Source organism: Centroberyx gerrardi, chromosome 5 (genome assembly GCF_048128805.1).
Source record: "Centroberyx gerrardi isolate f3 chromosome 5, fCenGer3.hap1.cur.20231027, whole genome shotgun sequence".
Classification (NCBI taxonomy): Eukaryota; Metazoa; Chordata; class Actinopteri; order Beryciformes; family Berycidae; genus Centroberyx; species Centroberyx gerrardi.
Window position 1 is genome coordinate 30,500,604 of NC_136001.1, and position 139,804 is coordinate 30,640,407.

The following is a 139,804-nucleotide window of genomic DNA, read 5'->3' on the forward strand; positions in this document are numbered from 1 at the left end:
CTTTGTCTTGGACTATATTCAAATAGTACCTCACTAAAAAGTATGCAAGTGCTCGGTTGAATGAAAATCATTGTTCCAAAATTGCCCCGCCCCAGGCCCAGCACTGATTCATCTGTTTGGCGGTGGCTCTTGAAACTAATCTCAGTCTGGCAGTCAGGTGTCAAAACTAGTTTTTGGAAAGTCTACTGTTTTCATTTCAGCAATGTCAGGAGGTTAAACCCAGAATGATTGCTTTTTTTGTTTACTGTAAATAACTGATACCAGACTCATTTTTTAAAAACTCAAAACTCCAATATTCCAAGCCTGGGATGAAATCCTACCTATATCCTGAGTGGTTGGTTGATAAATTGGGAACTGGAATTGTTCTTGCTAAGTGGACCCCTAAATATTATGAAAAACGTTCCTTCTTTTGGCATTCATATTGTGCTTTCTCACACGTAGAAAAAAAGTCGCTGGGACTTCTTTCATCGGAGGCCTCTCAGCTATATCTTCTATTGTCTCAGGGCCGACTCTGCCTACAGTCTCCTGGGGTTCAACGCCCACTTTACACTTCTAACATGTGCTTCGAATTTGTGGCTTGGAGCCTGCACTTCAACTGAAGTGTGTGGCTTGTCAGCAAGTTTCCAGTTGGCCTAACGTGAATATCACTGCTTTCGGTGCGAGAGCGGGTCAAGATAATATTAATAATCATTTGTAACTGGATACACTACTTAAACATGAAGCAAATCCCTTACCTGAGTGTCCGACAGGTTACGACTGACAACTTCAGTTTCCCAATCAGTCATTATTTCAAGACCTACATATTCGCTGATGGAAATCGCGTAGATCCTCTCATCTATTGCATTTATTTTACCAGAGTGCTGGTTGGGTGGTAGAGGAATGTCCTTCAGAAGTTACCTTGTACATCATGGGAATGTAAGGCATGGGATTACAAACCTCATTCCACATAGATCCATAGGGAAATGAATCTTAGCAAAATACTCCTTATGGGCCCCGCTAGCCCCTCCTAATGTTTGCCCGTTGCTTGACTCACGGAGGTGAGTTGTTTGAAACGTGGGGGGTCTTGCAATTGAAAAGTACTCCACATTGATCTCCTCAAACAGTTCAGAAGACAAGATCAGAGAGCAGATTTAGATTTAGAGATTTTGATTGACAATATACCATTGTGTTACTTGTGAAAACCTTTCAAATGCTCTTTGTTAGGTCAATAGGGGTCTGACAAGGGGACATGGTGTATTATAATATCATACACAGGCACACACCTGGGCACACACAGACATAGGCACAGACACACACACACACACACACACACACACACACACACACACACACACAAGCATGCATGTCTAATGGAATAGTAAACTTCAAGGTATTTATCATATGATATAGGGCATTGACCAACCTCTGACCATGAGTCATGCTGGTCTCTGAGAGAGTTAATGCTGGCATAACAATGCCAAGAAGACATTTGACAGAAAGTCGTTTTTATTTCTGCTCAATTATCTCCTGAGTTTAGAACAGTGATGGATGTATGAAACTCACTCCTGGTCTTTTGCAGAATGCAGTTGTATTTGCTCATGGGTGTCATGGTTCTCATTGTTGTCATAGTTCCCATGGTCCTCATAGTCATCATGGTTGTTTTTTGTTATATGGTTCTTATGTGTCTCATGTGTTCATGATTCTTATGTTGTCATGGTTCTCATAGCTGTCATGGTTCTCATGGTTCTCATGTTCTCAGTTGTCATGGTTGTTATGGTTGTCATGGTTGTTATGGTTCTCATGTTCTCAGTTGCCATGGTTGTCATGATTGTCATGTTCTCAGTTGCCATGGTTGTTATGGTTCTCATGTTCTCAGTTGCCATGGTTGTCATGATTGTCATGTTCTCAGTTGTCATGGTTTTTATGGTTCTCATGTTCTCAGTTGTCATGGTTGTTATGGTTCTCATGTTCTCAGTTGTCATGGTTGTTATGGTTCTCAGTTGCCGTGGTTGTCATGTTCTCAGTTGTTATGGTTCTCATGGTTCTCCTGGTTCTCATAGTTGTCGTGCTTCTCATGGTTGTCATAATTCTTATGTATCTTGTGTTTTCGTAATTCTTATGGTTGTCATGGTTGCCATGGTTCTCATAGGTCTTATAGTTGTCATGCTTCTCATAGTTATCATGGTTGTCATAGTTGTCATGGTTCACACATTCATTACTTGCTTCTCATGCTGAAAATCCATCTCTATAAAGCCATATTTATTTGCCATGTGTTGACAAAATGTAATTCAGTCAATTTGTGAATGAGAAATATATTTAATCCAATAAAATAACATTGCATAGCAAGTGAAACCCTGTGTTGTCGTGTCCCTAACAATATCGGCATGGTCAGGTCTGCCTGTAATTAATAGCAAGCTGTTGGGAACTGGTACTGTATGACACTGAAAACATGGAAAGGCCTAGTGGACATGTAGGTGAAGCCAAATATGCTAATATGGTTCTACTGGGCAGCTCCCAGGTGTGAATGTGGGCAACAGTGTGAGTGTGAAGTAGGCTGTTGCTGAAAATGAGAAGGATGCTCAGAAATTATATTGACTCGTTTGAAGAATGTTATCATAGTGCTCTCCTCTCTACAGCTTGTGCTGCTTGGCAACTTTACATCTGAGCTCAATTTTAGTCCACCCATTCCAGTGCATGGTACAGTCTTACAGTCATATCTGACACGCACCCACTTACTCACCGACTCACAGCTTGCACACCATACTTTTTTACACAATCACACATCTATTCTCAAAATGTTTTCACATCCTACTCATACTGGCCTTTTGCCCTCAGCATCTGTGAATGAAAAATGTAGGAGGCTCTAATCATGAGCCTAGATGAAGGTTTTTTTTGGATTTACCAACCAGGAAGACATTTCTCTGTCAGACCTTGACCAGATGCGGCGCAGGTAATGTGAAGGGGCTCGTCATTCACAGTGTTCTTCTCTAGCGACACGGTTATGGCAAGTGCAGAACACGTGGACCGAGCCTGAACTGATTTAACTTAATAAAGAGACAGAATCCAGCAAAAGAATTACATTACAAGCTTCGTTCTGCGAAACAAACCAAAATATCTCTTTGCCTCTGTCACACTCTTAACAACAGTGCAGAATGGGGCAAGGAAGAAGGAAGAAAAATTGAAAACCATCTTTAGGTACTGTAAGATGAGAACTGCGGTCATTTGCTACCATGTGTGACCGCTTCTACTTCTTCTGCTTTCACTCATGCCCTCGGGCCCGTCTCAAACACAATTGCGCAATCTGATGCTGAGGTAAATGTGCCAGCAGAAGCCCTTTTTCGGTATCTGTCTTGCCGCTGACTGAGACCCTGTTTAGACTTGGTTTTAAAATGCGTCTTGGGCGATCGGATCACAAGTAAACCAGCGCTAAATACAAATGTAAACGACCACCAAGACGCATTGTAATCCGATCACTCAAACCACTTGGTGGTCTGGGACGCATTTGACCACATATCTTTTGTAGTGTAAACGCTAATGTGTCCTGATGCGTCCCCGACAAGGACGTAACAGGAAAATACGTCATCAATGCAGGACGTGGTGGTTGTTTTGGTGACAGCGCGCCAACGGTCCTGTCAATCTCAACAGTTGGAATAGCCCGTACATGTATATTAGTTCTTGAAACATTGTTGTCTTCTTAGCTAGCCCTAGTGCTAAACAAATCTGGCGCTTGTCTGACGACAGACTGACGTAATAACTGTGCGCGGGGCCCTTTGACCTTCTAGTGGAAGTGACGTAGGCAGTAGCGACATCTGAACACAAGTGGTCAGCTGGACACCTTGGAGACGCATGATAAACACAGGTGTAAATGGCGATGTGTCTCGGCTGTCCACTTGTGATCCGATCGTCCAAGACGCATTTTAAAACCAAGTGTAAACAGGGAGACGCATGATAAACACAGGTGTAAACGGCGATGTGTCTCGGCTGTCCACGTGTGATCCAATCGCCCAAGACGCATTTTAAAACCAAGTGTAAACAGGGTCTGACAGCTTAGCTGCAGGAATGTTGTTCCCAGCTGCTCCACAGCTGAAGCCTCTTTGAGTCAGCCGAGACAGCCTCCATCTGTCCCCTGCTCGGCTGCGGCTCTCTGCGCTTGGTGGTGGTGGTTGTGGATGTGGACCGTGCGTGTTACATCAATAGCTTTGTAACAACCCGCTACGATAACTCACCTCTTGCAGCTTTGATGAAGTGATGTATGTGTGAGTCTTAACAGGTTGTGTGACAAAATGAATCTGTCTATTCTTTTTACAAGCCTCCATTTCACAGCATGTCCTCGTCAAGCTGTTTTTTATGTTCTGACAGTTCAAGTTCAAGTAAATAATAGTAAATAATAACAATCCAAAATAATAATACAAATAAATAATAATTAATATCAGAAATGATGACTGAGATTGGAGATAGTATATCTAGTGTTATTGATAATAGTAATTAACAAAGTAAGAAGAAAAGACAGGACAAATAATAGAAAGTAAACAAATAATTAATAATAGAGTTGCCATCACTGCAAGATCAACATCAACAACAGCACAAAAATAAACGATAATAATAAAAGCAATATTGTTCCATAATAATATTAGTATTGTTATTATTATTATCACTACCATCATCACTATTACCATCACCATCATCAATAACAATAATTATGATAATAGTAATGATGATGATGAGGAGGAAATTGTTGGTGGATATTAATGGCGCATGTGTGTGTGTGTGTGTGTGTGTGCGTGTGTGTGTGTGTGCGTGTGTGAGAAGGAGATGTTGGAATATGTCTATCTATATGTGTGTGGGAATGTGCTTTTATTGAGGTTGGTGCTCAGGAATTTATGGAATTGATGAATGGAGTCCAGATGAATTCAAATCCCATAAATTTGGATTTGAACAGAGATGGACGTTTTTTCCATTGATATGTCGTCTTAGAGGAGGCTTTTCCATTGTGTGATATTTAAGCTGTTTTGTGGTTCCCTAGTTTTCTTGGCGACAGTTAGAGCAGTGAGGAGTGTTCTAGTGGTGTAGTGGTCTCGTAGTATGAGTTGTATACGTGTTGGTCATAAAAAAGTTATTTTTACTAATTTGGGTCCAGAGGTCTACAATGGGAGAGATGGATAAATCTTGTTCCCATTTAGAGGTTGGGAGGAACATTGTTGAGTCTGCTAGATTTTTGAGAGGTCTTTTTCAGGAGAGGATATATAAAGCAAATCAACTATTAATGCATGCAATTCATGTTGAATTTGGTTTGAATGGTTGATTTTAATTGCAGGTACTCACAGAAATGCTTGTTACCAATGCTGTCCCTCTGGACCAAGTGTTGGAATAGTGTTATTATAGAAGATGTGGTCAAGATGTGGCTTTTTCTTTCCATGAGGTGAGATGTAATGGTTTCTTGTTTCTTGTTTCTTGTTCTTGTTTATTGTTCTCTAGAAGCATCTCATTGGTTGGGATTTTTCCATTTCATTATGTATTGTAGTTCCTTGGCAAGGAAATAATGATTAAAGTTTGGTGCTCCTAAACCTCCTGAGGTCTTTGGTTTTGTTTTATTTTGTTGGGTGGACAGTTGGATTCCGGGTGTTTTATTCTTCCAGTAGACTTTTGCAATGGTTGAATCAAGTGATTTGAACTTGTTAATAAAAGTAACACTCTTGCTTGCTGAGTGCAGAAGTGGGAAGTGCGGAGAAGTGCGGAAGTGGATTAGAGCCACATGAAAAATGAAAAATGTATTGAGTTCTGAGATTAACTCAAATACAATTTTGACATGTGGCTCTAATCCTCCCCTGTAAGGAAGAACAAGGGATAACAATTTGGAATTTGAATTTGCAGCTGTCCGTTTGATGTAGAGTGAACAGAGGTTTCTGGTTCGCCTAAAGGAGCAGAACAGCACCTTTGTAATACAGATGGAATGAAGGAGATGAGTAGGCGTGTGAGTCGTTCAGTCATATCTGATCCTTTAGTTAGGTGTGACAAATCCAGCAGAGGGGAGTGTCAGGGGATTCTCCCATGACTGATGCTGTAAAATGGTTAAAAATGTATTAACTCCTGGGCTGACACCATGACGACCCAAAGGCCAGCAGCATCCAGAGCATAGAAAAGGTCCAAGCTGTTGCTCAAGAAAAGATAAGCTTGACAAAATAAGGTGAGAACCTAGCTTTCTGGCTGGGCCTTGAGAGCATACCAGGTGATAAGACACATGGGAAAACCCTGATTCCAATGGAGAAAAACTGATGGATGTACTGCATCGATATGTATCAAAACACGCCAGACGTCTCTCCTGATAAAATGAAGAAAAACAGACTAAACAAACGTTATTCTTGCTGAATTAGGAGGAGACTGCAGCGCTATCGCCGCCTTTGTCCAATAGCCCATTTCAGAGAGAACATGCAGTGATTTACATTAGCTCATACAAATTATGCAGCTGTTCTGGGGTCTGCGCCAGACTCCTGAATATGTGTTGTTTCTTACCAAAGCTGTTTTCACTGATATTCAGAAAGACTGCCCAGCTGTAGGAAATTATACTCTCTGTGGTCTTCATCTGCGTACTATATAGGTTGATCTTATCCAGTTGGTAGGTGTAATCCACCGGAAAATAAGTGGAGATCTCTGGGTGTTCCTTATCAGTCCATTAATCATTAGCAGAATTATGTCAGCGAGAAGCGGTAGTCATCTATTTATAAGATCACAGTATTATTTTAGCTGCTGGACATCTCATAGATTGAGATTGTAGGAGGAAATGTTCACTTGAAACATTTTGCTGTCATTTAAAATCTTACAGTATAGGGACCAGCAGTAGACTTCCTCAAGCATTACACACGCCAACAGTCCCTGGATGCGTTTACTGCAGTGCATGGCATTTGGCAGCCATGTGATGAGTCTGCAGTGATCGCCATGACTTCTTCCCGGGGCGTGGGCTAGGCTGTCACGTGCGGTGCAGATGGCCTGGCATGAGAACAAAACACCAGCCAAAGAAGAACAAGAAGTTTGAAAAATTACCTGTGATCTGTGAAAGATGCTATAATTCCAACGGTGAGCCGCGGCCTTTGGCGTGCTCTTTGGCAGCGCCGTGATGCATAGCTCTCATTCTGAGCACCTGTCTGCTGATCTATGTTAGGTTTGGACCACTTTCTCAACTCAAAGAATTCAGCATAAGCGGTCCTGGCATGTCCAAGCTTTCGCGATGACAGTCCTTAAGGCTAGAATAGCATGCCAGCGATGTCAGCATGGCGATGTCAGGATTTGCATGTGTTCAGTGAAGCTTTCATCGCTTGTTTTTGTCAAACTAGCGACGGTAACGGGAGAGGAGATAAAGCTGGAGATATTTAATCAGACCAACACCTGATAGCCTGATGTGCTGTGTTTTATTCTGGCTTGAAAATACTCTTGTCACACTCAATTCTGCCTATAGCTGCTCCTTAGAGCCTGCTCCTCCAAACGTATCTTCTAATCACTGATCATCTCCCCTTCCCAGTCTTCTTCTCAAAGGCCTCCTAACCACTGAAATGTGATTGTGTTTACCACATGTCTTGAGTAATACAGTTTGCTTTATAATTGCCTGTCTCAAGTACGAATCTTAAAGCACTTGAGAACTGTCTAATGAAGCTCTGCAGGCCAAAGTACTATGGATTGTCTCTCACTGTGTCTCACATGTTGGTGCAACCAGCTCAATTTAAAGCCAGTGGGGTTATAAAACACAATAACCATGAACAGACCTCTTGACAACAGAGTTCATATATTTCACTCCTGTCTGAAAATGTTGAACCGCCTGCTGGCACATCTAGAGGGAGTATATAGGGATTCAAAGAAAAGTGATTCATGCATGTAGCTTGCATTTCAGTGTGTTTTATGTCTCTTTTTTTATCCCATCACACAAGTTTCAGCCAGATACATGAGTAAATAATAATAAATCATTTATATATTGTTTGCCCTACACATGTAGTTTCAGACGCCTGTATGCAGCTGGGTTCCATAAAAATATTCCCAAGAGGTCACTAAAGTGCATGTTTTTCTGAGGCGCAGCAAGTTTGCTATGTCCCCACACACACATGCACACTCACCTATACGCAGAAGCACACACACACACAGACATTTTCTTACTCGAGCTATCGTTATGACTTTGTTTGAGGGAAAATATTTAAAGCACGCTCTAAGGATGGGACAAGATGAATCGCTTTGACCTCAACTTAATCTCTGCCTTCCCTCACCTAACTAGGTTGGATTTCCCTCAGGATGCATGAAAAAAATGTTTGGTTTACACGAACAGGCGTCTAGTAGAATAGTCAAAGTCACAGAATGTGTCATTATATTGCGATCGCTGCAGAACTGCACTGGATATTGCAATGCTGTGCACGTTGGCATACATGCAGCATATGAATCTGGTTTCACAGACAGGTTTCATTAAGACAGGCTTTAATATGAAACTTTTAAACTATGAAAATTAGTTAAATTGTAGTGAAATATCAAAGCTAATCAATCAGAAACAATACGTAACAAAAATATGAATGAAAAGTCATAACATGTAAACAAATCATGATTCTATAACATTTTTTATTAACTTTTTTGTGTTATTTGTATCCTTTCTGAAGTTTGGATGACGAAATGTTGACATTAATGTAGAAGATGTATTGATATCCTTCAACAAAGGTTAAAGCTGTAGAACTTCCTCTGGCCAGCTGTATTTCCCATTTCACCTGAGCAGCTACTGTGATTGGTTAACTGTGTGCCTATGGATATATAGATGGTTCCTCCCATTCACTCCTTGATGCGTAATGAAGGTCCTTGACCAAAACGTTCTTTATTCTTTCATCAGATAAGCTGCATACACTCTTAAGTCTATTCAGTATATTGTTTTTGAATGTTGTTTTTAGTCTTGTGATCTTATTTGTTTTGTGTGATGTGTGATGTATGTTGTTCTGGCGCTGGTCGCAAAACACATTTCCATGAAAATGGGCAATAAAGTGTAATGGGCAATAAAGTGTAATCTTATCTTATCTTATCTTAAGTCTCTATTGGTTATTACTGACACAGACCATTCTCCTTCACTACCAGCAACCAACAGCATTAGCCTCTCTGGAGGTTGAATTTAAGCCCTTCATTTAGTCCTGAAGTAGTTTTCATTTTTCTGTATGAAACTTCAAAGACTGGGCTACATCTAAGACCACTACATGCCATTGCAGTTAGCCCAGCTCACAAGGTTGTTTTGTATTAGATCTAGGGTTCAATCATAGTTGAGGAACTGACCTATAAAGTTAGAAATGGTTTAGAAGAGATGCAGTATTTTATGAAAGCTCCAGGATCAGAAATTGATTTTGCCATCTGTAATTCATTCTTACAGTATTTCAGTTGATGGACAGAGATCATTGAGTGGAAAGGCTGTGGCTTTCTCTAGTATTGTTCTATGTCAATCAATCTTTAATATGAGACAGTTTGTTAAGAACAGAATACACCAAAGAACATTATTTGAGCCTGCTTTTGAATGCAGTTTAATTGAGCTTTTCCTTTGTTGAAATGTCTGAATAACAAACATGAAACGAAGTGCAATAAATTCAAGACAGACACTATTTCTCAGTTATGCCAGCTTATGCAACATGGAACTGTTTCAAGAACATAAAATAACAAGATGAAAACAAACCAAAATAAAGTGAAAGGATCAAAATATGTAATGCAATTACAAATCTGTAACCATGGAAGTGAACTGTTGCACATTTCTAAGCTATCTCCTCCTCTCCTCTCACTGTCAAACAGTACCATAATCTTATATGTCGTGTCAGTGTCAAACCAAACAGGCCCGAGGTCCAACAGATGCATCAGAGAGAAACCGCATTCAGTTTCACATTAATACACCTGTAAAGTCCAAAAGGTTTTATGAGTCCTCCTAACACTAATGGGCTGATGAATGATAGCCAAGTCAGCCTGAGTTATGGCTCTGGGTTTATGTACAGGTATGTTCAAATCCAACCCATTTCCTGTGCTGTGAGCTCCAGTGCCCAGTCACACTGACTCATTGTAAAACACAGACTGGGAAAAGGGTTACGCTCCTCCGGCTAATCCCTGCTTCACCCAGGTGACCTGATTGGCAGCAATGATTGCCTCGGAGGTGCATAATGGGCGCATGATTCATACACACAGGTGTTGTCTGGAAAGGTAGTGTGAGAGTGTTACTTATGAGAGAGAGTGAGCGTGGGACGGTAGACTAATTTTAGTGGTTTAGTTGCATGTGAGTAGGAGACAAATTATGTGTGTGTGTGTGTGTGTGTGTGTGTGTGTGTGTGTGTGTGTGTGTATCCGGGTGACAGCAGATTGGAGTTTTAGTTATACAAACATTTCCCACAGGCAGAAGTAATTTAATTGGTTGAGATAAACCTCAATGGGAGCCAGTTTTTCTGGATAAGTAACATTCGACTGAAGCTCAGTGAAAAAGGCAAGAGGTAAGAGAGGAGGAAGCTAATATTATTATGAATCCTAGCACTCTTGCTACTAACTGAAAAAAATGCAATCTAGCCATACTAAGTCAACCGGGGTCCTTGAGGGTGTCACAGGGGGGTCTGCAACCAAATGAGGATTTGTTAAATTTCACTGTTATTTCATTCACTAGTTATCACTGAGAGAATGTATAATAATGTCTATAGTGATCAGAGGTTTCACTCCTCACTCTTGTCTTCCCACCTTTGAATAGACAGACAAAAAAACTCCTCAGATAGGATATGATATCGTGGTTTGCAGCATACATATATGGGGGTCTCTGGCATGAAAAAGTATGGAAACCCCTGTGCTAAGTATCTAGGTTAGCTAGTTAGCCTAGCTAAGTTCCAACTAGCCATACTAGCATATAGCTATGTAAGTAAGCTAGTTAGCTAGCCTGCTGACCTTCCAACATCATGAATGCCACAGTCAGGAATGAATAAAAAAGTAATTGCCATTTATTTCTTATTTATATTTTGACCAGAGTTCTTTCTTTGCCATTCAAGTAGCTAACTTGTGCTCTGAAAAAACTGTGGTTCTTTGACTTCGCCCTCTAAGGTTTAACTCAACCAATGAGGTTATTTCTGCCTCCTGACCAGCTCTGCCTACGAAAAATGGTTGTAGAACTAAAACTCCAATCAACACACACGGTACCCATTCCCCTAAAGCTCGATGATCAGCTTCCCCTCATCGTCACTGCTGCTGGTGTCGTCTGGGTAATCTTGGCAGCTTTGCACAGGTCTCACTGCACCGGTCAGACACTCGGGCGGCTGGTAGCCGTGAAGCTGGCCAGCGGAAAAAAAAGACTGGTATTTGCTGGCATTACTGCTCTGTGTCCTGTGGTCATCTGCTGCCCGATCCTCGCTCTCTTGCATATAATCAGGCTCTGAATATATGAAGGTCCAAGGCTTTGATGGCCGCATAGTATCATCCAGCACCCTGTTGTTGGTTGCTTGGGTGTCCCCTGTCATTCTACTGACGTGAACAGAATGGGAAACCTGGCCGGGGTGTGTGGAGGATGAAGTTTTGGCTGCAGACGAGAGGCTTGGGGCTGCATGACTTTCAAATATTGGCTTACTGGAACAGCTTGCAAGAGTGCTGTTGTTAACTGCAGTAATAGTTTCTCGCGGAGGGAAGGCCTCAACAGGAAAAGCAACTCTGGTGTGCTCTTGGTCTTGTGTTTGGTGGTCCCGGTGTGAAAATGTCGAACCGGTTTCACTTAGGATCTGTGTTTGTGGGTTATGGGTGATGCTCATCTCCCACTGTTGTGAGAAATAAAAGTTGTTCATGTCCAGCTCGGGCTGTGGAGAAGGGAAAAGACTGGTATGGCTGCTGGCAGGTGAATTAAGGTCATTTGAAGTGCATGGCCCTTGCTGAGGGGGCTGTGGAGGGTACTCAGACATTCCAGTCTGTGTCTGGGAAAGATGCTGATGGTGCTGCTCAGATAGCCGACAGTTTTTATATGAATCCGTCTTGAGCGTTCTTTCTTCTTCCTGTTATTAAAAGAAGAATATGAGGAAGAATATTGCCATCATACCACCATAACAATAGTCATTTTATTCCCTCCACTGAGCCCTCTCATTAGCTCCCTGCAAAGTTCAAATACCACAAAGCTTACTTGTCCGGTGAGTTTAAATGATGATAAAAGCATCAAAGGGGAGCATGTCAAATTGATGCTGCATTCAGATGTTATTGGAAGGGAAATCTGCCATATCATGACCACTACCGGTGTTTAGCTGTTCATTGAGTTTTGAATCATATGGAAGAAATTCTAACATGAAAAAAGACTTCTGCCAATTTAAATATTCTTCAGTACTGTCAGCTGCATAGTTCCGGATAGAGATTGACTTATAATAGACTGCTGATGTTTTTCAACTTTGCCAAACGGCCCCTAGAGCCTCATACTTGATATTTGACTTCCTGATGCATTACAACACATACAGTATTACATACAGTATTGTAATGCATTGTAACTATGTATAAATACGTAGTTTTTGAGTGTATTTGTCATATTCTGTAAATATTTTTTTTCTTGTGTTGTATTGTATTGTATTCATGTATCTAGGGGATTTATTTCATTGCATGCAAATATTGCTTCATATTGAAGAAAAGCTGCAGAGTCTGTGGCTTGCATGTCTGTTTTCTTGATAGATAGTTCTAAAATGAAAAACAGTACTATAATATAACTAGTGGTATTTTATGATGCCAGAAACATGCTTCCACATTTAGCCAATGGATGCATTTCGTTAACTCACCTCTGGCTTTATCATATCTGGTAAATGGATGTATCTGCAATTAGACTCCGACTTCCCCCACTGTCCTAGCACCTCCTCTGTCTTGATACTTCTCATTCCTCCAGTCTCATTCTCTCCTGCCACTCCCCCGCTCTCCTGCCCCTCCATGCATTGGTGGTCTGTCTCCCCAGCCTCTTGGCTCTGCTTCGGCTCCCAGTCTGTGCTGTCTGGCTGCCCAGGGGTCCCTCCATGGCCCCGTGTCTCTGGCTCCTTCTGGGCTGCACATTCTGCCAGGGAGCCTCCCTCTATAAGCCCTTGGGGCAGAAAAACAAATGAAAAGCAGTTGTTTTCTGTAGGTTGGTTGAGTCCACAATCTTAATGCTTATCAGTCTGTTTTCACTTGTCTGAGAAGTGAGGTGATGGGGAGATTATTCTACTTGCGTAGAGCTCTGTACTGCAAAGCCCTAAGTTAAGAAAGCATGGCTTTAATGCTGGATAAGCATGACTGGTAATGTATGATAAAGGCATGTCAGGGTAATTCCATTGACTGTATGATGAAACCATACAAGGTTGAGCCCTTTGATATATTCAAGCTAGCCAGATGCACTGAAATGTGGTAATGTAAGTAGGAAGCACACATGCAATGCTTGTTTAGCATCTTCTGGTATGAGCGCTAATTAAAGGTATGAACATTTTGAATTTTACACAAAACACTGACTGCACAGTAGAGTCCTCAAATGCATGGCTCACTGCTCATCAACCAAATGAAAAGAAATACTGTGACTGTTTCCTACCATATTCATATGGTAGGAATACATATTCCTATGATATACATATGGTCCCTATAGTATGCAGTGGAGGATCTAACAGCAATTGTCTTGATGAAAAACAAATGGGCGGATAGACTCAATTTCTGTGGTTTGGCTGAACTCTTGCACGTACCGCTGTGCAGAGTTGCTTTAAGATGAGTGTGCCTCAAATCATGTGGATCCAAGCCTCGACCCCTCCACCCCCACCTCACCTGGACTCTGTTGCCTGACTTCCTCTAGCCTCCAGACTAGCCTCCCTGTCCTCTCTTCACTCCCCTGAAAGTTTTTCATCACTCACAGCACCTCAAAGAGACTAGTGGAGTGTAGCCAATGGCAAGAGAATTACAGATGTTAATCTAATCCTTTGCCTACTATGGACAATAATCCGTAGGACAATTTATGCATAGCAGATTTACTAGACAGCCAGGTCCCTAAACTCCTAAACTAAAGTGTCAGTGACATGTCTTTCCAAGACAATTAGAAACTTACTTTGTTATTTCAATTTGGCCAGGAGGCAGTTGTTGGAAGCCAGTGAGTGGCAGCTCTTTGTTTATCCTTTGCTCCCCAGCACAGCCTTTTTAACTCTCTGTTTATTATTGTCTCTAATCCTTGGGACCTTTAACTCCTCAAAAGGAGTTTCTCTGAAGGTGTCTAATGCTATGAGGGGGATCAAATGGCACACTTCACAATGCTTTCTGATACCACTAAGCCCTCACTCTAATGCTCCACAGTTCTCTGTTCCTGTGAAGGCCAAGGGGCAACTCACATATCAAGGTGATGTGGGGGAAAATGGCAAAGGTTACTGCCACTGTGGACCCCTAGATATATACTCAGTTATTTCACCGTGTAAAGATTTTTACTACCATTGATGTTTGCCTATACAGAAAATTTCTTGATAGTGTGTCTGATTTCTATACACAAGACTTGTGGGTTTTGGTTGTTCTGCAGTACTCAATGGCAATAGTGTTTAGAGGAGGCCTCCATTCTGAAAACCTGTGATCATATAGTGCCACCTTGTGGAAAACAAGGGTTTCAATCTTGGAAATAGCTCAGATTTTTTAAATTCCACTCAGTCGACTTGATTGTCTATAAAAGCAAGTATATGCTGTGTTGAGATTCTATACAATATGAATAATTAATATGATTAATAGTCACATATACCTGCAACAGGGCTTTGATTGGTTGTAAGGACAGCCATGACATCTTTGGGTCTTTCCACCTGGATACTACAAGACACTGAAGTAAACTGACCCAGAAGTGTTTCTGAGCGGGCTGAGCTGATTATGTCCTGTGATTCACTGAGAGTCATGTCCTGTGACGGAGCAGAATGATCCAGAGGTCCAACCCTGTCCCACCCCATGTTAGCATGCTTTGATGACTGCAGGATCTCTGCGTTCACTAATCTAGAATCCACAAGATCACTACTGTAAATGGCCTGTGGAATCACTTCTCTTGGAGCTTTGCAGTTATTGATGGGAAATGAAGAAACCGTCCTGGGGAGGGCGTCAACACACTCAGCACTGGAGGCCTGCGCAAGCGCAGCCTGCAGAGACGGACGGGTCTCCGAGGCTTTACACTTGGTTTTCATTGCACCTGCATTACAAGTGGCCCTTTGATTAATAAGTTTGTGTTGGCTTCCTTTGCACAGTAATCCACTTCCCGTGCTACTCTGTGCTGCTGTGCTGGGAGACAGGGAGGTCATGCCTGCCAGGCAGACCTTGTGTTGGCCAGATAGAGTTTCAGAGACCGGCCCTCCTTGGCTGACACTCCTATCTGGCAAAAGGTGCTCTTCAGCAGAGGGGCTTAGAGAGAGGACATGTTCCTCCTCCTCTGATGTTTGGCTCCTTCCTGACTTCACACCTTTCAGCAAAGCAACAGCTGATGTAGCATGGCTTGTTGTCCTCATACTCTCTGTGACCATGTTTACATGACCATATTTATGTGGGTGTAATGGCAAGCTTGAAGATTCCACTGATATTGTAGCCTGACTGACATCACCATGTTCAGTAACGAGTGTGTTTGGTTGTGTCTTCTGAGCACGCACCGACAATGAGGGTTTTATGCTTTCCGTGTTAAGTGAGGGTGAGGGCTCCCTTTGGTCCATCTCCTTTTGATGTCCAGGCTTTTCATGGTCCCTGCCCTCATTAGTATTTTCCATCATGACAGAGCTTTGTACTTTATTTTGAGTGACTTCTGGGTCCATTGCTGCCAGGTCATTTCTCTGTGAGATGCCGGTCCCTACTGTGTTAACTTGCCTCTCAATCTGGGGTTCGATGAGAGCCAGCTGCTCATCAGATATGATCTGCAGGCAGATCTGCAGGTCTGCTGTTTGCACATGAAACACATTCTGAGCAGCCGGTTGCACTGAGTCAAACGGTACAATGTGACATGGCACGGCAGGGGCGTTCAGGCCAGCAGTCACTCTGTTTGCAGGCTTTAACTGGTCTCGTGTTGGTGAGGGATGGCTGTGTGACAGAGGAGGATGTTGACTTTGTGAGAAAGCTGTGAAGCCAACAGCAGGCGGCTGATTCTTTTCTGTGGTTATGATAGGTGTAGCAGGTATGTTCTGCATCACAGGCGCGATAGCTCTGGGTAGTTGCGTAGGTGCTGAGCCCACAACAGGTTTCGAAGGTGAGCTTTGCATTAAAGTGGTGCATAATCGTGTATGATGATCATGCACGGAGGTTGTGGCTGTGGTGATTGTTGTAAATTGTCTGTGCACTACATTAGGCGTCACATTTTGATTGAGTCTTGCCACAGATGTTTCAGACTGACAAAGGGTTGTAGCCGTAAGAGGGAAGACAAGCTGACCCTGTCCAGAGCTGAAACTGTTTGCCTTTCTAATGTTGTGAGTGTGCACAAAACGTGGGACGGAGGGATCCGTACATTTCTTTCCAGATGCTGCTGAAGTTGTTATGGAGGATGCGGTTTGATCAGTGTGAAGGGATGGCAGATCGGAGGTGAAGTTGGGGTCATCAGTTCCTGTCGGTTGATTCAGAGTGTGTGGTGAAGGATTTGAGTCTGGTTCAGCAGCATTAGGTAACTTGAGCTGGTACTTCGGCAGGAAGCTGGTCTTAGCAGTGGAGAGGATAGAAATGGTTGGTGAGGTGCTAACAGACGTTTCATTTGCATTGATTATGCATGGAGGAAAGAGAGTTCCCTTGAGCTGAATACGTTTCTGATTTGTTTGAAGGTTGATATAACCAAGATTTGTATCCTGTTTGGACACACTGCACGTGACCGAGGTAGACAGCTGAGTCAATGGGTTTGGGTCAGTCTCCATCCCCACAGGACATATTATTTTGTCATCAGTTCTCTGTTTCTTTCTGTCTGAGGGAATATGGGCTCCACAGAGGTGTGAGATGGAGTCAGTTTGTTTTTCCTTGTTAATCAATCTCTCTGCCTCTGCTCTGCTGATGCTGTCTGTGTTGTGGGTAATCGATGATCCAGTAGAGGATAATTGCAGTGTTGACAAAGATAGATTTCTCAGGAGTGGAGTCTTGAGAGGCGCACATGATGAATGAAGCTGGCTGGCTTTTTGATTAAAATCCACACCAGAGACAGGGGGTAGGTTGGCAGGAAGGCAACATGGATGGCACACAGTTGCACTGCTGCTTGTGGAGTTGGTTGTTGAGCCTGTTGTTGTTGCTATATCTTTATGAACTGCTGAAGTTTTCTGCATACCCTGAACAACTTCATGCTCTGGGTTAGTCAAAGATTTTCTGGCTTTGAAATTACTATTATCACAACCCTTTTCTGCATTGTAGAGCTTCTTAAATGTCCCACCCCCATACATGTACCACTTGTTGTAGGCAAACTTCTGTGCTTTCTTCCTGCGAAACTTTCTGTTGCTTGGCTCTCCACAAATGTCACTGCCATCCCCATCACAGCTAAGACTGCTGGTGCAGGCCTCCTCCACAGATGAATTCATGAAGAGGCCGTCTGTTGCATGGTTACAGTCTACGGCTGTCTGGCGGACCAGTGGGCGGTGGGTGGACGCCTGCTGGTCCACAGACTTGATGGCTAAACCTGTTGGGTGGATCTGGCCAGAGCTTCCCCTCCGGACTACTGTTACATAATCTCTCTGATAGGAGGAGGTTGGGTTGCTCCTCTCAGGTTGCAGGAGGGTAACGCTGAAGGGCAGGGAGCTGCTCCGGGTTAAGGGGGCGTGTTCCATGGTGGTGGAGCGCTGGGTGGGCACAGAACTGTACAAACTGGGCTTCATGTTCCTGTGTAACCCAACGTTAGGAGCTTTGCTGAGCCTCATGTCAAAGTGAAAGGAGTCTTTGTAAGTGTATGGCATGGGGAGGTCAATGCTGCCCTGCTTTGACAGCACTGTCTTCCGCGGCCTCACATTCTCGAGGTGTTTGTCCTCCACAACAGCGGAGTTCTCCGAAATAAGTTTGGATATGCGCTCCTCCAGTGTCTTCTGCTCCTGCTTGGATACACCGTCTTTAGGCTCCTGCCCGCTTTGGCCTGGCTCCGAAGGTGTGTGTGAGCTGCCGGGCTGTTCGAGATGCTCCACGGTGGACTCCGTGAGGGAATCCATGCTGTGGTCGGGTAAAACGCTGCCGGGGCTCGGGTACTGCTCACTGCTCTCACTGAAGCCTGAGTCGGTGCTCTCGTGGCTCTGTGATTTCCCTCTTGACACGGAGCTCTCCCACTGCTTGGAGAACAGAGTGGCCTCTTGTCTCTGTAGGGGAAGATGTCGATTTGCAGTCAGAGGAGGCTTTTCGTTTTCCATACTCTTCTGCTTTTCCTCCTCTCCCGTTTTCTCCAGACTTTCATTTGGCTTTGTCTTATGAGCTACAGAGGTCACCTCATTCGGCTCATTGACTGGGTCTCTTATGGCGGTCCAGCCTGTGTCTGGACCCTGCTTCTTTACAGAGTGGACCTTTGCAGTGCTTGCTGGGCAGGTGATCTCAGCGGAGGGTACTGTGACATCCTTCTCCAGGCTGCCCGACTCCTCACTGCGGCCATCTAGAGACGAACTGGAGGTACAAGTCTCCCTGGAGCTGTACAGGCTGTCTTGGCTGCCCAGGCTGCTCTGCTCTGACTCGGACGAGAGACGGGCATGGGCCTGGGTGCGCTTATGCTTGTAGAGGTTGCTCTGAGTCTTGAAAGAGACTCCACAGGTGGTACAGGGGTAGGGCCGCTCCCCGGTGTGGCAGCGGAGGTGCTTCTCCAGGACGCTGGGCTTCATGCAGTCCCGTCCGCAGTGAGGACACACATGCTTCCCCGCCGACTTGGGTCTGACTACAGGAGCAGCAGCAGCTGCCAGACTCAATCCCTGCTGCTGGGACTGCAGCCCACCAGCAATGTGGAATGTCAGAAAGGGAAGCGTCTCTTTGGAGTAGAGTGGAGGCATGGCCAGATGGAGTGTGGCTGGTTCCTGGTGGGCTGCTAGAGGCTGAGCCTGCGGGTAAGGCTGTGGCTGCAGAGCAGGCACTGTCTGGATGTAAACAGCCGTCAGTGGGGCCTGGATGTCCATCTTTTTCTCTGTCGGCGCTGCGACGGAGCTGCTTTGCGCTGGAGCACTCACCAATCCTGGCTTGCCAGTCTCCATGGTAACACTGCTGCTGTCGTGATGTACCAGTGCCAAGTCTCTAATTACCTGTAAGATAAGCACAGTTTACATTAGACCTCTGCTTTGCCTGGATCAAAGGGGCAAATCTGCCAAGAATGTTTCTGTAGTCTAGGTCTGGCTCTTATCAAAGAGAAAATGAGACTTCAGTGGCTGAGACTGTTATTACATATGTCTGGACTGGAGAAGAGGAGTATAGGAATGAAGCAATGTAGCCTACTGTAGCAATCAATGATGATAAGCATACAGTAGCGTATAAGATAAAGGGTTAATAAAGCACTTAATCCAATATGGATTTTACATGTTGATGAAATCCAGGGAGTTATGTTCAGCAAAGATGTCAACAATACTGTAGCGATAAAACAAAGACATATCTCTATCTGAATGATGTCATTGTTGTGCTGAGAAATAATGCCAGTGGTTGCACAGAGGAGACCAAGAAGAAGAGATGTATGAATTTCTCTTGTTTTATTTCACCACAGGTTGCAGGTGGTGCGAGAGAACAATGCTTAACTTCTGAACATTTGTATGCAGACAATGGAGATAGAGAGGGAGAGAGAGGGAGAGAGGGGGAGGGAGAGAGAGAGAGAGAAGCAGGGAATGATGTAGGAGAGTGACTCACTCTGAAGAGAGAGAGACATTGGAAGAGGGAAGAGGGAGGAAGATATCAGATGCTCCTAGATCAGAGGCTTTTATCTCTTCCAATGAAATGTGTCTGCAGACATCAGCGGCCGCCCCTGTTACCAGTCAGCACCAATTAAATGACGTGTCCCTGATGTTAACATTAGCATGTGGTGGGTTTGTTTCTCCTCAGACCGTGATATCTGTGCAGTAATCTAATGAAAAGACAAGTAGCTCTTTATTTTAGGGCATGCAAATTTAAATTCCTGTTGCTGTGACTGTATGATGTTGCTCTGTGTGTATAATGATTTTGCATAATGGTCATTTCACCCACAGAGTTGCTGTTGGCACGGGTCTTGCTGTTTGATAGTTGTACAGCATGAGCACACCTACGCATGATACTTTTTGCGGCGCTGTTGACTGAGGAAAGTTGCTTTCTGCTCATATTCAACAGACTGTGGGCTCTTTGAAGCGAGCCCTCCGTGAAAATGAGAAACATTGTGTGACTTTGAATTTTAATTTTCAAAATGATTAACTTGGAATAATAAAGTTGTACCCGCTGAGCTCTCATTTGCATTCAGAACAGCCCTGGGCTGTGTTAGAGCTTCCCTCTCACTCTAACCTGCTCTCATTTCCTTTCAGCAATGTAAATATGTGGCATTTTTATACATGGTGTACAACTCGATACAAAAATATCGCTGCTCTCTTGGTGGACCTTTGAATTATTTACAATTGTTTTATCAAATGACCACTTACAAGTATGGCTACCGTGTAAAATCAGTGTAATAGTTACAAGTAAGTGCCAAGTTTCAAAAAGAGGTGAAACTGTACTGAAAAATAAACTACTGCTAGTTGTAAGTAATGGCAAACATCAGGAAAAGTACGTACCATCAAAATGTAAACAAAAGGGAAGACTTTTTAGAAACAAGATGCTCAATCTATAATTTCCTGTTTCCTGTTCAGAAATCAGGATTTCTCATTTTATCTAAATTTCTCATCTCATTTTCAACCTGTATATATATAAAGCAAAATTCACTGCCAGTGCTGCCATCACACAATGTAAGCGATAATGCTAGAAGAGAAGTAGAAGATAACTAGGCCTGAACTCTTGCGTACCAGTTAATCATCGAGAAAATCAGAAACTAACCCCCATGACATGTAGGTGAAATCAATCAAGGAGGAGTCACTTACCTCTCTACCAAGTTGTCCTTGGTTTACGGTGCATTCAGTAACAATTTGCCAGCCTAGAAAATCTTCTAAGCTGGACAGCCCCATGTGAGTCCACAGTGTACCAGCACATTTCAGTCTGCTCTCTCATCCAGGCCCTTTGTTCTTCTCCTATCTGATTTTCTCTCACAGGTCTTTGACAAGAACTGTTTCTTGTCACGAGGAAGCGGAACAAATGCAAATGAGAGAGAAGATGCACTATGAGAGTGGTGAGACAGAGAGGAGGAGAGTGAGGCAAGGAGAAGGGCTGGGTGGGTGGCTGGGTGGGGGCGGGTGGGGGAGTTGTCAAACAAAGACTTCCGGAAGACAAGTTGAAAAACGCAGATTAGAGAGGGGTGATCAACACAAGTGAAACAGAAGAGGAGCATTAAACACCGGAGAGATATGATCTGCGAAGGCACATGCGTGAAGTGCAGAAGTGAAAGTGCAAACAACATCCTTGATAGAGGAAGTGCAGTGACAAAAGCGAGCTTACCTTCAACGGCAAATCGCTGGTTGACTGACTTCACCATCAACAGTTTGAGTCGGTACCTGACTTCTGCCTCAGATATATACTCTCTCCCCCACCCACCTGCTTCCTCCCACCCATTGTATTTCATACACCCACTCACACAAGGGTGCAGCAAGGCTAATGTTGATGTGGCCGTTTGGCTGCGCGTGTTCTGCACTGACTCTTTTAGGCAGGGAACACATGGATGATTTGCGAGTGATTGGACTGAATTTCCCACCTACAGCCACTGCCACCATTACAGTGTTAAACCAGTTTTGCAATGGTGAACCAGTCCAGACCGAACATGCGATGGAGCAGGCAGCACACTGTTTGATGCCTCTTTGAAATCATAAACTCCAGATTTTCAGTGCATTTAGTGTAAATGAAAGGATTTAAGATGATGCATTCAGAATCGAAGAATATATTCTGTATTGATGTGATTTTCTGTATTTTTCAGACACAGGAGTCTGAAAATACTGCAATTCCTAACCATTGCCTCCTTTCTTATGTTATTTTTGGCAGCAGTTTCCCCCAGCTTGTCCAAGTGTAAAAAAAAAAAAAAATGTGTATTGATCAGTTTCCTTCAGTTTATCCTGCACAGTTGGTCTCAGACAAAAAAAGCCAAATTTCCTTCCATTGTGCGGTGCCCTTAAAGAGATTACTAACGTTTAAAGGTGATATTTGGCATCACGGTCGTAGAGAAGCAGCTTGTGTCTTTGGCCCTATTGTCGGTGACATAATACGCATAAAAAGGCAAATGTAGCACTCTCCCACACATGCACACACACACTTTCTGTCGACTCAGCCAGGTTGGTACACAAGGCCGTGCCACCAAATGACTGAGTGGTGCGATGTGTAACGGTGCAGAGTGTGTTTTGCTGCCTCTTTGCCCCATGTGGTCTCATCAGTGAGAACGTTCGATGATGTGGATATCAGTATACACCTCTGCAGGCTTTAAAGTCCAGAGATATTCAAAGTGCTGCTGTGTATGGCCTGTCAAAAGATAATTCTCTACACTTGCTGCCTCAATAAGTCTTTTCAATATAATGTGTTTGTAGGTAAATTTATGTTGCAGGGAATGCCCATATCACGACTGCACTGGATTGCATTTGATCAGATTTATTTTCCTTTTAGAGAATGGATATATGAGGAAAAATGTTTTGGTTTTTTTTATTTTCCACTTTGAAAACCTCTGATGCGAGCGGCGTCTTCAAAAGCTCATATTTCCTTAACTGCATGAGATCGCGTGGAATCCACTGCGCAATTAACCGATGACATTTGCTGACAGAAAACAAATAATTTTTATATCGTTTCACTGGTACAGATAGACTCTCGCTGGTCGCCTAGGCAACTGCCGGCTGGTCCACTGAGAGCATGCTTTGTGTTGACATGGTAACAAGACACCTCCTACCATGCATGTTTTCTAGCTCCTTTTACACAGCTCACACAGAAGAGTCATGAAGGGTGGAAGGATAGTTCATCGGCATGTTCGCGTGTTTTTCCACTGCATATTGTCAGGATGGAGATGGAATCGTTTAAAATGATCTAATTCCTGATGAAATTCAGTGGATAATCAAGACCATTGTTCAGATGTCTTCTCCAAAGCAGTCGGCAGCAGTTAAATGCCATTGACAGATAATAGTTTCAACTCCTGCCAGTAAGCAGAGTTTTGTTTATGTTGCTTGGCAACATCCTTTAGATCTAGGAAGTAAAACCTTAATCACTGGAGGCATAAAATAGTTCCTGACCCCTGACTGTCACAGCTTTTATGCCATTCTACGAGGATAGTGAACACGCCTGCCACTGAACACTGCAATAGACAACCTCTTTCATATTATGGCTCTGGATAGAAGATACACAAGGGAAATATCCAGCTTGCTTCATTAGTAGATAAATGGGCCTCTTGCTGCAGTTTTGCACATGAAATTATAGATGGATTGATATCCAGTAAACCACATGGCCAATATACCATCGTCCATCTGCACATATTACACTATTTTGTGATTTCTGTCTTTTTTGGCTGGCATTTGAACTGAGAAGCCACATGCAGGAAGTGGCAGCTGAGAGACTGTGTGTGGGTGGGTGCTGATTCGCTGTAGGCCTATGCACTCAAATGTTCACTTATATCTGTTCAATAGCAAAAGAGCAGCAGTCTTGTGTCCCGTTTTATCATCATCATCACCACCACCACATCGACTACTAGCTGTCCAACACACAATCTGTGTTTATCAGTTATAAACTGTAAACCATCATTGCTTTCGCTATTTTCCTCTTCAAAACACTCACTGCATGTAGTTGTATTTAAAGGCATTATTAAGCCTACTTCTGCAAAGCTAAGTGGACCATTACAGCTGGGATCATAACCTGAGCATGTGCTGAGAGCTTCAATTTCTGTTTATGTGAGAGATTGTGCGTGTGCGCCCTCTGCTGGGTCATCGGTGTACATATCTGAGGTAAAAAGGTATTGGCAAAAAAGTAAAGTATTGTGTAGTGTAAAACATGTAATTCAACAAGGCATTATGGGTTGTTTGTGGTCATTAATGTTGGGCAAAACAGTAAAAAACAAACAAACATACAAACCAAAAAATATGCTAAATATGCTGAGGTCACTGCTCCAGGCCCAGTATGTGAATGTAACCTGAATGTAACGGGTACTTGGCCTGCACCAGAGCCATTGATACAATGAGATACAACTTTCTAACTCAATGCTATGGCCAGCACTAAAGATACGCTGCCTTCAAGTGCTACTCGTAAAATTAGATTAGATTAGATTAGATTCAACTTTATTGTTATTGCACAGAGTACAAGTACTAATACAACGAAATGCAGTTTAGCATCTAACGAGAAGTGCAAAAGAAGCAGTAAAAGTGCAGTGCAATGTAATGTACATATATATATATTTATACAAATAAAATAAGCTATAAGGGTAATATGAATGTGTTAAGATATATACAGTATGAACAGTATTAACATTATCAACAGTATGAACAGTGGATATGAGTATGCAAGATATATGAATATGCAAGATGTATATAATAATATATATAGTATATTCAGTATGGTGTATATACAGTATGAACAGTATTAACAGAATGAACAGTATGAACAGAGTGGTATGAATACTAAGTATATAAATAGAATAAATTGTAAGGGGTAGTATGAGTGTGCTAAGATAAATAACAGTATAAATAACAGATAAATAACAGTATGAACAGTATAGTATGAGTGTGCTAAGATAAATAACTGTATAAATAACAGATAAATAACAGTATGAACAGTATAGTATGAGTGTGCTAAGATAAATAACAGTATGAACAGTATAGTATGAGTGTGCTAAGATAAATAACAGTATGAACAGTATAAACAGTATGAACAGTGGATTTGAAATGCAAGATATATACAGTATATATATAGTATATACAGTATGGTGTATAGTATATACAGAATGAACATGTGTATAGTAAGTAGTAAGTAGTAAGTAAGCTCTTACTTCCGAGTTTAGAGATGGAAGTACGACTTGTAGTGCTTGAGTTTGGACATAATAACCAAGCGGACGCATGTAATTGTTGTTGTTTTTTAACTTCTTTTTTCTTAATATACTACACGGCCTCCATGTTTGCCGCCCCCAAACGTCACATATCGACAGTTCGGGGTATCATAGAAAATGCTCACTTGCCCAGGCGTATTTGAGTTGAGTTGAGTTGAGTTGAATCGAGGCAACTCCAAATTTCAATATTTCCGACAGCATTTGAAGGCATCGTTACTCTGTACTCGTAGTTACTGATGTGACGTAGGACGTCAAATACGTACAACGTAACACACGTTTGGGACCAAGCGGCACTGGAAGCTTGGAGAGGGTTTGACATTTTTAAGTTTTAAAATAAAGCGAGCAGGAGTGTTTATACTCCTGTCGATAAACAGCAAATGTCCCTTTGGTTGTGTCGTACACACGCATAGTCAGGACACGAATGTGTCCATCCTTGCAGTTGTTTTTACACCATCTTGACTGTAGCAAGAAGCTAACGTTAGCAGGATTGCTAAGCACTAGCTAGTTGCAAACAAGTTCCATTCATTCGTTATATGATGGTATTCAAAAATAACAGTGTGTGTTTGCAACTAGGTTAGCGAACTAGCTTAAGCTAGCAAGATTAAGTTTGCTCTCAAATTAACATTAATATCTACTCATTAAACGTAACTAACAATAGCCAGTAAAAAGGTCACTGCATTAATTGTTGACATGTGTCTTTTGTTATAGCGAAGTTGTTACCAACGTCCCGGTACTGGTCACACACGGTACTGACTGCACATCCACCATGTATCGTCCCAAGCCAACTCTGAAGGACCGACAGCACCTGTACAAGCTCATCATAAGCCAGTTGCTTTATGATGGATACACCAACATTGCCAACAGTCTCATCAATGAAGTGAAACCACAGACCGTCGTGTCGCCCTCAGAGCAGCTAATGCAGCTTGCTAAGATTGGTACGGGACTCACGAGGTTGCTTACTGTATGTGTGCATGGTCATTTTGTTTGGATGTCTTGAAGTGTCTCTGACTGTACGGTTGACCACCTCTTGCAGGAATGGAGAATGACGACAGTGCAGTTCAGTATGCTATCGGTCGGTCAGATACAGTGGCGCCCGGGGTGGGTATTGACCTGGAGTTTGATGCTGACGTCCAGACCATGTCTCCAGAGGCGTCCGAGTACGAGACCTGCTATGTGACGTCCCATAAGGGTCCGTGTCGTGTTGCCACCTACAGCCGTGATGGCCAGCTCATTGCCACTGGCTCTGCTGATGCCTCCATCAAGATCCTGGACACAGAGCGGATGCTAGCCAAGAGTGCCATGCCCATAGAGGTAAGGCAGGTTTGAGAAGTACAATCATCAGCCTTTACTTGTGCCAGATCAGCAGGCTCATATTTATTTTTACTGTTTTTTATCTGTTAGGTAATGATGAATGAGACAGCCCAGCAGAACATGGAGAACCACCCGGTGATTCGGACTCTGTATGACCACGTCGATGAAGTCACCTGCCTCGCCTTCCACCCGACCGAACAGATCCTAGCCTCTGGCTCACGAGACTACACGCTCAAACTGTTTGACTACTCTAAGCCCTCTGCAAAAAGAGCATTTAAACACATACAGGTCAGTATTTGCACATAGAATTGCCCAAATTTCACAGGAGAAGTTTCATCCCATCTCTTCATTTGTCTTAGAAGGTTTAGCCAAATAAGAATTTGTCTGTTGACAGTGGAGATGCCCAATTATGCAAAAAAATTGACATGGCTAACATAAAGCAGGCTGGAAAAAAAATGAAAACAAAATTTTAATTCAGTTCACTGCCCAAAAAAAAGCAGGATTAGAGACATTTCTTTGCTTTTACAAAGTAGCATTGATATTTCTATTCTAATCAAATCCTATCTATACCCGTTCCACAGGAAGCTGAGATGCTGCGTTCGATCTCCTTCCACCCATCAGGTGACTTCCTGCTGGTGGGAACGCAGCACCCCACGCTGCGCCTCTACGACGTCAACACCTTCCAGTGCTTCGTGTCCTGCAACCCGCTGGACCAGCACACGGACACCATCAGCGGCGTCGGCTACAACCCCACCGCCAACAGCTACGTCACGTGCAGCAAGGACGGCAGCATCAAGCTGTGGGACGGCGTGTCCAACCGCTGCGTGACCACCTTCGACAAGGCCCACGACGGCGCCGAGGTCTGCTCCGCCATCTTCTCCAAGAACTCCAAGTACATCCTGTCCAGCGGCAAAGACTCCGTGGTCAAGCTGTGGGAGATCTCCACGGGACGGACGCTGGTGAAGTACACAGGTGAGTGGGACACCTTAACTGATCATGCTTTATATTTGTCAGCAGCCCCATTGCCCTCATGTTTTTTTTGGGGTGCACAAGCACTCTCAAAGTGTCAGACCTCATCTAATCATATCTTCATGACTAATATCTTTTTTTTTTTGTCTTGGCTATTCTTAAAAAATAAATATCCACATTATCAGGGCACACACATTTAAGCGTATGGTTAACAGATTTGTGAAGTGAGTAAAGTGGAAATAAAACGAATAAAAATGAAATGCTTTGGGTGCGTTTGGGGTTGATTTTTGGAGAGTCCGCTGTCCCTATAGGACTGTATTGGAAAGCTGCGCACCCTGGCAAGAATAGAATAGAATAGAAAGATGCAAGTAGCTCTATAGTGAAGCAGTTGACGCGAATTTGGTCAGAATCGATATCGGGCTTATTGATATGATGGGAACTGATGGAGAAAATAGGGTTCCGGTTGAAAATGGCAGGAGTTAGGCCCCGTTCACATGAGCATTTGTGATGCATCAAAAAACTGATAATAACTCATATATTTCATTGAGATCTATGCATTGAGGGATGACATGGAATGACAGAGCGCAGTGCGTGAAAGGATCGCCTATGAGGCCTATATTATTAAGCCTATATTAGTAAGCCTATATTCCTCCATATGTATTATTAGGTCTATATCTCGCACTGCCTGTGATTGCCGTATGTCCAAATTGCACCAAATCCGACACTGCACGTCCTTGGGTCCCCAGCAATACGCCCGCCAAGTGTGAAGTCGATGGGACGAATGGTTCTCGAGATATGCGACGGACACACTCACTCACTCACTCACAGACAGAGATTCCTTGCTTTATAGTTAGATGGTTCCCTAGAGGCTTGAAAGTACATGCACTTCACTCCTCCTAATTGTTGACAATGATAAGAGATTGATTATAGCAGGGTTCCTAATATATGCAGTTCTGGAATTTCTGGGCGATGAAAAGTTAAGGAATTGCACTGAAACTCCGGCAAATATTGTTCAGTCCTGACTCCATATGATCACGCATTTAAGGAGCTGTAAGTTCACTGTCCTTTCACACGTCTTTGTTTTCAGTAGTAGCATCAGCTATTAGAGTTATATGACCGGGTCAAAAGTTATGTTGCCCAGCCACTATCAGCACACATCATATTGAACACCCACCAAACCTTCAAATCCAGTCATGAAATTAAGGCACAGGAAGAAGTGTGGAATTTTGAAATGGAAAATGTGTTGCAACCCTGATAGATCTTGGATACTGCAAACATACACTGACTGTACAAAATCTTAGGGACACTTCCTGCAGGGAAACGTTTAGGATCACCGCTATCCCTTATTGATTTCTCTTATTAATAGACCAATCACAAAGGAGGACATGTAGATAAAAAGATACCGACAAATTAGTAGAGCTGAACAAGTAATCGGGGGAAAAAAACAAAATCACAATATGAACCTCTGCAATTTCCAAATCGCAGCGGGCGCAATTAATTGCCTAAGGGAGAGGAGCGTCCAAACTGAATTTCTGAACAAGGTGTTTTAGAGCTCCAAGTAATTTTTGGTCCATGAATCAAAACCTTTCATCAAACTCCGTAAATCCTGCACACTGACATCTATTTTCTATCTATTTTTAACAAAATCACTTTTCTTTAAACAAATCAATCACAGTTTAAATCGCAATTGCAATATTCTGTCAAATAATTGCAATTAGATTTTATGTCCATATCTTTCAGCCCTACAAATTAGAGAAGAAGATTTTTTATGCTTTGAGACAATTGAGATGTGGCTTGTGCAAAAGAGGCTGCAGCTGAACATCAGGAAGACATCCCTAATATTTTGTACATTCAGTATGTGTGTGAGTGACAGGTGGCATCCATTCAACAACTAATTTGTATGATTAAAGCAGTTAAACACATCCCAGCGACTGTGTCCCCCCCCCCTCTGCCTGCTCTTGTAGGTGCGGGGCTGAGCGGCCGCCAGATGCACCGCACACAGGGGGTGTTCAACCACACGGAGGACTACGTGCTGCTGCCCGACGAGCGCACCATCAGCCTGTGCTGCTGGGACTCGCGCTCGGCCGAGAGGAAGAACCTGCTGTCCCTGGGCCACAACAACATCGTCCGCTGCATCGTGCACTCGCCCACCAACCCCGGCTTCATGACCTGCAGCGACGACTTCAGGGCCCGCTTCTGGTACCGCCGCACCACCACGGACTGAGGCGGGTCCAGCCTCCAGGTTCTGACTCTATTGAAACCCCCCCCCCCCCCCTCCCCCAAACAGGTCGCCGGACAGTGCAGCCTCTGTCCTCCACTGTTCCCAGGGTCTTCCAGACTCGTTTTGCAGCCTGCCATACTGTCACACAACGCGTCACTCACTGGTCTCTGGCATGTGGCAGTTTGTTCTGTTTAGTTTTGTTTAGGGGAGTACTTTAGAAAGGAAGAGTGAGCGCTGCACCGCCATAACATCAAAGGTCGAGGGCGCTGTTTGCCCAGATGTCTTTTTCTTTTTGATAACACTTGTCTGATTGAAGTAAGAGCCGCCTCGAAGTCTGTAAAATCTTTGTTACTGTTGGAAACATCAGTTGCAACACTCATACCGTATTTTCCTCCGATTTTTGTCACAAGTGACCACAGCGTTTGTGTGGTTGTCTTTTCCACTTTTATATTTTGTCTATCTACTGTCTTATGTTGTAATTCAGATTTTTATTAAACAAAAAAAAACAGATGAGCTGCTATTATTTATCATTGTACATGCTCATTTCTTACTCTCTGAGCTCATAACCACAAACACATTTTTCAGCCGAGGCGATATCCTGTCGATATTTGAAGACCACAGTTGCTGCTGCAAAGGGGGGAAACCTGCATGCTGTGATCAGACCACATATGCAGAGATACACCAACACACTCCCACTGTCAAGACTAATGACCACATTTTCATATCCGTCCATAAACAAATTCGGCTATATAGAAAAAAGTTTCCCACTAGGAAGCCAAAATATGAGACTGTCGACATGAGTTTTAAATGTAGTTGAAGCTGTATGAATTACTGTTTGTTTTGAGATGTGGGATAAATTTTCCATGTTCCATCCTCAAGTCCCTTAAAGAGTTTGTTGTATTAAGTGAAAATGCAGGATTGAGGCTTTGGTATCATCGTTAAATTCAAGTTCATTTCATGTATTTATTTCTATAGCCCTTCATCACAGGTGCATCTCAAAGGGCCGAGAATGAGCCTACCTAGATCTGACTAATCAACAATCAATCGCAGAACAAAATGATGGAATACAGTATTCAACACAATACAACACAAGGAAGCAAAACAAGCCATAAAATAGCGTGTCGGAGACGCATAACACAGAAATACCATCGCACAAAGAAAGTGTAACTGAAACCCGCTGAAATGCTCCTGCTATTATTTTCATTCCCTTTAAACTGAAGAAAACAAAAAGCTCAGCCCTAGATATCTCTCGTGTTTTTCATTTGCTCTATTTTGAGGTGACGCAACTCAACACAATGTGATTAGTTTCCTCATCTCTGGCCAGTGGCCCCCAGACTGGAAGGTCACCCCTCCGCCCCATCGCCCCGTCTCCGTTCCCCCGACCCCCCCAACCCAACTCTCCCAGACGCCGCTGCCCGCGTCGTCCGGACAACAACGGCCACAGCCACAAGAATCTTTACTTCAAATACAATACCCCCACCCCCCGACCTGCTTTATAAATCTGTCTAAAAGCCTTTTGGAGGAATGTATCAAAAGCATAGGAAAGGGGAAGTGATAAGAGAGACAGAAAATAAAATGAGAAGACTTATACGAAGAAGAAAAAAACCCCTTCGTTCGCTGGAAAGTTGGAAAAGTCAAGCGGTGACGTAGAAGTGATGTACTTCTGCTTTATCAAAAGGCAAAGACGAGGGGGGAAGAGAGAGAGAGAGTGAGAGCAAAGAGTGACATGAAGCTGAAGAAAGAAAGAAAGATCTACAGAGTGGTGGGGTGGGGCAGCTGCAGGGAGAGAGAGAGAGGGGGGGGGGGAGGGGGGGGTTCTCAGGCCAATGGGGCTGCAGGAAAGCAGACTAGGAGCTTGATCTCCCCGCCCAGCGTGTAAAAGAGTCTGGCTCTCAGTGACAGCTCAGACAATATGTGTGTGAGAGAGAGGAGGAGGACTAAAACCCCCGAGCGCCGGATCCACAGAGTTTTCACATAGACTCCCCCGGTCATGGTGGACAAGGATCACTGAGAGTCGACCCCGTGGACGGACTTATTTCTCTCTGGGCGGACGCTGAAGACCTGTTGATTTAAAAAAAAAAAGAAAAGAAAAAAAAAAAGAATGGAGGTGAGCGCTGCACCTGCTGTATTATGTAGCACTTGTGTGAATTGTTTTAGAATATTACTTTAAAAATCAGTTGACTTTTATGCTTGAAATGTCAAATTGTCAAATAATGTGATTTTTTTTTTTTTTTTTTTACTGGACCGGGGTCTAATGTTGCTCATCCGAAGGAATTTCCCCGTAGACCACCTGCTTGGATTTCACTTTTAACTTGCGGTGTCAGCTACCAACTATTTCTATACACAGCCCCCACCCACCCACCCACCCACCCACCCTGACCTGCACCCGTCTTCAGCTCCACTGTGGGGTGTAACCTGATAGGGCTGCTCCTGAGAGAGAGCTGAGCTGAGAATGGGGCTTTATGAGCCTCATTAACACACAAATCCTTAGAAGTTAGATTATCAAGGCAAGCTGCTCAGCAAACAGATAATTGGGGCTTAAAGGCGTAAAGTTTAATTTCTAAAATGTTGCACTTTGCACGTGTGAGGCTGTGCGGCTGCGCTGTGCTTGGCTTCACTTAAACATTCATCAGAATCTGATCTGGCCCTGGCTCTTAAACGCCACCAACATGTTTGTCTCCTTTCATTCTCTAGCCGTTCCATCTTACTTTGATTTGAGGTGTACTCAATTATAAAACCACAGAATGGCTCGTACTCCTGTGTGCCTCCCACTTCTTAACCACCTCCGAACGTTTAAACACAGTTGTCCCTGGCTTGATCGCAAACACATGCACGTTTGTCTCTGATGTCTTGTGCACATTTGTTGGTATGCTGTGTCTTTCTATTTTTTTGCCCGAGAGTGTGGGATCTGCTGAGTGAGCCTTTTGTGTCTGGAATCGTTCCCGTTCCCGTCTGTGGAAAGCTGAAACGCTCTGTCCAGCCTGATGCCTCAGTATGTAACCTCAGCCTTCTGTCTCCTGCTGACCTGATTGGCAAGAATTTGCGTGGAATTTTAAGTTTCACCACTCAAAGCGGGTGCACTTGTTTCCTCATTCAGATATCAGATCTCCTATCATTTCATTTACCTGAAATGAGCACAGTGAGAGGATGCATATCTGTTTTACTTTTTACTACCTCCACTGCTATCTCCACACCTATATTAGGCCTATGTAGTTACACCAGTATGTACTGCAAACACCTCAGATTGGGGCCCTTCAGGCAGAATGTGTGAGTATTTGGTTGGGAGTCACTGGGTTGAAATTGTTTGAAAAACCCTGACATGATGAATGTAACTACAAGCAAAGCTTCATCTTGCAGTAAACTGTTCCCAGGTCCTATCAGTAGTGCACAGTGCATCATCCTGACATTTTCCCATACCAAGCCACTATGGGAGTGAGCTCATCCTTTTCACCCCGTCTTCAGACGACTCAGCAGTGACCAGTTTGGTCGATGACTACAATGCCACTGTGAGCAATCTCACTTCCGTTCCATAAGGTGATTTTGCGCTGGAAAGTTTTTTTTTAGTTTGTCAAGCACTATTTTAGGATTTCTTGAATGCTGTCACTGTTGTGGCTGTTTTTATCATCTGAGAGCAGGAGCCGTCAGACAGTCATGAGTGCTCACACGACATGAGGTTTGCATGGAGAAGTGGAAGCATCCTCTACGCATCCCACTCAAGGAAGTTGAAATAATCATGTTTTTTTGGGGTTTTTTTGGTCCATTTTGGCCCAAACTGCCATCTGTCTTTTTATTGATCTGTTCTCCTGTCACTGTCCATGTGCAGGACGGCTGTGGATTATGAATCTACCGCAAAAGTAAGAGGCCTCATCTCTCCTCCTGTGACCCAGAAGTTTCGAGGATATATTCCAATTGGGCAATAGGCTCCTGCACAAACCCCTTTGCAGTCTGTGAAAAAATAACCAAATTCATTAATCAGTGAGGCTCTGATCTACAGGGGTTGACTTAGATTCCTGGTACCCATAAACTGGGCGTTCCTGAAGTGACAAGGCATGCAAAGTTTTCTGCAACCATTACTCTGAATGTCTTGAAAAAAAAAAAAAAAACGAGTGGGAGATAGTGTGGAAAACATGGTTTAAATTGCTGTTATAAATATTAGCTTTTTAAATTGATTCATTTAAATTTGTGATTTAGGCTACACTAAAAGTACAACCTTTAAACATCAATATATCATTGGCAAATTTAAATGTGATATTGGTATAATTACTGTGAAAAATGAGACAGGTGGTAGCCTCTGTCTCACAACAGAGATACTGTTAGTGTTAGTGTTTCTCAAAATCAAGACCGCATTCCCCATAAACCCCATTGCTTCTTCTTGCAAAGAGGATGTTGCTTCTTGCTCCATTTGTGCTTGAAAAACAGCTCCTTCTGCCTGTTTTGTGCCATAAAGCAGTCTCCCTTTATGCCGTAAAGCAATCCAGCAGATTTCCCACCAAATCTGACCCGGTGGCTCACAGTGTAAAATGCAGTGTAGAGGATGACGGGCTTCTCAGTGATCTCTGTGCTCAACACGTTTTGTTTGACACCATTACTATAGTGGCTAGGAGGACTAAGCAGGAAGATGACCACATAACATGATCACTGTGACAAAAAGCAGAAGATGAGGCTCAGGAAGTGTGTGTATAAATAAAACCAGAGGGTGAGCAGAAGATAAGTTCCTGCAACGGAGCGTAAAGCCTGCAAACCAGCCTGCCTGCTGTTATCTGCTGCTGCTCAGCCTCTGTATTTTGTGAGCTACTTACGCCTCCAAGCAACAGCAACTGTACTGTAGGTGTTTGAAACAATTCAATATGCAATGCATCTTGCAGTGTGTCACTTCTGGTCATTTTAGTTGTCGAATTGGTGAATAACATGGAAGTTTAAAGTTGCACTTAAATGAAAAATGACTTTTTTACCTTTTTAGTTCATTCTATTATACACCTATACACCAATTTATGCCCCAAAAAATGACAAAAAATGATGTCTGTATTGTTATATTAAAATCTCATTACCTTTATTTCCTAGAAAATGGAAAATCTTTAGCGGTGACGTCATCGTGTACCAGGAAGTGACATAAAATTCCAACCAATCACAGATTTTTGAACAATCCCGCTCCTCTGCCCCTCCCATCAAATAAAACTGCCGTTCTCTTCCCAACTCATCTCCTATTGGTTTACACTTTTGAATGGTCCCTCTCCACGTTATGTCCCGCCCCAGCATCCTATTCTTGCAGGAAATACATGATATTAAGGAAGCAAGATGCCCTCAAAATGCAGTTTCATTGTGATGTGATTGTGGGGTGATTTTCCGTTTTGTTGTTCTCATGACAAGCACCTTTTCATTAGAAAAAGTCCTCCAGCTCATTCCATGAACTGTCCCATTTTATTCAGTCTCACGTCAATTATCATGTATTGAGTCATCAGAATTGGGATTTCAGTTATTGCAACATGAACAGTAATAGTATAAGTGACATGCAAAGTAAATCGTGAGATTTTACAGACTTGATTGACAATGTCACCCGAGGCACCGAACAGCACAAAAAGAATCTATTGGAAATGAGATCAGTTTACGCATCTTTAATCGGCTTTCTGCCAAACACATTCAATCTTGGAACATATGAAGTCTATTTACTATCTACTATTTTCTTTTAAATCTCATGTTATTGTAACAAGCTTAGTTGTCAAGGGGGGAATGTTGGTTGTCCACGAAGGGTCCTTGAAAGTTTTGTCAGTTGTCTGTGTTTGTGTATGAAATTTGACATAGTTCTCACTAGTTCCCATACAGGAAATACCAGGGCAGCTGCAGTGAGTCAGTGTCACTGCCACGGAGCCTGAGTTCGTCTCCACAGCCTCCTCTTGTATTTGTTTTGGTTGGAGAGAGGGTTGACAAATGTGAATTTCCATGGAAAACGTCGATCGATAATCTCATCTCTGTACCGGTCCAGATACTGGGAAAACAAATCTTTCTCGATCTCTCTCCTTCTGTCTGTCCGTCTCTGTCTCTTTTCCTCTACCCCCCCATGTTGTATCTAAGTTACTGTGGGAAAGTCTGATATGTCGTATTTACAGGCTAACATCCTGTCCAAATTCAAGGAGAGAGATCAGCTCAGCTATGTGCTTTGACTCATCTTGAACACCCTCCTCCCTCCGCTGTGTCTGGGAAAATTGGGATTTTCGACGTCAGTGGATTTTTAGTTGAGTCTGACAGATTTGTGTACCACCATGGGTGTTGTGCCGCTCCTGGCATGTGTCTGAATGCATAATGGATGAGGTGCTGACCTGACCCGGGGGTCGTGCCCAGGCTGTCAAGGGAGTGAAAGGTCAAAGTGAACCGAGAGGGAAGAGTTCCCACACTGGTTCCCACTTCCTGGAGCGGTTCCTGTTCCAGTGGCACTTTGGAGTTGGGCATACTTAGTATAGTGAATCAGGAGTGTGACTATTCAGGCAAAAAACAAAAAAAATCACCATTCATACCTCTAGTAATGTGTCACAATAGCTACTGTTCAAGAACTGGATTTGTTGGCAGAAGAATAACAATTACCACCGCTTTATGAAAGCAATAAGCCACTCAAAGTGTTATTTTGCATTGATTTTTAGAACATCCAAGAAGCGATGTTAGGCCTGATACAGCTTATCGCTCCAACAGAAGATCAATACATGGAGTTTTAAAGACATTTTTTCAGTGCTGTGTTTGATCAGACCATGTTAATTTGTGAACAGGATGGAGGCGAGAGACGGGGAGGGAGAGAGCGAAAGGGAGAGACAGCTGTGCAGTTAAAGTGCTGAAGCCAGCTGTCAGAGTGGCTGATCTGCACAAGCAGGCGTGTGCAGGAATCCAAAAGACCCACAGCTGAATCTGACTTTGTTACTGTACTCGGTGATATACACAGAGACAGAGCCACCGACACGAGTAAACACAGCGCCGGGCCCCCGCTGCGGCATGGGCTTCCGCTCCTCAAAAGTGACCTAAATTCTGGAAACTCGGCACATTATTTGCAGTTTCACATGTCGAATTGTGGTTAGAAAACGCTACACACAAAGTTAACTGCCATTCATAATCGGGTCACAGGATAGGCTGGGCATTAAGTGGCATTTGTGACCGCGATAACATTTGGATACTGAACCTCAACACCGCAGTACAATCTCGTAACCCAAATTTATGGAGCAATGCTGAAATGTGGCTATGATCATACTCTTATCAGGACCTGAATGGACCAATGCAGTATGAATGCAATACAAGTACGGTGGTTTGAATAGTGTTTACAGTGATCATTAAACCAAACATTTAGTAACCAAACATTTGGTAATCTCATCTCAGGATAGTCTGCAGATGATGTTACAGGGAGAAAGTAGAACAGCGTAAATCTTGACGGACGGTAAGGTTGCCGGCTGTCATCCGACCCTACGTATTGCGCTTGCATGTCTGCAGCATGACCCAGAGGATTATAAAGGGAGTTTGCTGAGGCTTGGTGTGTGTGTGTTGGGTGGGTGGGGGGGGGGATACGCTATGGTCTGCTGTGGTCAGTGTGCATGGCCTGTGCTCCAGAGGGCTGGCAGGCCCGCACCCCCAACAGGTGCCGAGCGTGTTGGGCTCTGATGGTGAATGGGCTCTTTGTTATGGAGGATTCACCCGCAGAAAGTGGGCAGCTCCATGTACGGCGGTGCCAGCACCCCCACCCCCCCCACGCACTTATCAGCTGAGGGTGGGTGTGTGAGAGGGTGTGATGGTGTGTATGTTTTGTCGAGGGTGCTGACTGTCTGTACCGTCTCTGCTAGTTTCTGGCCTTCAGCTCAATGCATAACAAGCAGCCTTGTTTTTTTTACTGACACTTTATCAGAACGGACAGAAACAAAATGACTAATGTACATCAACAGGATGCACACAGGCCATCAGGATCCCAACTGGACTGCAGTTAAACATGCTATTCGAAAAATCTCTCCCCATAACGTGTTAGATAGTTCATTCTTCACCATTTTGCAGTCTGAATGGTAGACAGCAGAGAGTGTCAAACATGTAAAAGTCAACAAAAGTAACAACAAAATAGATTTTTTCTAAACATACATGGTTTGGATGGGCATTTATGGGCCAACTTGACAAGATGAGTGTTTAGCGCGATTTTTTTTTTTGTCAGCTTAACCCCATTTCTCTGTGCATCTACACAGCAAGTCAAAACCACATACCAAGCCTGTAAGGCTTTAAATTCAGTTCTGGCCAATGGTTGTGGGTTGTCGGCAGGTTTCATTATTCACAGCTTGTTTCTCATAATGACAGCCTATATCACAGGAGCCACCACACCAAAGAGTTTCTCATTAGGCCTACAGTGAGGTTTAGGTCTTGTTTGAAATGATGATAAAGTTCACACATCACTGTTTGTGGTCACATAGTCTGGTATGTTCATATGCACGAAGTCTTATGGCTGAAAGATTTCTCAAACCTAGAGGAGAGTGCAACAGTGTGTGGGCAGGCATAACTGGTGACAGTGAAGAATGTCCCAACACATGGCAAAGGCTTTACAGAGATGCATGCAATGGGTACACACTCACAGTCTAACATATGCATGTGTAATAGGAAGACATGAGTGTTCTTGAATTCCAGTACTCCATTTGTCATGACCACAGATTTGATTCAGTTTGATCTGTTTGAAAAACCTTTGCGTTTTTCTATAAATGTGACTGAAAATATGTTGAGTGAAACAAGGTTTTATTTGCACAATACAACATATTTTTGGAACAGTGAGAAAGGATGCTCACTAGTCTGCAAGAGGAAGCTTTTAAGAAGCTGGTTTCCATTTATTCCTCTGTAGGAAGCACCAACAGGAAGTGAAAATACAGGACTTAGAAAGCAACCATTCTAACAAAACACCTGTACTTAGTTTTTGTATTCACTATTGATCTAAAGATGAGACTAAGAATGACTTGGCACACCTGTGCACATTACCATTCTTTGCGTGACTATTTTTTCATTGTGAAACTGACGTCAACACGATTGTGAAACCTGTTGTGGCAATGCTTCGCAAGAGGAAATGTCAAAGGACTACAGCTGCACAGTGACGCATTGCCATATTCAGAAATGTAGAAACTGAACAGATAATCAATACCTGTGAAAATTCTTGGAGGTTGTCTGGGTGTCGGGTATTGTCCTTTTGTCATGTAAAATGTGTTGCATAGTACCTGTCTATGTTTTAATCTCCTGATCTTTTCTTCCATCTACTCTGTTCTTTATTTTAGAACAAACTTGCCAAAGCTCTGTACGACAACACTGCAGAGTGTCCAGATGAGTTGGCCTTCAGAAAAGGGGACATCGTCACGGTGATGGATCAAAATGTGGCCGGCACCAGTGGATGGTGGATGTGCTCTCTGTACGGACGGCAAGGATTGGCCCCTGCAAATCGACTGCAGCTCTTACCCCAGTCTGGAACGACCGCAGGTTCCCTGAGTCATGGCGCTGAAAAGTCCAAATTAGTTGACGGTCAAAGTGATGACAGTCCTCAAAATATCTACCAGATCCCCAGTGTACCCAGACCCTCCACCAGCCCTGCTTATGAACGCATGGACATGATCTATAAGGTCCCATCCACTCCTTTGTCAGCTTCCAAAAGTCCCATCCCGTCAGCACTTAAGCACAGCACAGAAGGACCAGAGGGAAACAAGGTACAATTTGTTTTGTCTACATTCAGAATTAGGCAGCAGGTAGCAGGGTTGCAACAAGTATGATTCTGTGTTTATTGCAGAAATGAACAAAAACACATGGCTAAATGCAGATGTTAGCCTGTCTGTTGCTCCCGGGTCAAAGTTGGTCCTCTTCCTTGGGAAGTGTTAACTCTTATGATTAGAGAGGTAGACTGTCGCTGAAATGCAACGTTCTGAAACCCCTGCTGGCAAAAGCGCTTACAGATGGGGACCAGGGGCCTCTCCATGGGGACAGGCATGCAGCACTGGGTCTTTATGGGCCTGTAAAAGACAAGCAGAGACAGACTTCAGACACTTTTAACTGCAAACAGCAGCTCATGCCGCCAGGGACCCCAGAAAGATAGAGGTGTCTGTACGGGTGCCTGTGCGGCAGAGGGCGGGGACAAGTCTACCCACATGTTCACCATTTCCTCTCCTGCTCCAGGGGAGTCCTGTTCCCCTCTGCAGTAGCCATCTAATATTCAATGAGCAGCATGGTTTCCATTATAGAGCTGGGTTAATTGGCAAAATGCATGCATAATGGGGTTCTCTGGCACTCTCAAGGGGCTTCAGAGAAAATACTATCCCCATAAAGGCCTTGATACATAAGGTCAGTGAGGTAGATACATCTATGATCAAAGCAGTGCAAGTGTTACCAATCAACCCCTATATTACTGCCTGTCTGTTGTTTGCAGCCTTCAGTCTTCAATGTGCTATCCAGTCCAAATGGGGAGGTTTACGATGTCCCGAACCGAGCAAGGCGATCCTCCCTTTTCACTGTGAGTCTTTGCAAATATACACTGTAACCTGTGCATCAATAGAAGCAATTATTTGGTGGGTATTGGTGATCAATGTCCAAGATGTCTTTATCTATCCTGATCTCTTTATTGTTTTTTTTAATCTTCTGATGACAGCCATCAACAACTCCAAGAAAGCTGAGCCGAAAAGTCTCACTGATCCCTATTTCTGAGCTGGAGAGGAGATTTGACCCTCAGGACAGCTTGGGGTGTAGCAGTCCAGGTCACTCTTATGTAAGTTTCAGACATTTGGCCAGTCAGTGGATTAGTGAACCAAGGCACTTACCATGTACTCACTTTGGTATGCTTGATATATTTGTTCATCATTTTGTTACTCCTCACAGGTGTATGCAGTCCCACCAACTCTGTCTCAGGACCCTAGTTATGACATTCCTGTTCCCTCGGCCACAGAAGCCCAACAGAAAATGGTCAGTGGATACAACACCCTCCCCAATCCCCGCAAGCCAGAGTGGATCTATGATGTGCCAGTGTCTCCTGAGAAGCCAGGTCCAGCCACAGGCTCCTACGACACCATGCCCTCCAAAGCTGTCGCTAGGCAGCTCTATGATACTCTTCCAACACGTGCTTGGCCCATGCAGAGCTGCAGTCCAACTCCTTCGCTTTATGATATCCCAAAACCCAGTTCATCTGCACTGTCACTAGACATCCCTAGTCCACCCAAAGTGCTGCCAAGGGCCCCTATTTATGACAAACCACCCACACAAAGGCTTTCGGAGGAGTTGGTGTATGCCGTCCCACCCCAGGAGCATCTCTCCACCCGAGGCCTCACTGATCCCCGTAGTGATCATATACCTCTGGAGTGCAGGGGGGACTCTGGCAGTGCTTATGAACACACTAGAGTGCGTCTGCAACGGATTAGGAAGGTCCTGGCGCCTGCTTCTCTCTGTGACCGGCCAGGGAGTGGGGACTCGCTGCTGCAGGAGGAGGATGAGAGAGGCAGAGCCCCGCATCTCTCTGCAGCAGACAGTCAGAGGATCAGCACCGCTTCCAGCTCCTCCACCAGCTCCTGTGACTCTCTGGCTCTGAGCTCGTCTTCTCCTGAGCCTCTGCGGGAAGTGACGCTCAGCCAGGACGAGGCCAGCCGCAGGCTACTGGAGCTCCAGGAGGCTGTTTGCAGGGCGGTGCCCCGTCTCATGGAGTTTGTCAGCAGCCGCTGGAGGAGCAAAGAACATCTGGAGAAACACCTGGAGGAGATCAAGGAAGCAGCAGAGGGCATTGCGTGTTCCGTGACATGCTTCCTAAACTTTGCCCTGGACGTTAAGGGCAATGCTCGCCGTTTGACCGATGCCAACCTGCAGACCAGGCTCCACAAGCAACTGTCCATTGTGGAAGACTCAGGCGTAATCCTACAGCAAACAGTGAGCGCTCTAAATGTGGCTGGCTGGCCCCTGAACACTCTGTCCCAGGACCCGGGACAGGTCCAGACACCCGACCAACTGGAGCGCTTTGTTATGGTGGCCCGTACTGTGCCAGAGGACGTGAAGCGCCTGGTGTCCATGCTCAATGCCAACGGCAAGCTTCTGTTCAGACCTCCTCAGAAAGAGCCAGAGCTTCCTAACACCACAGGTCAGCCAGAAATGAAGAAAAGTCCAGACGGGAGTGAGCAAGGAGGGGACTTAGTGGAGGATGACAATGACTATGTACAGCTACAGGTAAAAGCCTTTTTAATCTTCTGTGTCTTACTCATCACCAACAATAAATCTAAATGAATCTAATGAGTCTAAATAAGGAAAGCCGAAGCACACTTAGTAATGTGATGATTTTGCTTGTGACTTTTATCTTCCTCAGACTAAGAATGATTTTGAAAAGCAGCAAAAGGAAGTGCAGAGGGAACCAAAAGAAAATATCACACCAGCCTCTAAAAAGCCTCAGGTGAGTACTTCCCATCATCACTATGTGATTTATTTTTCTCGCTTGAAGAGCATGACGAAAACAGAAAATACACTGTTGCCTCATAAAATAAGATCTTTATACCTCCCCCTACAATTTGGCTATCCAGGACACTAGCCTTTCTTTGTAATTAGAAACAGACAGAAACAGACATAGTAATGAAACATAGTAATGCTCTTGGGGAAAACTATACATAGTCATCTTCACCCTCTTTCTCTGCTATACAGGGCGATGAGAGACGTCATTCCTCTGAGCCCAGTGTTGGTACAGAAGAACCTCGTAAGCCCTCCCTGTCAGAGCACTGCCGCCTTTACTTTGGTGCTCTCCAGAAGGCCATCGGGGGGTTTGTGAGCAGCCTGCGGGACGGCCAGCCACCGGAGAAGTTCATCTCGCATAGTAAGCTGGTGATCATGGTGGGACAGAGACTGGTGGACACCCTGTGCAGGGAGGCCCACAGTGGAGGGTCCAGCCAGAGCCTGCTGTGTAAAAGCAACCACCTGTGTGCCCTCCTGAAGCAGCTGGCTGTGGCCACCAAGAAGGCGGCGCTGCACTTCCCGGATAAGCAAGCTCTGCATGAGGCGCAAGACTTTGCAAAGGAACTGGCCCAAAGAGCACAGCACTTTCGATTGTCGCTTGACCTCTGAGAGCATACAGATCAGAAACTGCATATTGATTTCTTGGTTTGAGTGACAACAGACACTGCTGTAGTCATCAATCATTTAGCTATCCGTTCTCCTGTTTAGGCATTTCATATTAAACTACTGTTGGACTATTTCATAGCTTCACTAGCCACAAAGGAATCTCTTATGGTGTATGTTATTTGTTATCATTTAAATGCATTTGCTGGTTAAAATGTACATCATGTTACAAGAACCTTTCAAAGCCAAAGGGGCAAGCAGAACAATTTAAATATTGAGTTTTGTTTATAATTAACTCTAGGAATAGGCTACCTTACATTGTCGACCAGAGTCTAACACAGTGGACTAAATTGCACATTTAGGAAGGCATCAGTTCAAGCCAATTTTAAAACACAATGTAGCCTAAGTATAAAATATAATTTGTTTTATATAGTTTAGACCTATTTTATATTGTCGGAATATTGTTTGTTATTTGGGTATTTTAATGTATTGTATTGCTATATACTGTAAAATGTATACCCTCCTGGCTAATAGTTTGATATTATAGTCTACCTTTTGTGAATATCTGTAAATAACCTAAAAAATGTGTTATGCATTCCGAAGCTTTTCTTTAAAGATGACTAAATACAATACATGTCATACATTTTTATTGATATTAAGATTAAAAACTTTTGAAACAACTGTACATTTCATTGTTTTATTAATTTGGGGCACAAGGTAATATCTGAAGTATAATATAATATCTTAAGTAATATCTGTAGTAACTAGTGTATGAATCCATCTGAGGAATTCAGAAACCCTCCATGAGACAAGAAAACACAACAGCAGTGACCTCTAAAGGGAGGCTCCTTCTCTAGCGCCTCTTGGAGGAAAACTATGCAAAATAATGTAACAATGATAATACTGTAATGCAATACTCCATTGATCCCTGTATGGAAATTGTATTTTGGCTTCCCAGAGGTCAGGGTCAACTTTCCAACATTGAACTTAAATCCGGGTCTAGTTGAAGGACAATCTCTTTAATCACTCGACCACCTTGCCGCCTAAAATATTGTAAAAACCAAAGTGTTCAAACTATAAATGGCATCTTAATTAGTGAATGACAGCTGCACACACACACACACACACACACACACACTCACACACACACACACACCTGAGAGTCCATCAGGCCAGGACTGGGTTCTGTCCCCTGAGGTACTCCGCAAGACTTTAAAGTACAGTCATGGTAAGTTTGACACTTTTAAAGGCAACTCTGTGCTGACTGTATGCTGCCATCTAGCAGTACTGAAATGACATGACTTCATCCACTACTCTTGCAGTGGCTTGTTCAATCTCTTGGTCAAAATCTGATCCACTAAAAGGATTCTTTCAAAAATGGTCCTAAGTCACCTAGACTCGATCAGGGCTGGTACAAGAAAATGGTTGATTTTAATGATGTATGACATAATTACTAATGCCAAGTTAACAGTTAACAACTGTATGTAATGTATTCATCTGCTCCTCTAAATTACTAAATTACTAAAACCAAAATCAGAATGTCCTGGACCAATGCAAAATAATATTAACTGAATGTAAAATCAACAATAACATAATAATAATACAGGATTATTATTATCTGGATTATTATGTTATGGCAGCCTGTGATTGACAGAGCTAATCACATGACAGTACATGACAGTGAGGTAAGCGCTTCATGGTGTAATACTGTAATAAGAGGACGGTCTAGGGATAAGAGTGAGCATTGATTCAAACAAAGATTATACTTGACTGACTGGGGCCATTGACAAAATTCCAGAATAATGATAAGCATCCTACATAGACTTTGAAGCTAAATGTTGAATGACAACTATTGGTTGAGGAATCACTGATATTTTGAGCAAGATATCTGAAAAACATCGCTTTTTGCGCTGCACAGAGAAAGTGATAAAAAAAACTGCACTGATTAAAATATGATTAAAAATACATAGCATAAGTGTGTGTGTGTGTGTGTGTGTGTGCACATCTGTTGGAGAAGAAAAGGACAAAAGGCAGGAGGGAGGGAAAGAAAGTGCATGTTAAGTTACAGAGGCAAAACTTTGATCAGTTTGGTTGAGCAGTCAGGAACTGAGTTTCTGTTTCTAACAGCTGAGAGATGCACAGCAGATTCATCAACAATGTGAATATCACTTCTCCACAGTCCAGACCCTCCATAAGCTTTATATGTCACTGGACCACAACTGACATCAAATCGAGTACCTGATATGAACACACACACACACACACACCACATTACCATTTGCCTTGATTAATGGAGTAATTAACTATTAATATCATAACTTTGCTGGACACATCTTTTCCTTTTCTTTCTATTATAGGAGCACTTCTTTCACACAAACACACTATGAATAGAAGGTAGTTTCATGGTCATTTTGAAAAATAACTGATTTAAAAAAAAAAGTGTGTGTGTGTGTATGTGTGTGTGTGTGTGTCTTGAGTCTAACTCAAAATGATTAAATAAAAGTAACACAAGTAAACACATTTCACAGTGGTTTGTGTTTATTTAACAAACAGTTGTGCTTCATATACACAGGTACACTTCTTGACTGTTACATAATTGCACCAACAGCTTCTGTGAGTACAGTGTGCTCATCAATTAAAGTGCTACATGTCAACCCAGCTCTGTAAACAGGAGAAATTCTAAATGAATAATAATAATTATTAATAATTATTAATAATGATAATAATGATAATAATAATAATAATAATAATAATAAATAAAAAATCGTAACTACAGAATTGCAAAAAAACATTCTCCTTAATGCTGACCATTGCCAAAACATACAGCTTTCCAAAGCTAAAAACATCCATGTACACTCAACAAAAGTGGCTTAAGCCATAAATCGCAGCTTGCAAGGAATACTGCTGCCAACAACAGAATATAGCCACTAGCGGCAATGTCAAGGCTCAAGCCATTACAGCAGCTGGAACTGTGAAATAATACTCACCAAATCAAAATGTCAGCGTATTGCTTAAATGTGAACTACATATTTTCTTATAGGCCCTGCCTGAAATATCTGACAGTATCTTCACAATGGAATATAATATCTGAAAAATCAGAAAACCGAGTTAATACATTTCAAAGTTTTACAACTGGACTCAAGTACAGCGAATCCACCGGCAAATTGGTTAATTTGCACAATATCTATCACAGAAAGAAATTGCAGCTCTTGCAAACATTTCTGAAGATGAACCATAAATAAACCACCACAAAAATAGGGCTTCAGCAAAGATCAATTTCTTAGGTTAGTCATTTGAGCAAGCCCTCACTCAAACAGTTTGTTCTTCAGGGCTTGTACTTTTGGTGACAGCTTCTTTTGTCCATCCAAATTCATCAGAATTTTCTGAAGGACTTATTTCAGGTCTTGTGGGTAGCTGAGGTCGAGGGCATCTGTGAGTCCAAACAACATGGCACATGCAAGTGCCACATTTCCCAATCCGCTGATGACCTCCAAACCTTCAATTAAGATGCTGATGTCCTGCAGGCTCATCCTCCACCTCCGCGCCCTCCTTTTGAATCACATAGACCCCCATCACGGTTTGCGTCATAGCCCTCTGGGCCTCTCTGGGTCATTCATGCCATATATGTATATATATATATATATATATATATATCTATAATTGTCTGTGGGTTTTGTATACAAAGTGGTGGTAATAGTTTCCCATTTTCAAAACAAGTCTGTGTGTCTAGAAAGGGAATCTCCTCAGGATCAGTTTTTTTAACTTGATGGTAGAAATGATACCATTGAGATATGATTCAAACTCCTTCAATAGTTAAAATGTAATCTACAAATCTCTTAGAAATGAACAAATTATTAGAGATCAGATTGTTATGCCATATGTATGCCATTATGTTCCAAATATCCCATAGCAGTACCTGCATAGTCTGGACTAAAGGCAGAGCCCATGGGTGCCCCCTGCTGCTGAAGATAGATCTGGTCCTGAAACAAAAAATAGTTCTTGTGAAGAATGATGCCCACCAGAAAGTCTCATCTCTATGGTCCAAGAAAATTCAGTCCATTTGCTGCAAGGGACATAAAAAAATGAAGCAAAGCTAACCAAGAAGTGCAGAAAAACAAAACATAAAAAGCAGCCTACAGTAAAACACACGGTCCGGCGACCTAGTTCACAACAGGTGGCCTAACCTATTATTAGGGGTGGACCCATAATAATGACTGGCTGGATTTTTTGGGGTACCTGAAGAAGCTGGGCAAAGTCACTGACATGTTACTCCAGACAGGATGAAATTCATGGATATGCTTAGATAATAATAAGAGACGAGGCCTATGAGGGCTTTTTTACTATAAAGTACTTACTTTTACTGCGTTGCACTACTCTTATGTCTAAAAATAAAACTTCCACATGCTCAAGTGAAAGTTGGTACATGAGATAATACTTTGTTTTATCCAAGTAGAAGTAATAATAAAAAAAAAAGCCACTGAATTACAGCAACCACATAGTTGGATTGGTAACTTTCTATGCCTGGGCATGGAGGCTTTTGATTGGCCAGCTGAGTTGCCCGCTTGAGAAATGAGAGTTATGCCTCTAGGTAGCCGACCTGAAATTGACTTTAAAATATCAAGCAACAAGAGATAGAGAAAACCTGACAATAGGTTGCCTTTAATACATGAAACTCTAGAAACACTTTGACCCCGCGGCGAATCAGGAACCAAATCGAGCAAACCCAAAGATGCTATACTTGTCAAGATAGATTACAACCTATTCCAGTCTATGGAAACCCTTGTCCGCTGGGCCAGAACATCTAGACCATGTTAACGAATAGCCAGCTAGCAGGATACTTAACTATGTATACAGCAGCTAATTTATATAAGAAACTTAAACATGACACTGTTTGGCTAAATCAGATTGGAGTGAATTTAGACACCCTCATTAGCTATGTTTCCTGTCAAGTGAACTTTGAATGTAGCCTACTTTAGAATGTGGCAAAAAATAAAACACAAGTTAAATGTGTTTCCATCAGTTGAATTGAAGCAGGTAAACAGGCTGCCTGATTGTAGAACATAGCTACAGTATGTCAAAAGAGAAAATGGAGAGTCTTTGAAGAATTAATTTGTTTCGGGCAAGTTGTTATTGTTCTTCGGGTTCAGCTAATGTTGGCCATATTTCTGTCTGAAGACAAAAACTCAAAAATGCACTTAGAAATATTGTAATGCACCAAATAATGGCCACAGTCATGGCGGCCCCTTACCAGCACACATTATTTCTGAGATCATGGTGGACAGAGATTTTGCAGACACACATCAGTGAAACAAACACAACATCAGTCGTTTAAAACACTGCTATTCATCACATAATTCTTTATTGGCAAAAAAAAACAACTCTCAGCCTCAAGCGAGTATACAAATATTTTTGCAATATTAAAGACATTGCCATTTCCATTCATCCTTTGTATTTCGAAGCATCATAATTTGCATAATTATTAGGATGGAAACCCAACTATTGACTCTCAGCCAATAAAGAAGTCTTATTTTCCTAACGAGATTTAAGCAAAGGCGGAAGTAGCTGGAGTGAGATCTCTTGCTTCGCCGTTATACTCTCTGACTAACTCCTCCTGTCCTGAGCGCTGTACGTGCCTTTGCGTCATGTCGTCACTGTGCTTCTCTCTCTCTGCCTCCACTCCAGACAGAGCCACAACTAGAGACATGGCTCCGTGAAACGACACATGGCAGCTAGCAGCCATGAACCAAAAAACAACTCACCAAATACAGATGATGCCTAAATAACAACCTTATTTCGTTTATTTCGAAATTATTCCAACACCTGCAATATTCATAGCTACCAATTGGTTGTCAGTCACTGTCAAGGGGAGAGGCACCCTGCAACCCCCTCCGGTTTTATTTCTGCTAATATTTCGCTCTCTACAATCAGTTTAAGTTGCCGTTTCTCTTAACAGAAGCTCGACATGGGTGTGCAAGGTTTCCAAGAGTACATTGAAAAGCATTGCCCTAATGCTGTAGTGCCGGTGGAGCTGCAAAAGCTGGCCCGGGGGAGTATGGTCGGAGGTGGCCGGCAAAGACCCCCTCAAAGTCCGCTGAGGCTGCTGGTGGACGCCGAGAACTGCCTCCACCGGCTCTACGGAGGCTTCTACACCGACTGGGTCAGCGGGGGCCAGTGGAACCACATGCTGGGCTACCTGGCCGCTCTCTCCAAGGCCTGCTTCAACGGCAACATTGAGCTCCTGGTGTGCTTCAATGGCGCCCTGGAGAAAGGCCGTCTTCACGAATGGGTCAAGCGGCAGGTGAACGAGAGGCAGACAGCCCAGCAGATCATCAGCCACGTCCAGAACAAGGGGACCCCGCCGCCAAAAGTCTGGTTTCTTCCTCCCGTGTGCATGGCCCACTGCATCCGACTGGCGCTCCTCAGGTTCCACATCGGGGTGAGTTAACTCGGCCTGGCACTGCCTGTTGAGCTGAACCACACCGGACCAACGCTGGCAGACATTAGCAGGCTCTCCGGCTAGCCTGCTAGCTGCCCACCATGTCACCACTGCCAACTTGACCAGATAAAATCTGTTTCCCCACTTGCCCAAGTTAATCAGCCTGGCTCCGATCGCCTCTAGAAGTGTTTGCAGTGTAAAGTCAATGGCCTAGTTTTGCGATGCTCAATTCATTCTCATTCTGTGGCATTACCTCAGTGCCTCAGTGCATGTGACCAACATTGAAATGGAGTTTATTAATATAAAGGCCATGTGTTTGCCCAGGACTAGTTGAGCAAAAACAACTGGCTTGCTTAATCAGAGAGTCCAAGAGGGGCCAGTATTTTAGATGTAAAGGTTTCAAAAGGCAGCCTGTCACTCCTGCACATGCAAATAATATTAGCCATGCAGGAACACTGGAAAGTGCAGAAATGAATACCTAAGATTGTTGAGCGTTTGCAGTACCTGAGAATGCTTAAGCAGTAAGACTGCATCTCATTTAGCATGTGTCATTTCCTGACACACAGCATTGCAGAGCTGTTGTCACACACATTAGAATGGATTTCCTTGAAAATCATGTGCTGCACTTAATTTGCGCAAGTAGCATCTGAAAATATGAATAAGTGAGTTTGCTCCTCTCGGCTGCACTGTGTTGAAAGGCCTGCCTTAGCATTGTCACAACAGGCTGTCTGATGGAGGCCGAGATTTCAGAGCAGAGACAAGCTGGTGTCAGACACGGACAGCAGCCCAGAGCCAACTTTTTATCTATTTTCCGACCTGATGAAGTGTATGTCAAACAAAGCTTACAGAGATTCAGGAGACCTGGGTCTTATCATTTATGTCAGCAATCATAAGATATCATCATAGTTTCACCAAGGCGTTGTGATGTGGTAAACTGCAATTTTTTATTGGGTTTCAGTATTCATACACTAATACTCTTTTGAGAGCGTGTTCTTTTGGCCTTGTTTATGTAGAAATAGGTATAATTTTAGAGATATTTGATTTGTGGTGCACACTTCTCTTTCTGTGAGTATTCAGTCAGCTGTGTAGGACTTTATTAATGAGGGAAGGAGCTCAGAGTCCCTCCCCTGGTTTGTAATCCTGTCTCTATAGCCTTTGGTTGAGTGGCTACTATGGCATGTCTATTTAAGAGGTTTATTTTGAGACTGTTGCATCTAATGCGTCATTCTGATCTTTGTCACTTCTCAGGTTGTCCAGAGCGTCGAGGACCACCACCTGGAAGTGATAGCCTTATGCAGGGAGAACGGCTTCCACGGCCTGTTGGCCTACGACTCCGACTACGCTCTCTGCAACATCCCCTACTACTTCAGTGCCCACGCCCTCAAACTGAGCCGCAACGGCAAAAGCCTCACCACCAGCCAGTACCTGATGCACGAAGTGGCGAAGCAGCTCGATCTCAACCCAAACCGTTTCGTCATTTTTGCATCACTTTTAGGTTGGCGAGACGCCATCGGTTACTGAGAAAATTTGTATAAAGCAGGACCGAGACTACAGATGAGGCCGACTTATACAACTGTGACTTATACAGCTGTGCTTTCACATGTGTTACAGGAAATCACATACTGCCTGATGAAGACTTGGCTGCCTTTCACTGGAGCTTACTTGGTCCAGAGCATCCTTTAGCATCTTTGAAGGTAAGCTGTTATTTGATGATTCCTTCACTAATAATTTACGTAATGTATAAGTGTGGGTTGTGAATATCTTGATGATGAATGCCATTAGGAGTGGAACAATTCACAAAAGTCACGGTTCAGTGCATACCTGGGTATTGTGGTCACAGTTCAGTATATTTTCTCTACAGTGGGGCACTGGCCTGGCTGCTGCATTAATTCCTGAGAAATCACCATTCATTGTCCCAACAGACAATACAAAATAGTTTCTCATGAATACTTAACTGCATGAATATTACCAGAGTAGTTGTTTTTGCATAGATAAGGCTATAGCTACAATCTGCAATAAAGCTTATTGTCTTAAAACATAGTAAAAATGTATTTTCATCTTGAGCAGCCTGCTAGTAATTAGCATCAATAAAGTAGGATTATATTTTACATGGAAATGGAATCACTTTCATGCTTAATTCATTGTACTATACAATTGTAATATATTAATAATGTAATATACTATAAATTGTAATATACATTTTCAAATTTCTTAGCCTGCTGTGAGTTTTGAACACTGACTAGAGGTCATGGTGATTTTACTTCCCTGTTCCACTGAGAAGAAAGTCCATGGCACGCTGTCCTGCAGGTATCTGTAGCTTACATCCTGTTTACAGCATGGCAGCAAACATCACTGCTTGTTAGGTAATTATTGATGATACTACAACAAACCTCTCCAGTTATAAAAGCAATAAATCCTTTGACACAACTGCTAGTTGGAATACAAATTCATTTGCATCTAGTCACAGAGCTTTTTTTCCTCCTTCTCGGAGGTGCAACAGTTAAGTCAAACAGTTAAAGCTCAATTTGCATGACAGTGCTGCCAGTTGTCTGCAGATAGCTCAACTATTAGACTAGACTTATTCAAATGGCTTAGACAGAACGCCACATGTGCAGTGTGACCGAAGGCAAATACATACAGTATACATTGATATGTATCACTCCACTCCTAACTGACACTGAACAGGTCTCCAGAGTGCAGCTGCTTGGTCACATTTTGTGACTGTGTTTTCTCCCGGTGCCTCTAATCCTTTTCTTTGGTCCCGTCAGTGGCAACATCCAGCCGCTCTCTGAAACTCTTGTTCATAATTTTCCCAAAGGAAACAGAAACCAGGGCTCCTGCAGTCATAAAAAAACAGAAAAGGTCATGGTATTTGGAGATTGTGGTTTGGGAAATGATAAATATCCAAAAGCTTTAGGAAATGTCATGGAAATATATTGATATTTTTTCCCCAACCGGGCAAGTGTTTGAGCTTGAGCTTGGCTGCTGGTAGATTATATTACCTTGCAAGGAATAATAGGCCAAATAATCTAATTCTTTATCACATAGGTCCCATATTATAGTTTCACCTAGCCAAAACAGTACCTGGGCTATTCACATCACATTTTCAATAAAGAAAATGTAGCTTTTAAACATAGACACTGCAAATATTGGTCATTGAAACTGCGCTATATATCATGGAAACGTTTTTGAATTTGATCAGCAAAATGTGTTGGAACCCTGAAGTAATAAAGCAGTATTTTGTCTCCACAGCTATAAATGGCATATTCCTTGGTGGTTCGGCACTGTACATGCACTCTCTGCTTATACTGTAACTGCTGTCCGGCAATGGTTTACTTATTAATCTCGCTCAGTGGGTAGGGCGGTCAGATTTATGTTGTTGTTAACTTGTAGTGATTTAGCCAACCATGTAGTCATACTCCATTAAAAAAAAAATAGCATTAAGTAGAAGTACTGTTGTGACTACATATTAAAAATACCCTCATGAGTGAATATAATCATAATCTGTCCAAATTCTTGAGGCAAACTAAAATGGGAGGACCATGGATAAAACAGAAAAAACTTGAAAAATTGTCAGAAAGGTGGTTAGGAAACTACATGTTGGCTGCTCGCAGGTTAGTCAGTACACATGTCTTGTAACCTCAGCTCATTGATTTTCTCTGGCTTTATATGTTTGAAGTTAGGGATGCACCGATCAATAGGCCAATCACAATTGGCCGATAGACCTTCTAAAAAGGTCATCGTGATCGGCTGAACACTGCTTCAGCTGTATGATCATGAAAGCTGTGGAGTGTATGATGTAAAAAAATAAAACAATTTAATGTGTTGGACAGAAGGCGTGGTTGGCGTATGCTTCCTCAAGGAAACCCTTTTTCAACATGTAATTAAGTTGTGATGAAACCTAAGATGTATTTACACAGGGATAGGCCAGCAATGTCATGCAGCCGTAAGAACGATCTGGTTAACACAGTGTTATATTGAAATTTTACTGTTTATACTTGCTGTACACTTTTATATGATGTGCCGTTGTCGGCATATAGTCTAGGGAAAATGCATCATTTCAAGTGATCAGATCGATTATCAGCAGATCACACGGTTCTAAAATCGGTTCCAAGCACTTGATTGGTTCCCCCTGTTTGAAGCGTGACCCTGGTTTGTTGTGCGTCCTCAGGTGCGTGCCCACCAGCTTGTGCTCCCACCCTGTGATGTTGTAATCAAGGCTGTGGCCGACTACGTCCGCAACATGCAAGACATCAGTGACTTGGAAGCCATTGCTAAGGACATTTTCAAGCATTCACAGGTACACCAGGTTAGCAACATATCAGGCTGATATTGACCTGCCATTAAAAATCAGCCAGTCATTGTTACCTCTGATAGGATGGATATGATGCAATTTGTTTGATTATATATTTATTGTATAATTGTTCAGTACTACACTCTTTGTCTATGGGAAGCTCTAATGCAAAATCTTTATTGGATTCCATACAAGTATGCATGAATATGTTTTCTTCTTCTGTCAAAACGCTGTTTCAGAGGCTTTTCCACCCTGCAAAGAACACATGAATATGAAATATCAGCTATCCGCAACAGCCCAAAAGTATTGGGATAGGCCTCCAAAAACTCATATCGGTTGAACCCTAATACATAGGTACTCAGAAGCCTCAATTCATTGTGTATTCAGTATGGTGGAAAATATAAATGCCACACTCACGCCATCTGGGATAGAAAATGTTCTAGCTGCATTTTTGTTCCCTTGGAGTAATTTTTAGCACCGCGGAATATGCAGTCACAGGCACAAATATGCATTGTGGAACTAAAAAATGTATTGCCAGTGACTCAGTAGTCATAATTGTGTTGCTCTTCTAATGAAAAAAATATTTTTCTAAAACTGAAGACATGGCCTAATCAGCTTTTTAGTTTATAATGATGCAGAATAAACCAGAGGCACCCTTCCCCATTCCCATTTGTATTTTAGACACCTAAAAATATCTTATGCTTTCTGATTAAAAGAGCATAGCATCACAAAATGTTTTTTACATCACATCCTGTTGGTAAATTGTGTGCATTTGAATAGAAAGAATAATGGATGAAAAGTGAATTTGCAACAAATGTATTGCCACTCATTCAACAGAGGATGATGTGAGTCATAATTATTAATAATAAATATGTTGCTGTGCTTAGGACAAAAATAGCATTCATTTATTGAGAATTCGCCTTTCATCCATTATTCTTTCTATTTGCCCATGAACTTTATTTTTGTGATGCTATGCAGAATACATTTTCAGGTGTATCAAATACAGATGGGAATGGGGAAGGCTATACTGTACTGCCTCATCATAAATCAAAAGCTTGCTTAGGCCGTGTTATGGAAATACTTTGTATATTTTGGCAATGAGACACCAGTTTAGCTTGAGGAAGAAATCACTGTAGAAAACACTGATTGTTTTCAGACGTGCACCACATGAAATACATGTATTCTGGCTCATGTACCCCAGGATTTTAGTTTATTTCGTACTTGTCATGTGCTAATCCAAGATGGGGAAAGAATTAGGGCAATTTAAATTCTTGCTATTATGCAAGGACATTTTTGTTTAGGTCTGTCTCAGCCCAAAGGTGATGAGAAGTTGACAAGATGGCTCACTCTTGATTTTTTTTTTTCTCCTAAAGACATTTTTGTTGTTTTAGAGAGATTATCTCCATGCTGTATCAAGGAGAGTACACATTAAAGCCGCATGCTTTACAGAACGCATGAAAAGCAGAAAAACTGTAATCTGCTTTTAAAAAATAAATGATCAAAAAACAGAAACTCTGAGAAATTATTCAAATGATTATTTGAAGTGTTATATTTCTTTTGTTGTGAACAAATAATTCACTGCTTGTCGTTCCTGTTTGTTCCTTTCAGTCCTGCACTGATGACAAAGTGATTCGCTTCAAGAAGGCAGTGGAGTACTACTCAGCGGCCAGCAAACCCCCCCAGTTCCCTCCACAGTTAGGTGTGTCTCCTATGTGTCAGATGCTCTACAACCACACACACTCCTCCACACAACACACTGATTATGGTTATGAATCATGCGTGCTGAATGCTGTTAGTAATGTTTGACAGCAACTTGCTTCATTGCTACAAATGCCTAATTACATGATGTTTAACGGCCATCAGAAATTGCAGATTAAAGCTGCAATATAAAACTTTTCACCTTGAGGCAGGCAGTGTGTTGTTAGCCCCGCCCTCCTCCCCCGCAGTTGGTCATGTTCACACCCCAACACTTGTCACTCATCTTGGTGAGCTGTCTACCTTCAAACAGCATCTATCCTGAGGCTGAGGGAGCCGGCATCCCTAAAGCCTCCACAGGTGTTGAAGAAGCAGATGGTGAACGCAGCCAAACTGCAATATTAAAAAAACAAAGCTGATGTTCACTGTGTTTTCGAACGAGTCTCGTCCGCCGCGCCTTTAGCTTCACTGTTCTTTCATTTCCATTTTCTGATGTTGTTGTTGCTGTGACTTCCCTGCTGTGTGACCGTTAGCCTCACCTTGATAGCCACAACCAGCTCACTGCTGGCCACGCCCATATGACACATCCACAGCAAATGGTTTACGCCCCAAAATGTCCCCAACATATCTGAAAAGACAGTTTCAGGTAAACGGGGGGATTTAGGCATGAACACACAGGGTCACAGACAGACACAGACTGATAATGTATAATATATCCTGTTTATTTACTGTTATTAACAGTCAAAATGTTGCATATTCCAGTGTTTAATAAGCAGAGAGAAGCTCCAGTAGTTTATGGTGTTGTGTTCCTCTGAAGACCAGTCCAATGGATGACTCTGGTCTGTAGGCTGGCCAGCTGCCACTTATTCCAACTTCACTTTGCCCACTGTATTAGTCTTTTGTCTTGCTTATAAGGTAATGTTATCCTGATGTAAGATATACATAGATCAGCCTTGAAAAACGTCTTTTGTTGCCGAGTGAGTGGAGAAACTCTCACTAATGTGAGAAATTTTCCGACCTCCCTTAGACTTTGTGTACACTTTGAAACGGCTGCAATGTGCTGTGCATACAAATTGTCTACTTTAGAAAGGCTTCTCGTCGAGTGGCGGCAAGTTTGGAAAAAACTCTGGTCTAAAAGTGAAGAATGGTCCAATTAAGGACCATGCATAACATATTTATAGATCCCTTTGTTTTGAGTTTTGTGTTTTTGTTGAGTTTTGTGTTTTTGTTGAAAGTGTGATGTGTGTGATATGGGATTTAATGAATGGAATTCAGACACAGAGAAGAAATCGGGAGGATGGAGAAAAACAATTGGAACTGTATTTCAGTGGTTTGTAACATGGGAAAGTGAATAGAAACTACTAACTAGTTTAAATAACATTGTAAGGTGTAAGAGGAGCAAGGCTGTGTGAGAAGTGGTCTTCGCTTGTGTGTCCATAGAGCTCAACAGTGACCGCCCACTTTTGAACGGCTCCGCTTCCAGGAAGTGAATTTCCCATTCATTCCTCCATTGACGTTTCAGAAAATCCTTATATAAAGAGTTTTAAGCCTGTAACCAAGCCAACCAACTACGAGATGAATCGGGACCATAAAACATTTGATTCGGAGCAAAAAAAAATTGGAAAACAGAAAAAAGGGCAAAGGTTTTTTTTTTGCCTTTTTTTCTGTTTTCCTTTTTTTTTTTTTTTTTTTTTTTTGCTCCGAATCAAATGTTTTATGGTCACGATTCATCTCGTAGTTGGTTGGCTTGGTTCCAGGCTTAAAACTCTTTTATATAAGGATTTTCTGAAATGTCAATGGAGGAATGAATGGGAAATTCACTTCCTGGAACCGGAGCCGTTCAAAAGTGGCCGGTCACTGTTGAGCTCTATTGCCAAACATGTCTGACCTTTTTAAAACAGCTGAATGTTGCCTCTTCTCTTTCTGGCATTTATATTTTACCCAAGATTACATTGAGCAAGGTAATGCTAAACACTTGTACATAAAAATTCTGTATAGTTGTTTTAATGCATGTGGCTCTCTTGGGTTGTGCCACTAAGAGTACATGTATTATTGTGTATTTCCTGTGCTGAGGATTTGTCTCTGTCTCACAGTCAGACCAAAGCAGATTGGAGTTCCTGCTGCAGCGCCACAATATGCATCTCCAAAAATGCTCAACATTCCACAGGCGCCGCTGCCTGTAAAACCCGGGGTAAGACTGCTAAACAGCCCAGGGATATACAGTATACCATAGCGATGGGACGTTATGTGATACAACCACAATACGATGTAATAAATAAAAGTTCAGTGACACCAAAGTACCACCAAATACTGTGCAGAATTCTGTTTATTCCTGAGCCACAAATATTTCTAGCGACGGCATTGGCTTGCTTGAACGTAAAGAACAATTTTAAAATGTCATTACAAAGTGCAAATAATGTAATTTGGATGGAGGGCTTGTGAAATTGTGATCAGCAAGCCGTCTCATTTACTCTGCTGTAGTGATTACTACAGCAGAGTAAAATTCAGCTAATATCACCATTCATTTTTCTGTCCCACGTTAACGTATTGTCACATTTTTGTATTGCGATATATTGAATTTCGATATATCGTCCCATCTCTATTATACCACTAGCTCTATACTGAATCAACAACAATAATATAGGGGGTCTCTGGGACAAAATCTGTGGCCTAAGGTGTGTCTATTTGGGGGGCCTTGAAGTGAGAGCGTTTGAGATCCCGTGCATTATACAGTATTTCATATTTAAAATTTAGCCTTCATGAGAGTACCATGTTTGGGTTTTGGTGCTGCTTTCCCAGGTCCAGCACTCCTACCCAGACCCGCTGGCGGAGCGTAGTCTGGCTCTGGACTCGGTGGGGAAAGGCTTCCCAGAGCAGAACAGCTTCAGCAACATTCCTCATGAAGGGAAGCACACGCCGCTGTATGAGAGGTCATCCCCCATCAACCCCGGCCAGGGCAGCAGCCCCAACCATACGGAGAGCGCGTTCTTCAACACCTCCTCCACATCCTCCTCCTCGGAGAACGAGGAGAGCACAGGCACAACTGCCAAGTGAGTTCAGCCAGTTTCTCTTGGAAATATTGTCTGCGTCCAGTTGATGGAAAAATCTGCCCTGGAATAATCTAACACTGTTATATATCATCAGTCTATGATGTTCAAGGTATTCCAGGAGCGCCTCCCTTAGCGGAGATAGGAGAAAAAAATCTTGCCTTCTGCAGCTTTAAGTTGATCAGCGATTTGTTGTTTTTTGTTGTTTTAGTCATGTTAATGACCATAAAGGAGAATGGGAGAAAAATGGAAACAATTCTCATTCGGAAAACACACCAGAGGGAGAACCGGGGGACCAAACAAAAGTGAGTCGAACAGGAAACCGGCAACATACTGTGTGACTTACCTGAACCCTCGCTGGGGAGCTAAACTAAAAGCCAGCGCTCATGTCCTCTCTCTCTCTCTCTCTCTCTCTCTCTCCCTCTCTCCCTCCCTCCCTCCCTCCCTCCTCAGGCGGACTTCTGCGCGAGCTCCGCTGTGAGCCCGGGCTCGCAGGCCGGGGGCCACCACAGCCTGAACGCCCACATCCCCTCGCTCCTCTCCATGCCCACCAGGAACCACATGGACATCACCATCCCACCTCTTCCCGCCGTGGCCCCCGAGGTCCTGCGGGTCGCTGAGCACAGACACAAGAAGGGCCTCATGTACCCTTACATCTACCATGTCCTCACCAAGGTCAGGGGAGGTGTTTTTCAGTATGGCATCACCTCTGTATACAGTAGGGCTGATATTTTTGGTTCGAAGCTGCCGCAAGCTGATATTTTGTGCCCATTTTCAGTGTCTTCCGATTTGACCTTGTTCATGCCAAGTATTCTGTATTCTGTGTTTCCTCCTGAATTTTATTCTTGTCAGGGTGGAAAAGCCTCTGAAACAGCATTTAGGTCATGGGACACTAACTCTGTTGAAACCCAGGATAATAATAATAATAAATGCATACTTGTGTTGAATCCGATGAAAATGTCTCAATGGAATCAATTCAAGTTAAGGTCCTCATATAGAAAACCACTAGAGTATTGATCAATTATACAATAAATATGTAATCAGTCAATCATATCCATATCAGAGGTGGATGAAACTATCTGGCCGATACCCAATTTTTAATAAAAGGCCAATATTGGCCCAATATATTGGCAACTCATATATTGGTCTAACCCTAGTATACATGCATTTATAAAAGTTCCTTTCAGTAACTTTTAGTGAGAATAATCTCTTCAAAACATGGGATACTAAAGTAACTCAAACTAATCAAATTGTACACCTTTATTTTACTCTTATTACTCTTATTAGTACTCTTATTTTATACAAACTGAGCAAAACTAAGTATCGTTATCTCAATTCTCCACAATATTCAGAATTTTTTTAAAAGCTGCAACTACGAAGAAAAGGCTCCACGTGTGTCACAGTTCATATCACAGTTGCAAGATTCACCCCAAAAAATGTGTTTTTGTCAGTACTCTGCAGCCTTAGATGTAATCATCTTTTATCTTGTTTTCTGGCTAATCAAGTAGTTTGTTTTGAGTACTCTGTGTCAGCCATACAGGGAAGCAATGTTTGTCGGTGGAATTTGAAATAATTGTTGCAAGCTCTTTGTTGCCCTTGTGGCATGGCACAACACTTGGGTGACAGTCTGTCTTTGCAGGGAGAGATTAAGATATCTGTCACCATTGAAGATGAAGCTAACAAAGACCTGCCTTCAGCAGTGCAGCTGTTTCGGCCTATCCGCCAATATGTTTACGGAGTGCTCTTCAGCCTGGCTGAGGCCAAGAAGAAGGCTGAGAGACTAGCCATGAGGAAAAATTGCCTCCCCGAGTGTGAGTCTCATGATCGTACAGCTCCATTATTTCTCTGTACAGCCTCCTGTACCTTGCCCATGACTGTTCAGTGCTTTGAGATCTGCCAATCCTGTTTTTTCCTGTAGATTCACCTGTCATGGTGAAAGAGTGGGCAGCCTACAAAGGCAAGTCTCCCCACACTCCAGAGCTGGTGGAGGCTCTGCCCTTCCGGGAGTGGACCTGTCCCAACCTGAAGAAGCTGTGGCTGGGGAAGGCCGTGGAAGACAAGAACCGCAGGATGAGGGCTTTCTTGGCCTGCATGCGCTCCGACACCCCAGCTATGCTGAACCCTGCCAACGTCCCCACGCCCCTCATGGTGCTCTGTTGTGTGCTGCGGTGAGTGAACCGGTCGAGGTCCGACACACGTAGCCTTGAGGACAGACTGCGGCCTGACACACAAACTTTGTATCACACAAGTAGATCCCACCAAGTGGTTCCAATACTGAGTGAACTGAGAGGGTCGTTGCATAAAGAGTGAGGCATTATCAAGACAAAGTGTTGAGTAAGATCAGTTCCTGCAATTTGTAATATTGTTTACCTTCTGTGTTTTGCTTCAGGTTTATGTTACAATGGCCAGGAGTAAGAATTTTGCGTCGTAACGAACTTGACGCTTTCCTAGCCCAAGCACTTTCTCCTAAACTATATGAGCCTGACCAGCTGCAGGAACTGAAGGTGATTTTGTAGTGATGTTTATATGAGGAGTGTCCCAGAAACGGCTATAGGCACACGTGTCACGAACGTCTTGGCCACAATCTGTATTTAACTGTGCCAGAGATCGATCAGAGAATAGGCCGACCTCTTCTTTTACGTTGAGTGTTTCTCAAACGGGAGATTGCACGGGCTTTTGTTTCTCTGGACACTCCTCATATTCTGAAGACAAAGCAACATGCTCAATAAAACATAGATCTCTACTGTTTTGTTCAAGCATGTCTCTGCTGAAGATCTAAATTTGCATTAAAAGATGTTGCATCTTTTTAGAGCTTTGAGTGACTTTGAGGGATTCATGTTTTGTACGTGCGGATGGTTTACCGACTCCCATTTCTTATGCCGAGCCGAAAAGATGCCGGCGCTCTATTCTCATTTGGACTCACTGGAATGTGGCAGGCTTCTGATAATGTAAACCATCCACACACGCTGTGCGCTTCGGTCCTTGTGGTCTGTCTGTGTGTCAGCTCTGTCAGCCTGTGACTGTCTGCTCTTTGCTCTGCCAGACTGAATATCTAGGTTGTGTTCGCTGGCTTTTTGTGTTGGCTTGGATTAGGTTGTCGACTACTGTATTTCAGGCAGTCTGAGTGAATGGGCTGCTTACGCTTGCTCTGTGCTTTGCCTTGCCTTTGGTTAATTGGAATGCTCAGTGGGGCTGTGAAGGGGACTTAAGTGTTCTTTTTTTCTGTTTTTTTTTTTTCAATTGAACAGTTTTTCTTTTTTCATTTGAACATTTTAAAAGTCTGGGCATTTCTCTTTACAGATTGACAACTTGGACCCCCGAGGTGTCCAGCTTGCCGCTCTGTTCATGAGTGGAGTGGACATGGCTCTGTTTGCCAACGATGTGTGCGGCCAGCCTATCCCATGGGAGCACTGCTGTCCCTGGATGTACTTTGACGGCAAGCTGCTTCAGAGTAAACTCATCAGGGCCAACCGGGAGAAGGCCCAACTCATTGACCTCTGTGATGGTCAGGTAGCTTCATCCACACCACTCGGAAGTCGACAAAACACGCTCTTACTGATAAACATTTTCACGCTAATCGTATCGTGAAATCGACATCCATTGTTTCACCTGACAAAAGCATGCATGAGTATATCAGAAAGTGAAACTGAGAGGAGCAGGCTGCTCACACGAGACAAATATCCAAGTGGTTGAACTTGGTTGGACAAATCACAAAGCCAGCATACATCCACAGGTTCCCCCCTTATTTTAAGGCTTTTCCCCTGCTGTGCTCTTGTATCTCCTGTTAATCTCCTGTATTTCAGAGCAATTGAATAATCTTTGCACCAGTCGTTGTACTTATGAGTTCTGCAACGGATATGCTCTTATATTGCTTTATGTGTTCCTTAAGGCAAGGAGCTTAGAAAACAAGTAGAAAAGGTAAATAATGGCCTTATTCTGTAATAATTTGGCAAAACGGCCCTACTTCTTGTGCTGGAAAATCTCCCTGTCCATCAGGGCTTCACAGGCACAGTGGAAGCATAGCAACCACCCCGTGGTAAAGTGCAGATCTATTATGTAAATGCTTGACTGAGGACCACACTAAAACTGAAAGCAGTCTGAGATTCGTTTAGAGCAGGGACAGGCAACCATGTGCCATGGAGTGCCAAACGTCTGCAGGGTTTCATTCCAACCAAAGACCAGCTGATTTCACTGATAAGTTCCTCTTCTCTGGTTAACATTGCACTGACTTAGAAGGACTGAAGGAAAATTTGAAAATATATTTAGCTAAGATAAAAAAAAGGGGAATACAATTATTTTGCTGCCCAAATTGTGGTCGCAATATTATGGCTAATTGTACAACTAGGGCTTCACGATAAGACGTTGTGGTGCGGCCCTAGACTAGTTTTTGATATCTTTTCTGGTGTTTTTACCCAAATAAATAAAAACTATCCAGAAAAAGCCTAACTGCTTCATGGTGCACTAGCCTAAATCACAAATTGGGGCTTCGACTGAGATGCCGTAGATTCACGCTATTTGTCCAAATTAAATTCTGGATCCAGTATGTACACTAGTGGGAAATATTCTCCACCCACAGGAATGACAAACTGAAACTTAAGAGCAAAATACAAACTGTCTCCTAATCAGCAGTGAGCGAGGAGCAGAGAAAGCTGGACTCACAAACGATGGCTTAACCTGATGCGAAAAGTTTTTTTTTTTCCACCATCTCCACCCATACCAGATACTAAGAGGAAATTTAAGTTGCTATATTACGTGATATGATTTCTGGGTAATGAAGTCCTTCAAACAATCAAAAAAAGTAAAAAAAAAAAAAAAAAAAAAGTCCTTTGTCTTGCAGTGGCTTTGATTTGCGTCTCTTTCTCTAGGTTGAGCTGGTTGCCAAGGTGGAGAAGATGCGTCAGAGTATCCTGGAGGGTCTGAACTTTTCTCGTCCACCTCATCCCCTCCCGTTCCCCCCGCCGCCGCCACCGCCTCCTCACGGGATGCCTTTCTACCCCCCCACTGGCTCCTTCTACCCTCCACCCCCTATGATGCCTCCTCAAGGGCGAGGCAGGGGTATGCCTGGTAAGCACCATCGCAGACATTAACCTTTTTGAGATGGATCAAGTACACTTCAAACAGTTTGCGTCTTAACAAGTCATTTAGTCTAGTATTTGCTCTTACAAAATCTGCCAGTGGGGTGAGATAATTTCCCCATGTTTCCAATGCAAATTCACCTGTATAGATAATTTAAAGTGACAATATCTTCAAGTAAGGTGGATCACTCCTGTGGTATCAAAATTCTTGAAACAAGTTGATTTACATTTGAAACACATGAAATGAAATTGGAAAAAACATGAAGAAATTAACATAGTTCTTTTAAACACTTTGTTTTGCTCTGCCTATGAGGACTTCAAGCAATTTCCACGCAGGGTGGGAAGCTGGAGATAGCTGGCACTGTGGTGGGTCAGTGGGCCGGTAGCCGACGTAGCCGGGGAAGAGGAGGCTTCCCTATCCAGGTGGTGTCTGTTGGTGGACCAAACAGAGGGTAAGCCCACAAGGGAATTAGATGTCTTATTTCATTTTTTCCACCAGCTTCAATGGTGACAGTATGATTTCATATTTGCCACAGTTGCACAAACTACTCTGCTATTAAGACCATTAGGTAGCTTACTGGAGCGATGTCCATTAGTCGCTCACAAGCATACATGGTCATCAGAAATCTGCATTCAGAGCACAAGAGAACACAAAACACCTGCAACTGATTGGCCTGATGGAGGCGCAATGATTAAAGGTGAACATTTTTAACTTAGAAAAGCCCTAACTAAGTCCGATTGGCATGAAACTCGCTACAGTCATCCAGCTATCCTTACAAATGATACTGATTTACCTAATGAGGGCTAAACTAAACCGTTACATGGTCTGCCCCTTAGTCAACTGAGCTACCAAGATGCTGTACTTTACATTTTAACATAATAATGGCAGAGAATGCAGGGCAGGACACATATCTGTATTTATATTTATACTGACACATCATTTTGGTTGGGTATCCCCCTCACATGAAATCAGATTATTGATAGTGGCAGCTTCATAGCCTTTCACAGCCAATAAATGAGCTCTGTGCTTATCGGCGTGCTAACCAGTTGGCTGGTGCGTGCTTACCGATTTCTAGCTGCAAAATCAATAGTGTTTTACCAATACCAATGCAAACACATGATTGCCTGTTAACGTACAATGTAACCCGCCCTAAAGTTCCACCATGGCCAACTTTTACTAGGCTGTGAGCCGGACCATCGATGAAAGCACAAACTACGTCTGGCTATGCCGTCTGATTAGAGGCTTGGAATAAGGCAGGGCTGAAGAGAACCAATAAAAAACAAGATATTAAAATGAGGAAGTACTAGCACATCATAAGTCACACATTTCTGACAAATACCCCAAGTGGCCAGTGGTCTAAATGCAGGATTAGAAGCATAGATGTGATGAATTCATGCCAATGTGGCGTTCTTTCTTTCTTTTGTAGTCGTCCAAGAGGTGTGATTTCCACACCTGTCATAAGGACCTTTGGTCGAGGAGGCAGGTACTATGCTCGAGGCTTCAGGAGTCAGGGAACATACCAGGTAAGTCGGTGATTAATGATACTGGCACAATCTTTTAAATTCTTCATATGCTACCAGTAAGACTTTTTAACCAATATGTGCAGTTACATGGAGCCACTGAAGAGAGAACAACACCGGGGGAAAGCGTCTTCTGGATTGCATGTTTTAACCGTGAAAATAGGCTGTTTTGGATGTGGCCCTGATGTGATTGTCAAAGGAGAATATCAACCAAAGACAACACCAAGATTTTTTCAGAAACCATTGCAATAACTGTACAACCATTGAAATTAGGAGAGCAGTCTGATAAGTCTATCTTTTAATGTCTAAGATACAGATTTAATTTTTTGGCTACATTATCATGGCATCATCTGTGGTGAAAGGTAGAGCATGTAGAATGAGAAAAAGAGAGGACCTAGAACTGAACCATTGGGGATGCCAAATACACCTTAAAACAGGCTGTTTCTATCTTCTAGAATAATGTGGAATATATTTATATGGGTATGAATAAAACCAATGAAGAGCAGTACTGCACATGCCAGCAACATTTTCTAAGCTGTCCAGGAGGATTCCACGATCAAGAGTATTGCAGGCTGTAATTAAAACAAGGAGAACATGAACTGATACAGAGCCCTGGTCAATGGGTACTAGCGGATCATTTATTACTTAGAAGTGTCCCAGTTCTGTGCTGTGGCCTGGAGCCAGAATTGGCCGATGCCATTGATAATGTTCGAATTAAGAAAGTGTGTGAGCTGCTTGGCTACAGGTTTTTTGTGTTTTCGAGAGGAATGAAGGATTGGAAATTGTTTATTTTTGAAATATTGAGGGTTATGGTTGGGCTTGTTTAATAGTGGCTTGCAACTTTGAAAGAATCAGGATAAATGCCAGAGGAAAGAGAACCATTTGCAACAGTAAGTACAACAGTTTTAAGTACACATGTGCCCAAGACAGGGAGTAATACAGCAGCTTTGTGGGGATGTTGTCTAAAAGGTGGGTGGAGGATTTAGATGCTAGACCTGGCTGCAGCTAGAGGCTGTTTATACTGGGTTAAGGCCATCTTTCCAGGCTACCTCTAGCTTAGTGGCACACCACTTGCACACCAATTGTTGAGCAGCTTGTCTAAGTGCCCACATGGAGTACCAAGGAGCCAATTATTTAGATTTTTGCTTTGTAATTTTGGGAGGGCAACAAGGTTGAGGGTGGTCAAGAGTGTAGAGTTAATCAGCTAAGCTGTGGATTGATTTATTTTCAAAAACTTGGCTTAAGGAGGACAGAGAGAGCTAATGAGAGCGTAGAAGATTGTTTTTTTGTCCAGTGCCAGAATGAATTGGCTGACTGAGAGCCAGCTGACAAAGTGTGTCATATGGAGATAAACAGTGATGAGAAAATGGTCTGGTAGAGATGGTCAGGTTTTCAGTATCAACACCCTTTCAAAGGATTATATCTAAAGTGTGATGTTGATAGTGAGTGGGCTCGTAAATGTGTGATTTGAGACCAACAATCAATGAGAGAAACAAATGCCTGCTGGAGAGGATCACCAGGTCTGCCAATGTTTATGTTAAAATGCCCGAGTGTCACAACTCTGTCAAAATCTCTCAGTAGATCTTCAGTGGAATCGGTAATCTGAGAGTTCGATGACTTTCTGAAAGAGGGAACTTGGAAATGAGGAGAAGCCATAGCCAATTTTGGGCATTATGTTTAAGTTGAGCATTAGTTACATTCGGCTTAAGGGAAAAAGACGGAGAAATGAACAATTATACACACAGCTGTGTGCTTTAACTCATCTGATTTCTCTCCATTCTGCCACAAGCAGCCTCTGCTCAAACATTGTCCACTATTTAACAGGTTAAAGTCAGTGGATAGATAGTCCTGCATACTTATGTGTAGAGAATGGATATTTGTTTGAAAACGGCAGTAAAATGACACTGAATGGAAGATGGCACAACCCACCTGCCATATTCAAATAAAACATGCAAGCATTTACCTCAAGACATTTATTTTTTATCTTGTTGATTTATTAAAGCTCTGATCAGTAATCACTGTATGGCACCCCGTGCTGAAACACTGTTGCCTCATTACTGGCTTTGTGTTTTGATTTATTGCAGTGAAGATATTTCATGCTCAATTTCATTCACAAGTATTTGATATAAGGACTGACAGTAGGTGACAGCTACAGGTGGTTTTATGTATATTTTGAAGCTATGAAAAGTCATATTTGCAAGCATTCTGTGCGATGGAGTATGAAAGATGGGTTTATTTTTTTTCCATTTGCTGTTGGTGTTGTTGCTTAAATATCCTCTGTGATATAACTTGGGAAATGAATGCATAACTGCACTTTAACAACTGATAATGCTTTAGTTTGTTTTTTCAGGCTTTTAAACACTTAGTGAGAACACCAGCAAAATTAGCTTTATTTCTGATTTAAAAATGGAACAGCAGCTACATAAATCAAGTTATACTGATTACACTTACAAGTGTTTGTTTATTACATACCAAAGTTGCATGGTTAGTGTTTCACCGTCGCACAGTTCCTTTTTAAGCCTGCTAGATGTGCAAACTTACAATCAATAGCACAGTTCTCATAGTTTTCCAGTTTGAGTTTTCCAAAAGTTCCAGAGTTTACTAACACTTTTTTTTTTTTGTTGCTGACGTCTTAGGATGTCTGCAAAAAAAGACCTTTCAGTTGGTGTTACCGGTGTTTTCTTTTCTTAAACGGTGGCATAATCTAACTCTATTCTCATTACGTTTCACAGAGGGAAAATACAGCTGTTGCTCTTTCACTGTGTGTTTAATTACAGTGCAACGACACTATACACAACCATTGTTTCAGCTTTCAGCATGGGATGAGTGGGAACACTATAGCTTCTCAGCAGGTCTTTGTGCCGTTTAAAAACCCTTTCATTTTACCGCTAATTAACTTCCAAATTGCTCCTCGGTCTTGTCTTTTTGTTCGCCAGCAGGACTTCCAGCCCGCATCCGAATTTTCCCCGTGTCCCACATGATTTCAACAGGAATCCTCACGGTCGCTGTTGCATTGTAGCCCTCTATGACAACGGTTTAAAATCCTTTTTCATCTGTCCTTTCTACCAGAGTAAGCCTGATCATACCTCTGCACACGATGCAGTGAAGGAGAGAAAGAAACCCAAGCCGGAGGAGAAGAAATCCACTCCTGCGCCATGCGAAGGTTCAACCACGGAGAACGGCGTGGAGGATAAAGAGTCGGACCAGCTGAACGGAGATAAAGACGAAAGCAGGGCTCTCATCCAACCTGAAAGTGCCTTTAGCAGTGACTCCAAGATGTGCAATACTAATCCTCACTTAAATGCACTAAATGTAGACAGCGGCTGCCATAGAGACGAAGCTCTTGGCGCCACGGTCTTAAAAAAAGAAGCGTAAGCCTATTTTTCTAGAGAGGGTGAAGGATGAAAGATGGAATAGGGTTAGGAATATCTGGAAAGTTTGGAAAGCCTACAGTAAATGTACATTTTTCCTCTCAGAAAAAGAAAACGAGATGAAATTCGGATCCCTCTCAGTAAACACAAGTGTACGAGTTATATGACATGATACTGCTAGTTCAAGGAGTACAACAGTTGTTCACTCCCTCATCACCAAGATTTATACATGTTTCAAACTGTTTATGAGAATGGTACTTTCCTCTTTATCAAAATACTGAAGCTTCAAGAAGCTTTAATTTGGAAACCTTTTCGTTCTTCTAGGTTGAGATACTCTTCCAGTACTTGGCACCATGTATTTGCCATTGTAATTAATTTTGTGTTGTCACGGTAAATGCTTGATGAAAACTGAACTCGTAAAAGAGAAGCGCAAAAACGCAACATTTCTGCCATGGGTCATCACCGTCTGTTTGAGTTTGGTTCAAATTTAAGTAACTGGTAGATTAAATCCTGCAGCATTAGTTCAGATGAGCTCAGTGCGATTTGAGTCATTTAGCTATAAGTAACATTTCAAGAAACAGCTATAAAATCAGATGCAAAACATCTTGCCAAACACTCTGATACTCAATGTGATTTCTTGAGTCAAATGTAGAACTCTAGTATTACTGCTTCAACAAAAACCTTCTGCATGGTTCACAGTTTAAGAGATGTGTAGTTATTATGCATGTTGTCATTTTTCTTCCATCCTTACAAGTACTGTTCCCATTTGCAAATTAAAGAAATGGCTAATATCAGTAATAGTCCATACAAAGGTGTTAACTGTCAGTCAGTAACAGATTTGCTCTGACCTTGAATTTTTGTGATATTGACCTCTTGCATTTAATTAAAAAAGCAAGAAGTTATCTAGCCACTTTTGAATAGTGTATTCATACTATACATTATTGTTCTCTGTTGCTGTTTTCTGCATTTAGTCAAGTATCTCTGAAAAAAAATAAAAAATGAAAATCATATAAAAAGCTTTGATTGAGAATCACCCCCTTTTTGTAGCCGGAAGCAAGTTGCTTGACCTTCCGATTAAGAGTTTAGCAGTCAACCAGTAATCAATTTTGAGATTTACTTTAGTGTTGTTTTCACACTCATACTAGTTCTAAACCAGAATCATTACTTAACATCTCCACTTAATTCTCCTGAAGCTTTTCATCTTTCATTAGTGATCAGAAATATGGTGTATCCCCCCCAGTCCCCCGCAAGAGCTAAATAGGTTACCTTCTATGTAAGTTGATCAGAGTTTCTTCCTAACTCATGGATTGTAAAAGAATGAACTGCTGTTGGGTTGGATTGAATGTTGATGGATTGTGGTGTGGTGTATTTGAAGGCAATGCAACTTACAATGCTTAATAAAAGTCTATTCTTTTAGTATAATTGTAGTTGGTTGTTTTTTTTATTTTGTTTTGTTTTATTCCCCTCAGAATATTGTATCCGTGTTTTGGCATTGCCATTACACCTTCTGCCTGCTCATTGACTGATACTCTGCATATTTAAATTCCTGCTTTTAATTTTTAAAGGGTACTAGAGTGAGAAATTCCAAATGCACGCAGACAGAAGTGAACAGCGCTTTGAAAGCTCGTGCCTGCCACCTTCCGGATGTGGAAAGTACCTTACTTTGAGCTGATCCTCTTATTTTACAAACTGCCAATGATAGAAAACATTCTAAAACACTTCAAATCTGATTTTTATCAGGATCGGGTTTTAAGGGGAGAAAATAATTATTTCCTGAAAAAATAATTGATTTTTGTCATATATCAGGTCATAGTTTACCCACCTTGTTATTTATAAAATATAGTTTACCACTTTTTTTTTTTAGGCTGACAAACCTTTATGACATACAGTAAATTCACTATAGACACATGACAGTAAGCAAGCTAGTTTCAAACTCATGTATATGAGGATACAGGTTTTAGGGTAGAAGCATAACTTAATATTTTTGTGAAAATATAATTTTTTGTTACTGTTGGTTCAACCGTGATCAGTGATGAGGTCATATTTTACTCACCTTTAATCTACCATTACATCACTCTATAATTGTATTTTTATTATTGGTTAATCATTAGTTATTATTATTATTATTGTTGTTATTAGCATCGTTGTTGTCGTTAGTATTATTATTACTGTTGTTGTTTAAAACTAATAATAATCCATATTTGGAAATTAAAATAGCCTAATAATGTGTGTGAGCAGTCGGCACTGAGCTGTCTGCCGTGTGGAGATATCAATTTTCAATCAATTTCATAACCAGCTGGAGGCTGATAATGCACATGTTATTTTGACTGTATGGACGGAGAAGGGACCTGCCGGATCTGTAATGCGCTCTGCTGACCAAGACTCCTCTCCAAATGTACTGGAGGAAGACCGAGGCTGAAATAGCTGCAGTGTCGGTCGGGACTCTCATTCATCTGATTTGAGGAACACTATTAACCTGCTCCCTGACGTAACATTTCTTTTTTCTTTTTCCCAGCGCGAGGATACATTTTCCTCGGGTTTTCAATATGACCGCCTCGCTGCTGTACAGTCACCAGGGGGCATGCACATAGTAATAATAATAATAATGCATTTCAGGAAAGCCTGCTACGACGAGCCTCCATCATTTCCACCAGCTCGTTTGAATGCAAACACGGCTCGTGCGATGGAGATGTGCATTTAGGTTCATGTGTCCAGCGGGACTGCCCCTGGGTTTTTTTTTGGGGAAGATCATATTGGATCATATTGTTTGCAGGACGTTGTTCCTGCAGCCCCCCCAGTCTATCCCGACGTAGTTGTGAATTGAACATGGCGACTGTACCAGTATATTGCATCTGCAGATTACCTTACGACGTGACCCAGTTTATGATCGAGTGCGATGCTTGCAAGGACTGGTTCCACGGCAGGTAAGGCGTGATATTCGCTATGATATTTTTGTGGTGGTTTGCATTTGTAAATAAAAACAAAAATGGCGAGGTCTTAATGCGTTTGACAGCTTTGTGGCTCTCAGTCGCTCGTCTACATCTGAAGAGAGGCCGCTTGGAGAAGAAGAAGGCGGAGTTAAATATAGCCGACTGGGGTTGTGACATTTTTTAGCGAATAACACAAAACACATTCTCCTTATAAAAAATACAGCGGTTAATAGAGTGATTTTGGTGTGGGCTTCGACTATTACTTGCACTTAATGAGTATTTAACACCCCCGCATAGCCCCAAACTAAACCATTACCATTGTAATGAACGGACGGCAGCAGCGGGGGAAGCCTCGGTAGACTCGCCGCTCATTTGTCTCCATTTCCCTCTTCCTAGCTTCTTTATAGACTGTATTTCGTGTATATTATGGGCATATGTTGTCATATTTTAGCCGTTTCCTTAGCTTTGCCGGGTGTTTTGACAGAGTACGGGTGAAAATCACGACCCGAGTCTGAGCTCAGCCTGTATAGCTTTCCTGCCAGCAGCTATGGCTGACAATAGCCCGTATTGGATATCCTTAGCTTTGGGGGAGAAAAAGAATACATTTATTAGCCTTCAGTGAGCTGGCTAGCAAATAATCTAAACTATCATTGGTGTTTTTGTCCCACTGTGATTAAATGTGGACGTATCATCCACCGCCGCTCGTCGCTTTCCCCCCGCCGTACATAAGGCTGTAATGATCTCGGTCAAATCCCTGTTATCATGTTATATTTCCCTCTTGTTGTTGTTGTTGTTACACAAGTCTATCCCTGCACCCATCCATGTTCATGATTCACGCATTTCGGCAGCACTGTGGATGTCTGACTGATAAAATATGATTTGGTAATATTGTATCGTTTAGTGAACAAGCCCTTCAGAGCATTGAACAGTATTTACGCGCCTGAACATTAACCCTTTGATGCTCCCCTGGCTGGGTTGTAACCTTAGCACCCTATATCCAGTGATGTAGTGGTGAATAAAAAGCAGGGTAAGCCATGACCTCCAGTTAGTGATCATCATAAACCATCACAACCACCAATGTAAACAAAAACCAGTAATATTTTCAGAAAAGCATATATTTATAACCTTTAAAAGACCTATCTTTACATAGCTTACATCAGTTTGATGCTACTTACTGTGTTATACACCATGAATTTATGTCATAAAGATTAATGTCAGCCTAAAAATGTGGGTAAACTCTATTTTGCAAACCAAAAGGTGGCTAAACCGAGTTTAAGTGGATTTACCCTCCACTACATCCCTGCTTGTAACAAATCCAATCATTCAGGCTCCCAGTAGCAGGCCATCCAGAGGGATGGATGGGTTTATTTAAATCAAATTACAAATCTCAAAACCATATGAGACCTTTTTTTTTTTTTTTTACTACAAAATACGATTATAAAAGAGATTTGGTCCAGAATGGATGGATTTGTTGTCAAAATAAGGCTTATGATGAATAAGAACCTCGTAATAGCCTGTGTTAAAATGAATATCACTATAATATTCCCAGCATATTCCTATATAACTATGTCTGTGGTACTCAATAGTGAGTTTGTAGTTACTTTATTGTACTTTGTTATTTTTTATTTTTTTTTATCTCCTATGGTATCACTATATTCCTGTAGCGACTTGTGTCCAAAACCATACACATTTTTATGATTTTAAACCTGTGATTTTTTTTTTCTTTTACAAATTATATATTTTCTGCTGCCTCTCCAGGTGTGTTACATGTTTATGATTATGTATCATATAGAAATTGATGTCAATATAATAGCCTATATATGAAAAAAAATCTCTTTAGCCTACAATTAGCATATCAGGTCATATGTGCTTCCCAGGTTTGAGTATACTCCAGCCAAAGTCCTGTCCAAACAATGTGGGTTTGGATGTTCTGTGGTGAAAGTGAAACGCAGTGAGCTGCAGATACTGTATGTCTGCCTTGGAGGTGGCAAAGGGTACCACTTTATTTGACAGTACAATAAATACCTGGTATGTAGTAGATAATCATGTGGTAAGAGGATGTAATTGCTGGTAATTATTTTGTCACTTAATATAAAGATACCAAGGATTTAATCTGTGTATTATGTGGAAACATACCCATTGAGTATGTGGTAACAAGTTGTATTATCAGGTACTTACTGGTATTAACATTAAAGGTGCATTATATTCAGTCCCCTATCTTTACCATTGCTAATACTTCAAAATATTGTGCAGTTGCTGCAAAACTGTAATGTGTCATCACTTTATTTTACAGTCCTCTTCCCACTGTGTTAATCATTAATTTTTTGGTCACTGATATGTTAACGCATTTTACTAATACAACAATGTATCAGTTGGTTGCTGTAAAATTGCTGTGTGAATGTCATCGCTTTATTTTACCGTCTTCTTGCCACAGTATGACCCATGAATAACGTAGCTATGATCCTGGTAACACTGAATTAACAAGAGTACTCCACATTTACTGAATACAATGCACCTTTAATGTTAATACCAGTGAGTATTTGGTAATACAACTTGTTACCATACTTACCTTCCAGGTTTCCACATAATACACCGATTAATTTCCTGGTATTTTTTTTTAGAACAAAATAATTACTGGTGGTTACTTCTTCTTACCACATATTTACCTACTACATATCAGGTATTGTTACCACTTCGGTTGAGCTTAAATATGACTTGATGTTTTATGATAATAGTGGTATTAGGACCCTAGCTTGATCATTTTGGAAGATGCTTGTTGGATTGCTGCCACAATCGCACCCCTGACTTTTCATGCAGTGCAAATTCCTTTCAAACTCATTTTTCTTTAAAAGGCTTTCACTTTCAGGTCTCACCACTGAATTTCTGTTTTGAAATATGTTACTTGATCTAGAGCAGTCTGGTCTGTGTTAGAAAGTATTCACAACTGTCACATGTCAGAAACAAGAGAGAAGAGTTTGCCCTGCCCCCTAATCAGTGATGTCATACTGCATAGAAAATGGAAAATTAACTGGAAAAGTCAGAAGATGTGACTGCAGCAATATCGGGATAGACTTTCTGATTGGTAGCAGATAACACTATATACTATAGCAGCCTAAATGTCGTTTGGATGTAAAAGTTCAGACAAACATTGAATCTCTCACATTTTACTGTTAATTTCACTGCAGCAATTCTCCCTGCTGGCATCTAAATCCTCTACCTGCCTTTTAGACCACTCTGAATGCTCTCAAGTGTATTTCGGTGTCCCTCAGGGTTCAGTCGTAGGTCCTCACTTGTTCTTACTCTACATGTTGCACATCATCTTTAATTATGCTGATCTCTTTCACGCTTATGCAGATGATAAACAACTGTACATAGCATTAAAACCCGGTGATATAGCACAGCTAAATAAACTTGAATCCTCTATTACAGACATCAAGATGACAGCTTTCCTATTTTTAGTGCAGATACATCTGAAATGCTCATTCTAAGCTGCCAAAAGCTGTGCATTACCCTAAAGGAATCTGTCAAAATTCTTGGTATTATCTTTCTGTCAGACCGCTCCGTTGACAATCACATTAAGGCAATATGCCAATATGACAGTATATTGTTAGAAACATCTGTAGGATTAGCATATCTTCTCCTTTACTGACCTGGTAAAAACCGATCCATTCATGTTTCTTCCACATTCAACTACTGTAACACATTACTCCACAGCTCTCCCAACTCCGCACTTAGAAATATCCAACTTATTCAAAGCCCAGCAGCCTGTGCTCATGCAAACCAGAAAACATGAACCCACTTCCAAAGTCTTAGTCTATCTTCACTAGCTCCCTGTAAATGCAAGTATTGATTATGAAATCCTACTTCTAACTTCCAAGGCATTACCATGGCCTTGCAACTTAATTCATCACTGCCATTCAATGCATTCAGAAGAAAACAGCTGGGGATAGAGCCGTCTCCTAGAGGACCCCCTCCCTCTGGAAAAAGCTCCCTATTGTACCACTGACAGTATTTAATTCCAGACTCAATACCCATCAGTGCAGTCTACAACCTACCTTTGCTCCCATCGTACCAGCCATTCCTTTTCTTTTGTCTACTTCACTGCAGTCTGTCATTCACTTCTGCAGACAACCCTGGTGTTAGATAGATAGATAGATAGATAGATAGATAGATAGATAGATATATAGATAGATCGATATTCTTATTATGCCATGTTTTATTATCTCTTTTTAACTTGTTTTTTAATGTCTTTGAATCCTTTTCTGACAAACCTGTTTGTTAACAGCACTTGAATCTGACTTGACTTAACTTGAATAAGTTCACAAAGCCTGATTAACAGTGAAGTTGCTGTAGGCTTTACATTGCAATGACATGACAGTCAAGTTCTGGTTCTAGCTGTTTTTTTTAGCTTTAGAAAAGAGGTGTTCATAGACACAAATACACATAGGACTGTCCCACAGTAGGTCATTTAAGAATATGTTAGGAATATGCAAATACTATGAAACATTTGGCATTATTGAACTGACTCCTCTTGGGTTACTGAAACCTCTTAGTGAGGATGCATGCACAGTAATTATCTACAATGGTTCCTATTGAACCATTGGAGGTCATTAGTCAACATGCATTTAATATCAATAAACAATTTGGTGTTTTGTCTGTTATTAGTTAAACTGTCTAGTCAGTGAACATCAGAAAATAGGAATTCCCTCCCCTCATCTTTATTACAGTAATTTTCTTTGGTTTTCTTTAGAAGTAACAAGCCTTAGTAGAGGGCTTTCAGGTGGCGTAACGTGCCCTCTGGCGGCCATGTTGGAGGTCCACAGGTCTTGGCAATAATGGCTGAGAATGGTGGATTGCATCCCAAACTCACGACCCGGCTGTCTCAGTATTGAATAGACATGGGTAATTTCTGTGCTGTTCCTGACTGGACATTTATCATTTCACCAATACATCTGATTGACTTTGGGTTTAGATTATGTCAGCTTGTTTCTAGCTAACCATAGTAGTCAGATAGTTCGCTAACCATCTGGTTAGCGAACTATCTGACTGTCTTCTTAAAACAAATGGCATGTACAGTAGCAAACATCATGTGACGAGTTGCTAGTAGTGACTAGTAGTTACATATTAACATTAACATTAGTTGCTTTGCTAAGCTATCTTGCTGGCTAGTTAACTAGCTAAAAAGGCCAAAACCAACTGTTTGTTTAGGCTAACTGAGCTCTCTTCTCAAGCTACAAGTCAGAGTGTTTTGGAGTAGAGACACTTGAGATGAAGACAGTTTACTTAATTCTATCTTATCAGACCATTCACTTTTCAGCTAGAACTTGACCATATGGATTCACACCCATGACCTGGGTCTTTTTCAGATTTCTCTCTTTTACTAGCCCAGTTATATTTAGCCATTATTAGCAAACAGTCAATTCCCCAATGGACCTCCAAGATGGCGCCAGGCAAATTTCTGACGCAAATGCAAAGGCTCTACAGGAGCCCTTGTTTCTGTGCCTTGTGTCAGAGTCATAAGTGTGCTATTAGAGCCTTTGTGTAATACGAGCCTCTCAATACTGTTTGTTTTTGCTTCTTGGGTGTTAATTGATGGTGTCATGCTCTCGCCTTACTCTCCCAAGGCATGTGTTCCCTGTTTACAGAGTTGGCTTGACATGCAGTTAAGATTTGTTTGACAATGTTTATACCTGGTCACATTTTATTGCAACATTTCTTGGCACCTTGCTTGTTTGACCCAGAGACAGAAACATAGGAATGAATCAAACATAAGTAAACATTATTTTTCTATTGCTTTCATCTACAGCAGGGTAAAATGAGATGCTCAGGTGTGGGGTTAGACCAGTATATGAGTTCGCTGATATATTGGCCTTTTATTTCATATTGGATATCGGCCAGTTTTTTTGGCAGTTCTGCTTTATTGGATAGTTGACAGTAGAGAGACAGGAAACATGGAGAGAAGGGGGGGGGGGGGGGGGGGTGTTGGCATGCGTCAAAGGTCCCATAGCTGGATTTGAACCCAAGACGTCTCGGTTACATGGTGTGCGCCTTAGCCGCCTGAACCACCAGGACACCTGCTGTTATCATTGTTAGTAGCAGTAGTAGTAGTATCCCTGATTTCAAAAACTCATATCGGTCAAACCCTAAGGTGTCACTTTGGGAAACTGTCAGCAGGCTGGAGGGTAGTTGATTGAATGTTTTTCACATTGATGCATTTTTTGGTCAATATGACTGTTTAGGGGGCCATTCATTTCCTCACCATTAAAATTGCCCGCTTCTAACCTTTCAGTGTGTGCTGTTATTCATCTATAGAGGTGAACAAAACAGAACAGAATTCCCACATGATCAAAACACACTGTTGAAAAATCTGTGAAGGTGTTATTGGCTGCAATTTTTATGTATGACTACTGGTATGCAATGAAGTAACCACTAAACATGCCGTTTTCCAGGAAATACCTACCTATCTATCTATCTATCTATCTATCTATCTATCTGGTTGCAAGTCTATTTCTTTCTTTTTTTGTTCAACTTGTACAGTGAATGAAAGTACAGTTGTATGCATTAAATATAACTTACTAACACCAGAGTCTTTTGAGACCTGCAAGTGCAGTAGTGTCCAGCCTGAACTTTGATTGCCACTGATTTGGAGCTTCTGACTTAAGTGCCTGAAAAGAAAATTGTTTTTTTTACTGATAGCATAAGGTAGCATGCAATTTCTAATAACACTGCAGGATTTTAATGTTCTTCTTTTGGGGTTCTCACCCTGTTGTGGGGTGATCTCTCAAAATGTTCATCAGTATCAAATCAACTGACTTTGCTCTCTTCCATTCCCAGTGTTGTCACTGTGTTCCCAACCTTTCCATCACTTAAGACTTTTGCCCAGTTTGTTGTTACAGTATTTTATGGTCAGAGCTGCTGTGTAACTTAGCCCAACCATCAATAATTAATGAGCAGAAGATATCTCATTGTAAGTGGGCGTGCCAAACATTTATTAAAACAATACTCTATACTTAAGTGTAGTTCTATGATGGACCTGGCATGGCACCAACACTGACAGGGATGGGTGTTTGATTCCCACTGGTGCTATAGTCTCCCAAATGGCATTCATAGAATAGTTATTTGTAGCGTTCATGACTCTGTAGCTTTATTTTTTGCTTGATTTAGTCTGAATGATGCCAGAAGTGCGATAACAGCACTTATAATAATAATGAACTTTATTTACCTTGCACTTTTCAAAACAGTGTTACCAAGTGCTTTACAAACCTAAAAACTGAGATAACACAAAACATAACAATAGTGACATAATAGTGACAGATATAAACTAATAATTGTGTTACATAATAAAGTAGGAGTAAAACAAGCAAATACAATGTGCTACTTTACTGATCCCCATAGGGAAATCTTCCCCCCACAGGAAGTTTCAGAGGTCATGGTCAGATACAGACAATGAGAATAAAGTAGATAAAAACAGATGATATATATATAACCATTACTCTTTAGCCTCAACTCCAGAGTGACCAGGAGGGGAGGAGGCCGCACTCCGGCTCATAAGGTGTTGAAAGACGTGACGTGTCGTTAGGGGTTAGACCTGGCCCAGGTTTAAAAATACACTCTTCAAATCAATTCTAAAGCTAACACACCGATGTAGAGACGCTAAAATAGAGGTAATATGATTTCATGATGTGCATTTCATCTTGCTCATTAACCTGTCAGCAGAATCCTGCTCAGTCTGGAGTTATTCCACGACTAGTTGAATATGAGACGAGGACAGGGCCTTACTGTAGTCAAGACGAGATGACTTACAGTCAAAGTTTGTATGCTTCTCAGCATCGTTGAAAGACAAAAACAATCCCGTGCTCCTATGTTGGTAAAAGCATGTCTGAACCAACTACATCTACTGTGCAGTCTGATATTAGAGTACCAGTAGAACACCGTTCATCTCAGTCGAACACCTCTGAACTGAAAGGCTATGCTGTTGAGCAACAAATGAGCCGTTGATTCCTTCTTATGACGTTCCTAATTATCAGAGATTCTCTGTTGATACATGCAACAGAAAGCATTAAAACTGTCAATGAGTGTGTGTTCACAGAAGCTCATGATGATTTCATTTTTAGGTATAAACTTGTTTATTAGTTCTCCTCCAGGCCCACCAAGTAAAAGATGTTATGACTATGAACAGGCGTTTCCACTATTTCCAGACACCACCCACTCTTGAATTTGACTTTAGCGAAAGCGAGTAGGCCGTGTAGTAAAACTGGAGTTCCAAAAAAAAAAAGAAAAAAAAAAAGAAAACATCCTGGGAAACTCCCAGGTCAGTGAGTTTCAAAGCAGCGGCTCCAAATGGAAGGAATTTGCTTGTGCAAGTGACCATGACAGCTGCTATTTGAAATAGAGTGGAGGGTTGGGCTCCGACTGTCATCGTGTTTAACAAAGCAAATGCATTGTTTTAGAGAAAACCATTGCTTTTCATGATGCCCTTTGTTTTGTTTTCCTGCATTAATTTATTATACCTTATGCCACTGCAGGCTTTGCACCATATTGCCACTTAAACACCTCACAAATTATATTTATGTTGTATAATGATCATAACTTATTCTATGCTCTTCATTCTACTCAGTATAATTACCTCATGGTATGCCGGACTAGTGCACCACCAGACTCACTACATTAACACTTCACTCTACAGCAGCAACCACACCGTATACCACACTGCTAAAATATTGAATGCACACAGACAGTGAATGCATATATACAGTGTGTAGTGATATTTATAGTCTGCTGTCTGTTGCGCTGTCCTCCACTGTCCTGTCCCTTTGCACTGTATGTGAGGTCCTGTTGTCCTTGTACTGTGTGTTTCAGAATGAGAAACCCTTAAAGTTGTTGCTATTGCCGATAAGTTGTCACCAAGGTTTATTCATGTATGTTTATGTCACTGTTTCTCAATCTCATTTTTTTAAATTTTTTTTTATTTCAGCTGTGTTGGGGTGGATGAAGATGACGCTCCAGACATTGATATTTATCATTGTCCAAACTGCGAGAAGACCCACGGCAAATCCACATGTAAGTAGCAGCCCTTGCTCAGTGGATGGTGTGTGTGTGTGTGTGTGTGTGTGTGTATGTAGGTGGGTGCCCGGGCACTGTACATGCATGTTTCCATGTATGTACTTTCAATCCAGTATTGGGTCTTAAAAAGTTAGTTTACTTAAAATAAGTGGAGAAAAAAAAGTCTGTCATGGAGGTGAGATAATTTCACTTGCTGCCAATGCAAATCAACTTGTTAAGTTAACTTGTTAATTAAGTGACATTATCTTGATACTAGTGGAGTGATCTGCCTTATTTCAACATGCTACGACGTGATTCTAGAAAATTCTCAAAACAGGTGAAAGTGCACTGGAAAGAAGTGAAAGTATCTCACCCTGCATTTTTTTCACTTATTATTTTAAAGAAAATAAGATTTTAAGACTGAATAGATCATTAAATGACTTGTTAAGATGGACGTTTCTCGCAGTGTGGGATATGACTATAATCTGATTTTGATACATGTTTGCATACTCATTTTTTCTTAACTCTCTTTTGGTCTTCAGTGAAAAAGAAAAAGAATTGGAGCAAGCATGACACGGGACAAAGCACAGATATCAAAGCTGTTCAGAATGGCAGTCAGGTTTTCATAAAAGAGCTCCGCAGTAGGACATTTCCGAGGTAAAGCCCAATTTTATTCTTTTTGTACAACTCAACCTAGAGGCCCAGAAATGGGATTTCTCTACCACAGGAGGTCCTCAAACGTTTTCATGTCACACATTAGGGCTGCATACCCCCATTTCATAAGATTTAGTCCCAGGGAATCCCCATATGGTTTTGTTGTTGATTTATCATTGAATAATATAACTGTCTACACTGTATGTGGGATAAAAGGGGTGAGAGTGAACCCTACTGTAAAATTATAATAGTACACATCCTCTAATTGGGATAACTTCTAGTCAATTAAATTTTAGTGAAATTAAATTATTCCACATTTTGATGGAGACCCCCTGGAACCCTCTGAAGAAATATTACTTTGAGAAACATTATTCCACACTATATTAAAAATCCCACAAGGGGGCACTCTCTAATAGCATTTCAAAACCCCCTGTCAGGTCGGGTCTTTTTACATTTTGCTGGCAGAGTAATAGGATATATGTCATTTCTTCACGTCATAAAAAGCCAGTTAAAATGCTTGAACACGCACGTCACGTGTTGCTCTAGATGAAGTGTAAGTTTTTAACGAGCTGCTGTGGTTGTGTCTGGGCTGCAGTGCTGAAGATGTGGTGGTGAAGCTGAGCGGCGGTCAGCTGACCATGGAGTACCTGGAGGAGAACGGCTTCAACGAACCCATCCAGGTTCTGAAGAAAGATGGCCTGGGCATTTCCATGCCAGCTCCCACCTTCTACATCAGTGATGTGGAGAACTATGTTGGTATGTGTTTTAATGTTTATAACAGTGCTACTGCTAGTGCTACTGCTAGTGCTACTACTACTACTACTACTACTACTACTACTACTACTACTGCCACTACTGCTACTACTACTGCCACTACTGCTACTACTACTGCCACTACTGCTACTACTACTGCCACTACTGCTACTACTACTACTACTGCTACTACTGCTACTACTACTGCTACTACTACTACTACTACTACTACTGCCACTAATACTACTGCTGCTACTGCTACCACTACTACTACTACTACTGCTACTACTACTACCACTACTACTACTACTAGTACTGCCATTACTACTACTACTACTATTACTACTACTATGAATAATAATAATATCTTTATTTATAAAGTACTTATCAAAACTGAGTTACACAATACTTTACAAGTGACAAATAAGAACATGAGTAATAAAAACATTAACAACACATAGAATAAGAAAACAGAATACAGTACTGAAGTGCAAATCCACAGAATAATTAAAACAAGGGTAAAAACAATATGTAACCATTGTTCAAGTAAAAGCAAACCTAAAAATGTAGACATGTTTCTTATTTACCAACACTGTGAATCAATCAATTCACATTATATGTAATGTATTTGTTTTAGTTGGTGATAAGTAATGTCACTATTCCACTTCAAAGAATGAAAAAGGAATGTAATATATGCCTTTCAGTAGAGGGCGCCACTGTTCTGTTTTGTTTTTGTGTTTTTTTTGACTGGTGCTCAGAGAAAGCAACAAATCAAACTGTATACTGCAACAGACATATTTTGTCAAACACAATTTCATGCAACAAGAAAATGTTTTTTTTTAATTTATTTTTTAATCTTTTTATTTAATTCTCTTCATGAGCTACTATTTAACACCTTTTTTTAATCCCAGGTCCTGATGTCGGTGTGGACGTCGTTGATGTTACCAAACAGACTGACAGCAAGATGAAGCTCAAGGAGTTTGTCGACTATTACTACAGCACAAACAGAAAGAAAGTTTTAAATGTCATCAACCTGGAATTCTCCGACACAAGGTAGACAGGCCTTGTCACATTTCACATTTCACATTTCAGCTCATATTATATTTACCATATGAGCCCGACTGTTTTGAAAAGTCAACATACAACCAAATGTCCGTGTGCAATATCAGCTGTACTGTTTTTTAACTAGGAATGCACAGAACAATTGAACATACAGTTTTTAAAATGACATTTGACTAATGTCTTCTTGTGTTTCCCTGTGACAGGATGAACAGCATAGTGGAGAGTCCCCAGATAGTGCGGCGACTGTCCTGGGTAGAAAACTACTGGCCTGACGACGCTCTGCTCGGAAAGCCCAAAGTCACCAAATACTGTCTCATCTGTGTGAAGGACAGCTACACAGACTTCCACATTGAGTGCGGCGGCGCCTCCGTCTGGTACCATGTGCTCAAGGTCTGTCACCACTGGGGTTAGACCGATATGTTCGACCAATATGGGCCTTTTATTAAAAACTGGATATCAGCCAGCCAGTGTTGTCCATCTGATGTGATGGATATGATGCAGTTTATTTGATTACATTTTTATTATACAATTTCCCTTAACCTGACGTGATTTTAATGTAACATTTTGACCGGATTCCACACAAGTATGCATGTTATTATCATCCTGGGTGTCATTGGAGAGTTTTAGTATCTCCCAGTCTAGCTGGTGTTTCAGAGGCTTCTCCACCCTGCCAGGAATAAAAATCTGAGGGAAACGTTGAACTACTTGGAACTTTCTGGCACGGAAACGGTCAAATTTCAAGACGTCGACTATCGGCGCAAATGATCTGCAGCTGTCTCTCATACGACGATGACGACGCCAGAAAATCTGATTGCTTTTGTCTTGGCAGGGAGAGAAGATCTTCTTCCTGATCAAGCCCACCTCTGCCAACCTGTCTCTGTACGAGCGCTGGAGGTCATCGTCGAATCACAGTGAAATGTTCTTCGCCGACCAGGTGGACAAGTGTTACAAATGCACGCTGAAGCAAGGCCAGACTCTGTTCATCCCATCAGGTCAGAATGGCACACATACAGCTGAACTGGATAGCAGAGCATTTAATGATCTACTGTTTTGTGTGTGAGAGTGTGTGTAAATTACAGTTAGCGTGCTATAGAGGTGCAGTGTACTTGCATATTTGATTAAAGGAAAAAATCCATGCTAAAACATTTAAACAATTATAAAAAGCTATTGTTAATGTACTTTACATTTCTGGGTCCATTCTGTTGATGGATGGTGTATTTTTTTCATTCCTGAGGATAACTGGCCAAATGTAGATGGCATGACGTTACATTGAGATATTTCCAGTGCAGCTATAATGGAGTTTAATAGCAGAAAATGTTTCAGCAATCTAAACCATCAATAGTAAGCGTCAGGTTTTGGTGTCAGTCCCTAACAATAAAAGAAAAAAAGGGCTTCTTTCTAGATTCACCATTTTGCACCGACATTCAACAATCATACAGGGAGAAATCCATCGTAGAAGAGGAGGGAGACTAATTTCTCCACTGACAGTAGCCTCAATAGACCAGAATGCAATGCAGCCACAAGACATGTTGTGTTTTGACACACCCCAGTGTTCACAAATTAGTTGGCAACCTAGCTATATTTACATATATGCCCATAGGCCCAGTTCAGGCACCTTCTCTGGCGGTTGTTGAAAGGCATTCTGGGAAATGTAGGAAGTCACTAACTGAAGTAGAAGTAGACGAGGCAGGTTGAGGGAAATTGGGTTCACCAAAAAATGACAATTACAAGACTTCATCACAAAATAACTCCTGGAATGCACTGAACATGACAGATTGATGGAATATAACAGTGTATCCATGGGTGGATTTTTCCTTTAGTCTGTCACTGTAATTATACCATCTGCTTTGGCTGACGTGATTGTCTTCTAAGGTTGGATCAATGCAATACTGACCCCGGTCGACTGTTTGGCGTTCTCCGGACACTTCGTCCACAACCTGAGTGTGGAGATGCAGATGAGGTTAGGACACCTGCTACCTGCACACATTCATCCTTTTTGACATCCTTTGTAGTCAGTCGTGTTTGGTAATTGGTCTGATTGGTAATTGGTTGATACGCCATGCCTGTGACCTGGAGATATTCATGTCCTAATTTGGGGGGGATTTAGTGCATTGCGTATTCAGCCTTGGCAAAGCTTATAGTTTACAGTCGGGCCTTGTTCAGGACTTGTTTTTAGCTCCGAATTCCGCAAATCTGTTTATGAATTCTCATCATTTGGAAATATCTTGGAAATTGCATAGTTTGCTGCAGTAACCCTGTTTGTAATGCATGACAGTGTGTAGCTAACGCTGCTTGGTTTACTCTCCTCAGAGCATATGAAGTAGAGAAGCGGCTAAATGTCAAAACACTCACACCCTTCCCCAACTTTGAGACGGCGTGCTGGTATGTGGGACGGCATCTCCTCGAGCGATTCAAAGGTGAACACTCATTTAATAATAAATTCATGTGATGAATCCACATTATATACATATGGAATATTTATGTGTTTGACTTTCGTATTAATGTGCGGTATTTTAATGTAAACATATATCCTCATTTAGCTTGCCGTTTCTCCAAAAGAATGCATGAAGGCAGGAGAAAATGCAAACAGTGTCAGATCTGCCTTTTAGAGCTGCAGCGCGGCTCCCTGCTCTTCCACATTTGCTATATGGGTGTATGTCTGCTGCACAGATGAGGAGCTGGATGCTCTAATATTATTTCAGTCATTAAATCGGTGAATCGCCGAGTTCACAGATGATTAGCTTCAAAAGGATTGGCTGAGGTAGAATCACTTGCTCCATTACAAGCCAGTGTTTAAACTCTCCTCAGCTGGCTTGGGGCAATTGTTTATGTTTCCACCATTTTCTGTGTATGCGTGTGTGTTATGGCCAGATTGCTGTTGTGTGCGGTGCACACTGCTTCTAACTCAGAAGACCTTACTGTACCATTATTCTTCTCAACTTCAAGGTCAGCTTTTTCAGTGCAGTGGAAGTACTCCCTCTGAGCTGGACAATTCACTTTGCCTTGATGCAATTCATTATTTCCTGTTGTGGTTGTGTATCCAGCCCACTGTAATCAGTATTGAGGCAAGCCTTACACAGAGGCATTCGGTGCACTCAAACACCCTGAAAGGATGAACGATTGAGTTGATAGGACTACTTAGATATTATGGCAATTGTTTTTGTCATTAAACTGTAATTAAGGGGAAATCCACATTATAACTATTATAATTCAGTCCTATGGTTGTAATAGTTCAGTCTAGATTGGTGAGTCTTTGCCAAAGTTAGAAAGAAAAGAGTTAAGCAAAGCTGTGCAATCATCAAGAGATACAGTCTGGAGCTGCTTCAATGACAATAAATCAGCTTGATTTTTTAGAATTGTATGTTTGTTTTACATCCAAATAAGCTTCATTTCATCGTACCGCTAACAATTCTGACATGGAAAAGGAAACCGTATTTCTTGGAAATCACCATGGGTCCTGCCATATACTGTACATAAAGTGTTACATTTTACATGTTAGGGATTTAGCTGATGCTTATCCAGAGTGGCTTACAATTAGTGAGTGAGGCATTTATTGCCTCAAGAATACTTCAACAGGTCACTTGGCTGCTGAGGAACACACTGGCTGTTTTGAGGGTCAAATCTGGTACCTTTTGGTGACGGGACAGTCTCTCTAACCACTCAGCCAGTCAGTCTTCTGTTCCCTGTTCATAAACACCAGGCTGTGTTTCTTGATAACACCACAGTCAGCTCATTTATTTTTATCTTTGTGAGAGGCTTGTTCAGTTGTATAAATCTAGGCTGCACTGTCCACAATCCATGTACAATGTGAATTCTGCAGCAGGGTAAATAATAATTTTAGCTATTTTAACTATTTTTGTTTTTTTCTTTTTTCTTTTTTTTTCAAGTTAATGGTCTTTACTTCTCAAAGTATGAACACATCTTCATTCACTGATCACATTTGCATCTCTGTTGCTGCAGGTTTACATAAAGGAAATAAGCAGCCAGCCCCCTACCTGGTACATGGTGCCAAAATCATTAATGGAGCATTCAGAGCTTGGACTAAAAAACAGGTATGGTCATATCAGGGTTTATATCTGGTGCTACTGGTCCAGCTAGAACATTATGACAAGTGATAACAGTTTTGTCTTCTTCCTAACAGGCCCTTCTCGAACATGAGGACGAGCTTCCAGAGAATATGAAGCCCACACAGCTCATTAAGGATCTTGCCAAAGAGATCAGAATTTCAGAGGTGTTTCTCTTTTCTTTTGACATATCATCATCATCAGCATCATCATCCAAACATATTCAGTACAGTGTCACCATACATTTTAGCTGCCATTTGCCATTAGGGAATTATGTTAACCAGTCTTAAAGCTGCACTAGGCAATTTCTCTTACTGTGTGGTGGAGGTGGAGGTGTGGAGGAGTCCAGCTTTCTCTGGACGGAGCGCTCACTTGCTGCTGTTTAGGAGACAGTTTTGGATTTTGCCATGAAGTTTCAATTCGTCACCTCCTGTGCGCTGAAAAGATTTCCTGCCAGTAACCATACCCAACACCAGAATTTCAATTGTGCGTATCTATGAAATGAAGGGGAATGGGACTCTTCTCTGTTAGAGCCCCTATTTGTGATATAGGCTGCTAAGTGTATTTTTCCATTACAATTTTGCCTAGTGCAGCTTTAATGGTTACAGTGGGTTTTAATCAAGGAGGACTGCATAACAGCTCACAGCACACGTCTCATCATAACCTGCTTTATTTTCTAGAATGCCACAAAAGCCATTAAGAGCGAGCCCAGCATCAAGGTGCCGGTTGAGGAGCCACCATCCACCCACTCAGAGCCTGAAGAGCCTGTTTCCCCGGCCCACGTCCCCTCACCCAGCAGAGAGAAAGCAACCAGAAAGAAAGCCTCCAAACCCCCCAAACCACCCAAGCCTCCCAAACCCCCAAAGATGCCCAAGGCCCCCAAGCCTCCGAAGGTGCCGAAGGTCAAGGAAGGAGGAAAGAAGAAAGGGAAGAAGGCGAAGGAGACTACGCCGCCTCCTAAACCCTCCAGCTTCGCAGCTCTGGAGTCCCATGCAAAGGACATCTTGAGTAAGATGGACCAGCCGAAGAAGGGGAAGGTGAGTGGAATCTTGTTACGCTATCGAAACTGTGATGTTACTGTAATGTTACTGGTGTTATCTCACCAAGGAGAAAATAAAGTTTTACACTTCAGCAATTTCACTTTCATGTAACACTTGATTGGCATGCCTTTTTAAATTAAAATCAGTACAACTTATTGTGTTAAATGTTTAACATTTGTATCCTTTGAATTTCACTTAATCTCATGATTCCATCAGCAATAATTGTGTAAAAGCCATTTTGCATCCCTCCCAGCAAAGAGTTGGTCTAGTTTAACTAGATGCAGAATGGTAAAAGTGCCCCACAGTTACTCTTAACATCATGGATTTATTCTTTATGGTAATATTGTTTCTTACTTACTTTACATTTTTCAGGCTGTTAAGAATGTCCTCAGTATGTCAGAGAAAGAAATATCAAAGCAGAACAACGTGGAGAAGTTTGAAATGAGAGAGCAGAATAAAAACAAGACTGAAGCAAAATGGAAGTATAAGGTAAGATCTGTTCAGCTGAGAAGGTTTTATCGTGGATTTCAAGCAAACGGTTGGTTGTGAGGCCAAAGTAAATAGTACAACAATTTAAAAGTTAAAATAAACTAAAGCTTGACGTCCTTTTGAAAGAAGATTCAAGTAGTTGCAAAGGTTACAAGCTGAGAAGCTGAACAGAAAAAAATGCCGGATCATCCAAAAGTGATTTGCACACTTCACTTCAAAGCAATCAGCGAAAATAATGATGCGGCGTAAGTCGCACATTTTAGGCCTGCAGCTCATCAGAGCTGCTCCAGAAACATTCGCCCGCCCAGAGTTTACCTAATGGAATTACGCTACGTCCATATCCACTGCATTCCATCTAAGTATTTACATATGCCCTCATCTTAAAAAAAAAAAAAAAAGTTTGTTGTATCATTATTTCTGAACAACATGGAAAGCTTTTTTGGAGCAAAAGTGTAATTCTGTTGAACGGAAGACATTAGAGGACTTCAGTTTCATGGAAAATTCAATGCCAAACTGCTCTGGAATGTTTGTAGTCCCTCCAAGGATCTCGATCCAAGTGCTCCTTCACATCAGGCCAAACATTTGCAGATGGAGTGGATACCCTGTTAGATGTTTACCAAGGTCACTGGAGACCACATTTTCACTTCTGATCACAGTTGATTCGTGTAAAGGTTCACAGTTCCTCTTTGTACAGTGTGCAGAGCAATTAGGCCTGTATGTTAGTGTTGATGAAAAAAATACTGCATGAGACAATATGATTTTTTTCATTTCGGCAATTTCAGTTTCAGGTTACACCTCTTCATCACATGCCTGTAAATTAATACAAAATTATTACAACTTATTGTGTTAAGTGGTGAACATTTGAAAATGTGTCTTTTTTGGGTTAGGGTTAGGGATTAATAACACAGTCATTTCATGAGAGCCATTTTGCATCCCGCTTAGTAAGGGTTTGTTTTAGTTCTCTTAACATCATGGTGATTTACTGTAACAATAATGTTATTTTTACTTAAATGGATTATGCTTTTCTTCTACTATTTTACAAAATAGTAAACCAGATTCCCTGCTGATAATGGAGTGTTGATGAAAAAAATATTAATAAGACATTTTTTTATTTTTTTATTTCAGCGGTTTCAGTTTCAGGGTACACCTCATCATCACATGCCTTTAAATCAATACAAAATTAATACAACCTAGTGTGTTAAGTGGGGACGATTTGAAAATTTGTGTGCTTGCATTTCAGTTAATTGCACAATCCTCTTAGTATTATTTATTATTACTTATTTTGCATCCCTGTCATGGTGATTTAATTTACTTTTACTTACAATAAATGATTCCCTTCTTAATTTTACAGAATAGTAAACCAGATTCCCTGCTGAAAATGGAGGAAGAATGCAAATTTGACAGAACACCGCTGTCAGGCAATAAAGACAAGTTCAGCTTTACCATGTCTCACAAGAAAATGCTCGGGTACGTATGGAATGGCTATGATTGCCATATAAACGTTTCACGAAAGGTCTTTGCAGAAGAGAGCGTGTTAACCTTCTCATGTGGCGTATTACGATGATTATAGAGCTATGCGGCTATCAGCCCCATATCCATTAGACCTAATTCAAGGACTTTTCGGTGCGGGTGCTCGGATGAGTCTCGTACCACTCCCTTATTGTCCTGTGGTTTTCCCGTCAGCTCCAAGACGCTGAAACCTCAGACCAACTCAAGTGTTTTCGGATCATTACAAAACCTAAAAGAGGACAAAGCCAAGCCAGTGAGAGACGAGTACGAGTACGTCTCGGACGAGGGCGAGCTGAAGATAGACGAATTCCCCATTAGGAGGAAAAAGAATGCCGTAAAGAGAGACCTGTCCTGTGAGTACTGCAGCACTTTTTTTTTTACCATGTGTCATATGATAAGGACTCATTTCTTGCAGTAGTTCAGTTTTTTTAACTGCCAGCCAAGGAAAAAAATACTGATAAATAATTTGTGATTATTCTATTTTTGTGCAGTTTTGTCAAACATCAGAGAACCCATTCAGCCAGCCAAAAAACCAAAGCTCCAACCCTCGACCAAGGTATGCATCTATAAACATCACTTCAGCTCCGAATAATCACCTTGACAACCACTGATCAAATGCTGTCGCTCTCCTACTAAGTAGCTAATATTTGAGCAATTTGTTCTGATTACACTACGCTGTGTATCGCACATGAAAAGACGGCTGAGTGATTGATTGTTGATGAAACGTTGGACCAAAACAGCCAGCAATATTCCTTCATGAGGTCTAATACTTTTCATCTGAATGTATTTAAAAGCCAATCATGTACCAATAGAGTTCGCATGTGCCAGAGCATGCTGCAATGCTCCCATAATGCTGGGATTTAAAAAAATACATTCAGGGTGAATCAAAAGGAGAAGCTCCCTGAGCCATGGACCACCACACACTGATTAGGGAAATAGCTGTGGTGTGAATGAAGTAAGAGGAAGAAACAGACTTATGCCAGATGCTCTTATGTTTACTAACTGAGAGGTCATTGGAAGCCATATAATAACCCTGATCGACTGTTTTCATGACTGTCTTCAGCGAGGTCAGACTCCACTCTCAACCAAGCTACAGTCTTGATAACATTTGGCTAATGTGCTTCAGGGATGTGAACAGGAACACGAAACACAAAACAGCAGGAAAACGGTAATTAGAAATAAAAAACGAATGGGAGTGAAGCTAAAATAGCTCAAATCCGGAGAAATCAAGAAAATGGAGTGCATACCTCACACGAACAAATGGGGATTTGGAAGCGATGTTTTTGTGCTTGTTATGTCTATTTATGCGCTGCCCACTTCTTCCGAAAACAGACTGTCGACTCCTCAGATGAAGAGTCTCTACACATAGACACAGAGGCCAAACCAGAGGTCAAAGGTCGCAACTCTAAGGTCAAGAAGAAGGGTGGCAGCGCCGCTGGGATTCTTGACCTGTTGCAAGCGAGCAAGCAAGTGGGCGGGATCGACTACAGCGCCAACAGGTAGTGCGATCTGTCTTGACGTCATTGTTTTCCATACAAACCACTCCTTCACTCCATTTCCTCAATGTCAGTGGAACTTATACAGCTAAACACACTAGGAGTACAGTATCACAGAGCGCTATACAGTACATGGACTGCATTATGCACTAAATTGCTCCCAGTGGACCGTTCTGCCATGCTTTTTTCATTTACTAAATGAATTTTAAGTCTTACTCTCCTTAATGGAGCCAGCCACTGACAAACAAATGGCCTGCTCAATGACTGATATAATTGGATGAAAAAGCTGAATTTTATAACTTGCCTGCGATATCCCTGAGCTGAAAAATCAACTCGTGATTGAAGCAACAATTTACACAGATCCTGTCAGCAGTTTACGTGTTAAGCTAGTGTTTGTTTCATCCACCGTTAATTTGTCAAATGTAGCCTGGCTCCAGGCTCTTCCTTTGCCTCGTACTGTTTGCTGTTTTGTTCAGCTCTTGATGGTCTATTTCCACCACACTGAAAGCTACAAATGAGCAATGAAAGAAAGAAAGAAAACATCGGCTAAAATATGTTGATTTCTCAAATTATTTTCCTGCTTTGAAAAGGGGAACATGACTCGGTGACTGCGGGGAATGAAAAGACCACGGTTAATTATAACCACGTTTAATAGTCATTCATTGTTATAGCTCACCGGTTAATGGCTTAATAGGTGGTAATCTTGACGGTCGGAATTTATTTTTGTAGCTGCTTCTTAAAGCAACCACAGGTCCATGGAGGATAGTTAGATTTGACAGTGTTTTTGCCCGCTCTTACAGATTGCACACTAGGTTTAATATTTTGCAGGTGTCAAAAGACATAATAATGTTTAATAAGGCAACCGATCACATTTACATCTACTCAAAGGCCTGTTTAAATTCTTCTCTCAGTCACTCTTCATCTTCGTGTTGACTGCTGTGTAATGGCTATGTGTTGTGTATTTCTTATTGACGTACTTACAGTCAGCCACCTGCATCCCCCAGCACACAGGAGGCCATTCAGGGCATGCTGTCCATGGCCAACCTGTCGTCTTCAGACAGCCTGCAGCAGCCCTGGAGCAACAGCCAGTCCAAGAACAATAGCCAGTCCAAGAACAACTCGCACGGCGCGCAGGCCGGCAAGAAGGCCGGCGGCGGCAACAACAGCAAGCGGCCCACGAAGCGCCTCCCGAAGAAACCCAGGAAAAGCAGCAGCATCGACAGCATGGACTACGACGACGACCAGGATCACATGGACGCCTGCTTCAAGGACTCAGATTACGGTGAGCGCCGAAGCCCGTCTCATTATCTCTTGTCTTTATGTTCTTTGAATCTCAAATGATGACGGGCGAAAGTGGGGTCAGGAGGTCACGGAGGTGTTTCTGGAGCGGACGGATGAGAAAACGATTATCTGCCACGCCCGTTTCTCTCGCCGCCGCTAACAGGTGCCGTTAAAAACAGATCGACCTCTGGCGTATCCACACGCGGGCCCTCACTTCTAAATTCGGCCGGGAAGTTTTCATTAGGAGTAGATGATAGGGTTTATGTTTATTTTTCGTACGTTCTTTCCAAATCCGCCCTTTCGTGTCGCTCCAATTTGCGATTTCTTCTCCTTGCAACTTTTCTTTTTGTGAACCCCGTCCAAAAACAACTGTTGTGACCCTCCCAGCTTGTTAATAAACCATTAACTCCAGTTCAGAGTTGTTGTTTTACGTGCTGTTTGAGTTTCTAATTAGTTGGTCGTAGCACGATCATTCTCACTCTGAAATCCTCATGCTAGGGTGAGCGTTTTCTCACAGACGGGCGCTCTTTTCTTCTTTTGTAAACAGACCATTTTTTATCTTGATCATCCAATTATCAGAAATTAAAATGCCCACATTTGAGTGATTGTGTTCAGCAGGGCCTGGTGTGAGCAGGCGGAGAGAGTGGGCAGTCAACAGCTGTCTCACAGCTGTCCTGCATGCTGTCACTGGAAACTTCCACCATTTTAGATGCAGGAAACCAGAAAAAAAGTGCACTGAATGCATCAGTGGCATCTTATAGTTAACATATTATTTGGGTTCATTTTGTGCATCGTCTCTCTGAAAGTGATGAATGCATGATGTGGGGGTTGTGCGTCACATATTCATTTTTGCTCAATAAATGATCTGTCGTTTGCAGTTTACCCTTCGCTGGAGTCTGAAGAGGATAATCCTGTTTTCAAATCCAGATCGAAAAAAAGGAAAAGCTCTGATGACACTCCATACAGCCCGACAGGTAAGCGGGACGTCCCGTGACGAATGAATCCATACATTGTACGGTTTAATCATTTACTTGTGTACTCACATCTTCTTAATCCTCGCACGCATCTTGTCTCAGCCCGCGTAGGACCCTCGGTTCCCCGACAGGAGCGGCCCGCCAGAGACGGGGCACGAGTGGCCTCCATAGAAACGGGACTGGCAGCTGCCGCAGCCAAGCTTTCCCATCAGGTACGTCGACTAACAGGACGACACCGATGCGATAATCGGGACCTGAAACATGAAATTCTAAATGTCTCGTATGTGTCGTTGTAATAGGAGGAGCAGCAGAAAACCAAGAAGAAGAAGAAAAGCACCAAAAAGAAGGCAATAGTGATCGAGGAGCCCCCGAAAATCTCTCAGGACAGTAGCTCGCCGGAGCACAATCTGGACTCCCAGGACGGCAGCCTGACAGACCACGAGTACAACACTGGAACAGGCAAGTCGCCGGGGGGGCCGCAGCCCATGGCGCCGGGGGTGTTCCTCACCCAGAGGCGACCGTCCACGTCTTCGCCCAACAACAGCACCAACACCACTAGCACCAACAACAGCAACGCGGCGAAAGGGGACCGCGGGGGATCAGCAGAGGCCAAAGGTGAGTTCCGACTACTCCCGTCTTCACTGAGAGTCGATGAGAGCGTCCCACATTCGGACCCATATCTTTTTTGCTGATTTAGACAAAACAGCGTTGAGTTTAAGATCTTGGTAAGTGGCGTGAGATCCAGACGTGCCTTTAAATTAGTAAAAACAATTTTGTTTTGGAGGTGCGCCCGTTTCGCACATGGTATGGTGTAATTTTAGGCAAGTGTAGTCATGTGCGAGATGAATTCCCCGCCCTTACATGGGTTTCTATAGGCTGGAATAACATGTACAGCATCTTCCTTCCTTCTCCCTTATCTTTGGCTGTATGAATTGAAAAGTTTTGTTGTCATCTGCGAATAATGGGCCACCGCTAGGGATGGATGCACACTACATTACGTATTTCTTGAGATAAATAAGCACCGATGTTGCCCCCCTCACCTTGTTTTCAAGGCTGTGCCACTCTGAGAAAGCCTCTGATAAAGTGATGATGTAGGATTTTCAGCCTCACCTCCTAAATGTGTTAATGTGTAGTTAAAATCTTGTTGCATGCATCCACCTTAGACAATGTTAGTCTTCTATGCACTTTCCTTGCAAAATGGATACTGCTAACTCAGCTAACATAATGCTGCACAAAGCTTTTCCATATCAGACTTGAAACACTTTATTTAAAGGGGCATTAAGTAATCTATGAAATTTATCGACCTCTATTATACTGACCAGTAGGAATTTCAACAGTGATAGAACTTGTCTCTTACACAAGTCTTTAGTTTTGAAAGCCGGAATGGGCCAGTAAAAATACTGGCGTACTTATTGCCCCTTTAATGAAATAAGCCGAGTTACACGGTTTTCATGCAGCGGCTGCAATAACATCCCGTCTTATCTCCTGTCTTCTCTCATTCTTTTCACAGCGAAGCGGCTAAAGAAAGGCATGGCAACAGCCAAACAGAGACTTGGAAAGATTTTAAAGATCCATCGAAACGGAAAGCTCCTTCTGTAGCATGCAGTAGACTGTTGTAGGACTGGGATTTCATGAGCTGGGTCCTATCCCAACCTCACCCCTCTTCACTGATTAAAGCCAACGACGGAAAAAAAAAACAAAAAAACAAAAAAAACAAAAACAAAAAAAAACTGAAACAAGATGGGAGAAGAAGCAAATCATGCATTTTTCAATTTCTAAGAAGAACATCACTCAAATAGGTTTTTGCCTCTACTTATACTTTATAACTTTCAGATATTAAAGTGTACAGAACCTACTATAAATATTTTTTAAGAGAACATGTCTCATTTTACTACAGCTGTCAGTTTATCAGGGGTTGCTAAAACATGAAGTAGAAGTACATTGCAGTCATTCCAAGATTTCTCTGAAAGTATCCCTTGCATGTATTCAGTTGCATGTGCGCTTGGGTCGGGGTTCGGGGATTTTACAGATAATTCCTACTATATGGATGCAGCTTATCATTGCCACACCGATGATCGATGAGTCAGAGTTGGGATGGAAAAATTAGCAGGATTTTGTATTCCTTTCTGAGCCAACACTCTCCGTATATCATAGACCACGGCTTTGATTGAAGTTTATTCAAGCATTTATCTCTCTTTTATTTTGTTACACTTTTGTTTTGCAAAGCACTATCAGCGATGGTATTTATTTATATGTGTGGAGTCATAGATAGGAACGGAACGCCACAAGCGGGACTTATGAAACAACTGTAAAGCACAAAGTGAGTTCATGAGTAATGTGTATGAGAAAAGCAAGCGGGCGCAGCGTTGACATATGTTTTTTTTCTCTCGCAGTTTTAACATTTGATGCAGTCTTCGTCTAATCCAGTGTAATCACATATAAACAAATGTATCAGTCCACGGGACGCATTTGACTTCATTTTACCTGAATGTTATTTAACCAGATGGGATTCAGTAAAAGCATTTACAGGCAGTTATCGAGCGATCCACAGTAACTTTTTGAGTTCTGGTCTGTTTTGACATGAAGAGCATAGGATTTCTGAAGCTGTAACACTAAAGCGGGACCTACTAGCTAATGATAAGCCTCATCCATGTCAGGTCTGCGGTTACATGGGGATACTTTCTCTCTTCTTTTGCTTTCACAGGCAGCACCAACAACCTATAGACTGATCTCTGCATTTTTATCGCTTCACACAGTACAGTATATAGAATGTAGCTTGTACATAGCCTTTTAAATTACTACTTTTTGTATCCTTTTTCCCTTAAGGCTTAATTCTACATTTTTACCAGTTTTTGCTAATTATGAACAAATATATATATATGAATATATAGTCCTAACTTTTGAACTTTCAAACTTTTGTTTTTGTTTTTATTTTTTGTTTTTTTGTTTTTTTAAGATAGCAGAGTTTCATTTTTAACCATTTTTTTGTTGTTGTTAGACTTAAGGTGTTGCCTGGAAAACAACTGAAGAAATAATACATTTATCGTCATATGGCCTTACATACACAAAGCTAACTGTATTGTGATTCTGTTTGAACAAGAGACGAAGCTTTGAGGAAAATTATATAAAAAGGACAAAAAAAAAAAAACATTTAAACAAAGTTTCTATGACCAGCCTCTTGTTCAAGTTCTAGTATCCTGAAGGGTTTCAGAATTATTTTACTAGCACCTTGTGAAGTGTTTATGTGTCAGTGATGTAATTTATTAATGTTTGTAGCTTTTTATACTTGTACAATTCTTAAGAGTTTTGTTTTTGAATATTTCATCAACTTGTGAAATTACCCTTAGCAAACTCCAATTTTTGTTTTATTTTTTTTATTTTTATTTTATTTTTATTTTTTATTTTTGTGTGTGTGTGGGGAGGGGCATCACTAAGTTTTTACACACTAGAAGTCTGTTTGTGTTAGTAAACAATTTTATATTCATCCTGTCCTCACTCTGTCAATGTTGTCATGGTATCATGGTCAACATTTAAGATGTTACATATAATTATTATTATTATTGTTAATATTACTATTAAGCAGCTACGTCAAAAGCCTCCATCATGCCATTTTATTTTGGTCAGAACGTATGTACATTCTTAACACAGTTTAATGTGCTATACTCAATAGCAGTGTTTTAGTCACAGATGTAAATCATGCGTCCACTTCTTGGAAATGAGATGCGCTCCGATCAAACTTTGTCAGTGGGACATTTTCAGGTTTTTATTTGTACAATATGTGTGTTGCTTTGTTGTGGTTTATTTTTGTATGTCCAACCTATTAAATACATCCACTGTGCCAGGACAGTGAATGATACCTGTTGTAGCTGTCTTCCCTTACTGTTATTTACAGTACTAGTAGGTATTTACAATCCTTTTTGACCTGAATCTATATTTTTCTGTATTTAGACAATTCTGTTTGAGGTGATGACTCACTTTTTTAAGACATCAAGAAATGGCAAATCCAGAGGAACAAGCATATTGTTGTTGAATGATGATATGATTGTCAGCCTTGTTTACTTTTGCAATACAGTTACTGTGGAAAACCTATTTTGTAATGTGTTCCTCTACCGCTGCAGTGTGACGGCTCCTGTGTAGTACACAATGTAGTAACGACTAAAACGTTTTTTTCCCCCCCCCCGCTTCATATTGTCGTGCTTTGGAGAGACGCCGCGTCAGATTCAGATTCAGCACCGCAGTGTGGAACCGCACGGGGCCGCGGGGAGTTCACGGACCTGACTCCTGCTCGTTTAGCAGAGCTCCGGGGCCGAGTTTGGGTTCTCGCCCCAGAGCTTTAGCACATCAGAGGCCAAACACCAGTGAAACAACTCAGCCGGCTCAGCCAACTCATTAATTAAAACCGAGCCAAAGTCAACACCATTAAACCGGTATTAACGTAAAAAAAAAAGTGCTCTCAAACAGTCGGGACTCTTTTCACCCGAGGCTGCCCTTTCTCTGTTCTGAGCAGGTGTTAGAGTTTAAATATCATGCACACATAGACACATACAGGATCTGCTCACTCAAGAAAATAATCTGAAGGTTACTTTTATTCCTTATGTGTTACAAGATTTGATTGTATTCATAAATCTGTGTGAAGCTTATTAGCTCTCCTACTCATCTCTAACAGGGAATCTAAAGCAACAGCGAGTCTGTGCCACTAGATGGAGTTCAAAAAATACATTTATATAGACAGATTTTATTTCATGAGCAGCTGATTGTATTTTCAAATCCATTTCATGCTGTAAGGTTAAGGCAACCCAGTGATGCAAGATCAATGTTTTAGTGTGATATGCATATTTATCATATTTTCCACCAGAGCTTCGACTATTTAATAAGCTGTCGATTGATTTTTAAATAACAGGAATAGCATAAGTCTAGAGTGGGAACTTTTTCATGTCTGCTACATTCAGATTTAATCATTACAAAAGATTAAAAAAATAATAATAATGAAGGGAGAGGGATGTGAATATGAGTGAGTAGGTTATGATTTGAAATTATTAGTTGAAATCAATGTCTACCACAAAAATATATGTCAATCAACTATAAGTTACTGGGTGACTGATTACATTAATAGGCGAGTTATATGGTGAACACCTCCATGAATTAGTTGTTTCCCATTTTAATATCACATCTGGATACAATTGATTTCATGAAAATGAAGCGCTTGTGCTGATCTTCATGGGAATTTGAATTCAGCCACACTGATGTGTCTTTTGTTTGAATTTCTCGATCAGGTCTGTGTGAATGATATTTGTGGATGTGCAGTCACATGGCTGCTAAAGGCCGCGACCCTGTTTCCACCCTGGTTAGCATCAAAGTGAGTTGTTATTGTTAGCTAATTGTTAACACCAGCCTCGAAGTGCTCCAACATCAGTAAATGAAACAATCGCATAATTTGTCCTCCTTGGATCATTTTCACGCACAAGACATGAAAGCAAATTCACACGATGATGAAAGTGTGACATTTTGATCCAGGTGGAGAGAGATGGTGTTTTCTAATGAAACATATGGAGGTGAAAGTGAAGAGAACAACAGGTATTAGGTGAAAAAATAATTTCATATATACTGTGTATTTACCATACATGTTCTGAAAGTCTATACTAATAATAGCAAGTTAGCTGACATATTAAATCTTGCTTTTTCAGAGTATTTTTGACTGTCATCTATGTATTTATGTAAATATTATTCCCTAATATCTGGCAGTTACTAACAATATTTGGTCAAAATCTACTTTCATATTATACTATATAAAAAAAAGTACCTCAGTGTCAACTATGCAATATTACTTCAGTGTCAGTGCCACAAAATAGAAAATATACACAGGCCAAAAAAAAAAAAAAAAAAAAAATTTGCACTACACAACTTGTTTATCTCTCATGGTTTTGCTCTTCTTGCACTATTTCTCTGCCCGTGACTTTTTTTTTTTTTTTTTTTTTCCACATTTCTCATGCCTTTGTCAGTTCCACTGGTGCAGTTGGTCCCCTTGAAAGGGCAAGTGGGATCACAATTTAAACGTCAGTGTATTAAAAACAATGCCTGCAGAGTGTTATAGTCTAACTGCATTCATGGCCATGGTGCGCTCGCTTAGTGATCACAGATGTGAATTGCCAGCCCTCCGCTGCTTTGAAAAACCCTCTGGTCCTATATGGGAGTCCCAAGTGGTCAAGAGAAACGTGCCATGTGAGAGATGTCTTAATTACACAGGAATGTCAGGTTAAGCTTTGCCTTTGTGTGGCCGTCCGATGATGCAAGCATTACTGTTGCTAAAGAACTTCTTTTTTTTTTTCTTTTTTTTTCCACTGCTCTGCCGCACGCCGCCTTTTATTCGTTCCATTCTTGCGAGTTTAGTGCTGTCATTAGTAATAATGCGCGGTGATTCCTCTGCCAACAGATTGGTAAAGCTCGAGAGCTGCAACCGTGCGCCGGCCCCCGAGCGATCCTCCTCACAAAGAGGCTCGGGCTCCCCTGGTTTTTTGTGCTGGTGATGAAAACTCGCAGACTCCGGGCTTGTGTTTCCGCGGAGTTGTTTGGAGCTGTTCCCTTCTGCGTGGATTAACTGCTCTGTCAGCCGACGGGAGCCGCTCTCCCGGTGTTTTTTCCGGCGGGAGTCTAGCTTCTGCCGACACACAAACACACATTGTTGCCCTTAAACGCAGCGCTGAAGTCGAAAAGTTACCGTTGCTATGTCTTCCGCCGTGTTTTTTTGGACAGGTGCTAATCGTGGTGTCATATGTGCATGAGTCATTTCATTATCTAGAGCAGTGATTCTCAACCTTTTTCATATCAAGGACCCTAATTTAGTCCACATTAGAGCCACGGACGGACCCCATTTGATGAGATTTTGAGACCCAAATCTGAGAATATTTTTATTGTTAGATACAATTTTGTCCAGAATTCCATGACTATCTGTATAGTAGGTAGAGAGATAACAGTGAAACTAGAGTATGATCAAAACAGTCTTTTCTTCTACATTCTCTGATTGTGTTAACTTCTTGTAAATGTGGTGAAGTTTAACGATTCATCCGTTTGCTGGGGACCCCCCTCAAGGACCCCTGGTGGTCCCCGGACCCCACGTTGAGAACCGCTGACCTAGAGTGAGCTGGCAGGGCGTTCAGCGTCTTTCTCAAGGACACTTTGCCGGGCTCAAACCCGAGAGTTTCCGCTTACAGGACGGCCTCTTTAACCGCCGGTCTTCCAAAAAAGCGCCTTAGAGGGTTAACGCTGTACACGGTCTGACTGTTGCACAATGTTTTCTCTCTGAGGGCTTAGAGATCCTGCAGTACTGAGGTGAGAGGAAGCTAAAACTCAAAAACCCGTCGTCAAACCAAACATATGTGGCCTTAGCACAAGAAACCAATGTCCGACAGCTTGAGAAGTGCAAGTCAACGCCGGCCTGGTCTCAAGACAAACACTGAGGCACTGTTTTATGGTGGCGTGTTTCCTTAACCTCTGGCAGGCCTGAAAATCTGCACTGGAAAACAACACTTCTTCCTTAATTTTTTGACGCCCGTCAAGGAAACGACTGTCATGACTGAAGCGAGAGCCCACCCAAATAACACTATTATTAATACGAGCGCGATCGAGGCCTCAGTGGAAAGGCTGGTTTATTCCCTCACTCTCACAGACAGCTACAGGGACAGAGCCAGAGAGAGATGCTCTCAAAATGTGACTCCACTTGGATTTTTTTCTTCATATATTTAATCAATATTTTGAAAGAAATGCAGTAAGATCGAGTATAAAGACTATTCGATGCTATAGAAACTTGATGGTGCACATTTCACTCACTGCTGTGCATTTTTCTGTAAGTATTTTGTGACATACGGACATTTTTATAGCTACAACACATTAACGTCTTTCCACAGAACTCTGCATTTTAATCACTCTTTTCTATTTTAATTCATTTTCTTGTGAGCATGTGTGTTATTGTTAGCAATACTCCCATGTTTACTTCATAACTTTCTCGTTTTGTGGGTGAGTATTGTCTGCTCCGACTCCTGATGCACGGAGCTGTACTCTGTAAATATTCTGGATTCAGAGTTGAACATAGTTGGAGAGAAAACACTTTGAACTCTCACTGCCCTGTGAAAAAGAAAATGAGTGAGTGAAGTGTTTTACACTGTCATTGGATGAAGGCCTCCTGACATAAACACCTATGATCTGCACTTTGTGATAGATCTCTATAAACAGAGGAGCCAAACAACAGATGCGACATATTTAGCTCCGCAGCACACAAATGCAAACATCTGTTAGCATACTTTACCGGCTATTTTTAGCACACACTGTTTACAAGAAACAGCTCAGCTAGAATGCAGTAGAATGGTGATTTTATTATCTGAGCAATATTAATATGTTATTACTGACATCATTATTATCATTAGGTCGTACTAGTATTAATAGTAGTAGTGGTATAATAGTAGTAGTAGTAATAGTAGTAGTTGAAGTATTAGTTGTAATAGTAGTAATAGTAGTGGTAATAATAGTAGTAATAGTAGTAATAGTAATAGTAATAGTAGTAGTAGTAATAATAATAATAGTAATAATGGTAGTAGTAGTTGTAGTATTAGTAGTAATAGTAGTAATAGTAGTAAAGGTAGTAGTAGTAGTAGTAGTAATAGTAGTGGTACTTGCAGTGATAGTAGTAGTAGTACTATTAGCATTAGTATTATTAGTATTAGTACTGAGTAATGTTATTAGTATTGCTGTCATAACTCTTATCACAGTGGAGCAGATTTCATTGAGGATGACGTGGAAATAAATTACATTCAGCTGGCACTGGGAGTCTCCCAAGTACAATTACTCTGTTTACATGCAGTAGTAAGGGAGGGAAATTGCTTTTGAAAGCGCTCTTTAAGGTCATGGTTTTGTTGCTGTGCATAAGCCCCAATGTTTACCGGAGTATTTTAAGGAAACTCAAAGCCACGCCACGCATCAACAAGTGTCTTAAATGGCTGCACAAAGGGCCCGTTTTTAGCAGAAGTGAAGCGAACGCTCACCTAATCCTCTCGAGGATTCTGTGACAGGCCTCGCCGTCAAAGTCCGCCGGCAGACGAGATGAGGCCGCTTTAACAAGGTGCTGAAGTCACTTAAGCACCAAGTAAACAAACAAACAATTCAAATGGTTAGCTGTATTTCCTGGACTTAATTCCCTAAACAACCGCCTGCGCCGTGTATCTACCGGCGGTATACATGTGTCCGGAGCTGCCGTGTGGTCATCTGTTGCTCATTATTCATCATCCTAGATGGGAATTGCACCGGCGAGGCGGCGTTGCTCCTCTCCGAAACGAGCGGGTTTATTTTTGAACGGGTGCGCTCTCTGCTTTTTCTCCGCGGCCAGATTGCCCGGAGAGATTGGCTTTCTCCGGGCTGTGTAACAGATACCATCTAAATCATTAGGGCCCATTCATTGCCATGTGCCACTCCGGGGCTCGGGTTCCTGCGACCCCGGGGTCAAGCGGCTGAGAGCTCCCTGACCCCCAGCACTTCCTCTGAATATTAACAGGGTAGTTATGTCGTCAAAAGCCCTGATATAGAACATTGATTCATTTCGATAATAGCCAATCAGGCCGAGCGGCGAGGAGTGCAGCGATCTCCTCGGGATGGCTGGGCCTTTATGTGGCTTACTGAGGGCATAATGACAGCAAACAGAGGAAGCGTAGGCCTCTCTGGCTGAAATTATGTGGTCACATGCCTGCTGGCTGTAATGCTTTCCTTTAACCCAGCTAAGTTGGGCTCCTTACGGGGGACAAATCCAGCCAGGCTCTATTATGAAGATGAATGTTGCGCAGTTATCTCAAAGACATTTCGGGCTTTAATACGAGACAGAGGAGGGACGGTTTGCAGGGAGTTAAAAGGCCAGCATGTTAAAGAGGCGTTTAGCTCCGCTGTCATACCATGCAACCTCCGCACATGACGGTAATCCAAATCATCGGCGATAAAATATTCAAATGATTTTTTTAGGGAAAAGTTTGCATGGCCCCCATTTACATGAAACTGGAAATGATTAGGCTGCGGTGTGAGTCTCTCTCTCTCTCTCTCTCTCTCTCTCTCTCTCTGTGTGTATCAGCACTCTATTTTATTTTTTATCAGCTGTGTAATTGTCCTGAACGAACCCTGATCAGACGTTTCAAAACCCACAGGGATGTAAATGGAGAAAATGTTGGGACATCCCCACCTTTTTATACAGAAAATAGTTCTAAATGCACGACAGCAGCTGCAGAAACAGTTTCGTCCGCGAAACATCTTTTTGATTGTGGCAATTACTTGATAAGTCGTCTTCATACGGCACTGCACCAATCACGGCCTCATCTCCGCTTAATGACTGCCACAGTGTCAGTGACCCTGTTTGACTGCTGAGCAGGCGGCGTTCATCCCGGCCGCGCTATCAGGCCTTTAATCAGGAAAACATCGCTGTGTGTTTGTGCAGCTGAAATGGAGCGTGGCCGCCGCTGGAGGCTCTCAGGAGATGGACAGCAGCCACATTGTCACCCTTTGTGTTTAATTGCCCATGTGCTGGAGCGTAGATGTGAGGGATGAGGCCGCGGCGGTCGTCGGTGGCGGGCGAAACACTTGATGGCAAGTGGCGGGGAACAGCTGCTGGGGAGAAAAGAAGCTTGTCCTCTTCGGCTTCGGAGGAGGAACAGGTTCCAAATGTTTCTGCTGATGATCACCGCTTCAAATCAAATCCCTCTCTCGCTCAAATAAGTGCAAACGGTGTGGTTAACACCTACGCTACGTCTTAAATGTTCCACTGTTCCGGCTCCGCGAACCGGCTCCCAGAAACCCGCTCACGTCTGACATCAAAACATCGCAAGAAAACGATAGGAAACTATCATTCTGCACAGAACATTGGCTTTTTCGATAATTACCCTTCTTAGCTGCTGCAGGCACTCCCCTGCCCATACAGAGCCCAAGGAATGCCATCCTAAGCTTGAATGCATGTCAATTACAGCCACATTCTCCTCAGCCTCAGTGAGTAAATAAACACCCTGAAACCAGTGGGTAATCATCACAGCCACTTTTGTCTTATTGCAGAATATGGATGACACATGGAATCTGCATGCAGGCGGCCCTCCACTATAAATAGTCGGCGGCAATCAAACAAAATAAATGAACTGTCAGAGCGCAAGTATTTACAAGCACGGCAGAATTTTAAGTAATTATAAGTAAATTTGTTGCATTTCTGAGTAAGTGGTAGCAGATAGGCCTCTGACAGAGAGGCAGTGGTGTGTGACGGGCTGATTTAGAGTGGTAAAGCTGCCTGGCTCTGGTGGGAGTCTCTGTGTAAACCCTCAACCCCAGAACAAAAAAACCACTCCGCATCCCGCACTGACCACATCTCAATGGAGAGGAACGCTAAAGACATCTGCAGGACCATTACACACACTTAGCTGCACATCAAGGCACATTTGGCCGCTCTGCCACTCCTGCTAAACTTCCCTCAAAATGGCTATTTGTTTGTCTGTTAATTATCTCTTCCCCTCGGGCAATTTTAGACATCTTCCTTTCTTTCTTTTTTTTCTTTTCGCAGGGAAAATGTTCCATTCGTCTCCGCTGACCCACTGAATGCTTTTAAGTTGTTTACGGAAACGAGCAAGCGACCATCCAACTGATCTGAAAAAAAAAAAGAATGAGTAATGGAAAATTGATAAGCATAACTTTATCCCGTGCTCATTTAAACTGTCTGAAGAAAATGTAGCTCCTGCTAGTGATTCGAGATGTTACCATATTTGTGCACCATATGACATGATTTATAGACCATCATGTGATAATTTACATCTTGATGGCATCATTTATGTGGCTTACTGTAGGGGATTTGCAGCGCCCGCCTCGCTGATTACAGAGCGAGCTGTGCTGGCATAACAATGTCGACTGCATTCACTGCTGGGGGAGAGGAACTCTTTATAATCAAGGGCTATTTTTAGCCGCTTTGCCATTTTGAATCTGTCATTTGGTATAACTGTGGCGTACATGCAAAGTCACCCATTGTTGGAAGTCTTAAATAGGACTTTAACAGAGATAAACAAAAGGGAGTGGAGCAGAGAACACATGCACTTGCAAAGATCTGTTACCTGCACAAAGTTGGACTGTGTAAAAGAGTGGGGGGGGGGGGGGGGGGGGACTTTCCAGCTTTCCAGTTTAAAGGGCCATGTGGTGCTGTGGTGACCCCCACCCTCTCCCCCCCTCCCACCCCCCTCTTTTTGGAGCTCCTCAATGGGACAATAAGCAAATGACAGATAAGGAATGATTTGCTAAAAAGCAAAAACCTCAAAAAAATAAACAAGCCATTACGCCCCGTGCTGCAGGGGAGCCGGTGGGTGAGCGCTTCTAATTCAGGTGAATTGCAGACAAATTTCCCCCCCTGGCTGGCACACTCACAGCTGTAATAATACAGCGCGGGCTGCATGGGCCGCAGACCGGCCTGCACAGTGTCCACACATGGCCCGAGTCAGGCTCTGCTGCTGCTCCCAGCAACACCTCACATGGCAGACCTGACCTCTCTCTCTGTGTGTGTGTGTGTGTGTGTGTGTGTGTGTGGGTGGGTGGGTGGTGCGTTTCTGCAGGGGGGGGGTTTGAAGAGGTTCTGTACGGACAGAAAGACAAAGCAGGAGGAGGGGGGGGGGATACGGCGGTGTTTTCTTTACAAGGAGCGCTCTGTTTATTTTCTGTTTCTTCGGTTTCAAAGCGTGGGCACCAAACTGCAAAAGGAAACAAGGATGCTGAAAATTAAAGTGCTTTGATTGAACGCTGTTTTTCCAGCCCGTGGCACAAACATTTGCAGCTTTGTCCTTTTATAGGGATTTTAACGACCTGTTGGGAACACTTCCCTCTAAATGATGTGTTACGGGAAATAAACTTCAGAGAGATATAGATACGCGCCTCACCGTTGCACCGAGTCCGATTATGTAAAGCGGATTTAATGGGCTTGATGTTTGCCACAACAGCGTTGGACGCGTCATCTACAGTCAAATAAAAAAAAAAAAAAAGAAACACACAACATCCCAGCTCTCACTTGTGATTACCCAGTACGCAAAGCAGGAGTTCTGCACAACAGCAAAGACGCAGCAAAAACACAGAGTGATAAAGACATTTCCCCCCCCAAAAAAAACATTTCCCCTATGAATACCATAAAAGTCAGGCTTCTTCCTCATCAACCGGCCACACACTCTCTCATATTTGGTGCTGTCGGGGTCCGTGCTGACTCGGGGGAACCTGCGTGCTCGAACCCGCGAACGGGGCAGAGCAATGACACGGTCCTGAGCGCCTGATTGCAGGCATCTTGAACAGATCTGGCTGGCCCGGCCTCCACCACAGGTCTCCTTTCAGTGGGCTGTCATGACTGTGGAGGTAGAAGCTCTCACACGCCGACCCACACACGCACACACACACACACGCGGCGGGCGGAGAGGAGGGGGGATGAATGAGCGCACTGAGAGCCTGGGCCTGATCAAGCGAGCGGGCGGCCCGGGCCGGGGGGAGTCGGTGTAAGGAAATCCTCTGGTGGGACTATCAGAGCGCATTAGACTGAGCAGGCCCGCAGCTGCAGGCAGCAAGCAGCACACTGAGGCAGTATTTCACCAAACACTCTCCCCGCCCTTTAATCCTAATATAAATATGTTAGCCAAATTGGGGGAAAAGAGGCCTCATTTTCTGATTTCACAAATATTCTTGTGTAACGAGGATTAATTACTTATGCGGACGTTAATCATCGAATAGCAATGCGGGGCAGAAGCAAATAAGGTGAGGAAAGACCACCGCGCCTCCGTCCAGGATCACAGAGGGGATAAAGTTGCCGTTTTTTGGGTTTTTTTTTTGCCGGTTTCTACAACTTAACTCTTTCTTGGAGGAGAGTCTGCGGCTTGGAGCGGCAGCTGCTTTTTTGCTCCGCGTCATACATCTGGAGCTTCTGTCATTCAGATGATGGAATGTAAATACAGAGAATTCATTAAAGCGTGCATTATTAGGAGAGGGGCTCGTTTGAGATCACTCTGCTCAAGTGCACTAGTGTGTGTGAGTGTGTGTGTGTTTGTGTGCCGGAGCTGTCTGACAGGTGTGCGGCGCTCCTCTCCCTCGTAGAGTAACACATGCAATCAGAGACTGTTTGTAAACAGTCTGTCCTTTCTCAAAAGTGCCTCGGAGATTTGCTCAAGGAAGTGAAATTGCTGCGAAACGACCTAATTTGGCACCGGGCTTCGACTCGCACGCTTGAGCGAGCGTAATTGCTGGGGGACCCGACTTTGGTTTTGCTATCTCTGGGCATACCTTCCCCTAATAACAACTGCGGCTGAAATGGAATCCGCTCTGTGTTTGCCTCGCGAGGTGATTAGCCGGAGAAGTTAGGATTTCAAATAGCCATAATTGGGCTATACTGTTTACATTTGCTTCAGATTTATCATCGAATTGATGATTAATTTGAACGGATTAGCCCCACGCATTCAGTTTCGGCGTAATTGTGCGTAAGTGGAGCATGCACAGCAACAGATTGGCTTGGAAAATTGGTTTCATTATTGGAATTATTTGCCATTTACACAACAAGCAACAATGTAATCTTCCTCTTCTTGTTGTCAGTGGGGGAAATGAGGATGTTACCATTGGCCTGCTGTCAAGTATGATGTATGCACTGCATGGCAACTAATACCAGCCACTACTGAGACTGCTGTGCTGTTGTTGAGCTTGTGAAGAGGCAACCTGTTGAGTTGCCCCTGTCTAGTATCTCTCATGTCAGCATCAATGGAGTGGTTTGGGCTGTGAGGGGTGTGTGTGTGTGTGTGTGTGTGTGTGTGTGTGTGTTAGCAGACGTGACCCGGCCATGCACAGAGCAACATGTTGGGTGTCAGACAGACCGAGCTCTAGCTGTCAACAGCGATGCTTTATGGGGGCATTTCCTCCGCTGCTCTGACATCTGCTGTCACCTCAGCATGGTCGACACTTCCATCTGCCTGCTAACAGCCACTGCTGTCAGCACACACACACACACACACGCACACACACACACAAGCTCACGCATGTTTGTTTTACTTTCTTTGCAAGGGCACATACACACACACACACTATCAGACATCCCCAACACACACCCCTGTTGTCTGCCAAGAAAACTATCAGGATGGACCGGGTTAGGAATATTTCAATCGTTGACAGCTTTTCACCGGAGTAATTTAAAAACTTGGCAAAGTCTCTGAACCGTTTTTCATCACGTATCAGTTGTTAGTGGGAATTGTGTATTATGATTGTACATTAGGTTTTGACTGATATGGGTTTTTAAAAGCAGATACCGATATTTTTAGACTGAAGTTGCCAATAGCCGATGTTTTGTGCCGATACTCAATATTTTTAAATTTGACCGTTTTCATGCTAAGAATTACAGGGATTCAGTGTTTTTCCCTTAGAATTCTATTGGTAGGGTGGAAACCATCATGGGACACTAAAACTCTCCATTGAAAAAGGAAGGAACCTCCATTATATCGACAGTGAACTTGACTGGCCAGAATCCCATATTTAATAAAAGGCCAACATAGATATATCGCCCTAATGTATATTCTATACTTACATATTTTGCATGCTTTGAAGAAAAATCAAAGTGCTGAGTGGTACGGAGTGGTAACGATCAACAAACATGAGCGGATCAGTCTTTTACAACAGACGACTACAAAGGGTCAGCCTCCATCTTTGAGCAGATCACTCCTGCGGTGGGGCCGGGGCTTGGTGGGAGCGTGAGATGGATGGTGTGAGCGGGGCGGGGCGGTGGGGCGGGACGGGACGGGACGGGACCACCCCCCGGGAGCGGCGGACACTCTGTTTGTTGGGCCGTGATAAATTGGCTGCGTGCTTGAACCCAAAGGTTGGCAAATTAACAGTTAATTAGCGGTTGATAAATGACAGATCGACGCAGGCCCCCCCCTCTCCCCCCCCCCCCCCCCCTGCTATCTCGCCGAGGCAAGTGTTTACGCGCCGGTAACAAGTGTCGGAGCGGGTCTGTTATGTCTGCGTTTTGTCACACGGTCGCGATTGCTCTCAGATGTGCCCTCCCCCCCCAACCCCATCCTCCACCCCAACCACCCACCCACCCACCGTCCTGCCCCCATTTACCCCAGGTCCGCCCCCTGTGGCCTGGCCCTCCTTCCCCTCTCTGCGCTCTCGTCGACACACCTTTCCACCCGGCATTTTTTTACTTTAACTCAGCCAAGCCTGTGTGGAAAAATAGCCAGAAATGCATAGAAAAGCTTACAACAATAACTTTTTCGGGAGGGCTTGAAGTTCAAAACACTGTCAACAGCTCATGAAAAGATATATACGCCTGTCGTTTCTCTTTCTTCCCCCCCTTTTCTAATGCTGTTTGTAAGTGGCACTGTGCTCCCCCTCCACTAGGAATCACTCTGGGCATGATAATTGCATTTTTGCTGCTAGATCGTGTTTCTGCCATGACTGAAGGAAGCAATAATTTTGGGCCTAATGATGTAAATTGGAGGCAGGTCCTGCGTGCTTGACATGTATGTAATGAGTGTAGAGGAAGGCATATTTAACCTAACAATACCGCCTGTCGTTGGCAATGGGCTTAAAACGGTCACATATTTAGGAGAGCCGTGGCAGCGGTGAATAAGTGGAAAGACGCATTAATGGTGGTGGTCCAAGAATTTATCTTCCATACAACTCCTTATGTATTTTTCCTTTCAAAAAGAATTCATACGCAGAAAGCTTGATCTTCTGGGGGGGGGGGGGGGGGGGAACGCCGTAAGTAAAAAAATAACGGCACTTCCGTTAAAGGATAAAGTGCAAATTAGTGTCAGTTTCGCAGCGCAAAATCAGTTTTTCCCTTTTTTTTTTTTTTTTTTTTTTACAGGAGGGAAGGTAATTTCCAAATAAAAGCGAACTGACAGAAATTACAAAGTAACATTTACTGCGCCATATGTTACCCTTCCACATAAATGATGTTTGATGGAGTGGTTCTGAGGGGAGAAGACAGTTTTGTGAAATATGTCCCGAGCCGCTTTTTGAGTCATTCATGTTTCAGCAGCCGAGGGTGGGAGAGGGAGGGTGGGAGAGGGAGGGGGGGGGTCGGAGGAAACAGGAGCATGTATGTACATTCATTACTGTGGACTTGGCATGAGAAGAGAAATAATGCGTTTCAGCTCGGTGAGTGACTGCCAGAACGGCCTCGCTGAGTACAAACTGTATTAACTCCGCTGGTCCTGGAGGGCAGCGGCCGCTCGTCTGAAAACGCTGTGTTTTCTGTGACAATATCATCGCAGGATATGCATGAATGTGCCTTTGATGAAACGTGTATAAAAAAAAAAAAAAGAGTATGAAAACAGTGAGCGGGGGCGGTGGGGTTGGGGGGTGGGTGGGGGGGAACTGAAGTGACCGCGGCTCCCGCAAAATGTATTCCATTTCGGCCTCGCATTCTTTTTTCTCTTTGGACCATTTCTTTTGAAAGCGCTTATCGGGGACGTAGCATTCATCACTTCAGAATTAGCGCCAATGGGGGAAGGAAAAAAAAAAAAAAAAAGAGCTTTTCAGCGAGCAGAAACTCTGCAGGCCCGGGAGTCCGATCATTACCCGGAGACCCTGACTGATATCGCTCGCGGATCGGCTCGGGTTTGACGTTCGAACCCCGGGGGCCGCTGGGTGGAAAACGGCCGCCTCTGTATTCGTTCCAGCTGCTCTGGCTGCAGGCAGCCGGTTCTGACGCGGACGGCCCATCGCGTACGAGAACGCAAAGCCTGTCATTAACGCACACTGAGAACGGAGCGCTCGCTGCCAGGCTCCCGAGCCAAACTTCCAAACTGTTTGTATCCCCTTTCCCCCCATCTGAAACGGAAACAATTTGGTTTAGTCCTAACAGTGCGGCGCGTCCAAAAAGACACGGCTGCGCGTCCGGAGCCTCTGGGTGCCGTTTCTGTGTGCCGAGCGCTCGGGCCCGACATGAGTCACCCAGCGCTAATGTCGGGAGTGAATCACGAGGCATTATTCTCATTATTTCACGGTTAGTTTGACACACGGCTAATATTCAGATGGCGGGAGTTGGAGTGAGGGAGGCGGGCTGAGGGATGTGAACGCCAAAGTATGCGGATGGGAGGTCTGCTAGTGCTGGTGTGTACGTGTGTGTCTGCATGTATCTGTGTGTGTGTGTGTGTGTGTGTGAGTTTGGGTGGGGGGGAGGGTGGGGCATCTGGAGTCTGCCAAACAATTCCTGACAGAACAGTGCCTCCCTCGGCCATTTCCTTCAAACAGCAATCAGGCCGAATCAAAGCAGCTGCTCTGTTCTTGAATACTCCAATTGCTCTAATCAACTCCGTTTAGCGGCTCCCCGGGCCGGCGAGGGGGCCGAGCGCCGCGCCGTGCCGCGCCACGCCGTGCCGCGCTGCCTACCAAACACACACACACACACAGGCCGGCGCGCGGCGGGCCCAGGCCACCATTCAAAAAGAGCAGTCAGAAATAATAACACTTATTTTATTAGGCCCCGCTGGAGCGCCGCCAGCCACGTTAACAATCTTACACATCTTTAAATGAACGCAGGCGTGGAAGCGGTGGGGGGGGGGGGGGGGTGAAGGACTGTCGAAGATTCATACAAATCGTCCGTTCATTTCTATAGCTGCTAAGTGGAAAAGCGGAGGGGGGCGGTGGGTGGGTGGGTGGGTGGGTGGGGGGAGTTGGGGGGGATAAAAACTGGGCAAAATGCGATAATGCAGCAGGAGAGGGAAATGTCACATTATTCTCCTGGATCTGTTACTCTGCAGCAGCTGTTGTGTCTATTGTATATGACAATTCCAGTCTAAACAACATGGCACTAATCCGCCAATTTCCATTCACTCAGATGACAACTATTCAGGTTAATCTTGTATGTTGAAAGCTATGGAGCAATGATCCAAACAAATGTCTGGAGCTGGGCTTCGCCTCGCCTGCCCTTGGATGCTCTGATAAAGAAAACAATGCTAATTGTCCTGACTTGCCTAGTGATTTCAGCTCTGTGAGTCAGCCTGCAAATTCATTTTGTGACTTCAGCCCGCGCGCCGCTCGCTGTGATCACCATTACATAAATCCTAACATTTAACAACACAGAGAGGAGGAAGTAGAAAGCACACAGAAAGTGTTTCAATGTGGTCTGGCTGCATGGCCTTGGCCCTGGGAGAGACTTCCTCTGTGAAGTATTTAATGTTGGAAGCTCTCTCTCTCCAAACACAGAGCACCTGGGACAACAGCGTCGGTTCCAGACCCAGTGTTAATCAGCGGCAATGCAGACTGGCAATCAGCAGTACCCACAAGAATACAATTAATACGGTATGCTGGCTTTTTATGCAGCTATGCCGCCTCACTTATGAAAACAAAAAATTACAGCGCTAAACTGCTCTAAACATTGGGGAGAAGCTGCGCGGCACATCCAGGGAAAATCATCTTGATTGCTAAAAGGATTTCAAAGACTTTGAATGGAAACTGGATGAAGGAGGAAAAACCCTAGCAGCTTTAAAAGCATTCTTTGCTCCGCTGCAGCCAATTATTTTCTTCTGTTTCAGTCAGACAAAACATGTCCTCTGGAATTTGTTCACTGTCACTTGCCTGAGAGGATTTAAAGCAAAAGGTATCTGACTGGTGATGACCATCTGATGCGATAAGATCAATGACAGCTTGTCTTCCACATTCCCAGAATAACTAGAATATGAGAAGAAGCCAAACAAGGTGTTAGCAGCAGGTTAGAGGAGCAACAAGTAGAGTATATTTCCCATACAGTATACTAGAGTCCTGTCATGACATTAGCTACTCACACTGATGTTTACACGAGCATCATTACCATTTGAAACCATTTTAATTGACCATTACATTATGAAGAGAAATGAAGCATAACATGACCTCATAACCAGCTAAACTGCTGGCGATACCGCCGAGAGAGCACTTCTCAACACAGCAACATGCAAAAGGCCAGCGACTAATAGCCTATTTAAAAAAAAAGTGCACACTGGCAGCATTTGAGAGTGGTCAGTCCTGTCATTAAGTTAATGCTCGTCCACAGTTTGGTCTAAACACAGAGCCTTTTATGGAATTATCCTAATTAGTCTGACCATTAGGCTTAATGGGGAGTAATGGCCAGTTAGATGTTATTTGGTAAAACAACACGCCAGAGGCTGGAGGTGTTTTATTACAGCTCTATATTAAGCTCATTTCTGGAAGGTAAAGAATGTTTCCAGATCGCAGGCAAAATTGGCCGGGCGCTAATTCAGTTTCCACATCTAGCGGAGTGGGACCACCCACCAGGAAAATAACATGCAGCAAGATGCTCGCTGTATGCTAATAACGGGCCTGCAGTGACAGCTTCACTCAGCTTTACGTTTTAAGGACTTGATTCATAAAGTAGACTGTAACCTGGCCAGGTCTGTTGGAGCAACCTGATGCTGTAGTTATTCCTTTTCATCAACTGAAACACTGTCCAACAAAATCCAGGATCCCTTCAGTCCCTTTAGGAGAAACTTTAAGGTCTCGTTTATTCATTTCAGGTAGAACCTTAGTACTTGAAAGCTTCAACACAAAGCTTCCATTTCCAACTGTGGTTATACGATTTGATGATTTAAGGAAATTATAAAAAGGGTTCTGTTTGAAACCATAGAGCCCCTACAGGGAAAAGCCAGGCCAGTGTGTTTTTTTAGAATCAAGCCATGGTTTGCAGGATTTATTGTAATTATAAAAACACACTCCAACAGCAACAGTTATAGTTATACTTTACTAAACATGGTAGGTTTTTACAAGTTTATATGTGAGTAACAGAATTTGTATGGCTTGGTTTAGCAGTGGTTTGAATAATTAAGCCTGGGAACACAATAACCTCTGGCACTGCTCACATGGTGGGGACTACAGTCTTTTTTTCGCATTGTTGAGTTTCTTGCACAGTTCTAATTGCAGTGTTTGTATTGCATTCCCTTTGGGATGGCACGCAGCTTTAAACCCCATACCAAATGCTTTTCATGCTTGCAGGATGGAAAGCACTGCCAGAATCACACACATACGCGACTTAGGCAACAGAAATCACACTATAAAACAACTTAAACCCTGCTGGATGAGGTGTTGATTCTCCATCAAATGATTTCCAGATCACACTTTAGCTGCAGTAATCACCATTTCCAGGGGAATTCCTTCACACCAAAGCTTCTGTAAACATCGCCAATAACGAGTTAATTGCTTTACAGGTTGAATGATAACCAGCTATTTAGCGGCTGAGCAGCGGTGAACTCCCAAGTGTGAAGTGTGGATACAGTGTCACCGCGTACGGCGTCTCCGAGATTTATGACACATCTACAAACTAGTTTAATACCAGCGTCGGTGTTTGAGCCTCGCCACGGGCCATTTGCTTTGCACAAGCACCATCTTTCTTCAGCTGACTGCACATTGTCCGTCTTTATGAATCACGTCCAGTGAACGGGACTTTTTCAAAAGATGTATCCTCCCCTTAGATAAACCTGTCACATCCATGATGCATGGGAATATAATCACGTTTCAATCACAAATCTGTAATGCAAATGCTTTATTGTGTTTGTCATTGAGGTCACTGGGGGGGAAATCTATCTCCATTGACCTGCCATTGATCCTATGCAACAGCGTCTAGTATTGTACTGGTGATAGGGCCTCTATGGTTAGTCTTATAACTGATAAAATGTGAAGTTAAAGTTGAAGTAAAGTTAAAGTTAAAGTTCAAGTACATGTGCTGAAATACTGTGGCTAAAGGCAATGCATAACACACAATACTTCAAATTGAGTTGAAGCATTATTAGTACAATTGATATGATAGGAATAGAAAAGTGTGAGCTCTAAGTGAGAAATTATTTAAAGCTGCAGTAGGCCACTTCGCACGTTGGCGGCTCCAAATGGCAGCAAGAGGTAACTGTTTGAAAACTTTTTGAACTTGCAATACCCAGAAATCCTGTATCGTGACGTCAGTAAACGTCACACAGCACGCTCATGTTTACCAACCCGGCCGGTCTGTGATGCTTCACACCAAAGACACCAAAGAGACAAGAGAGAGGAAAAGATCTAACGTTGGTGAGTGCAGCTTTCTCCGATTTTTACTCAAAATCAGCATAAAAACCGAAAGAATGATATCAGTTTGAAAATATGCTGAGTCCACCAAACTTCTCATCAAGCCTTGGCAAGGTTAGACGCTCCTCCACCGAAGCCCTCAGACCCAATGAATCCAGTTGTTGGACGTACAATTTCAGACAAGCTTTTGCGCATCTGACATGTGCTGTGCTTATCAATATCAATCTTTCTGCCTTTTTAAACATGTGACCAAAAAGTCAACTTGAGAATCACGGGGATGCTTTAAGTCAGACATGAAATCGATGTGATTGTCAGGCTGGTTAATTTAGCGTGACTGGAGTTTCTGCAGCCATCCCTCTGCACACTCTGAATGAAAAAGTCACTGCAGCACAGATCCTGTATGGGTTCTTCAGCTTGTTCCTGCTGGAAAATCCTTATCATTACAATGTAGATCTCTTTTAGAATCAGAATGACCTTTATTCTCCAAGCATTTATTATTATATTCACACATCAAGACTTTGCACTGTATATACACAACACACACATACATGCATTCGACATCAGTGATATTGCCATTGTAGAGAGATAGTTGAAATGAAGAAGTGCAGTCCAGTATACAACTGTGATTACACTATACATCAGAAAACTTGCTTCCTGAAATTCTTTAATGAAAATAGAAATCAAAATATATATAGAATAAAATAGAGGAAAAAAATAAGTGGTGAGCCCATGTTAACCCGCAACACCCCAAGTTAATCATTTTGAAGGGACTAATATGTGTATTGATACTCTGTGATTCCAGGTCTTTCTTTGTTTTTAGTACGCTCTGAAGATCTTTTTGATGCATCTACCAACAACTACATCATACTAAGTGTTTTCATCTACATGGCTAAAATGCTAGCTGCATGCAAACTCAGTACAAAAAGACCCCGTATCATTTTTACAGACTTTATTTGGCAACTTAACAGTAACGTACGGAAGCCGAGAGCAGCTCATTTTAATTTTACTCTCATTGTCTTGAGATCACGACTTAATTATTGTGTTATCTCAAGATATCAAAAACTGGATTTCTCGTGATCACGATTTAATCAGGTAATTTCTGCCTGTGCCACACCTTGAGGCCACACCTTTAGGGTCTAAGGCTGGGGTGCCGGGTAGGTTAGGCTATGTAGAATAGGTAGATTGTTTGTCTTGCTAAATCTGCTCCTACCTACCTTGTGTTTTTCACTATGTTTGTCCTACATAATTTTGTTTACCACTGAGTGTGTTTAGTTAGATCTAGCGAGACACATTCTCTGTAAAGTCCTCTGAGACATGCTTGTGATAAAGGGCTATATAAATAAACTTGACTTGACTTGACTTGACAAAAGTAAAATCCGATGCGTCGATCAATCGCGATTTTCACATTGTCAGTTCCACTTTAGTCTGTCTACTTTGGCTCCACTATCAGGCTTACTAGGTTTAAAGGCAACAACAATGGGACAAAACTTGTGATCTCGGCAAAACCATGAATTCGTTATGTTGAGATAATGAGATAATTAAGTCATGATGTCGAGATAATGGGAGTAAAAGAATATGAGCAACCACAGAGCTAGTGAAGTCACAGATAGCACATTTGCCAACTGAAACCAGACTTCATTGACTGCCAACTGTCTTACTTACTTTTCCAGTAGGCGAGGATTCTCCCAATAAAGAGTTTGATCTTGACGTGTGACATCATCACAACAGTTCCTGACCTAACCAAAACCATTTACCTAGTTAAGTCATGATCTCAAGAAAACAAAGATATCTCGAGATAAGATAATTAAGTCGTGATCTCGTGATGACGGGTTAAAAAATATGAGCATCCACAGCCGCTCTTGGCTTCCATAGTAACGTGACAATGTCCGTCCAAGTAATAGTTATCACCCCTCATCATTGCAGATGCTCCCCACACACTTCATTGCAACACATGTGTGTGGGAACGAGCTCCATATAAAAAGTACTTGAAAGTATAAACACTTTACATGACCTTTGATCCATAACATTCTTATCATCTGACCAAGCTCTTCATAGCAGCTACATGGCACATCCATGGATACTGATTCACTTCTTATGTCAGCTTTCATTAGATGCTCACATCATACTGACAGTGTCATTTGTCACACAGCAATTAAACTTTAAGTAGGCCAGTTTTAAATTTCCATTTTAACTAAAGAAAATCTCAAACTGAATAAACCTGCTCTTCATGAGTTGTGCCCAATTGCACGAAGCATCTTAATTTAACTTTTTTTATTCACTTTTTCAATTTCCTTGATGTCCCAATTCCAAGTAGGAAACTTGGAATTCAACCCCAAAGTTTCCGAGTTATCTGATGTCACATCAACATGGCGGCAGCATTACTTTTAACATCCTACTATAAAATGAGGAAAACTCTGTCCTTCTGTCTGTCTGTCTGTCTGCATCCATTTTGCTCCTCAACGGGTTGGCCAATCAATCTGAAACTGCACATGGGCATTGAGCATTGGCATAGGCAGGGACTGACGAAGCTGATTTTTCCATTTTCCCAAATTTACGCTGTTTATGCGCATTTTTGGCAAGTCTGCATGTAGTTGTGGCGCGCGCATCCCCGGGTATGGACTAGTGTTTATAATCCTCAAAATAGGACATGGGGTGGAACCCATCCCCCCTATTCCCCCTGTAAATACTGTAAATAGTTTGTATGTTTTCTATTGGAACAAAATAACAGTATTTTTTGGGTTGTGATTGGATAACGTTAAGAACCAATGTACCAGCATTTCGCTGCAAGAGTCGGTGAGCAAGTCAGCCTATATTTAGCTTGCTACTGATAAATTTGCGACAATTACAAACTATCACTTGAAACTGTAATTCAATGCAGTTCAATGAAAGCCAGTTTTCAACGTTGTATCCAATACTGCGTTTAAATCGCTGATTTCCTATACCCCCCCCCTCCACCTCTCGGTCAGTACAGGTCTTGCAACGCGGGCCTTCCTACTCACTACGCCGCCCTGCTGGGCATTTTCATAACAGCATATCATCCATATTATCTCCCGCCGTACAACTGAACAAGGTCATGGGTCTCCACAATCAATTTCAAATAAAAGTGGGTATGGAGTACTGCGGTAAAAATGGCTCAAACTTTTGAATGAAGCACTTCTGATGTTTTGTTACGACGTTTCGATTCAATAAGTGAACTAAACAAGAAAAGCAGCTGGTCCCATGTGAATGAATGGCTGTTTGCAACACTGTGGGGTGAGCTGGTGCTGTAGCAGGGTGTGAGGTGTAGTTTTTTCATGCTTCTCAAAAACTATTGCTCCAAATCACATTGATCAAGGTGTTTTTGGTATGCTGCAGTAGAGAACTTGAACACTAGTGAAGCGAGCTTACTTCTTACTTCTTCTCGTTCAAGCATTATGCATTGCTTACACCACAGTTCATGTAGCGTTGCTGGATCATTAGCAGTGAAACCTTTATGTAGATCCTTGTGTTTAAAGCTTCCATGTCTGTCAAGATCAAGACCCTGTTGGAACCCTTTTATTTCAGAGTGCAGTTGGCATGAGGACATTTGTTTTCATTTTTGAGGGCAAGTGGAGGGGAGTTAATGCCTGCACAATGATAAGTTAGTGCTGTAAGTAATGCTCAATGTTTCACACACTGAGATAAAATATTACACGATATTACAAAATATGCCATAAATCTGTATTTCATGCTGAATGGAAACTATATTCATTCATGCTTTTCTATTTTTTCTAGAAATAATAGATAAGGGCTGCAGGGCAATGGTGAGTGAGAATTAAAGTGTATTTCACTAGACTATTTATTTACACGATGACAGAAAATGACTAAAAAAATTTAAGGGAAAACAGGATTGAGTATTTTGGTAAAAATACTGACAAAAATGATACACATGCCAAACAACATCCTACAATATCCCGGCTAATTGGCCCGTCAGTATATTCTAATTATCAATTCTATGAGCTTTTCCTGCTATTGTATAAGGGATATGAAATTTGCACAATCCAACTCTTAAATTAACATTTGAGTATAGGCCATGTAATGTCAGGATACTAATGTGCATGTAAACACGCTCACTGAAACAAGAGTGTAAATATAAAGTAGGTCATTTCAAAAGTAGGTATATAGTTTTATATGCATTGTTAACACTGTGTTATTAAATATTTTTCCTGTTTCAAGGTATCTGGGATCTACCAATTGAATGTAGAATTATTTTGGTAAAGTGACTAAATAGGTTCAAAATGTATTTATTTAATTTATTATTAGTATTATTAGTATTATTGTATACCAACTTTTGAAACAACCAGTATTTTGAAATGGTAAAACGTGTGTTTAAGTTTATAATGTAAAGGGTAGAGTAAAATAGATCTACATTATGAGATGTTAGTGCCTTTTTTGTAACCATGTATGTACAACAAAATTATGATTAGTATTATTATTATTATTGGTAGTAGTAGTAGTAGTAGTAGCAGCATTGTTGTTGTTGGTATTATTAATAACAATAATATAGTAGTATTAACAGTAGTATTATTGCTGCTAACATTAGAGAATGATTTTGGATGAAAATGTAGATAAATGAATGATTCTCATGGGAAAATTGGGTCGTTGCAGCAGCAAATAGTAATAGGATACAGCAAAGAAAAATAGAGTATAAATATGAATGTAGCAAATGGGGATTATATAAACATATGCGAGTGACAATTTCAGCACTGAAATATAGTAGAAATGTATGAATGAAGTATGGAATTACAGCATTATTAGGGTGAGCAAAACAATCAGCAGCAGGACTTATACTGAGACAAGAAGTATGAATGCAGGTTATGTACAATATGAAAATATACAAAAAATATTAAATATATGCATATTAAAAAATATATAAATGTATGCAATAACAAATTAGATGAATGTGGTAATATGAAGGCAACAAATATGTGAATTTACAGCAAATATGTGCATTGTATTCAGAGTTATTCTTAAAAATAAATAAATAAATAAAACTACTCACCTTATCAATACATTCAGACGTAAATAACATGTTTGATCTACATCCAATTTATTATTTTATATATTTATTTATTATCATTTGATTGTTTCAGAGAGCATGCTGAACTGAGACTATAAAATGAGGCCTTTCATAACCTTTTGTCTAAAGTTTTAAAATGGCTTATAGGACCCTGAAGACCCTGGAGCTGCCTCAGGAAAAGCCTGAATGTGTCTCTGATCACCGGCACGACACCCTATGGTTCTGCCACTGAACGCCGTGCGAAGGCCTGCAGTGTGTTTGTTCCCTTTGGTGTTTTGTGCATGTTGCTGAGGTAATGCCTGATGTCCACGTGCCACTGTGAGGGCCGGCGAGATCCCATCTGGGATTGGTAAGAGTCTCTCCACTTCCCCCTGGAGACTTTAAGATCTTCCCTGATTACATGTGGCAGCCTCTGACCTGCGCCCAAGACCCTCTCCTGACATGCAAGATTGACGATTATCGATGCAGAAACCTTTGTTAATTCAGCGTACAAGGTCAGCGCGCTCTCTGCAATGAGCCGGGCTGCCTGGCTAACAGCTTTAACCTCATCTGTGCGCTACAGCGGATGAAATCAAAGTTGTCTTTTTTTTTTGGTCAGGGATAAAAATAAATCGTGATCTTAGTGGTGCGGTATGATTTTTTGCGCTCCAGGAAACCGGTGTCAGGGCTCGTATCTTTTTTGATGCCGCACGTAATTGAAGATTTTGTCCAGTGTCCGTGGAAACTGGAGCTCCCTCCTTTGATTGAGTGAATCACCTGCTATGGAAATTATAAACACTGACCAGGAATTTACATTAGGCACCCAGTGGAAAAGTGCACTACGGCGATGGCTTTGTCTGAACGATGGAGTAATAAAATCTCTTTTGTATACAAGGCATATTTCATCAAGGTATCTGCACTTCTTCACTCCGACTCTTTAAAAGCCATTTCATCCATCTTCAAAAAGAGCTGGAAGAGCCAAGTGTGATCGTTTCAAAACATTTTGACTGCAACTGTGAAGGACACTGTGTTTTTGTACTTAACTTCCCTAAAGTGAAAATTGTTTCCCTTAAATCTAGACTCGGCTTCTTGCTAATGGACAATCATCTCGCTGTGGAGGAAGTTGCACAGACACATTAAAACGCCCTCAATTAAACCACGAGCGATCATAGTCAAAATTAAACCAAGGTGATAAAACACCAAAGTCAAATTCCATTTTTTTTTTGCTGTCAAGTCATGGAAGTCTGATAAAAAGCTGTGCATGATTGTAAATGTCAAGTTGCACAAGCCAGTTAGTGATTATGATCATTTTTGCCTTCATGTTAACACACTTAAGAAAATATCCGTATCACCAGTTCTCCCAAATTCACATGAGAATATAGTGGGACATAGTTACATACATTTACAGTGAAGTAGTGCTGGTTGCATATCCCTCCACTCCGTAATGCATCTAAGCCACAATATTACAAAATAACAGTCTAAACCTGCATTTCATACTGAGTGGAACTGCATGAGAATGGAATACACACACATAGCTCTCCGGCCATTGAATGCCTCGCCTTCACCAAGTGTACCAGCCAGCCAAACCTTTGCCCTCTCCTACCACTATGTCTCAACTCATAGAGGCTCAGTTTACCTGGGGAATTCCTCCAAGTTTGTTTTGCTGGTCAAGTTTTAGCCAAGAGCAACTCTACCGCTAAAGAAACCCTTGAAGCATATGGAGCGAATGTGTCGCAAGGCCTATGGTGAAAATGAATTTGGGAGCTTTTCCTTTCACGGCTATCAAGGGGTTTATGTCCTGATTATGTGGGTTGTCTTGAATCGGTATATTATACAAATTTAAATGGGCTTTTGTAAACCTCAGACTTGATTTGCGTTTAAAACAACCATTCATTTCCCTATAGAGATAGATCCAGAAACCTTGTATGGGCAGAAGGGCGATACACTTTTATGTGCTATAACCATAGGAGGTTTTAGTATTAACAGTATTAACAGGGCCTGGATATTGAGTTAATCATGTGGTCATCCATGTATATTCTACACTGTGCCAGACTACTGTGCAGCATCATAAAACACCATGGAGCGTGTGTGTGTGTGTGTGAGTGTGCATGTGTGTGTTTCTATGTAGGTACAGTATGTATATATGTATGAATGCATGCATCTATGTATACATGTATGTATGTAAATGGTATGTGACCACACTTGCCTTTATTCACCTGTCCTCTTCAGTATTTATCGAAGATCTTTCCAAAGCTTTAGCTATAGGCAAAATTTTTACCATACCAACTTTTCAGCAACACTTGCATTAAAAAGTCATTTGTTGATACTGGGGTGTTCCAACACTTGTGACCGGTCCAGATTTAGGATTTAGCTCCACCATTAAGGCTGAGTCCAAGCATAAGCTACAGTTGCTGTGTGTAGTTCCTCGGCAGCTCCCCGGGCTCAAAGTAGCGCAGACATTTAAATCCACACTTGCTGTCACTTTAAGTGCACTTGAGGCCTCATTTATTGCGGAGCACTTGTAAACTTTCCCATTAAAAAAAAAACAAGTACACGTCTATTGAGGATGTTAAGTGTAGTTTTCCATTTATCAATGGCTGGGGCGCAGCCAGGCAGATGTGCACCGGGACGAGCTCTGCCAGACTTTCTCCGAAGACATTAGCGTTCCGCAGCGAGAGAGCACACTCATCCCTAAGAAATTCAATGATGCGATTAATTGCTAATCTGCTTACCATTTTAACCAATTCTGCTTTTGGACGCTTCGCCTGGCAAATCCGGAGTTCTTGAGTGTCTTACGTAGGCCGGCGGAAACGATCTGCGCTGCCCTCCAGACGTTCTGCGGGACATCGGAGGCGACCTCACAGGCAAAGTTATGGAGGCTGGTGAATAATGAACGAGTCCCCAGCAAGGAAGTGACGTGCAAGAGGTGGCCAAGTTCAACATCAACCCATCACTTCATATTAAAGCAGCTTTGGAAAACTGTTTTGAACTGATATCAGAAATATACTCGAGTTCCAATTTCACAGAACGAAGCAGGCAGCAGCGATGGACGCCGTCTCAACTTTCATTTTGGCGCCGTATTTACACTGGTTTTCAGCATTGGTGCAGGCCGTCATATCAGCATCTATTCAACATCAACATGTTTGCAGGGTGAAGTGTATTCCGGCACTGTAGGTAGCATAAGGGATAATAAATGGTGTATTCAGTTTGATTTAAATCATCATGATCGGGCCTTTATGAAATACCACGCATTCAGTCGGTTCACAGCTGATTGGTAAGAGAGACAGACAGACAGATAGACAGAAAAAAGAGTGTGGGGTGTGTGTGTGTGTGTGGGGTATGTGTGTGTGGGGTGGGGGGGGGGAGGTGGGAGGCTGGGGGTGGCATGTAGTACCTCCCTTCAGTGAGAGAACACATGGATTTGGGTCTGCTAAATGTCAACATGAGTAAGTCATGTATCACTTTGTTTCCATGATTTCTACACAATTAAATCATTAAGTGTCATTAAGGGACTTGTGTAATAGCCCCTCTGGTGCTGGTGGACGACTGGATAGAAATTCAGTTGAGCGCCTGTTCCAGTGGAGAGGGGGGGGGGGTTGGGGAATTAGGGTCGCTTTCATCGATGGCTGGAAACAAGTAACAGTGCAATACTATATTTTAGTTGTTAATCTGATAGTTATAACAACATAATATTCGCGTATGAATCCGCGACAATCGCGCGTTAAAGCCGCAGACTCCGGTGTTTCCAGTGTGGTCTTTGCCCGAAAAGCGAGAGAGAAAAGCCGAACTCGCTCTACAATCACTGGGGCAATAAGAAGCCTTACTGTAAATGTTGTGACGGGGGGAAAAAAAAGAGGAAAAAGGGTTTAATGTTCTGCATCCACTTTGGCAAGAGACTTCAGTGCTGCCGAGCCAGGTCAACATTCTGGAAAATGAAAGAGTCATTATGAGTGGAAACACTTTTATTTAGATCATTACTTCACACAGTAATTATTACATACAGAGTGTAATGAGTCATTGCAAGAAGATTAGCTTGTTAATCTCAGGGAAACAAAAGCCTGGAAGTCATTGAATGTGCACAAAGCATCCAGAATTATCAAATAATGTTTCATGCTTTGTATTGTAAACACAGAGAAACCGATACCTGTTTTTTTTCCTGTTGAACAAAGCGTTGCAGAGGCAAAGGCCTTCACTTTAACTGGGCCAAAGCTCTGGAGAACATTCATTTAAGAGGAAATGTAAGATATGTTCCGTCCTAGCTCATTTTGACATTAAAGACACTAGCTGGAACCATTACAAGCAGAGCAACACACTGCAGCGTTATGCCTCATACTTCTCTAATGAATAGATGTGTAATAACTTCAACAGGCAGTTTTCAATTACATCCTATTGGAAACAAATGGGTTTTATTCCTAGGAATACCAACTGAATTTTATACACGTCCATGCAAATACCTTGTGTACTTGCTGCTTGGGTAACAAATTGCCATATCATGTGTTACAATTACCTCCTCAGTTTGGCCAGCCAATACATCTTTCCAATGAAATGGGTTGAAAGCTATGAATTATGGCCATATTTCAGTCTAAAAGAAACAAACCACTAATTGCGACGTGGCCTCTCGGTAATTTCAAGAGAGAGCCCAGAAAGGCACTCCAGCATTGGGGAAATCATTTACTGCTGCTCCTGCTTTATTTTGGTTTCAAATAACAGACACTACTAATTTGGTGTGGGCCTGACCCCTGCCCCCCTCCTCCGCTCCCCTCGTGCCCCTTGGGGGAAACTCCAATCAGCCCACAGCTCAACCAACGTTTTTTTTCTCCCTCTCTTTTGCAAGCCCTCTCCGCTACCAGCAAACTCAAGACCGCCTTTCTGAAATGTTTCTGCTAATTCCCATTTCCTTTATAATCACAAGCTTTCATGTGAGTGGCTGGCTGGGTTGGTTGGGGGGAGTGGTAATTACTCTGGGGTCCCAGGCATTAACCCGGCCAGGTGTCACTGGATGGCCTGTTTACCTCAGTGATTAATGAATGGACTGCTAGTCTCTTACTACCCCCACCCGCTGCTCTTTTATTCAACATGGAGCGTGCCACTGAATCAATTTGCTGAGCAGTGACAGATCTGAGCCACATCAGGCCTCAGAGGCCAGCCAATCCACCAAGGCCCTTCTCTTCTTACCGGGCCAACTCATCTGTTAGGAGTGCTAAGCTAATTAGGACAGGGTTTCATGAATGGCGAAGCAGGCAGCGTGTGCCTTATGATAACATTTGCATACAGCAGTATGTCGCACCAGTGACAAATACCCTGTTGATTTTCCACCCCGAAGTGGCGCATGTATTTGTCTCACAAATAACCCCCATTGCAAGTAAAGGATATGAATTATGATTAACTATGATGATCCTTTGGTGTGCTAGTTGTTGCAATAGTGCCAACGCCGCACTACATGTTTTGTTTCCTGTACCAAGAGACAAAATGACTAAAGCAAAGGTGATGCATTGCCCAGTCAGAAAAAAATAAACCCAAACTATAAAATATTAAACATGTTCTAAATTATTATACCTTTTTTGTAATCCTGTGCTGTGGCACTGATATCCAAGTAACATCTCATGAGCCACTGCAGGTTCAGGATCCAGAGTTCAGCTGCTAATAAGCCTCTGCCTGGCTTGCATTAACAGATTAACTTTTCATCATTTCCTTTTTTTCCCCCTGATTGTACAATAGACCTGGCCAGACCTCACCTGATGACTCTCTGTTGAAACGGTAAATATGTTTTACCATCTCGCAGGCTACGGCAAAGCTGTTATCCATATTGTGATGAAAAGGGGTGTGAAAGCAGAACTGTGTCGTCCCCTCATGTCTGTCAGAGGGGATATGGAGAGAGGAGCGAGGAGGCTTTGTGTACACAGGTGATTACCTAATCAGCATGTCCTCTCTAAGAGGGGCCAGCAAGGGTTCACGTCACTCAGCCGCCACAACCAAACCTCCCAGAGCCAAATACAGCTTCATTGCTATGATACTGAGACAAAAACACAACCACTATCATAGAAGGGAGGAGATCAGACAGAAGTCAAGATTTGTCTTCTGCAAATGTACATGAAGTTAAAAAAAAATACTGTAACTGAGTAGCTTGTTTGGGTACTGACGTCAGTACTTTTACTTTTATCAAGTAGGCCTATGTTTTAATGAAGTATTTGCTACATTTTAAATCACATCCATTAAAGAATACAAATGTTATAGCTTCTCCATTAGCATTGCATCACAAACAGGCCAATCTTAAATCGCATTTGCAACAAACATACACATGTGGAGGAAACTGAGTTAACCAGCTGTAACATTAAATGCTCAAATTTATCCATGATAGTAGTTTAATTATCATCAGCCATCCATCCAGCTACAGTATCATTGGTTTGTGTTTTGTTGTTCAGCTAGCTCCTTGCTAGCTTGTTAGCTAGTAGCAAAAGAATTGTCAACATGGTAACGTTACTGAATAACAGGTAGGCTATAGGCATTTACAGTTGCTGTTGTTTTTTTTTTATATCATAGATTGAATAATGACATGAATTTCATCATATTATTTTTAGAATGCTCAACAGTCTATAAAACACCTGCTATAATACATAACCTCGTCCTCTCGCCTGTTTGCACTGCATGGGTTTATTTTTTTCAAATTCACTACATAGTACATTTTAAATGAGTTACCTTTTACTTAAGTAGATTTTTACAGCAGTAATTCTACTTCTCCTTAAGTAAAATTTCAGCAAAGTAACAGTACTTTTACTTGAGTAGGATGTTTTGCTACTCTTTCCACCTCTAATACTTTGTACTTTTGTAGCCGCATAACCAAATAACCAAATTTCTACATTCTGCAACAGTAACATTCTGAGAGCAATGACACATTTAGCTAAAGAGGCGTATCAACCACTCTTTACAAAAGTCGTGATATCTCATTTCCAACTAAAGGAGAGTCGGTGAGTCAGTAGTGAGACACGGTAATAAACGATCCCTTTCGCCATAATCACTGCGTGTCACGACAGACCGCATTCCTACTTATCTATTCAAGCTCAACCGGCGTGCCATGACATCAGTGCTCAGCTCACAGTGAGCATTAAGACGGGCCATTAACAAAGCTGATGAGTTACAAACTGCTGCTGCTATCATCCCGGAGCTCTTAATGGATTGCATTTTGATTGTGTCAGCCAACACTTCAGCAACCTTTTACATGACGGTTGAAGTTCGGGCCGTACACTTCCAGCAGCTGCTTTCTTCAGACTGTCTGTCAAAACAACATGAGGGGAGGGGAGGGGAGGGGGGGGGGGGCAGTGGGTGGGGGTATTAATTGTTGTGACTAACCCAGGTGGGGATGTGGAGAAGGAGAGGCGTGACAAGTCAACCTGTCACTGAGGAATGCTACGGAGGAAAAACGTATACGCAACTACCTCCAGAGAGCCCATGTTCACAGCACAGGTGTACTGGATGGTCAGATGGATTAATACAGTGTTAATGAAATGAAAACATGTCATCCGGCAGTGTTCAATAGAGTGTTTTAACACCTGCGGTTTTCTGTGCTGTTTGCACTTGTGTGTCAGTTTATCCGGCGTTTCGTAGGCCGAGGGCAGACAAGAGGAATTAGGCTATCATAACACCAGCATGAAATATTACATTTCGTTCCTGTTGACTGCATAGCACAGAATTACAATTACAAAGGGATCACAGTGGTGATTAGCATGGATGACAAAACATATTGTTTTAGGCACAGATTGACCATCATTTCTCTGTGTGTGTGGTCTTGTGTAATTTTTTTTTTTCATAAACTGTAGACTGGCTTAATGTTTGTTTGGTTACCAAAATGCCATTGTGATTAACAATATGACATTTTGCCAAAAGCATGAAGCATGAAAAATGCCTTTAGGTTTAGTTGGCATTCATTCAAAATATTAATTAAATTCATTCTAGACAAGTTCATAACGCATATGGCAGTGTGTTTTTTTTCCACAGTGCTTACAAAAGCTGTCGTTTTCAGTTTGGAGAAGCAGTGTCACAATTTCAGTTAAGTGTGTTTAGTTTCAATACATTTTGTGCTCTCATGCACTAGCTGTTATTTTTATCCCTATGGCAAACACACAATAATAGAGCTGAAAAGATTCGGAAAATGTCTCACTTCATGACTTTGACAGATGGTGACAAATGTCTTATTGAAAGGTATGAATTTGACAAATGACAATATGAGCCATTCAGTGAAACTTGATGACGCAGAGCCAAACTTGACTGGATTTATTATACTGTAACGCTGCATAGGCATCTTGAATGAACATTAGCAACTTTCAGCAACGTACCGAAAGTAGCCTTTTCTCTCCGGTGGGAAATATCACAATACAGAAACGTTTTAAATGTGTGCGCTCAATGCAAAAACGACCATATTTATCTCCTTTTGTTCTCTCATTCTTGTCACCTATTATCCTTTCCAAAACTCTAAGTGGTTTTCCTTAATAGAATGCTGTCTGTCATGCTTGGAGCATTTGTGCGAAATTCAACTGTATCATAGGAGGCCGTTTCTCGCGAACACTCCTCAGACAAACCTGCTCCGCTCTGCCTGCAGCGATAGAGAGCAAATCGAGCATAAAATACAAATCAACAGTTATTAATTCTAGCATGACAGGAGCGAGGCTGCTTTCATAACTGTGACATTACCTTAACACCCTGGGAGCGAAGGACGGGATGGGTGGGGCGCGTCATGCCACAGGAGTCACGTGTGCACTGAGAGGGGCGAGAAGCTGCTGAGAAATGGCCGCTCTTATATACAAACATGCAACAAAAGCAATCTTCGCCCGCCATCCATCAGCGGCTCCCTTTGTAGGTCCAGGTAGTTTGGCAGAAGGGGTCATCGGTCAGCGTCTGGTTTACACCTCTCTCTCTCTCTGTCGCGGGGCGGCGCGGAGGGGGTCATGGTATCGATCGGGGGGCCCGGGGATGGGAGCCCTTGACCCGGGCCTCCATTTAAAAGCTATAAAGGAAGCCCCGCTCCAATCTAATGTTTTCCACCAAGGTGCCAGAGGAGGCGGCGGACACCTGCACTATGTCAATCTGTTTAGATTGTGAGCCGAGGCTGATAGGGCCAGCTGGGCCGCTCTATCATTAGATCCAGCCGCTTACAATAACAGAGAGCAAGGCAACACAGAAACACATTAGATTTAGCCTAATTTATGGCATTTGATGACAAGAGTACAGCTCAGAATCCAACTTGGACATTAGCTGGCTAAATTGATGCAAAGCACTTACGGAGCTCATCCACCGGTCTAGTGTCTAGTGCGAAGATGCTTGTCTGCTGTAAATATTATGTTTGAGGAATATTTCAGCTTGTCAAAACAAAGCCCCGCAATTGCTTTTAACGTCCTTAATCTTTGGTTGATTGTTCAAAACAGATTCTTGACTCACTCTGCCTTCCATCTGTTGAAACAGCTCCCTTCACTGCCTTCTAAAGCACGACGGGCGAACAGGACAACAAAAGGGAAGTTCGATTCAATGGTAATTTTTGAATGGAAATATAAAATGTATTCTACATAGTGAAATGAGGACTACATAAATATTAACTTTATTATGAAAATGTTACGAATGAATTTATCACCATAAATAAATTACAATAATGATGCGTGATAATACCACTAGAATTAATTCATTGCCATAAATATCGTTTTGCACAGGATAATCATTTAAACAATATTATAGAAACGTCATTTTTTCTGATAAACATTGTCTGAGAGGCATATTGAGATACCTGGTCAATTTATTTTAGGTTTTATTTTATTTTAGTGTTTCAAAAGTGTTCTGCTCAGTAATAGTGTAGCCTCAGAGAAACTAATCCCAGGGCTTTTTACGGTTGGAAAATGTGCTGTTTGATTAACAAAACAAGGAGTTGGGAGTTAACAGGCCGTTGTTTCCCAAGTCCACCGCCATTTTGGTTCCAACTTGCATAAAAAAAATCCTGCTGCAAGATGTGTGGCTCAGTTGGTTTAAGTAATTTGGCAATGATCAGAAGGTGTAGGGTTTAAACCCACAAAGCAATCATGAAAATAGACTTGTAAGACATGAATTTTTATGTGCGGTTACTGAAAAATGTTCGTGTTCTGGGATAGAGACAGGCAACCTAATGTTTATTTTTTTGATCTCTATTTTCTCCATGAAATATATTCTAGGCAGAGGTAATACCTTTGAGAAAAGTTTCTATCGGGCAGCTTCAAGAGTTCTGCTATGGAGGCAAGGAGAAGAGCCCATAAAGTGTGGGTGTGTGTGTGTGTGTGTGCGGTGGGTCCCATTGCTAAATCTAAATTGCAGCTAATTACTGGGTTGTTTTCTGTCAGAAATTTCCCTCACTGTTTCCATAAACATTAACACCTACCCAGCTTTATAATAGAAGTCCTGTGCTCCCCGAGTCGCCGATGCTGCCGCCCAGAACCACACAACTTTACAGTGTTATGTTGTCAGCTTGTCCACAGTTATCATAAGGGACATGAACTTTTATTCATAGCCAGCATACGCTTTCATTTAAAAGGAAATTAGAGTCATGGTAGTCAGTTTTTGTCAAAGCTCACAGTCCTGTGCGCATGGGGCCCGGGGCTGCAACAGAGAAACAGAAAACCAGAGGGAGGTAGCAACAGAAAGACAGAGAGAGAAAGAAAGGGTGAGAGAAAGAAAGAGAGAGAGAGAGAAAGAGGGAGAGATAGTGCAAACTGAAAGCTCCACTTTGCTCCGTGTGGCCGAGCAGCCTTGGGCAAGGTTAGCAGAAAGGCACCCATCTGGCAGCGTGAATTTTGACTGGCACATAGTTAAACAATGATGCAGTTTGACAAATTTCAAACAGAGCTTATGAAAAGATAACATAAACACAATAGTCACTCCGGGCTCGGCGTCCACCTGTGTGTGTCACCCCGGAGTGTGAGGTAAAGGCCACTGCTAATGAGCAGAGCCGCTCTGCGCTCTTGGATTAAGGTCTTTGTAAAGTAAATCACTGTCAGATAAAGGCACAGTGTTTATGCGTACCATTAATATTTTGATCAGTATGTTTAAGAGAGCCAGCTCCTTAATGCACACTGTCTTGTGCTTTAATGGGATGCACTGGCATATCTGCCTCTGCCCCCCATTGTGTTAACAGGTCATGAATCTTTTGCCAAATTAAGCACCATACTGCTAGACAGGATTTTTTTTTTCCCTTTGTAGAGACATGTGTCCGTGTAAGGCTAGGTGAGATATTCTTGGCAACTGCAGCGTTATTTCATTTGTGTGGGGTGAGGTGGGGTTGGGGACACTAATGTTTGAATATCCATCTTTGATTTGCCTTAAAAGTAACACTAAAATAATACTAAAATGTGTCATTTTGGCTTGGGTGGCCTTGGAACAAAAACACCTTTTTACCCTTTTTTTTTTTTTTTTTTTTTTTTTTTTTTCGTTTCAAATGTCATTGCACCGTTTAGAGCTAGCTCTTGAAATGTGGTTTGGCAGTTCAGCTGGAGAACTTTCGGCTTCATTCATTCATTCCCGCAGCAAAAACATTACGCTTCACCAGGAGTCACTGCAGAAGTACTACATTAAAGAGCAGTTAGCATTATCATATGCACTACAGCACAGCAGTAAGGCGCATGGTTTCTAAATCTCTTTGGCACCTTCCAAGTTACTTCAGTCATCTAACACACCAGTTGGTGTCTCTGTGTTTCTATGAAAAATATTTATGATGCCATTAAAGGCAATTGATTATCAATAATGTGACCGATGCAAGCTGTACTGCAGCAACAAAATGAATCCAATACACCATCATATGGACTGAGTCAAAAATCAGTCAACAAAGAGGCCAAAGCATATTGCATTACTTTGGATTGCATTACTCAGCCAAAGATCAGATATAGATACTAAAATTGAAGGTGATACGTGTAGCATTTTTAAACATCACGGTATTGTTGTCAAATTAATTGTGATACCTCAGTATAATTACTGTAAACAAATGAGACCATGGTGGAGATGATTGGTAGCCTCTATCTCACACCAGTGGTATTCTAGTGCTAGTGTTTCTCCAAATTAAGACCACATTTCCCATAAACCCTGTTGCTTCCTGTCACAAAGAGGATATTGCTTGTCTCTCCTCCCACTCCTGAAGTCTTTGGCTTTACTGAAGAGGATAAATGATGGAAGTGATTTTTCCATCAGTCTTTCATTCCTTCCATCATCTGCCAGTGTGAGAAACTCTGAAAGTTTTAGCAGTCTGCACTGGAAGAACAGCGCACTCTTCCTGTTTTGTTCCATAAAGCAATTTTCCTTTGTGCCGTAAAGCAGTTTGCAGAAATCTGAACCCGGTGCCACACAATGTAAAATGCAATATAGCGGTTGATAGAGGCTGCCAATCTTCTCAGTGATGGTCTTGTTTGTTTACTGTAATTATACTGAGGTCTCAAAATGAATGTGGCAATGATTTATTGATGTTAAAATGTTACATATAGCACCTTTACTAACTAAATTAGATTCAGTTATTAACACAAACTAATCCTGATTATAATGTTAGGTGCACCAGTTTTGTCAAAGTCATGTACAACATGTCTTTCATGCACATCTTTTTCGCCGACTCCACATATCTTGCCACTAGTCATGACAATACAATGGTGATTATAACTGTCACCTCTAGTTAATGTCTTGGAGGCCATCATAGAATTACTTACAGTTCCTGTGCCAGGAGTTTCTGATTGTTTTTACTGAAATCCACATAAGGCCAGTGAGGAAAATTCTCCAGTGATTCCAGAACCATGTGAGGCACATCTGGGAGATTACTATGGCTGTGTCTTAGAGGCTACAAACACCAAAGGCCTTCTGCTATTTTAATCCACTTTGAATATTCCAACAGCCCGCAATCAAACAAAATGAGAAAGGATTGGACATACTACAGAAGGTTGTAAAATTAAAAACAATTGTGGGAAATTAGGAAATATGATTGTTTCATGCATGTCCGATTCGAACGAATGACCAGCCCCCATGCATCCTAAAACTACAGCGATACTTTCTTGAAAGATGCTACTTGTAGGATTTTCTCATCCATATATTGTTGCTAAATTAGTTGTGATGACACATTCTAATGCTAGCCAAAAAAAAAAGAAAACCTGAAAAACCGTCACTTTTACAAACAGCAGTGCCAATGATCTGCTTTGTGTTTTCATCTTTGAGCTGTTTCTTCAATACCGGTTTTGTCAAAATTGTAAATAAAAGAGTAAACACCAAACCCGAATCTGTGTAAAGCACTGACATCTAATGGTACTGTAAAAACCATGCTACTGAAATTGCCATCTGCTATTGGCTGGTCTTTGGTGATGTCACCACCTGTTGTACTCTATAGAAGGTGACATCACCTGGCACCAAAGACCAGCCAATAGCAGATGGCAATTGCAGTAGGATGCTTTTCACTATTAGATGTCAGGCTTTACACAGATTTGGGTTTGGTGTTTAGTTACTCTTTAAAGTGATAATCCGCAACATTCTTGGGTTCCTTGATTTTGGCAACACCTTTGGTGATAAGCAGTCATTGCTTTGGTGTTTTGCACTCAATGCAGGCACTGGCCCAACATGATAATAAAGACAGTATAAATTCAAAACTTGGTTGATCCAGCACAGACCAGAAGAGGTTAGATAGACACTTTTTAATAAACTACATAGTATAACAAAGTGAGCGAACAATGCATTTTGCATGTCGTTGCTTCATCAGTTTCGCTCCACCATATCACCATAAAACCACCATATAATAATCGCTGCTCATGCTAACTACCCAGTTCTTCTTCTATTTATTCCAAACAAACAGAAATGCGAATCACTTCCTGTGGTCCAAAGGGATTTTTCCCAGGAAGAACCCACCAGACACCGGCTGTTTAGAACAGCAAATGGAAAAGCTTTCATGAACTGGATATAGGTTGAATCATTATTGTGTTAATATGAATCGGAGCTAGAGAGCATAGACATACTATACTAGACATGGTATAGTAGACATGTACTTATATATAAAAAGGTATGGATTATTACTTTAAGCATCCAAATATATTATTCCTACGCTCTCTTTGATCAGTATTAGTGAACATTCACCATCTTCAATAGCCAGGAATGAGAAGCATGGAACATCACACCAGTATATAGTATCAAATGTACAGCTTGACTGGGGGAAAAAAAACAGAAAATGTTGCAGTGACAGAATCAAGGATGACTTTCTGATGATAAGCATTCATTCAGTGGTTCAGAACTGATAAGACATCATTATAAAACTCATTTGTAGCGCTCTCAGCGCTCATTGCAGTGGTGTTTCTGCACTGCACTTCCCAGAGATCACCTGCCAATCAAACTGTGTCCAGTACTATGTCCAGTTCTTCTTCTATTTATTCCAAACAAACCAGACATGTAAAACACATCACTTCCCGTGCAGGAGAGGATGCTTTTTCCCAGGAAAGCCAGGCACAGAGTGTTTAGGATAACACATGTAAAAGGTTTTCATGATTCCTCCCCATGGTTCCTCCAGGAACTTTTTAACCATCTGGTACCTGAAGGGGAAGAGCTTCTCCACAACCATTTGAGAGGTTTGGAGACTGGTGCAGAGGAAATACTGTGAAGAGACTCCCAAACAGCGTCTTAGCGTACAAATAGTACAACAGATATTGGACAATGGTATTCAGCTGGTGTAGGAGCCCAACTACAGAGGTTCAACAATACAGATAACATCCTAACATTCCTGATGAAAGACACCAGACATACATTATGTTTCTCTTTTCTGGAATATATTATGTGGTATTTGTGAGCGAAAGCAGTGCATGGGATTCTCTTTTGTCCTGGCAGGAACTTGTTCTCCAAACATTTACAATCTGTATATTTTTTACAGCTACAAAATGCACCTTCTATGGTTCTATCAGACAGACAGAACTTTGACTTGTAAAGTTTTGAAAGGAGTCGATTTTTGACTCCATTCATTGACAATTTATGAAGTTTTCTTGCCTACTTATAGCTCTTCATTGTGTCTCACACCTTTACACTTGGACATGCATGATGAAACGAGCCCCATTTGCCCTGTGAACCTTTGCTTTTGGTCACAACCTACAGGATCCATTCATATTCACTATGTAAGACCTACATAGAACCATAAACGATTCTTCAAACAGTGAAGAACCCTTCAGAGGATCAAGTGGTTCTTCAAATAGTGATGGTTCTATAAAGCACCATTATGCCCACAAAGAACCTCTGAAGATCCAAGTGTTTTTAGGACATAATACACTGAGCGCACCGACTTGAACTGCTGATACTAGATAATAACATGTTTCGCTTTGTGAGTCACAACAGGAGCTCTGCTGCGAATGATAAGCATCAGGAGTCAAAAGTGCAGAAGCTATAAAGCTTCTAATGTTTTCTTATAAAGTTCCTTTGGTGGACACACTAAGTTTCCGGTTCTTGGGCTTCATCTGTTTTCATAATCTCTATCACTTGAGACATAGAGTGCTTTTGCATGACTGCTGGTGACCTGCTTTCAACCATTTAGCTAGTATAGCAGTGCTTAAGACCATCAGCTACATCTTGCCAAAACCTAATAAGTAGCACTGTAATACAAATATGAACACAGCACACATCCACATCACATTATGGAGAGCAGTAATAAGAAATGAAGCCGCTTCCTCGCGATCGTCCAGTGATAAGATGCCTATTGTAAAGTATCTCTCCAAACAGCTCTTGGGAAACGATTTGAGGAGTGCAGAGAAATCATATGTGACAAACTGTCATGACTTTTCTATTTTGTTTAAACACAACAGTCTGTGTCGGGAGGAAGGCTTCACTTAGTTTTGGGGGGGAAACAATTCAGCAACAATTCAAACCATTCAGCATAAAGCATGACAACTGGCTTCTCACGAGGGAAGTATCCGAGAAAAAACGCATAAGAGGTAAAAGGCATCTCGGTGTAAAACATACGCTGAAGAGGAATTTCACTAAACAACAAATGAACGATTGGGCAAATCCTTTAGCTATGCACCGTAAGTGCGTCTTGAAGTTGTTACCAAAGATAGACCGGTGCCTTGTCATGTCTTACTTCTGAAAAGCCCTAGAAAGTGGGATTGACTTTCAAGCTGGATTTTGAAAGGAAAGGGGTTTTGTGCTGTAATTGCTATATAATGAGGGTTTCAGTGACCTCCTGCCACATCTTGGCCATGTTTTTTTATTTACTCGTCTAGTGAAAGGCAATGGCTCAGTTAAACAGATGGAAAAAATATGTCTCTCCAGCTCCTGCAGGAATTTGATTTCTCCCAACAGCTGTCTTGCTTTATACAAGCATGAAGTCAGGGAATCGCCCATCTCAAATCAATCACGCCGGTTGACGTTTCCTGCAAACTGTGTTCACAGAGCTAACTGGAGGGGCGGCGGACTAAAAAGGGAACATCACATTGGTAGAGGAGCTGACGGAGTGATGTGCTCTTGTTTATGTCCTCTAATGCCTTCTCCCATTAGCTGCATGACTGTGAGCAGTGATTTGGGGCTACAGGAAATCACCTGACACCTGCAGGAGGAAGCCGTAATTTTAATAGAACTCCATTAAATCTGAAAATTGGTGTGCGTGCATGTGTGGTGATGATGGTAGGGTTTACTAGTATTATAATTTACATTTTCTATTGACACTGAATAGCAGCAATATCATTAAAGTAATAATCCGTGACATTTTCATATAAATAAATGTCAGTTTTGCTACTCTCTCTCTGTGATTGGTGTAAAACAGTAGGGATTCAACCTATAGTCAGTTGATAAAAGCTTTTATATTTGCTGTTCTAAACACCCGGTGTCTGGTAGGTCCTCTGGTGCACAGGAAGTGATGCGTTTGATGTTTCCGTTTCTTGTTTTTTTTTAATAAACAGAAGAAGAACTGGGTGGTTAGCATGAGCAGTGATAGCCACCATGGCTGAACAGACAAAGAAAAGAGAAACTCAAACCACATCAACAGAAAATCCAAGGAAGAAGACGTCACAGTACAGGACACACTGTTTGATTGACAGGTGATCTCTGGGAAGAGCAGTGCAGAAACACCACAGCAGTGGTGTTTTATTACCAATGATAAAAAATCAAAACACACAGATCTCGCAGATTACCACATTAGCACCATGATCATCTAAATAATGATCAACAATACAATTTCTTTGCTGTATTATGTCAACCAAACTGTGTTTATATCTCTGATATGGCTCAAATACCCATGGGTGTATTTTGGCATAAAAAAAATAATAATAATAAACAACCTCCAGAGAAAATAATTTTCCCCCAGATGGATATGACAGGTAGAATGTACATACTGGTCATTATGAATTATAAAATGTGGCTCTGAAGTCTGAGGACACATACAAATCGTATTTATTTAAACTGTAGCCTTGGGTGAGTGCCCACTCACTGGCACAAGTTGTTGTAGAGAGCAAAACAGTGAGGACTTTATTCTCCATTACTTCAAACTCCAAATGTTGTTCTCCGGTTCAGTTCATTTCCCCCTACGAGTGGTGAGAGTTCAGCCTCGTAATGAATGGGCGCTACATGGAACTATTTATAAAGCTGAGCGACCGTAAAGGTGTCATGTGTAAATGTGCCTGCAGCTGATTGCCACGATAATGGATTTTTCTGTATGTATGCAATGTCAGAAATTACCTGGGAAATGAATCATTAAATTAATTTTATTTACAGTACATACTTACAGCGTGGCAATCGCATTGGTCACAAGTCCTTACAGGACACCTAACCATGAATTATGAGAAATCAAAATCGGTTTATAAGCCACTGGTCCCTCTTGCTTTCATGTTTTTAGACAATTCTTGAACAATACTTTGAAGAAAAAAAATTCAGATGTTGTGGTAACCACAGATAAAAGCTACATGCTTGTGAGAACATTATGCTAGCATCTCATATTTAGAACATTATACCTAATAATAATAATCACAGCAATACTATCCTCACAGGCATTATTGGTAGGCTTTAGTACGACACACTGTTGAAAAATGATCTATTTAAATTTCATTCTGAAACTTAGATGCTCATTCAACTGAGTCATTCTGGCTGCACCTTTGAGCTGCGTTGGCTATAGCTCTACTTAAGCGTTTGCCATGCTAAGCCCCCCCCCCCCCCCGCGCGCATTTCCATCGCAAATGCATTGAGCAACGATAACATACCTCCCCTTAAGATCAACATCGCTCAGTTGGAATTATCTCTACAAATTTAATTTATAACAGTTTGACAAAAAAAAGTCATGTTGTCAAGGAGAGTCCAATGAAAACAAAGAGAAGAATGGCAGAGCTAATGTGGAGCTGGGCCTGGACAGAGTTGGGTTTCAGTCTAATTGGGATCATACGCCGCATGTGCAGTTTTGGCACATACGTTAGATTAATCAGAGGCTCTTTAATCGTGGAGAAATTCTCCTGTGCGTGGCTGGGCGGACGCTCGGCCCCAGACCCCCAGCCTGGGCTCTGTCTAAGCATGCACCTTTTGACTCCATAAACACCCGCCTCAAAAATTGGGGTCGACCCCTCGTTGCTCGCACCAGAACGCTATCATGCCACCACAAAGGGTCCCCTTAATGATTAAATTGCGTTGAGTGTGGATGTTCCGAAGCTGCGGATTCCTGGCGGCTGACTCTTCCTCCTGATTGTAATTTATGTCGGAAGTCATTGCTGTCCAACACTCGGCCTGTTCAAAGCCCAGGAGAGAAAACGTGCACGTGGATAATGCCTGCATCATCCAGCCCGCCGAGGCCTCGCTCTGCATCGGAAGACAAAGGCGACCTCACACGTTCCACTCTGTACCATTAAAAAACGCAAATGGCCAACTGCAATAAATGTATTTCTACGTTTTGGTAATGTTTTTCTTTCTTTTTAGTTCGGCCCTTTGCCAACCTCCAGTCTGCTGTTTGGGTTAACCTGTCATTAATCTGCATATGATTAGGCCTTGACATAAATTTGACATTCTGGGTAAGGACTGATTAGCCATTTGCTTAGATGGTGGTGGTGGCGGTGGTGTGTGTGTGTGTGTGTGTGTGTGTGTGTGTATGGGGCAGGGGAGCTGCAGATGTCCATGTCAGCCAGGGATCTTTAAGTGAAACTGAGATCTGTTACTCAAGACCACCAAGTAAAGGAAAGGTGCACTTTGCTGAAATGATATTTTGGATGATTAGCAGGAATTTTAAGAATCTGGATTCCATAATTGAGTGGATTGTGAAGAGCCATCAGTGAAAATGAACACAGAGAATTTATAAAGCCTGGGAGGCATCGCTGCACTTCAGCAGGATGGAACTAATATAAATATTATGAACGGGGTTTCACAGACATCGCGATAATTTAAAATCGGCTTCATGATGATTTCATCCACGCAATGACTCAAAATAGTCTTTTTTTTTCATTATAATTATGATTTTGTAATTTATGTTTATGTTAAAAGCGTT

The 139,804-nt window shown here is 42.1% G+C and overlaps 6 protein-coding genes across 10 annotated transcripts; 4 read left to right on the top strand and 2 right to left on the bottom strand.

Moving 5' to 3' along the window:
* Positions 1-9,402: 9,402 nt before the first annotated feature.
* Positions 9,403-15,582, bottom strand: LOC139917426 (uncharacterized). Its single transcript, XM_071906554.2, has 3 exons — positions 14,687-15,582; positions 12,738-13,030; positions 9,403-11,975 (listed from the first exon to the last, which is right to left on the bottom strand). Exons 1-3 carry the CDS (start codon positions 15,444-15,446, stop codon positions 11,145-11,147), a joined length of 1,884 nt encoding a protein of 627 aa, XP_071762655.2. The 5' UTR covers positions 15,447-15,582; the 3' UTR covers positions 9,403-11,144.
* Positions 15,463-21,029, bottom strand: znf831 (zinc finger protein 831). The gene is made up of 3 exons (XM_071906543.2): positions 20,922-21,029; positions 15,570-19,139; positions 15,463-15,513 (listed from the first exon to the last, which is right to left on the bottom strand). The coding sequence occupies exons 1-3, from the start codon at positions 21,003-21,005 to the stop codon at positions 15,463-15,465; spliced, it is 3,705 nt and encodes a 1,234-aa protein (XP_071762644.2). The 5' UTR covers positions 21,006-21,029.
* Positions 21,030-25,263: 4,234 nt separating this feature from the next.
* On the top strand, positions 25,264-29,986 carry cstf1 (cleavage stimulation factor, 3' pre-RNA, subunit 1). 2 transcript variants are annotated; one of them, XM_071906581.2, is made up of 6 exons: positions 25,264-25,304; positions 25,703-25,929; positions 26,028-26,305; positions 26,396-26,593; positions 26,887-27,277; positions 29,239-29,986. In XM_071906581.2, the coding sequence occupies exons 2-6, from the start codon at positions 25,761-25,763 to the stop codon at positions 29,496-29,498; spliced, it is 1,296 nt and encodes a 431-aa protein (XP_071762682.1). In that variant the 5' UTR covers positions 25,264-25,304; positions 25,703-25,760; the 3' UTR covers positions 29,499-29,986. The 2 variants fall into 2 exon arrangements, with proteins under 2 accessions (XP_071762682.1, XP_071762688.1); XM_071906587.2 differs by having other exon boundaries at positions 25,267-25,304; positions 25,708-25,929.
* Positions 29,987-31,405: 1,419 nt separating this feature from the next.
* cass4 (Cas scaffold protein family member 4) lies at positions 31,406-43,156 on the top strand. Its single transcript, XM_071906564.2, has 7 exons — positions 31,406-31,602; positions 38,759-39,181; positions 39,895-39,978; positions 40,114-40,230; positions 40,341-41,669; positions 41,806-41,889; positions 42,135-43,156. The coding sequence occupies exons 1-7, from the start codon at positions 31,597-31,599 to the stop codon at positions 42,549-42,551; spliced, it is 2,460 nt and encodes an 819-aa protein (XP_071762665.2). The 5' UTR covers positions 31,406-31,596; the 3' UTR covers positions 42,552-43,156.
* Positions 43,157-48,224: 5,068 nt separating this feature from the next.
* On the top strand, positions 48,225-69,406 carry LOC139921403 (constitutive coactivator of PPAR-gamma-like protein 1). 4 transcript variants are annotated; one of them, XM_071911626.2, is made up of 17 exons: positions 48,225-48,981; positions 50,230-50,476; positions 50,593-50,675; positions 53,153-53,281; positions 54,884-54,974; positions 57,064-57,161; positions 57,770-58,020; positions 58,229-58,322; positions 58,471-58,692; positions 59,657-59,828; positions 59,936-60,185; positions 60,407-60,521; positions 61,318-61,527; positions 62,883-63,081; positions 63,406-63,544; positions 64,520-64,616; positions 67,683-69,406. In XM_071911626.2, the coding sequence occupies exons 1-17, from the start codon at positions 48,508-48,510 to the stop codon at positions 67,986-67,988; spliced, it is 3,177 nt and encodes a 1,058-aa protein (XP_071767727.2). In that variant the 5' UTR covers positions 48,225-48,507; the 3' UTR covers positions 67,989-69,406. The 4 variants fall into 4 exon arrangements, with proteins under 4 accessions (XP_071767727.2, XP_071767728.2, XP_071767730.2 ...); XM_071911627.2 differs by having other exon boundaries at positions 63,415-63,544; XM_071911628.2 differs by lacking the exon at positions 50,230-50,476 and having other exon boundaries at positions 48,684-48,981.
* Positions 69,407-70,726: 1,320 nt separating this feature from the next.
* Positions 70,727-97,141, top strand: phf2 (PHD finger protein 2). Its single transcript, XM_078283698.1, has 22 exons — positions 70,727-70,908; positions 79,889-79,974; positions 80,499-80,613; positions 81,206-81,366; positions 82,275-82,416; positions 82,629-82,815; positions 83,255-83,417; positions 84,298-84,385; positions 84,736-84,842; positions 86,386-86,477; positions 86,567-86,656; positions 87,170-87,526; positions 87,902-88,018; positions 89,370-89,485; positions 89,702-89,880; positions 90,019-90,083; positions 90,860-91,026; positions 92,007-92,305; positions 93,183-93,278; positions 93,381-93,490; positions 93,578-93,893; positions 94,789-97,141. The coding sequence occupies exons 1-22, from the start codon at positions 70,811-70,813 to the stop codon at positions 94,875-94,877; spliced, it is 3,240 nt and encodes a 1,079-aa protein (XP_078139824.1). The 5' UTR covers positions 70,727-70,810; the 3' UTR covers positions 94,878-97,141.
* The last annotated feature ends 42,663 nt before the right edge of the window (positions 97,142-139,804 follow it).

Coding starts and splice junctions, on each gene's coding strand:
- LOC139917426 (XM_071906554.2), bottom strand. CDS start 15,446: ATGGTCACAGAGAGTATGAGGACAACAAGCCATGCTACATCAGCTGTT. Junction 13,031..14,686: donor CAATCAAAGCCCTGTTGCAG/GTATATGTGACT, acceptor TTCTGCCCCAAG/GGCTTATAGAGGGAGGCTCC. Junction 11,976..12,737: donor CAGATATGATAAAGCCAGAG/GTGAGTTAACGA, acceptor TTTTAATAACAG/GAAGAAGAAAGAACGCTCAA.
- znf831 (XM_071906543.2), bottom strand. CDS start 21,005: ATGGGGCTGTCCAGCTTAGAAGATTTTCTAGGCTGGCAAATTGTTACT. Junction 19,140..20,921: donor AAGGACAACTTGGTAGAGAG/GTAAGTGACTCC, acceptor CTTATCTTACAG/GTAATTAGAGACTTGGCACT. Junction 15,514..15,569: donor GCATAAAACCCTCATTGTCG/GTGCGTGCTCAG, acceptor TGGTGATGTCAG/TCAGGCTACAATATCAGTGG.
- cstf1 (XM_071906581.2), top strand. CDS start 25,761: ATGTATCGTCCCAAGCCAACTCTGAAGGACCGACAGCACCTGTACAAG. Junction 26,306..26,395: donor AGAGTGCCATGCCCATAGAG/GTAAGGCAGGTT, acceptor TTTATCTGTTAG/GTAATGATGAATGAGACAGC. Junction 27,278..29,238: donor GACGCTGGTGAAGTACACAG/GTGAGTGGGACA, acceptor CTGCTCTTGTAG/GTGCGGGGCTGAGCGGCCGC.
- cass4 (XM_071906564.2), top strand. Junction 39,182..39,894: donor AAGGACCAGAGGGAAACAAG/GTACAATTTGTT, acceptor TGTTGTTTGCAG/CCTTCAGTCTTCAATGTGCT. Junction 41,890..42,134: donor CAGCCTCTAAAAAGCCTCAG/GTGAGTACTTCC, acceptor TCTGCTATACAG/GGCGATGAGAGACGTCATTC.
- LOC139921403 (XM_071911626.2), top strand. CDS start 48,508: ATGGGTGTGCAAGGTTTCCAAGAGTACATTGAAAAGCATTGCCCTAAT. Junction 57,162..57,769: donor CGCTGCCTGTAAAACCCGGG/GTAAGACTGCTA, acceptor CTGCTTTCCCAG/GTCCAGCACTCCTACCCAGA. Junction 58,693..59,656: donor TCTACCATGTCCTCACCAAG/GTCAGGGGAGGT, acceptor CTGTCTTTGCAG/GGAGAGATTAAGATATCTGT.
- phf2 (XM_078283698.1), top strand. CDS start 70,811: ATGGCGACTGTACCAGTATATTGCATCTGCAGATTACCTTACGACGTG. Junction 88,019..89,369: donor AAGCAAAATGGAAGTATAAG/GTAAGATCTGTT, acceptor TTAATTTTACAG/AATAGTAAACCAGATTCCCT. Junction 92,306..93,182: donor CTTCAAGGACTCAGATTACG/GTGAGCGCCGAA, acceptor TGTCGTTTGCAG/TTTACCCTTCGCTGGAGTCT.